The sequence below is a fragment of the Pyrus communis genome, chromosome 15 (assembly GCF_041283825.1).
Source record: "Pyrus communis isolate YQ-2024b chromosome 15, ASM4128382v1, whole genome shotgun sequence".
NCBI lineage: Eukaryota > Viridiplantae > Streptophyta > Magnoliopsida > Rosales > Rosaceae > Pyrus > Pyrus communis.
The window spans coordinates 14,581,317-14,696,579 of record NC_142579.1 but is presented as its reverse complement, the minus strand read 5'-3'; the positions used below and the strand labels follow the sequence as shown (position 1 = coordinate 14,696,579).

The 115,263-nt window shown below is 36.8% G+C and overlaps 5 protein-coding genes and 1 pseudogene across 25 annotated transcripts; 5 read left to right on the top strand and 1 right to left on the bottom strand.

The window, feature by feature from the left end:
• Positions 1-5,683: 5,683 nt before the first annotated feature.
• LOC137747091 (protein LIKE COV 2) lies at positions 5,684-13,131 on the top strand. The gene is made up of 7 exons (XM_068487105.2): positions 5,684-5,962; positions 6,438-6,490; positions 6,577-6,686; positions 7,951-8,118; positions 10,578-10,675; positions 11,795-11,921; positions 12,758-13,131. The coding sequence occupies exons 1-7, from the start codon at positions 5,846-5,848 to the stop codon at positions 12,856-12,858; spliced, it is 774 nt and encodes a 257-aa protein (XP_068343206.1). The 5' UTR covers positions 5,684-5,845; the 3' UTR covers positions 12,859-13,131.
• Positions 13,132-17,545: 4,414 nt separating this feature from the next.
• Positions 17,546-25,362, top strand: LOC137738438 (uncharacterized). Of its 2 annotated transcripts, none has more exons than XM_068478075.2 (13): positions 17,546-18,334; positions 19,033-19,114; positions 19,483-19,539; positions 20,201-20,256; positions 21,103-21,331; positions 22,155-22,241; positions 22,323-22,397; positions 22,550-22,633; positions 23,175-23,239; positions 23,316-23,505; positions 23,583-23,671; positions 24,364-24,478; positions 25,107-25,362. In XM_068478075.2, exons 1-13 carry the CDS (start codon positions 17,688-17,690, stop codon positions 25,140-25,142), a joined length of 1,812 nt encoding a protein of 603 aa, XP_068334176.1. In that variant the 5' UTR covers positions 17,546-17,687; the 3' UTR covers positions 25,143-25,362. The 2 variants fall into 2 exon arrangements, with proteins under 2 accessions (XP_068334176.1, XP_068334182.1); XM_068478081.2 differs by having other exon boundaries at positions 17,547-18,334; positions 19,036-19,114.
• Positions 25,363-38,932: 13,570 nt separating this feature from the next.
• LOC137725598 (uncharacterized) lies at positions 38,933-43,345 on the top strand. Its single transcript, XM_068464341.2, has 9 exons — positions 38,933-39,036; positions 39,160-39,288; positions 39,386-39,466; positions 39,560-39,648; positions 39,750-39,824; positions 41,218-41,279; positions 41,370-41,429; positions 41,632-41,805; positions 42,991-43,345. Exons 2-9 carry the CDS (start codon positions 39,163-39,165, stop codon positions 43,074-43,076), a joined length of 753 nt encoding a protein of 250 aa, XP_068320442.1. The 5' UTR covers positions 38,933-39,036; positions 39,160-39,162; the 3' UTR covers positions 43,077-43,345.
• An 8,605-nt stretch (positions 43,346-51,950) lies between these two features.
• On the bottom strand, positions 51,951-59,342 carry LOC137741388 (cellulose synthase A catalytic subunit 2 [UDP-forming]). Of its 2 annotated transcripts, none has more exons than XM_068481111.2 (14): positions 58,822-59,342; positions 57,847-58,042; positions 57,528-57,760; positions 57,293-57,416; positions 57,003-57,192; positions 56,442-56,708; positions 55,958-56,303; positions 55,663-55,800; positions 55,174-55,299; positions 54,802-55,014; positions 54,449-54,722; positions 54,143-54,339; positions 53,698-54,048; positions 51,951-53,107 (listed from the first exon to the last, which is right to left on the bottom strand). In XM_068481111.2, exons 1-14 carry the CDS (start codon positions 58,900-58,902, stop codon positions 52,526-52,528), a joined length of 3,318 nt encoding a protein of 1,105 aa, XP_068337212.1. In that variant the 5' UTR covers positions 58,903-59,342; the 3' UTR covers positions 51,951-52,525. The 2 variants fall into 2 exon arrangements, with proteins under 2 accessions (XP_068337212.1, XP_088541716.1); XM_088685590.1 differs by having other exon boundaries at positions 54,143-54,330; positions 58,822-59,208.
• A 3,831-nt stretch (positions 59,343-63,173) lies between these two features.
• On the top strand, positions 63,174-64,094 carry LOC148690556 (uncharacterized; annotated as a pseudogene).
• Positions 64,095-91,354: 27,260 nt separating this feature from the next.
• LOC137712458 (pentatricopeptide (PPR) repeat-containing protein) lies at positions 91,355-98,863 on the top strand. Of its 19 annotated transcripts, none has more exons than XM_088686265.1 (7): positions 91,385-91,561; positions 91,674-91,713; positions 94,192-96,112; positions 96,507-96,591; positions 96,727-96,782; positions 98,185-98,280; positions 98,368-98,863. In XM_088686265.1, exon 3 carries the CDS (start codon positions 94,317-94,319, stop codon positions 95,766-95,768), a length of 1,452 nt encoding a protein of 483 aa, XP_088542391.1. In that variant the 5' UTR covers positions 91,385-91,561; positions 91,674-91,713; positions 94,192-94,316; the 3' UTR covers positions 95,769-96,112; positions 96,507-96,591; positions 96,727-96,782; positions 98,185-98,280; positions 98,368-98,863. The 19 variants fall into 19 exon arrangements, with proteins under 19 accessions (XP_068307665.2, XP_088542391.1, XP_088542390.1 ...); XM_088686264.1 differs by having other exon boundaries at positions 96,478-96,591; XM_068451550.2 differs by lacking the exon at positions 91,674-91,713 and adding an exon at positions 96,931-96,972 and having other exon boundaries at positions 91,386-91,561.
• Positions 98,864-115,263: the final 16,400 nt, after the last annotated feature.

Below are 115,263 nucleotides of genomic sequence, written 5' to 3'. Positions count from 1 at the left end.
TCTATCTCTCCACCCAGTTCTATACCACTTCATTTTTAGCTCAAGCGAGACCCTTCTAATTTTCCATAACTTATACGCCTTTAAATGACATGACTTGTTAATTAAATCCTAAACCAAAAGCCCACGACAATAAGATAAAAGGCATTTGCACATACATAATGGAGCCCTATTCTTTCATTGTTAACAAGAAAAAATCAGAGTTATAACCTAGCAAACACATTTAGGACTTGATATCCAATGATTATACCAAAACTAGAGTATTTGGTCGACTTAGAATCCCAGGAGCACAAAGCAGCCTCTGTCGGTATATGGAAGCCTAATTGAAAATGTTTATATAACAGCATTTATCTTAAACAGGCTGCACTCTGCCATCTCACTTTTGGTAATTATATGTTCAAACACTACTATAAACATCATGCTTGAAAATAAGTCTTGCATAACCGACATCAACCTTTTAATGCTTATAACCGACATCAACTTGAACAGCTAAATCCTGAAATCCACTAAGACCTAAAGGCATTAACAAAACCAGCTCACTCACTTCAAATCAATATCCATACAAATATGATAAAGTCAACAAAACCCAAATTGCTTACCTTTCCTATGAGATAGAAAGGAGAAAGATTTATCTTTCAAGCAAACACCCACAGGAACAATAACCCTGTTGCCCAGAAAGCAAGAAAAGCACCTCAAAGGAGAAAACCTAAATCAGATCAAAGTACCAAAACCCTGATGCCCAAAAATCCCTTTTTTTTTCCCACTTCACAAAATACAAATTACAGATTGATATGTATTTACTTAAGAAACAAAATCAGAACCATACAACTCAACAATCAAGAACACAAAGGCATCCAAGAAACACCAAATTGACCAAACCGACCGTCCAGAAAGACAGATTGAAAGCGGAAACAGAAACCAAAGAAAAAAATGTACCAGACCCAGATGAGAAATCGCAAAAAAAAACTAGTATTTTGCTGCACTCTAGTTGATACAAAATATCAAACACAAACAGAGAACAAATAAAAAACATTTGAACAATCGAAGAAAGAGAGACCGAGAGCTACACGAAAATAGATCGAACCTGGAACGGAGATGCAGAGCTGAAGATGCTACGGAAGAGGATGAGGAGGAAGGTTCGCAGAGCTGCTACACAGAAGATGCAGAGGTGAAGAGGCTACAGGGAAGAAGATGAGGAGGAAAGGGAAGATGCAGAGGGAGGAACACGACGGCTGAGAAGAAGAGGGATAGTTTTTAGGGTTTGTTATATGATTTTTGATGTAAATTTTGAAAAAGACAAGGGGCATTTTTGTCTTAAAATTTTGGAAATTTCTGTCCCACAGACATGGAACAACCCGTTCCAGGGTGGGGGTGTGGAACAAAAAATCATCCAAAAATTGTTCCGTGGAACAGCGCGTTCCACTCATTTTAGGCGCACCAAACGTGGGACGGAACGCCTCGTCCCACTCTGTTCCGTCCCGTCCCGCGTACCAAACGCGACCTAAAGGTACTAATGACTCAATGGTAGGAACTACTCCAAGTTCAGTGGCAAACTTCTTAATCCAAATAGCCCCATGACTAGCATCTAGAGCATCATAGTATTTTGCTTCTATGTTTGAAAGTGCAATGCATATCTACTTATGGCTCCCGCAGCTTGACAACTCCTCCATTCAAAGTGAAGACACATCCCAATGTGGACTTATGCTTTGAAGATCCTAAGTGGTCAAAATCAATGTAACATTTGTCTAGCAATTTCCTTCAACATTTCCTCCATACATTAGCATCATATCCTTAGTTTTTCCCACGTACTTAAGGATTGCCTTTACGACTTTCCTATGCTGACGCCCTGGGTTCGATTAGAACTTGCTTACAATTCCAACGACAAAGCATACGTCTGACCTTGTACATAGCATAACATACATGAGACTCTTTACGACTGACACATACGGAATATGCGCCATCTTATCTTTCTCACTTGGTGTCTTGGGATACATGTCCTTAGTGAGAATAATGTTGGAAATATGCTTTAAAGCTAATCATGAAATAATACTTTACAAACATTTCACATATTAACTATTTCAGTTCAATCTAAAGGCAAAGATTGTTGTTTAAAGTTGTCTCATTAAACCTTATACGTGTTAACAATAAGTCTAATGAATATATGTTACTAAGAGAATGTAATCTAAAGACGTTAGATTCACGATACCTTTCTCATTCATGGACATATCCTAAATGCCCATGATCATAGGATTGCTAATTGGGCTTTGACAATCTGGATAATCGATACATACTATGTCTTATCTCCCGAGAATGACTGATCTTGAGTCAGTGGTGTGAATGACAATAAGATAAGTATATAGGAGCCCAAAAGAGAATGAGTATACTGAACGCGATCAACTAGGACTTCTCATACTCATGTCATATGAGAACTCACTAGTTAATATAATACAAAGTAGTCCTTTGACCTGAGATATCATAGTTGACTTAAGGTTAGGTTCTTAATCAATGTGCGAGGGTGTCAACGACATCTTTGGGTTAAGCTACCTAGTCATGGATGCATTTGAATGTACAATAAGGGATCTCTAACCTTCAAAACATTGAGAGAGAATACTCTATGATATTGATAAAGAATATTTGGCCAGAGCACATAATTATGAAAGTATGCTCAAAATCACATTCAAGGTAACATATAAACATGAGAATCACATTGGATAGTAGATGTTGGACCATAACTTTCTAGGCCTAAACACATGGCACTAAGGGTGGCAAAAAAGACCAGAATACCAATAGCTCATGACTTTCGGACTATTGAACTAGTCAGGATTCTTAGTCAGACCAGACTTAGACATGGTTTTGGGAGGTTTCAGCTGAAGGTGAAGAGGGTTTGTTCGGTACACCTTTGCCAAAGCAAAGCATACCTTTTAGTGCACCTCTGCGGAGGCAAAGCATTAATGTCGGGTACATCCTTTGCCGAAGCAAGGTACCACCATTTGGTAGATTCCAGTTGAAACTGGGTTTACATCGTTTATTACCTCCCAGTCGAATCACTAAGATACTTTTCTCTCACAGGTGTGGTAGTAATCAGAACCGAGAATTTGGAAACTTTCCCTTTATACACTACTACTTTATGAGCAATTTAGAGACATGTAAGGACAAGAAAAAAAAAATTTCTCTAGTTGAAGTTCAATCAAATTCCATAAACTTCAAAATTGTACCTATGCATGGACGCAAAGGTCTCAATTATGTCTTGCTTCGGGCATGTGATCATCTTTTATGATTGGAATGGTCTGCATAAGTGAGTCAAAGAGCCATGGAATCCTTGTCAGTAAGGTACATCTATTTGTAATACTTCAGGCATAAGTCTTCGAATGAAGATCATGACGGATGCTTATTCAGCTCTTTTACACCAGAGTTGGCTACAATGATTTCACAGGTCTTCTAGTCAAGCGGAGTGTCACATTTTGTATTGACATAAAGTAGTTTTTGTTTGAAATGTCCAAATAAGGGAAATCGAACTTTTTACGGTTCGACATTTTGTTGAATAGAGGGGACAAGATTGTGATTGGTGCTTTGGTGTCTCCATAAGCATCCAAGTTAGAACATTCGAGTTCTTAAGACATGGTTTGGTTTAAACGAATTAATTCTGGATAACTTCAGGTCTCTACATGAGTAGTGCGTGTTAAGAAACTTTAGGTTCTATGACACTTTTCCGAAAAACTTCGAATTCGGAATTATGAACTGTAGGTTCATCATACCTGCAAACAACTGAAAAATATGCAACAAATAAATGCATGTAGGTCGCCCTACAACAATAATTCCATGAATTCATAATATTTCGTTATTAAGCTTCGGACCAACAAGAAGTGATGGGTTAAAAGTAATAAAACATACTTTTGCCTCAAAATCAGGCCTTGGAATTTTAGTTGTCCCAAAAATTGAACCAAAAGCCCATGTGGGCTGGAAAAACAAAAAACCGTGAAGCTGAGGCCCAAAGATTAGGCTGGGATTAGGTACAGGTCGAGCTGGGCTGCAGGAGCAGGCCCAACGAAGTGGGCAGGATACTGAAACCCACGTGGAGGGCGATCCTATGCTTCGAAGTGCACAAACCCAAAGCCTTTGCAGGCTGGTATCACAGGGCGAAATGAAAGACAACAACAAGCAGTTGCACGTGGGCCCAAAGAGAAAAAAACAATTTTTTTTTAAATTTGCTGCTGCCCGAGATGAAGTGAGGCCCAATAGGGTGTCAGGTTGGACCAATAGGGTGTCCTCGCTGCATGCGAGGGTTGGGGGTGACAACACCAAAACGGCGTCGTGGGTTTCTGGGTTCCAAGGGAGCTACTGTGCTCCGGCTTGATTCGCAGCTCGCGGCTCCAGTGGCTCAAGCTGCTGGTGGCTGGCGGCTTTAAGCCGCAGCTTGCTAGATTTAAAACCTTTGGAAGGTTTGACAAAACACTCACGGTACTGTTCAATTTTAACAAAAAACCACATTTATACCTTTCCTTGGTACTATTCATTATACCTTTTAAAAAAAAGCTTTTCATTAAAAGGAAAGTTTTTTTAGACTTTTCGTTAGTTTTCGTTAGTTTTTGTTTTTTTTTTTGTTTTCAATTCAATTCACAACATCAATTCACATAATTGCAAAATTATGAATAATACATAAGCAATTTATTTAAAATCTAAAATTCATAAAACGTAAAGTTGGGTTATGCATTATGGTGAAAGTTCATGCAATCAAGGCTGAAAAAAAATATCAAGATTTTGGAAGAACTTGGATTGCGTGATGATATTTATCAACTGATTTGTAAGGGTTCATTCTCAGGATTTCAGCTTTTCTTCTTTAAGGCTTGTATCATGTTCAACACAATAAAAGTAAATTGAATCAATAATAGTATATGAATTCAATAAAATCAAAATTTAATCAACTAAGAATAATTGAAACATAATACCTCCCTGATTAAAGATGGATGAATTATCTTTAGTAGCGTCAAGAGTGTACTGATAACTCGTTGTATCCTATATTTAACTAAGGGAAAGGAAGGGGGTGCACGACATAGAGAAGGGGATGGAGAAAAGGGCTTGAGGAATTTTATAGTAATAAGGAGGAGAGAAACTTGCTCTGCAAGTAATATAAAGTTTAATAGAAAAGCTCTTCTAGATCCCAAGGATTCCTAATTTGTCTCTGTTTAGGATTTATACAATTACACAATGTATATCATAACAAGTATATAATTTTTATTTTGGAAAAGTATAAAATATAAACAAAATAATCTGTTTTGGAGTTTCAATTATAGAGTAAGGTTGGACTGTGAAACTTTTAGAGTTTGAATAGTATGAAGTTATGTCATTTTAAAATCACATCTTAGAGTTTGAAGTTAGGATTGAAGATACTCTTAGTTATGCCGTCTTCAATCATGGAATTAGCCTTCTAAAAATTAATATTTTAAAGGCGATTTAGGGATGAATTTTTTCATCTCCAACCATGCAGGTTTATATTTGATTCATTTTCATATTTTATTGATTTTTGTGACAAAAATGAGCTTGCCAGCCAGTGGCCTACATGCTGCTCGCACAAGAACTCGATTTCCTTTCGCCCTTGGATGGGTATGTAAAATTTTGGCCCAAAAATTAATAGAAATGAAAAAGAAGAAAACGGGTCAAATGACACACGTCACATAGCGCAGATGGCAGTGCTCCATTTGCAATTGTAAATTATGCTTAACATCCAAGTCTGCACAATTACAACTTCCAACCGACGCAACACATCATCATCTCCCTCGGAATCATCAACGCTTCCCTCCCTCCCGAATTCTCAGCCAAGTTTCGAGCTCTCTCTCTCCTTCTCGGCGAAATGGCCGAAGATCAAGAATCGACGTCGATTCCTCTGAGTCAAGCGGAGAATGGTGGTCCGGATCCCGAAGATCCAGCCAAGTCTCCCCCTCCCTCCCCCAATTCCTCTACTCGTAAGGTCTGATTCGATCTCCGCCCTCCATTCTTTTCTCATCCAAATCTACGGATCAAATGCTTGACATTGTATTCCAAGTTACTCTAATTTCCAGATAGTTTTACGATGTTGGATTTGTAGTTAAATTCATTAACTACAAATGTTGCCATGTTGGTAGGCTGAAATGGGTGCTAAATAGCCCAATCCAGTCCTTGTCCAGAATCAAATGGCGGCTTAAAGTCCAATTAAGCTGTTTGCACCAGGGTTCAAATTTAATTCCCTCATTTCAAATCCTTCCCTCCATTTGGACCGTTAATGTCGTTATAATTAGGATGCTTAGTTCATAAACAAACCAAATGCACCCGCCTTGAGGAACCTGCTCTAGTTCCATTGTCCACCTAGACAATCGTTTTCGCAATTTGAGATTTTTGTAATTTAAATGTAAGAATCAAAGTGATATCTTGTTCAACATGTAATGTTTGTGTCCAATCATTTTCAGGCTTGCTGCTTTGTTCTCCAAAGTTGGGTCTCAAAGAAGTTTATGACTGGATGGTGAGAATTTTACCTGCTCTTAGGTGCAATTCTCAATCATTTTCTCATGATTTCTTAAGCCTAGCCGTGTCTTGAATTGCTTGCAGTGTGGTGCTTTTTCCTGTTGCTGTTACATTCTTTGTTACATGGTGGTTTATTCAGTTTGTTGATGGTTTCTTTAGTCCACTCTATGCTCAGCTTGGCATCGACATCTTCGGTATGTTCTTAATGAATTACTAGTTTCCTTTTGTTGAAAGCCTCCTCTAATAAAATGAGGAAAACGTGAGGATAATGGTTGGGACCTATGTGTATTGTGGACCCTGCCTCTATTAGGGAGATGGTTTACGAAATGTGGTCTCCCTAGCATCACCTTAATTAATATTGTAACATAGAGAGAGTCAAACACAAAGAATTTGCAGGCTAAATTTCATTCACTACATAAAAAGGTAGAAAGACTAATATATTGAATTTTAACTTGACTCCTCCATAAGAAAAAGAAAAAGAAAAAAAAAAAAAAAAAAAAAAAAAAACCCTCAAAGCAATGCAAAATTGGTGCATTTGCTTTAACTGAGAACTTGGATGTTCCTTTTTAAGGTGGCAAAGTTGGCAGAAGATAATACAGCAGGTTTTAGAAAGTGCAAAGGTGATTACTTAGACCCAATATTTGCTTGTCTACTGCCATAGGAACTTTTAATATTTGATCAAGCCCATTGTTCAAATCTCATGCATGGCAAACAGCATTCAGTTAATTGTGGAGCTTCAGTGTTGTAGGAACAATTGCGGTTGTATAAAACTGAAGGTTTTAATTTGTAAAGCCAAATTAGTTTTAATACAGATTTCATAGTTTATTCGTTTCCTTTTTATTATTTTTCCCTGTTCCTAGTAAGGATTGCTTTCCTGTTCTTAGAAAGATTAGGTATTAAAAATAAGAACATGTTCTTTGTAATTTAATATAGCCACACTTGATTGATGAATGAAATTATCTCTATATTCTAAACCCTGATCTCCCCTTCTGTACTAGATTTTTCTTCGGTCTATCTATTTGTTCTCTGACTTCTTATTCTGGGTTCCTATATTTTCTTATAATCAGACCTGGTACCTCTTGTTTTCTAAGATCTCTTTCTGATTTCTAAATTCGGATTACTTGTTCTAACTCACCTTGGTAGTTCGCCCTGACTTTTCATCTAGTGGGGAAGGATAGGGGTTTCTTGGGCTTGTCACTTGACATTGACTGGGATATATGACTTGTTATGGGGGTTCTTTTTATGTGTTGCATTATAATCTTACAACTGAACTTTTGAAAATGGTTGGTTTTTTCAATGCAGAAGCCTGCTGCATCTTTTATTGAAATAAGCTTGAATCTCAAAGTTTTTTTTTATTAAATATATTCACTAAATGTGTAGTCTCTAAATTTTGACTTCAGCTCATATTCTGCTTTAATGCGTCGCTCAAAGTGCTTTTTTTTTTTTTTTTTTTTGCAGGACTTGGATTTGTCACATCCTTATTGTTTGTATTCTTTGTTGGCGTCTTTGTTTCATCATGGATGGGTGCCACTGTTTTCTCAGTCGGAGAATGGATCATAAAGAGAATGCCTTTTGTTAAGCATATCTACTCCGCCTCCAAACAAATTAGTGCTGCAGTTTCTCCAGGTAACAGTTATTATCTGTAAAAGCTTGGGGACTGCATATATTATATACTGTTATGTGAAGGGATATATGAACAAGAACTTGTACAAACAACATCCTAGCTTATATATTGTTGTATGAAGTTATATTTAGCAGGGCTGTAATTACACTGAAATCATGTACCCAGTACCAGCTTACCAAGAAAATTGAAAAGAGGATTATATATTAAAATTTAAAAAGAATCAATCCCAGCTTGTTGTAATATGGGAATTTTTCCATCTTTCACGAAGGAGACAAACGAATACAACATTTTCATGTTCAATTTTAAATAAAAAACTCCTTTCAAAAAAAAATAATAATAAATAAATAAATAAAAAACATTAAATGCTCTAACTATGAATATGAATCCAGAAATAGACCGGTTTTATTGCACCCCTCAACTTCAATAGAAAATGCAATGTCTCCTTGCCATATGTTAGATGGTGATAACGTTTCCTGCAGAAGATTCTGAAGTGAATCGAGGAGTGTCTAAACTTTATAAAGCAAGGCCTTAGAAATCATGTACCAGTGTTTACGAGATATTGGAAATCTGGAATATTTGCATCCTCCGCTGAAATGTTTTCCTTTATTTAGATTTGTAACAAGCTGTTATTGACTTCCATTAATCAAATACACAAAAATTTGGGTTACATATTATTACTTATTTCTTCTCCAAGGCTTCAAGGACTCTTAACTGTTTGGGTTTTCTGTTTTTTTTTTTTTTTTTTTTTTTTTCTTTTCACATTAAGTATGAAATTTCCTGACTATATCAATGACATTGTCTTCCTTTGAATGATTTTTGGCCTGCCAAATTCTGGTAATTCTCTCACCGATGAGCATCTACTTTGGTAGCATTTATTTGGTATTCATATGAACCGAGCTTGGCGATTGGGGGTTATGCTAGGTTGATCTCTTGTTCTCGTATATGTTAACATATTCAACCTAGCTACTGAAAGAACTAGCAGAAAAGTTTAAACAAAAAAAAAAATGGAAAACTAATGAAAAAGACTTGAAATGTTTTAGTTTTAATAAAAAACCATATTATAAGTTTTGTTTAATAATTAGTAAAAGGCTCATATTAAAGTAGTCCAACTAAAAATGGCCCAACTATAATAAATTATGATTTGTTGATTTTACCCCTAACTTTTTTAGGTTGAGTTCCAGATTTTCGTCATTAATGGAGTTCATCGTTGTTTTGCATACCTTCTTCTTTTTCTTTGAAACAAAAATATAGATCCTCATGCTATTTAATTTATATTTTGTATTATTTCGTTGAAATGTGATCGTCGTTATTATTTATAGTGTATTCGAGGTATTGTTTTTTAATTTTTCTTCATCAATGGAGTTCATCGTTTGTTTATCCAGAAAATAAATTTGAGATCTGCATGCTATTCAATAATAACGACGGGTCACTGTTTCTGGACTGTAAAAATAAATTGTTTCTACAATCTAAGTCACTCTTTCTGGATCCAAATGAAATAGACACACTGTTTCTTAAATGTAAACTAGAAAATAAATAGTGAAATTCACTGTATTTGGATTCAAAGCAAAATAAGCACCCTGTTTCTAAAATATAATCAACTGATGCATGAAAGAAAAGAAACAGTCAAAGGTTAAAGCATAGACTGCTTCTGGAATTTAAGTAACTGTTTCTGGATTTTGATTCTTTTCTTTCTAGATACAGTGTTTGTTTGTGCACAGACAAAACAAACATTATATCTGATTTTTTTTTTTCCAGAAACAGTGTTAGTTTTGAGTACTCCAGAAACAGTTTTATGTTTTGGTTTTTTTTTTTTTTTTTTCCTAGACACTTTTTCACCGGTTTCTGCCATTAAATTTCTTTGAACTTGTTTCGGCGACTTTGTTCCGATGAATGCTTCCTTTTTCAACTTTGATTTAGTTGTTTTTGAAATGGGGGAATCGTGTTGGGTTGAGGTTGGTGAAGAGTCAGGACAATATTGAATCATTTAGGGATATTTATGGAAGTGTAGATTTGTAGCGGGTTGGGCTTGTAAGTTTGACCTGTGGACAATAGTTTTCGATGGTTTTGTATTAAACTTTGAGCCCTTTTGGTTAAATAACATTTTAGGATGGTTTTTGGTTAAATATTTGTTGGCCGAAGCCCTTTTCGTTAAAGCTCCCAAAAAAACAAGGATATATTAAATATCAATGTAAACATAATAACATTTTCGGATTGTCCATATTTAGCCAACTTTTTTTTTGCCATCTTATGGATATTAGATACTCTTTTAGTCGTCCTGAAAAGATAAAATAAAGTAAAATACACATGTATTCGTTTAAATACATTGTAAATTTCTTTAAAATCAGTGCTAGCTCTTGACGGCTGTCAAGGGATGAAAAAAATTTCTACTATTCAAACAATGTAATTGTGTAAATATACTTTAAATTGGTATTTCAGGGTTAGAGCTCCTTTTTTCTTGCAGACCAAAATACTACAGCTTTTAAAGAGGTGGCAATTATCCGTCACCCACGTGTTGGTGAATATGCTTTTGGATTTATTACATCAACAGTCACCCTTCAGGTTCTCTTTCTTGCAAATTTCTTTATTACTCATTCTTGAGTCCATCTAAGCGAAGTGTTGTGTTTTCCCTTTCCCCCCTGAACTTTTGTAGAAAAGGCCACATCCATTACTTTAATGTGTTGTTGGATTAGGTTTTTGGCATATAAGAATAAGACACAAAGCTTGAACATTTATAATTGTTTAATTCAATTGTGATGAAGACCAGGATAAATTGTATCTCTCTTTGATACCAACCAATTAATTGAGCAGTGAGAGAGCATGGGTTGGACATGGCATTTGTGATTCAGCGGCAGTTGAAATTTATTGTTTACAACCTCTAGTATCCATTGTCCTGTATGCCTTGATTCCTGTTTCTTTGATTTTCCTTGGATCCTTGAAAGATTGCTGGATTTCGTCCTTAGATAATGGCAATGCAGAAAGAAAATTCATATTTTGTGTAGACGCATGGATAGAAGTTCGATTTGTTTGATTTAGTTTTCAGATATTAGGAATTTGTGGTTGGAAATTGCGGGTCATTTGTTTGTTTTATTTATATGAACATGGGGTTTTAATTCTTAGGGTTTGACTCTTTTAGTTCAGTACTTATGACTATTATTATTTGATTATTTAAGTATTATGGGATTGCCTCTATAGCCTATGGTTAGAATTTCAGACAATTTACATACAGATTGAGGATAAAGATATATGGATCTAGTTGTACTTTTTCACATCTCTTCTGTTTTCTTTCTCAGAGAAAATTGGAGCATTAGTCCATGAATTATGACCGAATTGCAGCTTTGATCCTTAAAATACAATTGGCATCTGAATTTGAAATATTGTGGAGCACTGAGCCTCGATGCCAATTGTAATGGATTATTAATTCAGGGACAAAAGCTACAATTCAATCACAGTTCAGGGACCATTGCTCCAATTTAGTCTTCTCCTTTTTTTTTTATATCAAATTGACATCAAAGAAAATGGTGCCCAGCATCATCCTAGAAGAATCCTCTTGCCTTGTTCCCAACATAAAAAGTCAGCTTTAGGTGGCCTTTGTGACACCAGCCACTTAGTGCAGTATCTTTGAGTTTGATTCGTCAAACTAACACTAATCTTTTGTTCACCTGTTGGTTTTTACTGCAGAGAGATAATGAAGATGAAGAGTTGTGTAGTGTGTTTGTCCCAACAAATCATCTATACATAGGCGATATATTTCTTGTTAACTCCACAGAGATCATAAGACCGAATTTGTCTATCCGAGAAGGCATAGGTATGTTTTTTTTTCTTTTGTTCCCTACGTCAGTCCAAAGAAGGGCCTTCCATAGAGTCAGGGATGGCAATTCTTGTTCTTGGGTCCCTTGTTGTGTCATTTAGAGCTCACACCATACATTAGTTACCCCAACCTGACCTATTTGATTAATCATGTTAGTCTGACGTATTTGATTAATCATATTAGTTAGAATGCGAGCGTCTAACCCAAAACCAATTGGCGGTGGGTGGAGAGGTCCAAGATCTTCTAACACACCCTCTAGAAAATGAAACTTTAATCATGTTTCATTATAATTTACCGGAAATTTTGATGATGTTCAAAAAAAGTTGCATTATGTTCCCAATTTATCCCCTTATAGAAAATCTAATCTGCATGCCAATGGATATCAAACATGCATTATCCCCATTTTAATTTTTGGATAGACCGTCTACCAATTCATACGTAGTTTGTGTTCAGCAGTACTTAAGTAGGTAGTCGGCCTATAATTAACAGATGCATGTGGGAAGTTGTATGTCTGCTGTTGACTGAAGGTTTCCCTTCCTAGTGTCAGTAGTGTGTACTGGTGTAACTGAATGGATCAGCGTTAAAACTACCAAACATTGAACTTTTGGATCCTCTTCAGATTGTTGTTGCAGTAGTACTTAAGTAGGTGGTCAACCTATAATTAACAGATGTAAGCGTGCGCAGTTGCATGTTCGCTTTTGACTTAAAATTTGCCTTCCTAATGTGTAGTGGATTAAAAGAATGAATCGATGCAAAAACTTTTGGTACCAAACATTTAAGTTTTGAACTATCATTAGATTGCTCTTACATTTTTCCTTCTGCCAATCATCCAGAGATCATTGTGTCTGGGGGTATGACAATGCCCCAAATCATTTCTCCTCAACAAAGGATTGCCCAGCAGAACGAGAAGATCCCTTTGAACAGAATAAAGTGATTGCATCAAACACAGGCGTTCTGGTAATTGTACGACTTCTATTATACGTCTTAGTCTTCTCTGTCTGCAGGAATGTTTGAGATTAGGTTGTTCATAGCGGCAGGCTTTATGAAGAAATATTATGCTCTTGCCAGTTCTATAGTTATACTCACATTTGGAGGTGCATTTGTATCAATGATGTATGTTTGATGTTTACGAAAAATGCTGGAGACTGAACAACATGATTCCTGTTGTATATAATTTTCTCATCACGAAGCATCCTTGATCTTCGAAGATTTCCTCCATTTCCAGTTGGCAGCGATTGCTGCGTTTTGTTCATGATGATGGTAGCTATTGGTTTTTATTTGTAGTTTGGTAAAATTGGAACTTTCATGTGACCTTCTATGTTTGCACTTGTGGAATATGAGTTCATTTGTGATCACCACTCTTAACGCATGCGACCTTTTTCATAGGCGGATGAAAAATCCGGCCGTTGGTGGGAGGGGTGGGAAGGAGGACGAAGTCAAATGATTATAGGTTGAAAAGTTTATGGGTTAAAGTGTGTTTATTAAGAGGGGTGTGATGCCACTAACTACTACGGTTTGGTGGTATTTCTCTTCGCTTAGAAGTGAGAGGTCTTAGGTTCGAATCTCGTAGATGATGAATTTGATATCAAATTAGGTTGTCCATTGTGTAGTTTAGCCTAACTAGGACTAGGTAAAAATATCGATGTACTAAAAAAAAAAAAAAGAAGGGGTGGGATAGCTACACATTTTTTGTGTGAAAAGTAATAAAGGGTGTATGGATAGCACACCTCTATTAAGAAACTGTAAAATAATTATATAAAAAAAGGTGAAGTGTCGATTTAGTTCTTGAATTATCACATGAGGAAATTAGGTTCCTGAATTTATTTTTCAGTAAAATAAGTTTCTAAATTCATTAAAAATTGCTAATTTCATTTGTATTATCATATCAAAGTTATTTTATCCAGTTTTTCATCAACTTAAGTTACTTGACACGCTTTAAAGTGTAATACCGTCATATTCTTGCCTATAAGCCCTTAACATTTCATATAAGTTGTGAATCTAATGACTAATTTACCTTCCAAAGTTAACTTCATATACTATTTTTTTTATGAAAATTATCAATCTACTCTCCAATGTGTATCACATGCAAGTAATGTGACTTAAATTGACGAAAATTTGAATATAATAGTTTTGAATATAATATTAGGGATGTAATTGATAGATTTTTATAATTCAATGAATGATTTTTCTGAAAATATAGTTAGGGACCTAAATTCACTTAAATAATAATTTAAAAACTAAATTGGTAGTTCACCCTAAAAAAACCTAAAAAAAGAAAAAAGAGTTGGTTTTTTTTTTTCAATTTTTTTTATTACAATCAATATTCTATATTAAAATAAGGGTGTTTTTGTATAAAATCAATAAAAAGTTACAATATATCAATAATATTTATGTTAATTATAAATAGGTCAATCATTATTACATCCCACATCGTCCAGGAGAGTGGATCCTGTAAGCTTTATATGTATATTCTCATCTCTACCTAGCACGAGGTCTTTTGAGAGCTCACTGACTTCTAGTTCCGCAGGAACTCCGAAGTTAAGCGAGTTCGAGTGAGGGCAATCCCAGGATGGGTGATCCACTAGGAAGTTCTCGTGTGAGTTCTCAGAAACAAAACCGTGAGAGTGTGGTAAGGGCCCAAAGCGAACAATATCGTGCTACGGTGGAGTCGAGCCCGGAATATGGGGGGCCCGGGCCGGGATGTAACAATTTGGTATCTAGAGCCAATCTTTGGCGGGAAGTATGTCGACGAGGACGTTGGGCTCCTAAGGGGGGTGGATTGTTACATCTCACATCGCCCATAGGAGTGGATCCTATAAGCCTTATATGTATATTCTCATCTCTACCTAACACGAGGCCTTTTGGAAGCTCGCTTGCTTCTGGTTCTATAGGAACTCCGAAGTTAAGTGTGTTCGCGTGAGAGCAATCCTAGGATGGGTGATCCACTGGGAAGTTCTCGTGTGAGTTTCCAGAAACAAAACCGTGAGGGTGTGGTAGGGGCCCAAAGCAGACAATATCGTGCTACGGTGAAGTCGAACCCGAGTTATGGGGGGTCCAGCCCGGGATGTGACAATCATGCATTATGATACTTAAATGCATTTAAAATAAAACAAAAATTACAAAATATCTCATTACAGTTGTCACTCATTTCAACTGACAAGTCTGACAAACTCTTAGCTGTCACCCACTTCAATTGACAAGTCTGACATACGCTTTCTCATATTTCCATATTTTGGAATAAGTCAATACGAATTTAGACACTGCGTTACCATGTCTGTTTCCTGGTTCTGTTTTTATATTTTGATTTAGACGTTGCATTGTAGTGTTCGTTTCCTTATTCCCTTTTTTTCATGACTCATCGTGCGACTCTTGATTTTTACATTTGGATTCAGACACTACGATGTAGTGTCCGTTTCTTGGTTTTATTTTTACATTTGGATTCAAACACTGCAATATAGTGTCCATTTCTTGCTTTTCTCTCTCCTAACATTTTGATTTAGACACTGTAGTGTCTGTTTTCTGGTTTTGTTTTTACGTTATTTTTATATTTGGATTCAGACACTGTAATGCAATGTTCATTTCTTCTTTTCCTTTATTTTTTTTTATTTTTATTTTTTTGTAACATTTTGATTCAGACACTACAATGCAATGTTCATTTTGTGGTTATGTTTTTTTTTACATTTTGACCCTTTAAAATGCGAATTAAAACTCAACTCTCATAACTCCGAATTCAATTTCGTCTTCGCCTACACCTTCGTGTATATGAAACTAATTAAAGAACTAAGAAGGTATAAGAACTTAAAATTTGACAAGGCTCGATAATTTAATCAAAACACCTAACTAGTGGCATTTTGGTCATCAAATTACTCGAGAATAAAATACAATATTTTTAGGTACGAGTTGTAACATGTTTTGAGCAAGTTTCAAAGCCCACATGTGCTTAATCAAGTCATGATAACATTATTTGTTGATGTAATTCGAATGTATGGTGTGGTAACACTAAATGATCATGTTGTGGTAATGTTGATCTCGTTCTATAAGATCGTGCTAGGCATGTTCTTCAGTGCTATCATGGGCTTGATAAATTCTAGCTTTTGAATTATTCACCGTATCTTTGTCCAAATCTTCTTCATTGTAATTATACTTATCTTCCACAATCATGTTATGGAGGACGATGCACATCATCATGGTGCTTCGAAGTGCCCCATCATTCCACAGTAGAGTAGACCCTCTAATGATTGGCGAACGAGCTTAAAGTATACCAAAACACCTCTCCACATCTTTCTTGTACCCCTCTTGCTTTGTTGCAAAGGTTTTTTCCTTTGCTATATATGGATTTGCTGATGTCTTGATAAAAGTGGACCACCAGGGATAAATTCCGTCAGCTAGATAGTACGCCCCCGAGTACACAGTACCGTAGATTTCATACGTAATTTGAGGCGACTCTCCCCTCAACACGTCGTTGAAAATAGGTAATTGATCAAGAACATTTCATTCATTTTGAGTTCCTGGAACACCTAAGAATGCATACCAAAACCATGTATCAAATGATGCAATCGCTCTAAAATCGTTGACCCTACAATGCATGTATTTAGTCAATACTTCCATGAACTTCGGCAATTTTTCCATTGCCAATACATGCAGTCAATACTTCCAATCATGCCAGGAAAACCTTGACCCTCAGTTTTTGAGGTCTGTTGGTGTGGATCGATGAAGGTACTATGTGGTATATGAATATTCGATTGTGATGCGGAACCTATTACGGGACATAAGAATAGTGGATTCTCCAATCCTCAGTATCTCATCAATCGCATCTACAGATGCCCCATACGTAAGCATTTGCAAGGCAGCCGTGATCTTTTGCACAAGAAGAAGACCTAAATTATTCGCAGCATTCTTCTTTTGTACAAATTAATTATCAAGGTTGGAAATAGCAACCATGATTTTGTTAAACAACTATGGCCGTATCCTAAATCCTCTACGAAAATAACTTGCCGGGTAAAAACAATTTGGAATAAAGTAACCTTGCATCAGATTCTCACCTTAGGTTTCCCTGCCTCAGTTGAAGTTGGGTGCACGACCAATGCTTAAGCCACTTGCTTCTTGGTTGTGGTGACTGACTGCTGCAGTCACTTGCACCACTTGAAGCGTTGATGCTTCTCTACGCCTTTGGTGTTGGGCACGTCTCCTTATTCGTTGTTTATCTTCTCCCTTGTCTTCTTGTTCTTCTTTCTCATGCAACCTTCTCAGGTTATCCATTGTTGAAAGTACTTTGTTTTGTAAAAATCTACGAATTATGATGAGTAGGGAGATGAAGGAGGCTTGGTGTGAGTATATCTAGTGGTTTGAAGGTTTTTTATGGAGAAAAATGAGAAAATTATAAGATTGGATAATGACATGTGACACTACATAAATGTTCAAGAATCTTACAAAAAAACTGATCGAATTTTACTAATGAATAATGACACATGACACTATTTGAATAGTCGAAAATTGTAGCAACTACGACATGAATGCCCAAATTGGCTACTCTGGGCTTTGACCCATTGCCAAAGAAAAATGGTACGGACTCCCTTGGGCCTTTTAGAATCCAGATTAGATTTATAGAACAGCAGCAGCGACCAACCAAATCCTTTCCAAAACCTTGGAATTACAAAACTTTACGAAACAGTTACACCGTTTGATTTCTTCCCCTTGTGCTAAACCTAGGGTTTCGACAAACCCTAGCTCGGAGAAGATTGGCGAGCAATTCTGGAGCTAAGGATGGACTTCGACGAGTACGAATACCTGGAGAAGACTGTGCAGGAGAACGACGAGCGGGATCCGAAGAAGAAAACGAAGAAGGAAGGCACCGAGAAGAGCTACAGGAAGAGAGAGGTTGACGACGTCGTTTCGGTGGGCGGCGAGGAGGACGATATGAAGAGCAGTAAGAGGTCAAAGGCTGAGCACGAGAACGGGCGCGAGAAGGATCGGCACCATCGGACTGGGAGGGAGAGGGACCGAGAGAGCGAAAGGGATAAGGAACGGGATCGTGATCGCGGCGAGCGAGAGAGAGACAGAGAGAGGAGTAGCAGAGACAAGGACAAGGACAAGGAGAAGGATACAGATAAGGACAAGGAGAGAGAAAGAGAGCGGAGGGAGAGGGATAAGGAGAGAGAAAGAGAGAAGGAAAAGGAAAGAGAGAGGAGAGATAGGAGAGAGAGGGAGGACAGACACAGAAGAGAGAAAGAGGAGAAAGAGAGGTCTAGGAGGAGCGTAAGCCGCTCCGACCGCGAAGAGAAAGAGAGGCCTCGCCGAAGTAGTGACCGAGAAGATAAAGAGCGGTCTCGCAGAAGTAGGAGCCGCTCCGAGCGTGATAGGGAGAGGGAAATTAGAGAAAGGGAACGAGAGCTTGAGCTGAGGGAGAGCAGGTAATCTCAGATGAACGATGCGCTTATGCTTCAGTTTATTAATTTATGTTTGTTTGGTTTCGTAGTTTCATACCTTTATTGGTTTCTGGTAATTCTACTTGTTGCTCATCGGTGTCGTTGCTAATGTTTGGATCTGTATATTACATGGTAATGTAAATTGTTTTGTGGGAACAACATATCATGCATTGTTCCTACAATGTTTGGTTATAGTCTCAGGGAATTTAGTTTTTGGCTGATTATTCATTGTTATTTTTTTTTCCATGTCTTTCTGTGCTCGGTATTGGTACTGTTTCCTATAGATCGACATTGTACCCTTTTCTTTTTTCACTGTTGATTATTACTTGCTGCGGACTTAACTGTTTTGTTTTGGAGAAAATGTTGGATTTTTGTAATGAAGAATGTATTCAATTTCATTTAGTACACCGGATATTGTGTATCTCAGTAGTTTCACTTAATTATCAAGATTCTTGCTAATAGAGATTACAATTGGAAATACAATGATGAATAGGATAATTTCTTCTTTCATTGTTATTTTATGTCCAACAATGTCACTGAACGTTGATACCAAATGTCTCAAAATACTTTTGTTAATGGATTTGTCTGGCTTATGTAAAGTAATACTTAAACATTTCATTTGAAAGTGGTTAATTATAATAAAGTTTAAAATTATTGAACCATGACAAATGGCATTTAAATAGCAGGAGGTTTAAAGACAAAAAGGAAGCGGTGGAGCCAGAAGCTGATCCGGAAAGGGATCAGAGAACTGTTTTTGCTTACCAGGTATCTGGTTTGTTCTTCAGAAAGTTTATTATATCTGCAATAAATTCTTAGGCCAAATTCCTTCTGTAAGGTTTCTTAGAACTTATGGCGTTGGTAATATGATTACAGATTGGAAAATTATATTTAGTACATGTTGTTAATGGTTCACATCCACAGGAAAATAGTCAGAAATGAGCTGGTTAAAAAAACACGACAATATGTGACACATGAGAGTTCGTTTCAACTGTTAGAATTTTAAAATCAAGTTAGTTTTTGTTCAATTTTAAAATTTTAATTGAACCTAATTTCCGAAGTTGTGGAACCTTAAGATTTTCATTTTGCAATATATTTGACTATTTTTTGTTTGGTTAATAATCTGGTGATGACAGATGCCACTGAAGGCAGCTGAACGAGATGTTTATGAATTCTTCTCAAAAGCGGGCAAGGTTGGCTTAACTCCATTCATTCTTTCTTTTTTTTACATTATTGGATGTTTTTTCTTCTTACTTCTCCTAAGGAATATGTTATATAATAGTAGCAGCATACACATGCTATGCATGTGTAAGTTTTAACTATTACAGAACTTTTTTTTGGTTAGAAAAAAAGAGAAAAGTTAGTATTCATAAGTCAGTTTAAAATAAAATTACTACAATGCTCTTCATTTTAAAAGTAATTATTAAGACTCCTTATTAAAATAAGGAAAACTTGATGTAACCAGGATTTTGTACCTTTTTTCCTCATTTTATGACACCTGCATGAATTATGATTCTGGTTACTTCTACATATCTAAGAATAACTTCAATCTTGTTGCAATAGACGCTCTTCAAATTGCATGTTATTGAGATTCATTTGCTTCCTGTTGCAGTACATGCTCCTCTGCCTTCAGTTACGACTAATATAATGAGTTTCTATTCTCTCAACATTCTGTGTATGTGGGGTGAGTGAAAATGTACGAATGAGCTGTGTGGGCATCTTATGGACACCCCAAACTAGGTGTCCTATCATGCAGTGTCAATATCTGAAGCCTATGTATAAGCCAATTTTCTTTCAAGTACATAAATTTCTAAGTAAGCTGACACTGTCTAATTCTTTTTCTTTCACTTTCAGGTGAGGGATGTACGCCTGATCATGGACAGGAATTCTAGACGGTCAAAAGGAGTTGGGTATGTGCATTTAAATGAAACTGTATCATAGACATGTGTGTGTTCTTTGTAAGATAGATGTTAGTATATCATCCTTTTAGAATCAAGTTTAACTGTATTCTTTAATAAACTAGCAATGCGATAATGATGAGGGATGGTGGGAATACTTTGCACTCATGTTTAATCAATTCATGCTGCGTACTCAAGGTAGATGACAGAAACCTATTTTATATCCTTTCCTGCTTTCTTCGTCTTCGTGTTTTGTGCTATAAGGGCTCCATTCTGAATCCCAGTGCACCTTTTCAAAGTTCTCATCTAATGGTCCTTCCATTTGGTGATATTTATTTTTGATAGTTTTTTTTTTAATTGGTAAAATTTATCATGGTAGGGTCAGTGGAGAGTTTTATCTCCATTTCCCTTGGTTCCAGTGTTTCATAAACTCCCAGTCTGGTTGACATCTCTGTGATCTTCCAGTCCTAGTTAAGGCTACATTATATATGTATAATGTATGTTTGTACATGTAAGTTTACTGTTTGTGATTCGGATCTTCATTATCAAACTTGTAGCTTCTAGTGAACTAGAAGAGACTTGCTTCAAATTTCCCCCCATTCTGCCCTATTCTTTTGTATTCATTAATAGATCAATTTTTAATGAAATATTTGTTGTTTTCTTTATTTTATTGTGATGAGCTAACATTTTCTTTTATGAGTCATCAGATTCATCAAAAGAAATTCAGCTTGAGCTCTATGCCCTAGAGTTTTTGTTTCCCTACATATCTTGGATATATGCTTTGTAAGTTTTGATTAGAATACTTATGGTATTGTATATTCCATCAAACTTACTGTAAAGGCCCGTTGATATTTGCAGGTATATTGAGTTCTATGATGCAATGTCTGTGCCAATGGCTATAGCTCTCTCTGGTCAACTACTTCTGGGGCAACCTGTAATGGTGAAACCTTCGGAAGCTGAAAAGAATCTTGTTCAGTCCAACGCCACGAGTGGGGCTGCAGGCGTTGTTGGGCCATATGGTGCGGTTGATAGGAAACTGTATGTGGGGAACTTGCATTTTAACATGACTGAGACTCACCTTAGAGAGGTATTTATGCTCAGTTCTTCTAGGTTTAATGTTCTAATATATATTTATATGTGTGTGTGTGAATGAGGTTTTTATAGAGTAAATATTTATATGTAAAGGATAAGGAGATGAAGTAGACCAAATAAAAAACAAATGAAAAGGAGGGAGGTGTAACTCCCCAGTATATATTTATTTACTTAAATACCTTTTACTTTTTTAATCTAAAAATATTTTTTACGAATTTACCCTCTTAAAATATGTGGTCTATTAGCAATTTAGTAACCAAGGGTCTTTACATGGGTTTATGAAAGTTTCACCTTTTCACTTCTCCCTTATGTGCATATATACATATATAGATTAAATATGCGCCCACACACATACACACACTGATGTTTTAAAAACTTAGTAGGCTAGCCTGGGTGGTTTTCTCGGCAGGCCCATGGAAAAAATGCCATGCCTTAGTTGTGCTAAACCCTATATATAATTATGTATTTAAATGTAAGCTGACGTATATATTTGTAAACTACTGGATGGCTACATATGTGTACATGAGAAATGTATACTTTCACAACAGTAAACACAAAAGAAAGTAAGCAAGGAAGTGCTAGGCTATGATGAACTGTCATTCTGTAGGATTTATTATAGACACCATGAGTAGAATCATAGATAAGATTATTGAAGTATCACATTTTATGCTGTACTCAGGGTCAGGGAGACCGTGCTATAAACTAGGAGTAGACAGCAGTTGGAAATAGTATTCCCGATTTTGATTTCTGTTATATATTTTGTTATATATTTTGAGTTCTTTTTCTCACAACCATATATTTCTATGTTGAATGCTCAGATTTTTGAACCATTTGGACCAGTGGAACTTGTGCAACTTCCCCTTGATCTGGAGACAGGGCAGTGCAAGGGTTTTGGCTTTGTTCAAGTCAGTGTTTACTTCTCATTGTATGTTTAGACGATTTTTATGTTTGGTTGGTGCTTATATATTTGTTCGTTATGTTGATAGTTTGCTCATCTAGAACATGCAAAGGCAGCTCAAAGTTTGAATGGAAAGTTGGAGATTGCTGGTCGAACTATCAAGGTAGGCTTGTATTTTTTGTAAAAGTTACGATGGGAAGTTGAATATTTAAAGTTCCTGGTTTACTATGGTGGCTGCTTGTCAGCAGCTAGAACTTTGGTAGCTATTTTTTGTGAGGAATCATGGCGAACACTTATTTGACACTTTGTGTGTAGGTTTCATCTGTTACAGATCATGTTGGATCTCAAGAGGCTGGAGCAAAATCTGCAGACTTTGATGATGATGATGGTGGTGGTTTGGTGAGTTTCAAAATTTTCATTATGTTCCGTTCACGTATATTCAAAGGAAAAAAAAATTTGAATGTCAAATGAATGTGAATATTAATAAAATATTAGTGCGTTGACTAAATTTTGAGTGAAATATATTGATAAAGAGTATTTACAAAAGGGAATTAGTATTGCCACTCCAAAAATTTAATTTTGACTCCTCGTAAGAGTATTCTTTCTAAATATAGAAAGTTTGGAGTGTACAATTAGATTTTTGGAGTGCAAATAACAATTCCCTTATAAAATATTGTATCCAATCTTAAAGACACACCTAGAAAAAATAGGTTATTATTGATATCTAATACTCTACACACACACACACACACACACACACACACACACACACACACACACACACACTAGGGTTTAGGTCAGCCCTTGGAGTCTTTATTAACTGCATAGATATCTAATACTGTGCATGTAGTATTATATACTTGCATGTATGCATATTACTGAATAATCCAATTTTTACAAAAGAAACGTCCTCTCTAATGTTAAGTGCTTTTCTTTGCAGTCTTTAAATGCCCAATCTAGAGCACTGCTAATGCAGAAGCTGGATCGCACTGGTATTGCCACAAGGTTCGCATCCATATTTCCTCACTGGTTTCTGCTAATTATTTTGTTTTCCTATTTCTGATTGTCTCCCTTTTGGCAGTATTGCGGGGTCTATTGGAGTTCCTGGGCTGAATGGGGCAGCTCCTAATCAACGAGCTGTTACGTTGCCTATCAATGGTCAAGCTGCAGTCTCTGCTCCTATTCTTCCAGCAGCAGTTGCAGTCAACGAACCCGTTGGAAACCCCAGCGAATGTCTACTACTGAAGAATATGTTTGATCCAGCCGCTGAGGTCGGTGTTCTTTGCAATAATTGTTCACTCTCCTCCCTAAATAAGTTTGTAGTCTAAAATTCAGTATCATGTTGCAGAGGGAGCCAGATTTTGATGTAGACATTAAAGAGGATGTCGAAGAAGAATGTTCAAAATATGGCCGGGTGAAGCATATTTATGTGGACAAGTAAGTGCTTAAATGTGAATACTAAGCATGCAATTATTATATGAATGTCTTGTTTGTGTAATATTATTGCAAGATGCTGTTAAAAGTTATGAAATACTTTGCAAACTTGGGGATGGGCACCGTTTGTGTTGGGGGTTGTTAGGTTGAGGCCCAAGTTCCAACCAGTCTCACCTTACAGGGTGGAGAAAATTGGAAAGTAGAACTGACAAGGGAGGTTCAACTCTCACCCCAACCCAATTCAACAAGGGTCGGGTGTTCCGTTTGAGAATAGAGGCATTGAAACGGAAAGGAGCCCACTGCAAAACCATCTGAAATACATGGAAATATAAATAATTTTTAGTAGGTGCCTCTATTTCAAGAGAATAAATAATTTTTAGTAGAGGCCTCTATTCTCAAAACCCTTGTAACAATGAGAACTAATATAATTTTTGTTACGTTGAATATTTTTCAAGAAAATAAATAATTTGTCACATTGAATGATGAAATATTTTTATAAAATCCTGGCTAAGAAACAAAGAATCTTCTGTATTAACAATATTTATTTTGTTTGATAATATGAAAAGCTACTTAAGAGTACAAAGGCAGTTCTTTCCTACTAGATTCTACATACATGTGTTGTGTTTGATATGTCAGGAGGTAAATTCAAAACTGAATTAGTCTTTCTTCTCCTAATTTGCTCTGTTTGGATACAGAAACAGTGCTGGTTTCGTGTACTTGCGGTTTGAAGCTGTGGAAGCAGCTGCTGCAGCTCAACGTGCAATGCATTTGAGATGGTTTGCGGGAAGGCTGATTTCAGCCCTGTTTATGGTAACATGCCTCTCCCTTTCTGACGTCAAGTATGTTTTTGGTAACTTTCCATTTCTGATGTCAAGTATGCTTCTTGTAATTCCTGTGTGGATCTGAAAAAATAAATGTAAGGGCTCGTTTGGTGCAAAGGATTGGATTGAAATGGATCTCTCTAATGTCAAGGCATGTTACGGGAGAAATGAAGCAATTATGACCCACTAGAGGGTAGAAGATGTATTACTTAGGAAGATAACTCGTCCATTCCAATCTTCTAATCCACTTTAAATGAATAATCTACCTTAATTTTCCTTGAAATCGGAGAATTATCTATTCCGAGCCAATATATGCACCAAACGAGGCCTTAATACTCCAATCCAATCTTACGAGTGTGTGCGCACCTATAATTTAAGATATCAAGTATTCTTCTTGGACTTCTTTGTTATAGCACTCGGAAACTTTTCTGACAATAAGTTTGAGTTGACTTTGTTCTTAATTAAAAATTTCGTCAAAACTGAGGATGTAGTGTAGATCTTAGTTAGCTGGCGCTCCCTGTTAACTGTGAAGTTGATTTCTCGTTGCCGCACCCTTTTCTTTTGGTTTCGTTTCATGAACAATCTTGTTTCTCATCGGCTTTTGGTGTCTGCTGCAGCAACCACAAGTTTACCAGGCAAAGTTTGGAGCTTAAACCACTGCTCAGATGCAGGAACGGAAGAATCTTTGCGGACATGCATCGGGTGTTTTTAGTTCAAGGATGGTCTGTTTGTGTTCTAGGATACCAAAATTTCTAGTTTTATCCTACACATGTAATATTATTGCATCGAATGCATGACAACCGTGGAAAAATGTGTAATTTGTTCCCCAACCCTTCTTTTTATATTAATTAATGTCTAGTGGTCAATTAGTTATCCCGCTTAAGTGTTTTTCATTCCTGGACTCTAGATGCGATCATACAAACTCAGATGCATTGGGCTTTCCTTTTAACCCTTTGTTTTCTGGTGATTTTGTTCTTTGAGTCGAGTGTCACCCTCTTTTTAACTCAAATTTCTCGTCTCTGATTTGGGATTTAAGCTTTCTTCCTCTCTAATTGTTGTTTCTAGCCGCAAGTCACCGTTGAGCGGCCATTGCTATTCTGCTCATCTAGTGTTTCCTCTACGGATCTTATTTGAGGACATGCTTTAGCACTATTGGGTAGGATTATGGGAGCGCTCCGCTCGTGGTGTTGGTGGCTTGCTCACCCTTGCTTCATGTGTTGGATAATTTCCTTCATGTGGCTTTAGTTGACGGGAAGCATAAACAACTCCTCTGCCAGAATGCATTAAAACACATCCTAGTCCATGTAATGATGCATCAGTGTAAGCTATATAACCGGCATCTCTTTCAGAAATGATTTAACACTAGCGCAGTCGTTAATTGAATTTTTAATTCTTGGAATGATTCTTCACATTCACCAATCCAAATAAATTTAACTCCCTTGTGTGTTAACCTGGTCATGGGAATCCTTAACAAATCTTCTATAATAGCCGGCCAAACATAGGAAGCTTTGTATGCCATGTACATTTTTCTGCTCAATCCAATTCAACACTGCTTCTACTTTTGAAGGATCCACTACAACGCCTTTGTTTGAGATGACATGTCTTGAGAATTTCACTTCAGTCAACCAAAATTCGCATTTGCTTAACTTAGCATGTAACTTATTCTCCTTCAAAGTCTGTAAGATAGATAAACGTTCCTCATGTTCTTTCTCGGTCCTTAGCATAGATGAGAATGTTATCGATAAATTCAATAACAAACTAATCAAGGTAAGGTTGAAAAATTTGATTCATTAAATCCATGAATGTTGCTGGTGCGTTCGTTAAACCAAAAGGCATAACCAAAATTCGTAATGCCTATCGAGTTTGGAAAGCTGTCTTTGGTATATCTTCTGGTTTAATTCGAAGTTGATCATAACCAAAACGAAAACGAAGATCAATCTTTGAGAAATATCGAGCAACTTTCAGTTGATCAAATAAATCATCATTCTAGTCAATGGATACTTGTTCTTTATGGTGATTCTATTCAGCAAACGGCAATCAATACACAGCCTAAGGTTTTGATCACTTTTCTTTACAAACGGTGTAGGAGCACCCCAAGGTGATGTACTAGGCCGAATAAAACCCTTCTCTTCAAGTTCTTGAAGTTGCTTTTTCAGTTCTTTCAATTCCACTGGTGCCATAATATGAAGGTTATACCCTCCAACATCATTTGAGCGATTGGTCTCACATAATCAACTTTTGTCTTATCCAAAACTGAATCAGGTTTTGGAACACTCTTTCTCCAGCAGAGATAGTCATGGTCACAAATTTCTTAACACAATCAGTAATACCTTCAAATCGTTTGAGCAAATCCATTCCAAATATTACATTCAAGCTTATGATGCTGCAATATATCTCTTGTGCATGACTTGCACACAATCCACCAATAATGGAAATTTCATAAATTCAGACTCTAATCCCAAAGTGGATGCAGAATAAATGATCTTCTAGCACCAGGGTCTCTACTTTTTCCTTAATCTCAACTCTTAGTCCTTCTTCTCGCTACTCATCACTTAGGCTTGCAGCTATTTACACCAAGCCAGCCGTATTACCTACATGACATACAATCACTTGTTAAAACATCAGTCGAGTTTGAAGTCGGCTGGTGTTGGTAATGCATCCACTCTCCATCTCTCTTGTTTCTGGGATGTTTGGATGAGGTTTTTGAGCTATGTGTTGAAGTTCTAACCCCTGCATGCACCCTCAAACTCCAGCGAGTTTGAGCCACGATTCACCCCTAATTCTTAACATGTTAACAGGGATTGTGTGCTGCAAGAGATTCAAAATTCCAATTCAGAGCATTACAAAAAGATGCATGATATAACAAGACAAAGAAGACAATTTTGCATTACTTTATGAGTTCATAAGATATGACAAACTTTAACTAAAGTAATTAAAATATGAAGATCGAAATAAAAAATTATAATTATACATGGAGAAATTGTGGAGACATGAACTTTATTAAAGTACCTTTACATTCGAAATTACTTTCGGGACTACTCAAAAGATCACACAAGTAGTCCCTTATTCCAACAAACAAAAAAACGATGAAGGAAATCTGAAAATGAAGAAAGAAAACAAAATAACAAAAAGAAGAAAACATCCAAGCTTTTTCACTTATGTATGTACATACACTGCTTCACACTTCACACAAAATACACTACTAGTTCCCCGGTCCATGACCTACACAAATTTAATTAGGGTGAGCTAAAAGCTCAATAGGAACCTATACCTTCAATATAGAAAATGATGGAGTTTAATCAATAATGCAGAAACAAAATATAATACAAAACTCATCACTTAATCCCCTATTCGAATAATTATTCATTGAAAAGTTTTACGTCCCATACCGTACTATTCCAAGTAAAAAAAAAACAATTCCAAATCACCAAACAAAATAATTCCTAAATTACCCATTTTTGCTAGTCGTCTTGCAAATTTCTTTGTCGCCAGTCCTGCCTAACAGAACCTTGTGCACTTAGGCTTACCTGGAAACTGGTACCTACCAAGAATCGGCTACCTCTAGCCGAAATTCCAACCTTTTCTTTGCAATAAAACTATTCAATCTCACAACGTAACAATGATATTTTTATTTCATCTTTCTGTTCGACAACAGAAAGCGAACAAATTCCACTTTGCATTCAAGCAGATGACAAATTAATTTAACAAGCTCAGCGATAATAGCAAAGTATTATTCACAATGTGATCGATAGTATGTACATATTTAAGAAACAACTGAAACAAGACCATATTCCAAATCACATTTTATAAAACATATATATATATATGTATATGTATGTATATTTATGTACATCAGAACACAAGCACTTTAATCTCCGAAACATTTACATATTCATATACACATATATACATCAGTAGTAGATTATATTATATATACATATATCAGAACATAATCATTTCATCACAAGAATTTCATATATATATATATGTATATGTATATGTATATGTATATGTATATGTATATGTATATATATGTGTGTGTATATATATTTATAATTATACTAATGCAGAAAATGTCATAAAAGGCTTCCCTGAACTGCCTACCTTATTTACAGAACTTGAGGTGCTCCATAAGCTCTTCAAACCCTACAACGTTCGCTCTAATGAACACATGGATGCATAGAACAAAATTTAAAATAAAAAATTAGGATACAAATTAAATTCTGAAAAACTAAGTCACAAGTTATATAAACTTCTTTTCCAAAAGAAATTTATAAAACTGAATCAAATTTCTTTCTCTAAAATAAAAATACAAAATTGAAAAATAAAAACTAACAAAATTAAAGATTACAACTTGCAGAAACGGACTTGAAATTTCCCCTTTGTTCTACAGATACAAAACCCTCAAATCGAACGAATTCGCATTATGAAACCACAGTACAACAACTAGTTTACCTTTACAACTCTCCTGCAAAATACAACATATGTTTCACAAAATAAAACCGAGTTGTTCAACGTGGATTTCTAAACTCCAAACCTTATTTAGGCTTGCAGTTATTTACTCCAAAAATACCAGCCGTACTACCTACATAACATATAGTCACTTCACAAAACATCACTCGTCTTTATCACACTTAACGTGTCCAGATGGTCCTGATCTCTGTGAAGGTCCAAGTGAACTCTCCTCTTTCTCAGGATCCGCTTCCTCTAAATCTTCTTCCTCCTCAGACTCTTCGTCCACTTCTGAGTCGGAACTAATATAGATCACAAGAGGTGGACTAACTGATTGTGTTCGAATTTCTACCACATCGGAACTTGAAGGTGAGGAAGGATGATTTGGTGTTGTTATTGGTAATTGCGGAGTTGGTAGTTCTGGTATTGGTGGCTGCGGTATAAGGATGGGATTTATTTTTGGTATCGACATTGGGCTCAAATGGGTTCCAAGAGGTGGCCACACATTTCCTCCGAGAGCGCTCTCCTCTAGTTTCATTCTATAATGACACTTACTAATGCCCTTTGCATCTCCGAACAATGAACGTTCTTCAAAGTATTTGTATGCATCATGTCATTAACTCTTTCACTGTATGCTTCATTGACAAAGGCAAGCATGGTAATAATCAACATTATAGAGTTCTAAACTATCAGAACCCAATTTAAAACCCCACATGAATCCGAACCGAACCGAGGATTCATCCTAAACAATTAAATTCAAGGTTAGAAATCCATAAATAACGTATAAAGGTTAATTCTTGACATGTTAACAGAAAAAAGGAATTCATATTATTGGACAAGAATGAAAAGCAAGAAGGGGTTGTGATTTTCACACACTCTTAACTACTTTTCCCACACTTCTCCATATTTTTTAATACTTAATTGGTATCCTACTATTTAATCTTCCATATACACCCCTCTCTATTTAATCTTTCATTAATTACCATCAACAAGTAGGAACGGTATATATGGAAGATTAAATAGTAGGGTACCAATTAAGTATTAAAAAATAGGAAGAGGTGTGAAAAAAGTAGTTAAGGATGTGTGAAAATCATAACCCTTACAGAAAATTTGATAATTCACAAGTATTCCATATGATAGAAATCTTCAAAGTCACAAATCCTGGCATAATTTATCATGGCAAAGAAGACAATTTTGCACCATTTTATAAGTTCACTAAGGTGACAGACAACTCTAACATAAAGAAATCGAAGAAATAACTGAAACACATTTTATAATATATATATATATATATATATATATATATATATATATATATATATATATTTTGAACACAAGCACTTTAAGAAACAACTGAAACAAGACCATATTCCAAATCACATTTTATAATATATATATAAAATATGCGTGTGTGTGTATATATATATATCTGAACACAAGCACTTTAATCTCCAGTACATTTACATATCCATATACACATAATCATGTAGACATAAATACATCGGTAGTAGATCACATTATATTTACATATATTGGAACACAGTCATTTCATCACAAGAATTTCATATATGTACATAATTATACTAATGCAGAAAATGTCATAAAAGGCTTCCCAAAACCCCCTACCTTATTTGCAGAGATTGAGCTTCTCCGTAAGCTTTTCAAACCCTACAGTGTCCGCTCTAATCCCGTACCAATAGATGCATAGAACAAAATTTAAAATCAAATATTAGAATACAAATTAAATGCTAAAAAACTGAGTCACAAGTTATAAACACTAATAAACTTCTTTTGCAAAAGAAAATTTTAAAACTGAATTAAAATTTCTCTCTAAAATAAAAATACAAAATAGAAGAATAAAAAGTAATAAAATTAGAGATTAGAACTTAGAGAAAACAGGCAGAAATTTCCCCTTTTTTATGCAGATACAAAACCCCCAAAACACTCAGATTAGGAACAACTAAACTAGGGTTCCAACACCCACCATTTATCGAACGAATTATAATGATTATTACCTAGAATTAGACCTCCAGCTCTAGCTAGTAGGCTAGATGAATTCGCACACCTAAAGCCCTAATTTATGGACACCTAACTTCCTATCTCTGTGCCAGCAAAAGTAACCAATTCCAAACCCAAAATTGATTTCCTAGATACCTGACTCACTATTGATAAGGAGAAGAATGAATGATGCTATTTTAAACACGAATTTCTTGTGACAAATTAAACGAGTACTGTGGAGTAAAAAATAATCAAGAAGCGACACGTGAATTTTTAGGTTAAGAGGATAAAATTACCCTCGAGACACATCGGGTTTCCTATACGTGAGCAGTGGAGAATCATCCATCAACTGAGTCAAGAGTGCCCAAAATAGGTAAGAAGTTCAAATTTATCTTTTCCATCCTCATCTTAGGTAATTACTTCATAACCTACAAATTATTCCATATAAATGGAGATTAATTGGCTAATTAATGGATTAATTCCTAATTAATCCATTAATCACCAATTAAATCACCCATTTTCACACAAAAAACCTCTAAGGGCCGGCCACCTCCATTCCCTATATATATGACCCTATTTTCTCTAAAAAGCTAAGTCCACACTCTTGTAAAACTCCAAAAACTCGCCAAACACTTTTTCTCTATAAATTCTAACTTTGGCATCGGAGGTTCTTCGGCCAAAGCACCCCCCCATTCATCGTGGGCGCGTGAGGCTGTTGGCCTTAACCTAAGGTATTAATTGTTTTGTAGGTGCAATTTTATCCAAGATCAAGAAGGCGGAAATTTGCATCCACAAGTACGTGTACAAAATAATATTTGTATTAATGAGTAGGGTTATAATCTCTTTACAACTTTGAATTCTCTTATTTGATATCTGATAATGTAGAGTGTATGTGTTGTTGATCTGAGGGTTGTGATGACTTGATCTCGAATGAACGAATGCCTCAAGGTTTTGGCTTGTGGTGATGGAAGGATTGGCACGTGCAGTGATGCCTGGTGATTATTCTTGAGTGTGGCGAAGAATGCTGAGAGTTTTTTTAATCTTCTAAATGTTTCAAAAATTGGGGGTTTGGGTGCATTAGAGCTTCAGTGTCTAGGTGTGAGAATGATTTTCTGGCTCCTTTTCTTTGTCTTGGAGCCTTGTATTTATAGACTCTCCAAGCTTTGCCATGAAAGAACCATGACTTGATTTGTGATTTTACTCCATCAATTAGTATTTGATTTAATTAAATAAAAAATAAAATAAATCAATCTTCCCAATTTGGCATCTTCATTTGATTTCAATTTAAATTAATTAATTTGTTTAATTTAAAATAAAATAAAATAATTTCCTTTCCACCAATTGTTGGCACATGTCCTCTTGATAACTCGTCCAGTTTTGATGAGTCACATGCCATGTGTACGATTTGTGAGACACATGGTACATGCCACATAAGCCCTCACATGTCAAAATTTAATGCATTGGTGAACCTTTATTTTTGCCGAAATTTGCATGCCTACAAATGCCCCCACTCCAATGCATGACGTATGCATGTGCTTGTCACGTGTAGAATGTGCATTTTGAAGTCCTTTAGCGTAGATGTCGATTCAAGGGCCGTAGAGGTTTGGTCTTAAATTAGGTTGGAAATTTCTTCAAGGGTCGTCGAGACTTGATCTTGAAGGGAACTGGACCACGAGGAGTTTCATGTGGCAGTTGGTCTTCAGCTTTGTTGGGGTTGAATCAACACGTGTAGTTGTGCTTGTTGATTCTCCATGAGCTTGATGAACAACACAAGTGTTTGGATATTTTCTTAGTGTCTCTTGACCTTATAGGTCTTGAAAAATGCTTCACGGCTTTGTTTGTTGCCGATTCATAGAACTTTGTGTTTATGATCAGAACCGTTCATATTATAAATCAGCCTATTAAGACCGCCTCTACAAAAAATCAATTAAAATTAAGGTCGTTAGATCATCGAATTGTATAAAAATAGATGAACGGAGTTGGTAACAGCACTACGAGTTGTCTATGTATTTGCTACACTAGATCGATTAAACAACCTTGGTTTTAATTCAATTTTTTACAGGGATGATCTTTATATAATGATTCATGATCTGAATGATTCTGATCATAAATATGAAAACATTTTACAAAGTAATCAAGTCAAATTGCATTTCAATTAATGTACAATAAAAACGTGATAGGAGCATATTTATGCTACTTAGTTATGTTGTTTCCTTGCATTTAGTTAGCTAATTACTACTTATTATAGTGTTTTAAGCTATTTTTGTGTGTTTGTAGGTCCTAATGGCAAAAGGAGCAAGAAAGTGCATTTTGGAGCAATTTGGAGCAATTTTAGGCATAGAATGGATAGCTTGCATATGGAGCAAGATGGATGGACGGAATTAAGTCAAAAGAGGCTAGGAATATGCTACAAATCTGAAAATCAAGTTCAAGACAAAGAAGATAAGGAAAGAGTAAGAAATATGGAACATTATCCAAACAACCTTATCTTATCCTATCCTAATCTTTTGCTACCTTAATTCCAGCTACAAAGAGGACTTAATTTAACATTAGAACACCTTGATATATGGTTCTAGAACACCTTATCTGCTCCTAGATGTATGCCGCACCCTTCCCCTTCTAGAAGTCCCAATTTCTGCCACAAAACACATTGTTTCTAAAATCCCTAGAAAGGTGGCGCCTCTCCCTCTTCTAGAAGCTCTAGAACCTACAATCCTTTTCCCATTCCTCCTTGGTCTTTGCCGTGTAACCCTAGTCCTTTTCACCTAGGATTGTGCAATCATTTTCCCTTCAGAAATTGTGCAAACCCTAGCCTATAAATACATGTCTTTGCCGCATATATTGATCCATCCATTCATTCATTCAATCATTCATACATTCAGCCATAAAACACCCTAATTCACCTTAGTGCCGCAGCAAAGAAGGAAGGAGAAGAAGACTTGTGCAATATGCCATCCAAGGGAGTGCCGTGCATGCCATTGGAGTGTGGAGCGTTTCTGGGTTCTTTCTATCCTTAGTTTTAGTTCAATGTTTGTTTTAATTTGGTTTTCAATTATGATGAACATGAGGAATTAATTTCTTTATAGTTGGAGGTGAATTCGAAGCCATGATTATATGTTTTATATGAATTGATTACATCCAGTTATTGTTTCTTGAGTCTTGAATGTGATTTGCTTATCTGAGTTATCAATACTTGTTTATGTATGTTGGTTGAGGGTCAACACTTAATTTGCATGCATGAATTTGATGCTAGAGTATAAGGGAGTTTCACGTAATAGTTATGAACTTATATTCACAAGTAGTGGAAGTCACTAGTCATGATTGTGTTAAGAGAATCCTTGGCAGGAGTCTCATGCGTTTCATAGTGATGAATGCCTTGTCAATGCTTATGATTTTCATAAAACTTAATGTTTGATATGTATCTCTATTATGCATTTCATATAGAGAACTTGAGAAAGATAATTTGATTGTAATGCGTATTCATTCAATTCAATGAAATAAGGGAAATATGATGGTTGGTTGTGCGATGCAATTAACTTGGAGCGTTGTCGTTCATAGTCTAAAGGAATAATAACTGGAAATTGGTTTATATGCATATGTCGTGTGTGGAGAAGGACCCTCTAACTAGCCTTTCACCCTTATCAATTCACCAAATTCGTTTTTATAAAGTGTTTTATGCAAAGTTTCTGTTTTAAGTTTTAAATTCATCAAAAACATTCCCCCTTTCATTAAGTCTTGTTATTTGAGTTAAATTCTGTTTTCTTTTAGTCTTTTGAGTCAAGTTAAGTTTTATTTTCGTCAAAATCACTTGTTAGGTCTAGAATTGAGTCTTTTTGATTGTTTTGTTGTTGTTTTGAGTGTTTTAAGATAGTTTTGAGTCTATAGAGTCTAGTTTAGTGTTTTTGAGTCTTATTTGTGTTGATTAGCATCCCTAGTTAATCCCCGGTCTAGAATGATCCCTACTTGCATATATACTACAATTGTCAACAATAGGGTTTAATTTGTGTGTCAAGTTAATTTTCACATCGCTTTAAAAAGTGAACAAAAATAGTTAATAAATTCATAAACCCTTTGTTGTGCTCATACACTTTCGCAATTTAGTTTTTAATCTGGATCCTAATAACTGACCCATAAGGACAACAACTTCTAGCACTAGTGTATAGGGCATTTCTAAGGTGCGGACGTTAGAAATACAACTTGCGTGCATACTGCAATCAAACGATGTTGATTTGCTGAGCTTATGGGTAAAACCAAGTTGTTGTGACCCAATGTAATTAAAACATTTATTTATTTTTTATTCAATGCATATGCATTTGTTAGAGAGAAAGTTTGCACGTTGAAGAGGGGAAGAAAGAGAGGCGGAGACATGGAGCGGGGGTGAGGATCGATTTTAGTTGGGCTGAAGCTGCACTGCGACTGCGACCCAGTAATCTGATACCTTCAAATTTTTTTTCGTTCACTAGGGGTGTTTTTGTCAGCGAGAAAGGGGGAAAGTAATCTTATGCTTTTAACTGCTTTCGTTCATTAGGTTGTTTTGTTGGTGAGAGAGGGGGAGATTAGGGTTGTCTTTGGTGGGAAAGAGAGGCAATGAGAGGGAGTTGGAGAAGGTTGAGATCGTTCGATTCCAGGTCGATTGATTGGGACTTGGTAAATCCTATACCTTTAATTAATTAATTAATTAATTTTTTATTTGTTCATTGGGTGTGTTTTTATTGGAAAGAGGGATATGTGAGGGTTGTAGTTGGGGCAAAAGAGAGCTAGAGAGAAGGAGCTTGTAAGCTGGTGAAGGGCTTGATTTCATTGGGTTTATAAATCAGGGATTTGAATCGATAATGACGGGTGGTTTAGACTGGACTTGGTTGAAATCGTGAATTTGGAATTTAGAAATATAGGTGTTAAACTTGTGCTGGGTTGTGATACATTGTGTTGTAGTTGTGAAGTTCTGTAGCAGGCAGACATTGAAGTGTAATTGGGTGGGCGATGAACTATTATTTTTCTATGGCCATGGTTGTTTTTGAAAGTTTCAGTGTCACACCACTATTAGAAATTGTGCTACACAAACTGTGATATATGATGAATGTATATAAATATTTGTGACAGATTATGAACATTTATGACAATAACACTTGAGTCACTTACAGAAGCTTGACATTACGATATACTTAAAAAAGTGCGCAAAATGTACACAAGAACGAGTCATAAATATATAAAAAGATAAATTTCACCCTAAGTATCATTGCGTGGCTTGTAAGCCGCTTGTTGGTAGTCGTGCTCCTCATAATCACCACCATCTCTTATGATGTCCTCCACGTGCGAGGGCAAAATGCAGTCCTAAACATATCCCTTGCGGTTACGATGGAGATACGAACAAAATTTCTCAAACCCATTAAAGAAAGTGGAGTCAAACTCTTGTTGGAGCTGCTTTGTCGCCCATAAAGTTATTGACCTATGATGTACATCTTCTTACTCTTTTAGAACTAGTTCATTATACTTACGTTTTCAGTTATGTATTTGGCATTTGTACTTGGCCGATTTGTACGACGCCTCGTTCAACTTTTGTTGTAATGCAACCAATGTGAACTCTTGTTCGTCGCACTTATGATGCCACGTAATGACACCGTGAGTAATTTCCGAATTTGATATTCGTTTGTGCAATTAGATCGGTCGGATCATTGGGATCATCATCACTCCTTGAATCACACATGACATCTGTGATTGCCATGGTTATGGACGAAGTAAGTGTTGGGACTTGTATTGTCTTTGGCTTGTATTTATAGAAGATCAATTTAGATGTCATTAAGTTATCTAGACCAACAAAAATCTGGATGGACATGCCAAATCTGTTGTAGGTATATTCAGTTCGTATACAGTTTACAACCAGTTGGTTTAAAATTTCGTCCAAATCCTTAACCTTTTTCTATAACTACATTAAGGATGTGTTGTGGTTGCTAGGAATTATTCAGTTCATATATAGTCACATTTAATGGGGTATGACATTTGACGGTTTTGGTTGTGTGTGGGTTTATGAGTAGTTATGAATATTTGTGTTCACTCTGTTATAGCCTTGTCAGTTAGGTCTTTCTAGTAGTACAAAATAAATTTTCAACATTTGAGAACCAAAAAAAAAATGTTGTCATCTAACCCCTACATCAAATGTTAAAGACATTCTATGTACATTTGTGTTCCAGAAACATGTACTTATCCCACTCCACATGTAATCTTATAGACATTCTACAAAGAATTGAGCACCAAAAAACATGTACTAATCCCACACACAGAAACTTAACTTGGTGAATCATTACCAAATTCAAGGACCTTGTGTATGATTACATTATGAATGGCTTAATCATTGGGCAACACAAATTGGGTATAAAACTTAAAAGAATTAACCCCTTCATGCACAACAAGTTTCTTCCTCAATTTCACATCCTCCTTAGCATAGGTGCAACCCTAAAATTTCTTTATTGATTGAATTTGTTCACGTATTTCATGTGGTGGAGGGAGGCAAGAATCTCTGTTGCCTCCGTTTTTAATTCTTGGTTTGCTTTTTCAACAATTCTCAACTCATGACAATTACGTTCAATTTCCCAACCAACTAAACATGTTTTCTCTTGCAAAAGAAAAATAGTGGTTTGAGCAATGTATACCTGAAAACATACGGTTGTAATGAGCCTACCACCACTGTGCCCTGAGTGTGGCCGCTTGTTGCTAGACTTTGGTTCTTAGCTAGGGGTAATTGGTTGCTGAGATTTGGAATTGGATGTAAGACAAACATATGTGAGAGTGAGAGTATCAAATATGACTACATTGGTTTTGGGTGATGGGGTATTAACGATGATTAAAGGAGGAGTTATGGTTGTTGTACTACTAAAGAGGATTTCGCAAGGAGTTTTGGGTGTTGGTGTATTTAATAGGGTTGGAGGAGGAGATTTGGGTGGTGTTGCCATAATTGAGTGGAGTTACTAATTCATCACATATGTAAGGAGAGTTGGGAAATAAAGATATAAAGAGAGTTGTGAATTAAAGATCTAAGGAGAGTTGGGAATTAAAGATAGATGGGAGATAAGAGTTAATGAAATGTGTTGACAGCAATTAGGGGGTCTTAGGTGAAAACTTGGGATTAAAATCCTCATTTTACTGTCTTCTGCAGAGACCGAAGGATTTGGAAGGAAAAGGTTCCCCCAAAATTTTCATTTCCCGCCTCAATTATCCATGTGGCATGCTCAAATAATACCACATGGAGTATGTTAAGAATATTGAATTTTTGTGAATAAAAAAATAAAATTGTTAAAAATTTGAAAAAAAATATTGAGACGCTTGGGATCACATTCTCTACGTCATGATCATGGTCATATGACAATATGGATTTTTGGAACGATCGAAACGGTCATAAATAGTGTTTTCACTAGGATTAAGAATAAATTTGTAAAAAATGAAATAATTATTTCATAAATGGGATAAATGTGAAAAAAAAAAACGCTCGCATGGACAAGGGCTACAACTTTCGTAAAGGACAGAAGTCCAAACCTTATACCCATAATGCAGAATCTGTAGTGGCTAATACTAACCATCGAATTATCATTTACGCTTTGATTGGGCATCGCCGTAAGGGTTTTTCGGTAATTCTATTTTCAAAGTATCATCTTTTAGTGGAATCCAAAAGGAGAAAGGTTTGAATCGTTGACATTGCATTCGGAATGTTGTAGTTTGTTGAAATATTGCTTGATGTTTACTAAGTTTTAGAAACGTTGATTCTAGCCCCAACATAGTTGAATGGGTTTAAAGCTTTAACGACCCATGGGTTGCACATGTCCTAAAGTAGGAAAAAAGACCCAAAATAAAATGCGAGACAATAGGGGTCAGCGGTCTAGGAGGCGATAAGACTGTCACCAAAAAGCCCTAATCTCTCTCTCTCTCTCACTCTCCGTTTTTCTTAATTATAATTTCTTATTTATTAAATTAAATATTATTATGGGAAGTGCAAAAACAGACGGGGTACTACTACTAAGGGTGGCTTTTGGGGCGTAATTTCAAATTAGAAAGAAGAAGCTCTAAATTTGTGTCAGATTCCCTCCTTCTAACTCGCTTTCCTAAAAGGTACAATGAAACCGTAATTAAAGTCTCCTCTCTTCTTCTGTCTATATATGTGTATACATGCATGTCTTTGTTGGGTTTGTTCATGGTTTGGTGGTTTGTTTGTGTTGCTATTTGGGTGCACAGTAGATGGATAGGTTTCAGAGGGTGGAGAAGCCCAAGGCGGAGGCTGCGCCGATAAACGAGAATGAGATTCGTATAACAGCTCAAGGTAGAATGAGGAATTATATTACTTATGCCACCACTCTCTTCCAGGTCCTTCCTCCTTCTCCTTTTTTTTTCCATTTCATTTTTTCTAATTGTGCATTAATTTCTCTGAGGCTTTGCCTTGAAATGATTGTATCCTATGTAGGAGAAAGGATTTAATGAAATTGTTCTTAAGGCAATGGGCAGAGCTATCAATAAAACTGTTATGATTGCTGAGCTAATAAAGGTGAACGACTTGTGACCTCTACTGCATGTGCTTTGTGTGTCTATGAGTGTTTGCGTATAAACTTATTTTCTGATAAAGCTTTTCTGCTTCCAGAGAAGGATTGTTGGTCTTCATCAGAATACTTCTATTGGATCAACTAATATTACAGACGTGTACGAGCCCCTGGAAGAAGGCCTGCTTCCGTATGAAACCATATTCTTCTATGCTACACTATGAATATGCACATGTGATTTTTTTCTTGTTTCACTTCATAGTGGCATAATTTGCTTTGTTTCTGTTGCAGTGTAGAGAGTACTCGGCATGTTTCAATGATCACTATTAGCTTGTCGAAGAAGGAGCTTGATACATCCTCTATAGGGTAAATCATTTAGAACTTGGTTTTTGTTTGGATGCTGTAGTGACATTCTATCTTTGGTGTATCATGATCGTTTTATTTTTTATTACTATGGTTTTCTGAACTGGTATACAAAATGAATATATGAACTATGCTGCCTCGGTCAGGATTCTATAAGTTGTGAAAAGCAGTATAAATTTGGTACTTTTATGGCATTTAAACCGTACATAGTTGCTGGTTCCTAGAATGCCCATTATATTAGGGAAATTAGCTATTCTAGAAATATTACAAATATGTTATGCTTAATTAGAAAGATTGATAATGATATAGACATGAGTGATAGGAGCTGAAAGAGTGAATTGTCTAAAGCACCATTGTGAAGATATGGTATTTAAATAGTGTAGATACTGATGATATAACATTGAGATAGTGTAGGTATTATTGGTACAATCAGTATGTAATGGGATACATAAATTAGATAGTGTGGATAAGATATCCGTATTGTTTTGTGTGACCTATGAATATATAAATTACTGGTATGCACTAGATATATTATCTATATGTTCATGATATTGTGGATATTGATGATGATAGCAGTAGGTAATTGTCATTATGGGATTACTATGGTCGTCTATATACATTGGACATACTGTCAATATGTTCACAATATTGTTCATATTAAGCTCTCCTTTTTCTACATCAAGGCTCTTCGACACCTTAATTGGATATTTGTTAGTTTCAGCAACTACATAAACAAAGGCTCATGATTCCAGAAAACACAAATAATGAAAATAATTGCCGAGATGCTTCAGTTTTGGCTCCATGCTCCAACAAACCAAAATAAAAACTATACTCATATTGACTCAAGGCTTGATACTTCAGTTTGGTTCCCAAATAATAAACATACATGCCTAGCTTCCATTTTCGGGGACAACTTGATAAGGCTTCAGAGCAAGGGGACATCATTAGATATGAAATGGTATGCAAAAGATTTGGTCCACATCTTCTTCACTACCTTTAAAACAAATATTAGATCTGAGTTTTTGGATAGGTACTTGATATTTGGTCTGATGTTCATTGCTGTGAGTGAGAGAGAGAAAGATGTTGATTGTGGAGGTTAGTGTGATATGTTGAGGGGTATCCAGTCATTTCATATCCAAAAACTTTCTATAATAGCAACGATCTTCTATCCTTTTATTTTAGCACCGACTGTTTGAATTTGTTTTAAAACAGCCAGTTTCCCATTATGTTATCATGCTTATTAGAGCCTAAAAGTGCACAAATGTGTGATAAAACTCATGGTGATTATATAAGTATGTGGTTTGATAATTTGGAATTCTATCCTTATCTTTCATTTTTCTGAATGCATATATATAAAACCCTAAACCCTAATTTTCTTTTATTCGAATTGATACAGATATCAATCCCCTCTTCCGATTGACCAAGTGAAACAATTGAATAATTTTGAGGATGATGGAGGTGATATGATATGTCTTTGTTCATGTGTATGAAGTTACTTCTGTACTATAACCACGTCAATTTATATTGATTTAATTATGTGCAAACCAGACGGTTTGCCTAGATTCCGAGCCAGGGGTCGTGGTGGCCGAAGAAGAGGTAGGGGTAGAGGTATTGCTTTCTGCTCTAAAATTATGTCTGCATTTTGTTTACGGTGTCATTATAAGTTCTTGAAATGGAGTTAAAATTTTTCTTTTCATAAAATATCAAACACCATTATACCAGTACCCATGATAATTGACTGAGATTTTCGTTACAAGTGATTTAAATTGCTTATCAGGTTTTTCTCTGGTTCATGTTACTATGTGTGCAGGAAACTACAATGGATTTGGGGATTATAATGGAGATAGTTGGGATGCTGGGCGTGGTTATGGTGGCAGAGGTAGAGGCCGTGCAAGAGGTGGTTCTTTTAGGGGTCGTGGACGAGGTTTTGGTCAGTTAGGTGGATACTATGATTATGTTGAAGGTGCACCTGCCCAAGGCCATGGTATGTTTTTCTATTATCTATACCATTATATTCAATTTATTTCCTTTAAGGCTTTTTAGCCAAAATAGTCCCTGAAATTGCATAACTTCTCATTTTGTTTCCTGAGATTTGATATCAATAAAAGTGGTTCCTGATATGTCTACCAGCAGTCATTTTGGTCATTCCGTTAAATAAGGACCAAAATGACAAAAATACCTTCTATTTAATAAACAATTGATGGCATTTTTGTCATTTTATCCTTATTTATTGTAAATTTTTCATGTAAGGACCAAAATCATTGATGGTGGACAAACTCAGAGATCACTTTTATCGATTTCAGATCTCAGCTACCAAAGTGAGGGTAATGCCAATCTCAGGGACCATTTTGGCTAAAAAGCCATTAATCGTACTCCAATTATACTTAGTTCTTTGAACGTATATATGTTAGCCGCTTTATGTTTGTCTAGTTCTTTGAACGTATATATATTAGCAGCTTTACGTTTTGTCTGCATGTCACTAATAATGTAGTTTATCAGCACAAGATTCATATGGTTTTAAAACTAGATTTTTCTTTGAACCTGGTTGTAAGGACATTATGTACGATCTGTTAAATTCATTTCTTAGTTTTTTTATTTTGTTTTAATTTTTATGTTTTGGGTCTAATATCCTTGACCAGTGTGCTTTTATTATAAGCTAATATTGATGGTTTTGGCATAATGCATTTAGTATAGCACGGTCAACCATTTAGATTTTAGTTTTCAATTTTCGCTTTTTGGTCAGAAATAAGTAGGAAATAAGAGGAAGAAAGGAGGGGATGAATAAGGCTAGAGGAAGGTGGTGGGAAGGAAATGGGGAAATGCACATGGAATGGTACAAAACATGAAACCAAAAACTGAAAACCAATTTCTTATTAATTGATTTTTATTTTGTATGTCGCTTCATGTGCATTTCTTCCCCCTTCCTCCTACCATACTCCCTGCATTCTTCATCATCTACTCTTCCATCTACTTTCTCTCTATATCTAATGAAAAAAAACTGAACTAAAAACCAAATGGTTATCAAACAGGCTTTTAGAAAGTGAAAACTTTTGCGTTGCCAAACAATCAATTATTTCCTAAGTATTGTGTGCTTCACATCATTGGAATGTTGGAATGTTGGAATGTTTGTTAAGTTCGATAAGTAATCTGATAAAGATGCCATTTGAAGGTCTGGCAGGGCGTGGTCGAGGTAGAGGAAGGGCCCGTGGGCGTGGTCATAATACCAGATTGGATGGACAAGCACCTGCTGCTTGAGCAGATGTTTGGTTAAGTGCAAATGTGTGTGGACTTGAAAAAGTTGACATATGGGATGCCTACTCTGCTTGCTTATGTCTTGGTGAAGCTTGCTTATATCTATGGGCACCGGCTTTCTTTCGAGTTTTCTCAATTGTCGTGATGCTTGAAATTTTGTTTTGTAGGTCGTGAGGTAGGAGTACTTCAGTAGTTATTGCTACTAATCAAGTGTATTTATACACCACCTTACAAAAGTTGTAAAATGATTTTTTTTTTCTTTCATAGAAATAATAGAGCACTACATTCTTTTATTCTTTACATGAATTTTCCATGCTAACTGTAACAGAACATCATTCAGTCTCCCCTCCTTTCATTCAAATACTTGCAAAGTTTTAACAAGTTATTAATTTTGTCCTGGGTAAATTGCAAAAACATACCTCAACTATTGGTCGAACTATAATGTCATAATTTGGCCATGTCATTTTAAAAATATTATAAAATTTAAATTTGAAATTTTGTTTAAAAGGTTTCAAATTTTGAATCTTAAAGTTTTCCTGCCTAAATTAGTCCACGTCATATAAAAATATTTTAAAATTTTAAAAAAAAATTGTGACATTTTCCATTTGTGAATCCTACATATTCTAGCCAAAAAGTTGAAACCTTCAATATTGAAAGGTAATACAACTCAAACATGTAAAGTTCCACATAAACACATGATGATCACAAAATTTTAACACAATTTTCACATCGAAAATAACAACTAAAAACATTTGCAAAGTCCAAAATGATTATAGTCACCCAAATCTGCATTAAGCATTGTTAGGTATCCAAAAATTCGTAGTGCACTAGTTCAAAGATAACCCAAAAACCCCACATAATCCATCTACCATCCATAACCCAAAATAAAATTAGTGCAAATCAGTACATTTCCAACCACCCGCAGTACATTTCCAACCACCCAAATTAGTTCAAAAAACCTAACTAAATCCAACATCTTTGTCCTCTTCCTTGTGCAGATGTGGATGCCTAGAAGAAAGTACAAAATCAATAAAGGATTAAAAGATTAAAAGATTAAAGGATTTAGAAAGGATCAAAATTTTACTTGTTTGTCCATTAGAGGAAGATGTCTATGATGGGTCCTTGCATTATGACCTTCTTTCTTGCATATAGTGCACTACAAACAACGTTGCCCTTTCCTTCCTAGCTTAAGTGGCTGAGGAGAACCTTCAGGATTAGTTAGTGGGTTTGTAGGAGTCTGTTGACCATCTTTGTCCAATTTAGCAGCTTCTTTGTTTCTCTTCTTCCTCGGTTTTCTAGATTGCCTTGTATACAATGGAGGCAATATTGGTGTGTTATCAGTTTTCTCCCACAAACATTCCATTCATTAGCATTATCAAATGGGAATAAAGCTCCAAATACCTTGCCCTTGAATCCACATAATCCTCAGGTTTTCCCCTCTTGAAATTGATGGCAACTATTGCATGGCTGCAAGGAATTCCCGTCAAGCCATATTTCCTACAAGAGCAACTCCTCTAAACCAAGTCAACCAAATATTGATCCCCCCTCATCCAACATCCACTTGGAATTTAGCCCCTCTGACCATTTGCAATGTTCCTGCCACTTAAGAGTTTGGCTTCCTCCAACTACAGCTTCATCGATTATATCTTGCCTCACTTGAATTCTCTTCGTCAAATGGGCTTTTGCCTTGGCACTAGTATGATTACATTGAAGAATTCACAAAGATTATTGAGCAGCATGTCACACTTTGGATGAGTTTGAAAATGTGACTTGCTCCACTGAGTTCTAGGCTTCTTCACTAGCCAATTGTAGGCATTTTCATCAAGCTTCTTCACATCTTCCATTACCTTCTTGAATCGTGGAACCATTGTTGTTTAGACAACTGACCATAAAGCATCCTTCAATGTTTTTTCCTTGAACAAATTCCTATAATTTGTATATAAATGCCTCATAGAATCTGTGGTGGCAATTGGGGAGAACCTTTTGAAATGCTGAAATTAGGCCATTTTGCTTGTCACTAATGAAGGTCCACCCATGTTGGTTTACAATACCAACATCATAAGCCAACAACTCTAAGAGCCAACAAGAAGAAGCCTTATTCTCCATCTCCACCATTGCATAAGCAATGACCCATGTTTCATCATTTGGATCGATCATAACTGCACATAGCAATTGTAATCCATGTAGAACCTTCAAGTGGCACCCATCTAAACCTATCAATGGTCTACACCCATTCTTAAAGCCTTCATTGCATGCCCCTAAGCAAACATATATTCTTGGAACCTTTGCCCATCCAACTTCAACTTGATAGTGCTTCCAAAGCTAGTCCTCCTTACTTCCTCAGCAAAATCCCAAAACCTTAAATAAATAAATAAATCCATTAATATAAAAAGAAATTTACTAAACATTTTCCAGAAATAATTATAAGAATCCTTACCAAGGCATTGGGCAAGCCACAAATTGGCTTTCTCTAGGAACCTGAGAAAGCCTCTTGTTGGACCCCCAGAAAGACACATTTTTCTTCAAAAACAGTCATGCTTGAAAAACACCTATGTGGAAAAGCGATTTTGCAAAGAGGATGACTGCTAAAACGGAGTTGATGACTGCCACTATCTAAACGAAATCTTTCATAGGATGAACGTCCTGATGGATTCCAAACCAAAAAGGTGACCCAGGTGAGGGATAAATCATCCCATATGTAGAGGGGGTACTTCAACCTTGCAGATAGAAACACCAAGCCATAGAAAATAAAAACCAAGGAGAAACTGACAACTCAAACCATCTTTTTGTGGGCATCGTTACTCATAATAGTACTTGGAGAACAAGTATCAATGGCAAACAAAAGCCTTTAAAGAGCAAGAAGGGTGGTAAAGGAGGCTGCTAAAGCTTTTGGGGTTAGATTCTTGGTTTTCAAGGGGGACAGATAGTTGAGTGGCTGAGTTGATGGATGGTGTTATGATAAGTAGTGTTGTCGTTGCTGGTAGCTGGTGAGGAGATAGGTGGGTGTGTTTGTGGGTGCCTTAAAATATTAATGATGTAGTGGTTTCACTAACGAAGTGCTCGGTTAGCCTTAATAAAATCAATCAAGTATCCAAGTTGCATTGTCTAAGTTATCAGTTTAGTCATCATCCCAATTGAGTTAAATAGAGTTGCTAGTCTGATTAGAATTGTTGTTAATTAGTTTTGGTTAGCTGGACATTATTCTGGTCCAACATTTTCTCTTTCTGTCACATCCCGGCCTAGGCCCCCACGACATCCCGGGCTCGACTCCATTGTAGCACGATATTGTTCGCTTTGGGCCCCGACCACACCCTTACGGTTTTGTTTCTGAGAACTCACACAAGAACTTCCCAATGGGTCACCCATCCTAGGAAAGCTCTCGTCCGAACTCGCTTAACTTCAGAGTTCTGATGGAACCCGAAGCCAGTGAGTCCCCAAAAGGCCTTATACTAGGTAGAGATGAGAATATACATATAAAGATTACATGATCCACTCCCCTAGGCAATGTGGGATGTTACAATCCACCCCCCTTAAGGGCCCGACGTCCTTGTCAGCACACTTCTGGTCAGAGAATGGCTCTGATACCAAATTGTCACATCCCGACACGGGCCCCTACCAGATCCTGGGGTCGACTCCACCGTAGCACGATATTGTCCACTTTAGGCCCCGACCATGCCCTCACTGTTTTGTTTCTGGGAACTCACATGAGAACTTCCCAGTGGGTCACCCATCCTAGGAATGCTCTCATTTGAACTCGCTTAACTTCAGAGTTCTGATGGAACCCGAAGTTAATCTCCAAAAGGCCTCGTGCTAGGTAGAGATGAGAATATACATATAAGGCTTACATGATCCACTCCCTTGGGCGAAGGGGGATGTTACACTTTCTCAGTTGGCTTTTACACGAAAACCATATTTTATTATACAAATCACATTAATTGCATGTATCAAATCAAATGTGAGTAATGATACAAAAATTTTAAATCAAATTTGCAAACTATATGATGTGTCATTAATCAGAAATAAGTACGTTAATCAATACTTAAGTCATTAGCAACCATGTCATATGGTTTACAAAATTTAATTTAAAATTTTAATCTTCCTAAGCCTTCATCCTTGTACACCCATGATTCCACTCTGATTCAACAGTAGCTAAAAAGAATTCCACATGCCATATAGGATTAAGATTTGTAGAGCCAAAAATAATTACAAGGTGACACATGGATTTTTGGATAGAAGAGGACAAAAAATACCCTTGAGGCATACCGGGATTCCTACGCGTGAGCAACGGACAATCATCATTCAACCAAGTCAAAAGTGCCCAAAATAGGTAACAATTCAAAATCCATCTCATCAAATCCCTTCTACAAGGTAACTCCCAAAACCTATTTCATTCCATATATTTTTACCATTTTTTCCCTCTTTTAGCTAATCAATTAGCTATCATTCCATAACTTACAAAATATTCCACATAAATTACATAACCTCCAAAATATTCATTCCAAAAATGCGTTAATTGGCTAATTAATCCATTAATTGCCAAATAACTTACACATTAAACCACAAAATGCACACAAAAAGCATCCCAAAGGCCGGCCACCTTTTCTCCAAAGGGTACTGGCCATGCCCTATAAATACTACCCATTTTCTCTAAAAACCTAGTTCCACACTCTTGCAAAACTCCCAAAAACTCTCCAAACATTTTTCTCTCTAAATTCTAACTTTGGCATCGGAGGTTCTTCGGCCAAAGCGCCCCCCATTCATCGTGGGCACGTGAGGCTCTTAGACATGACCTAAGGTGTTAATTGTTTTGTATGTGCAATTTTGTCCAAGAAGAAGAAGGCGGAAATTTTCATCGACAAGATTTATTCGATCAAAGTACAAATCTGTGAGTAAAGGAAACCTCAAGTTTCAACAAAATGCTCCCACATGTGTGGTGATCAAGTATTATCTTGAGTTGTATGTTGTTTGATCCCTATATTTTTCCAGCAGCATACATTCAAGGGCAATCTATTGTACACTTGGCAATAATCTTCAACATTTCATTCCTAGAAAAATGAATCTCCTCATATCCTTTTAGCAAAGAGTACATGATCATTGCCCTCTTGAATTGCAGACTATCCTTGAAAATAAGGCCTAGTGGAAGCTGTGGATTCTTCATGTTTTTTTTCATTAAACTCTAAATAGTGCTTTTTTTTTTTGGCCTCCTTCCTCATTCTCTGAGTATACACTTTCTAGATCATCTAAATTATAATATGGACAATGAATCAAACTCACTTTCCCATATCCAGCTTATTCAACCTCTTTTTGCCTTTTCTTTTCTTGTATTTGATATTCTCCATCATTTATCTTCTTCTCTTAAAGTGCTCTCCTTAGTTTGCCTTCTTTTTCTTTTCTTAGATTGCCTTATCTTTTTTTGCTCATCTTGCACCTCATTTACTTGCTCATGCCCATTAAACTTGACAAACCTTGAATTATCTCCATCAATCTCATACTCATTCTCTACTAAATAACTCTTATCCAACATCTTCATTGTCTTCTTCAAAATTGATAGGCACATCAAAGAATGCATCATCATCATCCTCAACACCTTGATTGCCTTTTTCAACATGTTCATGCACATTTTCATCATGTACATCTTCTTGAGTCACACATGCTTCCATTGGTTAAGAATTCAAACCATCATCTTCAGCAATTGTACATCTTCTTGAGCACATTCTTCAACACTTCCTACCTCAACATTTGGAGCACTTCCTTCCTGACATCCTCATTTGGTCCTTCAATTGCTAGCAAGCTCTTCCTTTCTCCCAGTTTCATAGTCATTGCCCTAACAAAATCTTCTTCATCACTTAATCCCTCTATCACCACTGAACTTAAACCAATGCGCTCCATAGACTAAACAAATTGTTGCTGTTGAGTGATAGCTTATTCTGGGGACAATTCTTCAATGTACATTTCGATAACTCGAACATTAGGAACAAAGGTGCACATCGTTTGTACATCAGCATCACTCTTAATCTTCCTCAAACCATTAAAAATCTCCATGTTGGGAATCACATAGTAGTAGCTTATAAACATTTCTTTATATCCTAATGCTTCCACCGTATCATCAACCACTGGCAGTGACATTAGGTCTTTGTCACAACCATCTATGTATGATATTTTCCCCCCAACGTAGAATTATTTGCCATCTCCCCACCATGACGCAATCGAATAGAAAATTACTCTGAAAAAACTGAAATTCACAAAAAACAACCCAATTAAAACCATAGAATAAACAAGGCACCACATAAACAGTTTAATAACAACTACAATGAACAAATCACCAAAATCCAAAACATTACAACATACAATTAACAAAGAGCCAAAATGACCACATTATCCAAACAAACCCTAGAATAAACAAAGCACCCCATAAACAATCAACAAGCCCTAGAACAAACAAAGCACCAAAATTCAAAACATTACAATATTCAACTAATAAAGAGCCAAAATGACCACATTATCCAAACAAACCCTAGAATAAACAAAGCATGCCCAACAAAATCCTAGAATGAAAAACTAACAAAGCACCACTATCCACAATTTCACATTAAAAAAAAAAAAGAGCCAATTTTTTTTATTAAACTTCGCACCAAAGCACAATATAAAAGCACTAAAATCCACTGGACCACATTATCCAACATAGGACCATATTATCCTAGAATAAACAACCACTCAAAGGACCACATTATCTAACATATCAGTAAGTATTTGGAATAAACAAAGAACAAATCTCACCCATCGCCAACAAATATTTTGGAATCAACAAAATCCAGAACAACAGGAATCAAAGATAGGAAGCAACAAACCACAAAACGAAGTGAAAAATGTACTTACAGTAGGTTGGTGTCGTTTCCTCAGGATCCTCACGCACACTCCACCCCATTTTGAAGCCTTCGAATTATTTTTCAGTCCTTCAAAACCAATGGAACCCATGATGAAATTGTGTCTTCCAACACGAATGAACAGAGGGAAGCTAGTCAGATGAAATTAGGGTTTTCGATACTTTCCTTATCTAATTGATTGTTGTTTGGAGTCGGGTGATGTAATTTGGGAAGTTAAGGTTAGGGTTCTTGTTCAATTTGGGAACTGGAATAGACCAACATGAATTGCACGGTTGGGGATTCCGGTTTCAAATCGAGTGTACAATTTTCGGAAACTTTTTTCTTTTTCTTTTTTTTTAAAACTTTTTTTAATTATTATACACATGTCATCCTCTGAGATGATCCACATGTTTCAAAAAATAACGTAGAGTTGCATCTAAGATGAAGTGGGACCCAATATATGCCACGTCAGCTTTTTGACGGACCAATTGACGAACAAACAAACGGAGGTCTGACATTACAATAAATCTGTACAATAGGGCATGACATTGAAATGTTTTAAAGATGAGGTATGCCATTGTTTCGACCAATAGTTGAGGTATGTTTTTGTAATTTAATAGATTTGTTTATCTTCTACGTGTAACTATTAGCCCGTTGGCGCTTATCCGTTTTAAGGCTTCTAATGTCAAAATATGTCACAATTTGGAGTAAAGACATTATGCTCATGTATGCCTAACTTGAGAGATACTACTAGAAAAAGGGTTTAGTCAAAAACATCTGTCAACTGATCATTAGATGTCAAAAAAAGAAAATCAATAATCTCAACATCCAACTTCTATTTGATTAAATGTCGACCAATCTTAACGCACTTTGTATGATTATGCTGCACTAAATTTTAAAGGCAGGTCTATGCCCATTTTGTTTATTTTCAAACGCCTAAGGATTAATCGGAGTAGTGCTAAGCGGAGATTTTTAGAACAATGGTATAAATACACCATTCTAGGGTTCATCTCTGCTAACGCAATTATCGCTCACTTATTATCTTGCCTATTGCTTGAGTCTCATATACTTGCTTACTAACTTAATTGTTGGAGATCGTTTGATCTGCGCATCCCACCCTTGGGGGCCTTTGGCTGCTCATGGTTATTTGTCTTTTGGCATATAAACGGATTTGTAACACCTTTTACTTACAATTAAAGAGAACTATCATTACGTATAATACTAGTACGGTTTTATGTTACATAATGAACATCATATATACAATATACTTCCTATCTAATTTTTTTTTAAGTCACACACTACGGTTGCCACTTATAGGACTTGGTATTCTTCTTCACTTGTAAGCGAAAGATTTTAAGTTTGAATATCATGAATGACGAGTTCATTACCAATTATTTATGTCACCTTTTAGTTCAAATATATTGTTACCTACCACAGTTCAAGTGGTGTTGATCATAGTTTGAAAAAAAAATTGATTTATTGACCTCAATTGGAGAAGAAAAGTTATCTTAAATTAACCTTTAAAAGTGTTATGTTTAATATGCATTAATCATCTCATTATCATACACACCATCAACATCCATTCAACTCACCAAACCTTCTTTTGTCATGACCACAAGGAGCAAGCAGACCGCCTCTATTAATTTTCGTTAAGAATTTTTGCCGCTTTAAAACCTCTAATTGACTTTAGAGTAGAGCAAATTTAAAAGAGATAAAAACTTTAAATATAAAATTGAAAGTTGACAATATATGTGTTTTGACATTTTTAAACTTTTGTTTGCCATTTGATATGTTAAATTAAACTATTATTTTCTTACGTTAAACTCTTATGATAAATGTTTTAAATAAAAAACAATTTAAAAATCAATTAAGAAAAGATTTGATGAAGAGTTCAAATTTTAGCAACAAGGGCAAAGACTACCAATCCATATCATGCCATATCAGATTTAGTTTTCTATTGGAAAACATTGTTGCTATCTTTTTTATTGTTAGTGCTGATATGGACATTTTGACATTTCCTTCGAAGATGCTCTAAGAATTCAATTCAAGTAATGAAAACTCATGGGGCGTATATGCCAATTCGAATACAAATTGTGGTCAACGAAATTCTTAACCTGTCGTTTATGGGTCTTGCAATGGAGAAAGTATCCATGAAGTGAACATGCGCGCGCGCGCACACCAAACTTTTGAAGACGCCATGGCATCACATTTATAAGTCCGATTTTTGTCTTGGAAAAAAGAAAAAGAACAGGGAAGATGCACGTCCAACGTTAAAAAAAAAACAGTAATAATGCAATGCTCTCTTTAAAAAACAAGACCTAGTGCTGGGAAGGACACCCAGAAACAAAGAAACCCTAAAACCCACAGGATGTAATAAAAGAATTAATAGAACAAATAACAGTGTCATCCCCCAGCCCTCTTTATCTACGCAGACACCGCACTAAACTAGACTTCATCCCCACAAAAAAATTTCGCTTGTTCATGTGGAAATCGGTATGAAATGTTTCTAACCTGAGGAACGAATACTTCTGCAACTCCAGAACGACCATAAGCTGGAACTGAGAACAACCTACGACTGTATTCATGTGTCTAATCGCAATTTAACCCGCAAACCTCCAATACGGGGCCATCTTTTGACACAAACGGATTGATTCGAACCCACATAAGAGTTAATATTGACGCCAGTAGAATGGACCAAACCACAACGATGGTGGGCATCCTATCTTGTTTCCCCAGCAATCCCTTGAGGAAGGGGTAGAGATGCACAATGACCCAGAAGGCAAAAAATAGCCGACCAAACAACGGACCCCACGAATCATACCCGTTATTGATGGCGTCTGAAATGCCCACGACAACCCCGACTATGTTTATTATTAATAAAGTTGTAGGAGGGATCAATAATGATGTCCACTTGAAGATGTAAAGTTCAGAAAATGCTCCATCATCTGCTGCCTTCGATGTAACTGTGAAGCTTGTGTTAACACCAGCCAAAACCTTGAGTAGACCCTGGAACAGAGCAAAAAGATGTGACGAAGCGCCTCCAATTACCCAGAACTGCTCATTTCTCCACCAGTCATCAATCCCGACGCCACCCCATTGCATCTCAAGGATACCAGTTGCAGCTATGGATATGAAGAGAGCCATGAAAATAATGCTGGCATAGTTGCTTATCTATACATTCAAGTTCAGAAACCAATAGTTAGAACAGGCATGATCAAATGTACCAGCTATATAAGCCAAATCAAGGATTTAGCTTTTGGATTAAAAACTAAAGTATGAAAGAGATGTGCAGTTTTACAATGTTAGGCTTTGCCCAAAGTGTACGAGCTACGCACTTGGTTCACAAGATTTTACTGTTAATCCTAATATAGAAAATTGCGCTCACTTCATATTCGAGAGGAAGTTTGAAAATAGGTTTAATACCTAATAGACTAACCTTCATTATCATACAACAAGTAACATTTGCACACAAATCACACTAAAAAGATGGAAGACCAGAAAAAAAATCTCATGTTTAACCTAGTTTGTACTGTATTACCCAGTCATTTACTGTGTGGAAGACATTCTAGCATAAGGCCACCAAATTTTAAAGGACAAGTATTGATGATTCTAATAATATGAAAGTATAGCACATTCAACCGGCTAAATATGTTGCTTGAGAACCCAAAATATGCAACTCAAATCAGCATACGACCTATTATGTTCCAATTAAGCATCTTTCCCACACAACAAATAAAACAGAAAAAAGAGATTAGAGTTACCTCAGGGACAATGAATTTCCCAGTCAGAAGACAGATGGCTGGTAGACTACAATAAACGATCAAGGGAATGGAGGTCCACGGATATACAACTGAGTTTATATACGAAAATCGTTCCAACCATTTCAATCCACTCCCATATGCATACCAGATTGGGCAATGTCTACTAAGGAAGATCTCAACAGATCCAAGGGCCCACCGAAGAACTTGATTTAAACGATCAGAAAGGTTAATAGGAGCTGATCCTTTGAATGCTGGACGTTTGGGTATGCAGTAGACAGATCGCCATCCATGGCAGTGCATCTTAAATCCTGTTAGAATATCCTCAGTAACAGAACCATATATCCAGCCAACCTATTTGAGATCAAAATTAGATTCATTGAGCGAATAAAATATGGATTCCAAGATTGTAAGTTTCAAAAACTTTTAACATCTCCCAGTTACGTACTTCCTTTCCCCATTCTGTTTTGTCTTCATAACCACAGCTTATCACTTGGATGGCTTCTTTCAAGAGCGATGCAGGACTGACATCCTGAGGTATTCCACCATTTTCCAAAACTGCAGAGGCTACAAAAACTGGAGACTGTCCAAATTTCTTCTCCAATTTCAGTTGGGACATGGTGGATGTTTTATTGGCTTTTAGTTCTGCAATACCAACACAACTTAGTTATTCACAGTAAATTTAAAATAAAAAATAAAAAAAGAAAGAAAAAACACCAATAAAAAATAGTCACTTTCTTGGTGCAACCAGTACCTTCAATTCCCTCTTCAATATTTTCAAGTGCATGTATCTGCTTTGATGCTTCCCTCTGTTTCAATTTTTTCTTTTTCTCTTTCTTTGACTTTGCATTCTTGTTCTTTCTAGATCCACAACACAGGCAGCACCATTTTGGCCAGCAATTGCAGGTTTTTCTAGGGGGTTTCTTTTTGGCAGGAGCATCGTATCCATAAAGCGCTTGCCTTCTGAAAACACACCCAGTTCCAACATATATTGGTCCTTGTATACCATCTAACCCTTTCATGTTGATCTGTTTTCAATAAGAAATTAGCATTTTTGGTAGCAACAGAAAGTAAAAATATCAAATTAAAAAAGAATCATATACGTACATCAAAGAATACAACATTCCGATTTGAGTATCTATCATGAAGATCAATCCCATCAAATCTTTGAGGGAACTGCACGTAGCAAACTTTCTTCCCTGATGTAGGGTCCATCATGAAACACATAGCTTCTCTGATTGCCTTGCTATTGTTGATGTAGTGATCACAGTCAACATTCAGAATATAAGGAGCATTTGAGATAATTGCTGAGACCCGAATCTTTAGATAAATTTAACAAAAAAAAAAAATTTGTCAATACTGATCCATAAACATATTACTGACAAAGGATTACAAAAACAACGAGGAGGCTGGAAAGATAAGGAAAAGTAGTCTACTGTAAGCAACATAAACATGAAACGGAAGAACTTTAAGGCTTACTAGAGCATTCATTGCACCGGCCTTTTTATGGTGATCAAACCCTGGTCTCTTTTCACGAGAAACATAAATTAGACCAGGTAACTCATATCCTTCAACATCACGAACACCATTGTTACCCAGAAAGACCTGTAAATGAATAGAAATACTAAGAAAAAACTCCAGGTAGGTAATTGGTCACCAAAAATGCCAAATAGCTAAAAACTAATCTAATGTACATGACACTGAAAATGCGCCAGTAGCTCAAATTTGTGTATGCACTTGATATCTTGTGTGTATGTATACAAGTTATACATAAGCATCTTCGGCAATCCAGAGGCACCAATGACTCAACGATTGTGATGAAATAGCATTCACAAGAATAATTATTATAGAACTGACAATTCTACCAAAAAGAAAATGTGTAAAAGAAAAAGTCGTCATCTTGTTGAGTGTACTTTTGTAATCATATCATTAAAATATTGCTCCCAAAAATTTAAAGTATAATCCCACCTGAATCATGCCAGGATGGTCTCGTACATTATTCCCGGGCCAGGGAGTCCCATCCTGCATTGTCCAGCCATCCTCAGGAACCTTTTGTGCCAAGGCTACCAAACCATTGATCCTAACTTTAAATTCTTCATATTCTCTCTGCAAAAAAAAATATAAATTAGAAAGGAAAAAAAAATCATGTTTAATCTTAAGTATTTTACCAAAACTCCTAGAAGCAAAAACCGAAAATCTATTTGAAAATCCATGCATTCAATTCTGTACAAGAAACTGCATGAATAAGAAGATAGTCACAAACCTTCATTGCACGTCTTTCCCTTACAAATGCTGGATGAACTTTATTTTTCAAATAGTCAATCTTTTGACAGAAATACCATTCTGGGGCTCGGGGCTCAATACTAAACTTCTTACAGAAAGGAACCCATTTCCTGGCAAACTCAGATGTCTCAGAGAGAGCTTCAAAAGTAAGCATGGCAGCACCATCATCCGAGACATAGCACACAACTTTCTCAACTGGATAGTCAACCGCAAGGATGGACAGAACTGTGTTTGCAGTGATTAGTGGAGGTTCTTTCAGAGGGTCAACTGTACTAACAAATATGTCTACACTGGCTAATTCAGATGGCTTCCCTTCTTTTTCATACCTGGGAATATGGGAAGCAAATCATGAGACAACTTATTCCAACTTATGTGGGAATCCCAAAAGCAAGTGGAAATGGTTAAAATAAAATAAAATCTGACAAAACATGAGGACAACACAGCGCTAAATAAGTTGGCCCTACCTAAGCGATAGTCGATCTAGGTATGTTTCTCGCTTTATTGGATGCCATTTGGGGAATTGATCCAGAATCCATGATATAGCAAACCATATTTCACATATGACTGATGTCAACCACAAGCCATATGCATTATTAACTGGATGGAGGATTCTATAATGAAAGAATAAGCCAAGTATTACAAGGCGGAGTATTATTATCAATCTGTATGGATTTATCTTGCTTGAAGGGATGGGTAACTTTCTTGAAAGTGGCTGCCTGCCTTCATCCATCCTGATAAAGTAAATCAAGTAAAGCTTGTAAATAACTAAATATACAAAAAAGTAATGAGCAGATGACAGCTACATAATAGAATCATGAAAAAGAATAAACAATCCACCAACATCATTGGTGAACTACCAATTACGAACAACGAGGGCTTTGATCCACAGAACACAATGTTCTGTTTGCGTGTGCGTGTTTGTGGTTGTATAATCTTCATATTTCTTAATAGTCGTGTAGTTCTCTCAAAATTAACTATGATTAATTTCATTTGCTTCTAATTTTTAATATCCATTAGTAACTTACATGGGTAAGTCAGAATCATCCAGTTCATCATTCCCACCACAGTTTCCTCCATCGCTAACTCCTTCATGCTTTACAACCTGAAGTTTTTCATTCTGCTTTTTCTTCCACTCCTCCATTTGGTCTTTCCACGCCACACTCCCATACCCATACGCTGCAATATCTTTCTTAGGGACCATTGGTCTAGGTTCCACTGAGACATTCAAAGTATTAAGATTACCACTGGAGGGATAAAAACATTACAAGAATGCATGGAAACACAAAGAAGCAATTTAAAAACAAAAATAACTTACAAGAAGAGGGATCAGAAAAAGGCACTGGATGGACTCTGTTTCCATGAATTGGATGGACTCCGTTTCCATGACCCATATACGGAGGTACAATAAGAGCATGTCGATTGGAAGAAATTTCAGTGTCCTAAAACAAGAAATGCATCACAGTAAGGCACTAATCAAATGACAGGGGCATACAGAAACAAGCATGCACCCATAATTGACGGGACAACATTGCAATTTCTGGAATATTTACCTCTTCACCATAGGTCAAGAGTGGGATTTCAGAACCCAAAGGAGAGGATTCATGTTCTGAATGTGTGGGAATTCTGGCATTGTAGTTGGAACCGCGGCCAACGTTAAGGCGTGCAGACAGCGCAGACTCTGCAACTTGATGAGGGCCCAAGGCATCAAGATTCCCACAATTGAACTCATTGTCCAAATCATCAATGTCATCTTCTTCTTCGTCACCTTCAACCCTAGGACTACCTGCAAGTTGTTTCGATACTTAAGACAAAGTTTGAAACTTTAGTGGGAATTTGAACTGAATTTAGAAAAATGCAGAACAGACTCACCTTTGATGCGTTTGTATCTGGTTTTACAATGAGGACAAGCCTGATTTCCTTCTCTTCTCTCATACTCATAACAAGGTCTGCACACAGGGAAAGCACATTCGTTGCAGGCAACAAAGGGCTCTCCATCAACTGTAAGTTCAATCTCATCTCCACAAATTTGACATATTTGCCCACTTAATTCTTGCACAGGCTGTATCTGTAAGAACCCAAAAGGACGTTAAAAAGGGCGGCATCAAACATATAATACAGATGATGAGCCGAATACACAGCTGAGAAAAATCTTATCATCATCACTATAATTTTTTAGTGACAGCTTTCAGAACCTTTCAAACCCCCTTCATACGCCCGTAAAGTGTATATCTATCGTTGTAATGGATGATCAACTTCCCACTTGTCAAACCAAAGTAAATTAATAACAAATCACAAGGTAGTGTGCCACTGGTACAAATGTTATGAGTTATTCCAAAATGATTCAACAAAGTTCAACTACACTATCATTCCTACATTTCATTTCAAATTTGCACCGGCTCATCCAACCAACACACTAATTCGATCAGCTACCGTTTCTCGCAAACTTGTTCTGAAATAAAGAATAAGATTATTTTTTCTAGCTCACTTTTTCTTTCCTATATCCATGCTCCTGGACTGTGTTACAATCTCATAATTTCAAACAAGCTAAGATCTTGAAGCAAAAAAGTATTGAAATTCCTTAGAGCAACAAGTGTCATACATAACCTGATCAAATTACTTTCTCAATGGTAAACAAGTTCTAACAAATAATTAATAAAAAAAATGGAGATTTCAGAATGCTGACAGACTGACTAGTGAAGATAAAACTGCCCACCAAAAAACCCCAATCCAAAATCAGTATTTCAATTGAAGGACAACCAACAAAAACCGTAATTGATCAGAACCCACTTTTGTTAACACAAAAAAAAAAAAAAGGAAAAAACAAGAAATAGAAATTGGGGGTACCCGTGAATTTTCATCTGCATTGATGAGCACAAACTCGTTCCTGTTATGAGAACCAGCAACAAGTCTTCCTCTTGTGTCCATCACTCAAAGCTCCGATCTTTCACTCACTCTGCCGCCCCCCACAGCACCCCCACTTTTGCCATTCACACCCCAACCCAAAACCCAACCCCGCATTTAAAAAAAGAATTGCCAGCCGGTCCACTGTCTGTCAATTCATTCCAGCTGTCGCCTGCCTACCTTCTCTCTTTATCTCTTCTTATTCGCACACGCACACAGAGAGAGTACGTAGGTGGGAAATCAGGAAGCGTAGGAAGGAAGGTGAGGGAGAAGAAACCGTAGGGACAAAGATTGTCTCCCCAACCATTTCCCTCCCCTCCTATCTTTCTCAGCCGTTCATTCCTTGCCAAGTTGATTTAAAGCGCCAGATTTCGCCACGTCACTAACAGTCCTCCTCACGCTTCGTTTACGCTGCCTTTCCCGCCTCTTCGAATGTTCCAACCAATTGATCTTGCCTTTGTCGCGAAATGTTTTTCACATTTGCCCCGTTGCATAAAAAAACTGAAATTTTGACAACAAAAAAACACTTTTTTTTTTCTTTTTCTAGAAGGGAAACATTTTTTAGGCTCGGGAAGGTTATGAAAAATTTCACATTGTTTATAACCATAGTCAAGTTGATTCATCAATTTTGTATATTAATCGCGAGACCTCTGACAATTTTTTGTTTATTGAGAAACCATAGTTCATGTCTTTACTACTGAATCACTTGCTGGTTAAAAAAAAAAAAAAAAAAAAAAACTCTGTTTTCTAATTAAAAAGTAAACAAAATTTGCGTCCTTTTTATTTGTTTGTTTCTTCTAATTCCAGAGTTTTGATTAAATTCTTTGTTTCTGATTGTGAATTTAAAGCTCTATTTTCCTTTTTATTTTTATTTTTTATTATATTGGATTGCTTTTTATGACTTTACAAGTCCACGCCCTCGATAACCCAAAGTTTTGGACCTTTTGGTCTATTTGGAATTTGAAAAAAGGTAGAAAACAAAAAAAATTAGAATTGAAGTTTTTTATTGGTTAACAATTAGAATTTTATTTATTTATTTATTTTTGGGAGAACCAATTAGAATTTAAGTTTGATGGAAAGTTTTAGGAATATGGAGGACAGGGAGGAGGAGTGAGAGTGACGTAAAGATTCCAGAGAGAGAAATTTAAAGACAGGCGCATGCAGCTGTCTTATTAGTACTAGGATCTGCTCACGCGGCGTTGGATTGGATTATGTCCTGACTCGATGTTTTAAGTGTGTAAATTATTTTGTCGTTTTTCTACTAAGCTAAACAATAAAACATTTATTTTAAAGAGTTAAATTAAAAATAAAAAATACACCTTTAATAGATTATATAAAAATCTATAATATAATAAATGAGCAGTCACTCTTTTAATTTACACACTAACTTTTTTATTAGCTAAATAGAAAGAAAAAAAACACTCAAAACCATCATGAGATGACCTAGTGGTTGAGAATGAGTTACAAGCCTGTATTCCACATGAAACGTCCTGAATTCGATTTTTGGCATAGATGAACCGCACAATGGTGGTCAGGGGAAGACTAAAACATAAAATTTTTAGCCCAAAAATATTAGTGAAAATTTAGGTTTTAACTCAGAAACAACTTTTTTGCTCCAACCTTTATGGGTTAAAATTTTAGCCGCAGATTATTGAAGAATAAATTTAGGCTAATTTTTTTTAATTAACTTTAAAAAAATTATTTAAACTATCATAATTTAATTTTATGAACATTTTAACCTAAAAACATTTAGATTTTGACAAATATTGAATAATCACTAAACTACACATGAAACACATACAAAAGCAATTAAAGCAACAAAAACATTAACTAAATTAAATGTGGACCGTTTGATTTAAATTTGACCATTAGGTTTTTTTTTTTAATTTTCTTTTTTACCATTAGATTTGATCATATTCAATTTCAGTAATTGAATTCAATAAATTTATAAATATAAAACAAAAACATTTAATCAACGACCCTTTTGAATTTCAGCCTTTGATTAGCTAAAAGAGTCGTTGGGCTCTATTTTCTTGGCTGACATGTGGGCGACACTGTGACAGCCCGTCCTGAATTATTTGTATCGATGGTGTGAAATGTCTATTTTACCCTTGAACGTTTGTGGTGCTGTGTGGTTTAAGTTTTGGATGTGGACAATATGTTAAGTCCCTAATATTTTGGAACAAATTAGGAACTTAGCTTTTTGTGGTTTTTGGTTGGTGACCAAGCTAGGCCACACACATACACACTCACACGTACCATACACACAAACGCTCAGACTGCTCTCTCTCTCTCCTATTTCTCGCGGATTTTCTGGCATTTCCATACAACCTGTACGGACAAACCTTCAACCAACCAGTTCAGGCACAGATCGAGGTTTTAAAGTTAACATTCAAACTCTAGTTTGCAAGCCTAGGAGTTGATCTATACCTTTGTTTGGACTTAAAACCTTCAAAAAACCTAGTTTCTCGCGAGCTCCGATTTGGATACTGTTCATGCAATCATGATCGTGAAGTTTTTAGAAGTTTTTAAGCTTCTAGGGAGCTTTAGAACGTCTTCACGAAGGTCGGAGAAGAAAAACGAAATGTTTTGGATGTTAGGAAGTTGAGTTTGGCGAGTTCGAAATTTTGGCCAGATTATCGAGGGTTCTTCGGTGAGATCCCGGGGATTTCAAGGCTTGAAAGTGGTAAGTTTTGTTCTACTCATTGAGAGCTTCATTTTGGTGAAAATTTCATGAATTTTGGTTGAAAATCGAGTGAGATATGAAGCTTTGAATATTTTTCCAGTTTTCGGCGACGCAGATGGTGGACGGCAACGGCTCCGGCGAGGATCATTGGAGAAGATGAAGAATATTCCGTCAACTCTGACAGAATATACTAACGGCGTCAGGTATATTTAACGGTATATTTCATTTTGGACGGAATATTCCCTAACGCCGTTAGGGTTTCCGTACGTGTGCCAGGCACGTACCTGTGCGTGGCGGCATGTGGGTGGTCGGAAAATTTTTCTAAAAATATGGGGATGTTTGTGGTGTTGAGTATATCACGTTGGTATATTCAAACACCCCATTTGAGCAATGTATGAGAAGTTATTAGCTAGTTTTATGTATGTGCTTGAAATTAACGTTTATATAGTTGTTTGGCATATAGGTGAGACCTATCCTGAGGTTGAGCGCAGTCAATCGAGGCTTGGGGGCTATGACCCTTCCATATACCAGTGAGTGGACTTTTGACTTTCCATATATACCTATGTACTTGAGATTTTTCCCAAAAAATCGATTTGAATGAAATTATGTTGAAATGCCATGCCTATTGATTTATGTTTAGACTATAAATTTGTATGATATGTGCATATTGTGATTTGACTCGGTGGACGCTCAGGTAAGTACTTGGTGAGTTGTAGACTGTTTATGTGAATTGATGATTATGTGAGATGTATTGAGAGCTCATAAACCTGCACCCTGGTGTTAGTGCTCCCGCCTAGAGTTAGGGCATAGTCCTTCACGTGATGCTCACTTTCCGCATCATACGCTCACCTTGGATCCAAGTTAGGTGCACATTCCTGTCGCACAGACCACTATAGGTGGTTCTAACTCATAGGTGACCCGCGATTATTCGCACAGTCTTCATGTGATCGTAGCACTTGAGCGTATTTATTTACATCCAGTCCTGTCATACAGACCACTTTAGGTGATTCTGACTCGTGTGCAAGTATATTTGTTGAGATGTAGATTTGAGCCGTATAGGTCATGTTAGGTGACTCCGGCTGTCATATCATTTTACATTGATTTATATCACCTGGCTTACATGTTTAATGCTGAGATATTTAACATGGCATATATGTGGATTTTGCTAATTCGAGAATGGTTTCGATATATGTATGTATTCTATTTTCTGGGAAATTATACAGGTTTTACGCCCAGGGGTTAGAACTTTTGAGAAATGAAGTGATTTTGAAAAGCTTTGTTTTTGCCCACTCACACTTTTTGTTTTGCGCCCCTCCAGGTTCTAGTTAGGAGTGCTTTTTGGTGGCTTGCGAGGAATCCACGGTAGCTCTGACAGATTATCACCATTGTATGGTTACCCTTGTGTGTTGTATAATTAGTTTTCGTCCCTTAGGCTACTTATTTTCTGATTGTGAATTCATACTTATTTCGTCTTGCCCCTTATCTTTTAGTGCTCTAGTTAGTTTAGTTTTTATTTATTCACATTTCTTATGTTATTATTGCTTCCACATTGTGCACATGGCTACGTTACCCTTACGTGATGGCCAGCACGCCTTAATTTTGGTCGGGGTGTGCTAGTTTGGTATCAGAGCCTAAGTTTGGCAGTCTTGCATATTTGGTGAATATTCTAATTATTCTGGTGTCTTCTGTCAAAACTATGCTGCCTCGTAGAGAGCCACACCGTTCAGCTGAGCCTAGTTTCCCCGATATAGCTCAGTTGGGGGAAGCTATAGCTCATGCCATTCAGTCTTCGCTTCGCCCTCCTCAGAGGACTCCCTTGGAGACTATGTATAACTTAAAGTTGGATAAGTTTAAGGGTCATGAAGGACATGAAGGGGCAGAGCGGTGGCTCGAGCATCTTGAAAAAACTTTCCGAGTGGTACAAAGTCAAGGGAATCTTCCTCATGAAAAGTGGGTCGAGACGACTACATGGTTCTTAGGTCAAGAACCAGCATCCTAGTGGGAACATGAGGTTTATCATTTGACCCCAGAGGAAATTGCTGATTGGGAAGTGTTTAAACGGTTGTTTCAGAAAAAGGTTTATTCCTCCTGAGTATATTGATCACAAGAAGCAAGAATTTACTTAATTGAAACAGGGGAAGATGACGGCGAATGAGTATTACAGGAGATTCACTGACTTGTCTCGTTATCATCTGGATGTTGTTGATAATTCAGTTGAGATGCTTCGTCGTTTCAGATTGGGTACTAAGAAGAACAGGCGTTCTATAGCGATCACTACCCCTTGTGCTTCTTACCAGGAGTTCTATGAGATTTTGTTGAGGATTGAGGATTCAGAGAATATGCCTAGTGATAGTGAGGAAGAAGAAAAGATGACAATCAGAAGAAAGATGATAAGGGTAAAGGTCAAACATCTCAAAGACCTCGCAAGACTCAGAGCTTTAAGCGAAGTGGAGCTAGTTCCAGTTCTTCCGGTGGGGGTTTTAGTGCCATTGGTCAAGGAAGAGGTGGTAGATTTTTTTGGGGGTCCTAGATTCCAGAAACAGGGGGATGCTAGTAGAGGAAGGGATCCGTTGTGCCGCAGATGTAACAATAGGCATTTTATAGAGTGTAGGCGGGGTAGCAGTGGATGTTTTACATGTGGACAGATGGGACATAGAGCTGTAAGTTGTCCTCAGAATCAGCAGAGGCCCTAGCAGCCTTCCTTGCCACCACCAGCGCTGATCCAGCAAGTTCCAGGGTATAATAGTTATGGTCAGATGGGTCGTGGTGGTGCTTACCTTTATCAGGGTGACGTCGTTCCTTATGCTTCATGGCAGTATCATTATTCCCAGGATCCTTATTATCAGAGTGTGTATCCTCAATATTTTGGAGGTTATACGCCGTATCCTCCCATTCCATCTAGTGGATCTCAGTGGTACCAGGGAGGATAACCTCAGCAAGGAGAGATTGCTTCCAGTAGTGCAGGATCTTCAAGGCAGTCTGGTTAGCCAAGTCAGGGGCGAGGTGTTCAGGGGTAAAGTAATCAAGGTAGTCATGGTCGTGGGGGACGACAGCAAACCCGGGGGCGTATCCACAACATCAAGATACAGGACGCTCAGAATAATCCTGACTTGATCATGGGTACGTTAAATATTCTTGGTCACTTTGCTAGAGTTTTAATTGATTATGGAGCTACACATTCTGTCATTTTTCATACATTTGCTCAAGTGACGCAACCTCATCCTACACCTCTATGATTTAGAGTTTGCTATGCCTTTAGGAGAGAGATGTTATGTTGATTGTGTTTATCCAGGATGTCCAGTGATGGTGGAGGATGTAGTTATGCCAGCTAACCTTATCTCGTTAGATATTGTTGATTTTGATGTGATTTTGGGCACAGATTGGTTGCATTATAATCGTGCCAATATAGATTGCTATGGGGAAACAGTTACTTTCCATCATCCTGGATTACCTGTGGTTACTTTTGTGGGTGAGCAGAGTGGGGTGAGGCATGTCGTTAATTCCACTATGAGAGCAAAAAGGTTATTATCGAAAGGTTGCCAGGGATATTTAGCTCGTGTGATGTTGAATGATGTTGCTCCTAGTAGTATGGAGGATGTGAAAGTAGTTAGGCATTTTCCTGATATTTTCCCTGATGATTTACCTTGATTGCCGCCAGACCGAGATGTGGAGTTTACTATTGATTTGCTTCCAGGTACGGATCCTATATTTTTGACTCCCTATCGAATGACTCCTACTGAATTGAGGGAATTCAAAATTCAGTTGCAGGAATTAGTTGATAAAGGTTTTATTCGGCCTAGTACTTCACCTTGGGGAGCTCTAGTGTTATTTGTGAGGAAGAAAGACAAGACTTTGAGGCTATGCGTTGCCTATAGTCGATTATAGGCAATTGAATCGGGTAACAATTAAAAACCGTTATCCATTGCAGCGTATAGATGATTTATTTGATTAGCTTCAAGGCGCTTGCGTATTTGATAAGATTGATTTGAGGTCTGGTTACTATTAGTTGAAGATTAAAAGTGAGGACGTTCCTAAGACGACTTTTAGGACTCGTTATGGTCATTATGAGTTTTTGGTGATGTCATTCGGATTAACGAATGCACCAGCAGCTTTTATGGATTTGATGAATCGTGTATTCCAGCCATATTTAGACAGGTTTGTCATTGTCTTTATTGATGATATTCTGGTATACTCTAAGTCTAAATCAGAGCATGTTCGACATCTTACTTTGGTGTTAAAAAGATTGAGGGAACACCAATTGTATGCTAAGTTTAGCAAATGCCAATTTTGGTTGGATCAAGTGGCATTTTTGGGACATATTATATCCGCCCAAGGTATTCAGGTGGATCCTCAAAAGGTAATAGCCATGAACCGTCATGGAGGTACAGAGTTTCCTTGGTCTAACAGGTTATTATTGACGGTTTGTTAAAGATTTTTCAGTTATTGCTTTACCACTGACAAGATTGACAAGAAAAGATGTTAAATTTGAGTGGGATGATAATTGTGAGTGGAGCTTCTAGCAGTTAAAGTATTGTCTCACTCATGCACCTATTTTGGCACTTCTAGATGATAGCGGTAATTTCGAGGTCTATAGTGACGCTTCTTTGAATGGTTTGGGATGCGTGTTGATGCAACATCGTAGGATGATTGCTTATGCTTCACGAAAATTAAAGCCTCATGAGATGAATTACCCTACTCATGATTTGGAATTAGCAGCCATTATCTTTGCTTTGAAGATTTGGAGACATTATCTTTATGGTGAGAGCTGTGAGATTTATATGAATCAGAAAAGTCTTCAATACCTTTTTACTCAAAGGGATCTTAATCTTTGGCAGCGGAGGTGGATTGAGTTGCTAAGTGGTTATGATTGCACGATTGAGTATCATCCTGGTTGTGCAAATATGGTGGCTGATGCATTTAGTAGGAAGACTCCAGTTAGACTTAACGCTTTGTGTGCTTGTCATGTTCCTCTTCTGGCAAACTTGAGATCAACTGGAGTGAAGTTAGGGGTAGAAGATAGGGAGGAAGCCTTACTTGCTAATTTTCAAGTTAGGCCAATTTTAATTGATTGTGTACTTGAAGCCCAGATGGATGATGAAGAAATCCAGGAGTTAGTGATAAGAGCATATTTATGCGACTTTGTTAGCTTGCTTCTTTGCATTTAGTAAGTTAGTTTCTATTTATTATAGTGTTTTAAGCTTTTTCGTGTGTTTGTAGGTTTAAATGACAAAGTTGGCAAGAAAGTGCAATTTGGAGCAGTTTTGGGCTTGGAATGGATTGCATATGCAAAGAGCAAGGTGGATGGACAAATTTGAAGATCAAGAGAGGCTAGAAATGTGATTAACATTTGGAAGAATTAAATTGAAGACTTGGAAGATAAGGAATTAGCTACAAAGAAGGAATATTATCCAAATTTTCTTATCTTATCCAAACCTTATCCAACCTTATCTTATCTTATCCTATCCTAATATTTTCCTACCTTAACTCCAGCTTCAAAGAGGACTCATTTTCACATTAAATCACCTAAATATCAAGTTCTAGAAGCCCTATTTTCGTGCCCTAAGTTTATGCCACATGTAACCCTTCTAGAAGTTCTAGAATCTGCCACAAGGACCATTCCTTGTCCTCCTTGGAATCTGATTGAAAGTGTCCTTGTTCTTTGGTGATTTGGAGTCCTAATTCCTCTCATTTTTAGCCCAATTTTGTGCCTTGCCTTCACCCTATAAATACATGATGCCGCAACACTTATAAACCACCACATTCTACCACAATTTCACACCACACCATCTACCACACCTCAAGAGCTTAAATTCACACAAATCCCCATTGTGCGTAGCAAGGAAGGAAGGAGGAGCCACCTGGAGTGTTTCTAGGTGTATTCTATCTTTGTTTTTAATGTTTAAGTTTAATTATTTTTGTTTTGCAAACATGAGGAGCTAAACTTGTTTTAGCTAGAGGAGACTTTGAAACTATGATTATATTTGTAATATGAATTGATTACTTTCAGTTATGATTTCATAAATCGTGAATACAATTTACTTAACTGTTTGATTAAGAACTTATTCTTGTGTGTTGATTAAGAGGGCCCGCTTAGTTTGCATGCATGAGTTTGATGCTAAAATATAAGGGAGTTTCACCTAATCGTTATGAACTTATATTTATAAGTAGTGGAGGTTGCTAGTCATGATCATGTTAAGTAAATTCCTGGCAAGAGTATCATGCTTTTCATAGTTACGAATGCCTTGTCAATGCTTATGATTTTCACAAAGCTTAATGATCTTTGATTGTATCTCTATTATGATGTTCATGTAGGGAACTATTGAAGAATAATTTGGTTGCCGATGCGTATTCCATCCAATTCAATGACTTAAGGAAAATTTGAGGGTTAATTAGTGCTGTTCACGGTTAATCAAGGGTGTTGAGGTTCATGGTTTATGGGAAAAGCAACTGGAAATCAATTTTTATGCAAGTGTGTCATGTGTGGAGAATGACCCTCTAGCTAGCTTATCACCCATATTTTTCCCCAATTTCGTCCAAGTTGTTTAGAGTCTTTACAATCTGCTTGTTTTTACCTTATTTTCGTCCAAAATCCAATCCCCCTTTACTTGGTTGTGTCTTTTAGTTAGAATTTGTCCAAATTTATGTTTTTAAGTGTTTTGAGTCAAAGTTAAGTTACAATTCGTCCAAATCACCCTTTAGAGTCTAGTTTGAGTCTATTTGATTGTTTTGTGTTGTTTTGAGTCTTTTTAATTTGTTTTGAGTCATATAAGTCTAGTTAAGTGTTTTTAAGTTTAGTTTTGTGTTTTTAAGTCAGTTTAGAGTAGATTAGCATCCCTTCTAATCCCCGGCCTAAAACGATCCCTACTTTCATATACTATAATCATAGGGTTTTATTTTGAGTGTTAGAATATTTCACATCAGTTAGATGAAGCAAGAAGTCAGGGGAAAAAGAAGGATCTTAGAGTTCGAGAGACTGATGGCATGCTTATGCAAGGGAATAGAATGTACGTGCCGAATAATGTGGAATTAAAGAAAGAAATTTTGGATGAAGCGCACTGTTCGGCTTATACAATGCATCCTGGAGGTACTAAAATGTATCATACCATTCGACCATTTTCTTATTGGCTGGGTATGAAAAGAGAAATTACTGAGTATCTAAGTAGGTATGCCATTTGTCAGCAAGTTAAAGCTGAAAGGAAAAAGCCTTTTGGATTGATGCAGCCACTTCCCGTTCCACAGTGGAAATGGGAAAACATTACTATGGATTTTGTGTACAAGCTTCCTCGTACACATAATGGTTATGACAGCATTTGGGTGATAGTTGATTGATAGGAGCATATTTAGGCAACTTACTTAGCTTGTTTTCGTGCATTTATATTGTTAATTCATAGTTGTTTTAGTAGTTTAAGCCATTTTCGTGTGTTTTTAGGTTCATATGGCTAAGGAAGCAAAAAGATGCATTTTGGAGCATTTTGGAGCAAAATTGGACTTGGAATGGATAGCTTATGTTTGGAGCAAAAGGAATGGACGAAATTGAAGGATTCCTAATCCATTGCAGCCACATGTGCCCATAATCATTCACACCTTGCAGCCACATGCATTCACTCTTCATAAATCAGCCACATGCACATTCAATCATTCACACCAAAACCTTGCACATGCTTTCCCATTTCATTATTCATTCACTTTGCACCACCAATTCAGCCACATGCACTTATTCCTTCATTATTTCACCCACATGCTCTCCCATTTCAGATTGCATTCCATTCATTCCACCCTTTAATCACATGCATAAATCAGCCACATGCATCTCCCATCACCATTTCAGATTTCCACCCACCTCCTAGCTGTCATGTTCCCTCTTATTTACCTATAAATAAGCATGCATTTCAGCCACAATTCATTCACACTCATTCATACACATTTCAGTCACAAACTCTTCCATATATTCAGAAAACCATCTCATATACACATTCATTCACGCTAGGAATTCATTCCCTCTCTCTAACACTGCCATACTTCACCATTCTTCATATTTTCTGCCCAAAAACACTCATTGCCTTCCCCTACATCCATCCCTACCCTAAACACATCATCCTACATCATCCATAACCCCCAAAACTCACCAAAACCCCTTGTGCCGCAACAACAAAGAGGAGGAGAAGAGGCCTAAACGTTCATACAATTCAAGTTTGAGTTGTTGGAATTTTTAGGTGTACTTCCTTTCCTTGATTTCAATGTTTACTTTGTTATTACTCTCTAAGTTTGTTGTAATCATGAGTGGCTAAACCCCTAATTAGTTAGGGGAAAGTTTGAAGCCATGAACATGTTTGAAATATGAATTGATTTCTTCCAATTGTGATTTGTTAAGTTGTGATTGTAATTCAATTATCATGTTTATTAAAAACTTGTTTTTGTATGTTGATTAGGGATGCATACTTAGTCTTCATGCATAAACTCGATGCTAGTTTATAAACGAGTTTCACCTAATCGTCACAAGTTTATAAACATGAGTAGTGAAGGTTGCTAGTCACAACCGAGTTAATTGAATTCTTGGCAAGAGTATCATGCATTCATAGTTACAATTGCCTCGTCAACACTTATAATTTTCATAGAGCATCATGATCTCTCATTGTATCTCTTCTATGCATTCATGTTGAGAACCATTGGAGAATGATTTGAATTGTCGCATGCATCATCCAATTCAATAACATAAGGAAAATTTGAGAGTTAATTAGTGCATCACGGTTAACTTGGGGTGTTGAGCATCATAGTTAATGAAAAGCAATTGGAGAATCGATTCATATATAAATGTGTCATGTGTGGAGAATAGACCTCTAACTAATCCATCCATCATCTTGTTTCTCAAATCCGTTTATACAATCTGCCTAGTTTATTAACTTGTTTTGTTAATTCAATTTTCGTCAAATCAAAACCCCCCTTTACTTTCTTGTTCTTTGGTGCTTAGAATCTGTTTAATTTATGTTTTAAAGTGTTTTGAATCAAGCCATAATCTTAAATTCGTCAAAAATTGGGTTTAAGGTCAGAAACTGCCTAATTAGTGTTTTTAGGCAGTTTTGAGTCTTTTGAACTTGTTTTGAGTCCTTTGAGTGTTTGTGAACGTTTTTAACTTTGTTTTTATGTTTTTGAGTCAATTTAGAGGTTTTAGCAAGCCCTCCTAATCCCCGGTCTAGAACGATCCCTACTTATACTTATACTACAATTGACAAAAAGAGGGTTTAATTTGTGTGCGTATAATTTTCGCATCATTGATCGGCTTACCAAGTCAGCGCATTTTATTCTAGTGGGGGAGAAGTATTCTTTAAGCTGATTAGCTGAATTATTCATATCGAAGATTGTGAAGTACCATGGAGTTCCTGTTAGTATTGTCTTGGATCATGATCCCAGGTTTACTTTTAAGTTATGGGTGGCATTTCAGGAGGCTCTAGGATTGAGGTTACTTTATAGTATGATATGAGCATATTTATGCGACTTTGTTAGTTTAATTCCTTGCATTTACTTAGTTAGTTCTTAGTTATTTTAGTATTTTAAGCTATTTTCGTGTATTTGTAGGTCCAATTGACTAAAGTGGCAAGAAAGTGCATTTTGGAGCAGTTTTGGGCTTAGATTGGATAGCATGTGCTTGGAGCAAGATGGATGGACGAAATTGAAGTCCAAATGAGGCTAGGAATCTGCTAAGGAGATGGAAGAAATTAATTCAAGACTTGGAAGAAAAGGAATCAATCACAAAGAAGGAAAATTGAGTCAAACTTCCTTATTTTGACTTAGTCAATCCTAATATTTTCCTACTTAATTCCTAACTGCAAGGAGGGTTCCTAATTGATTTGGGACACTTAAATATATGTTCTAAAAGCCCTAATCCTAGTCCAAGATGGAGTCGCACCCTTCTTACCCTTTTCTTCCAAAATCTGTCACATATCTTCTTTTCCCTTTTCTCCTAGTCAATGCCGCACCTTTTCCTTCCCTTTTCTATTGGGATTCTGATTTGTTACCCTTTTTCCTTGAGGATTTGGAGCCCAATTCTTTCCTCAAAACATTTAATTAATACTTTACCCTTTCTTCCAATATAATACATATTCTGCCGCACATATTAGGGATCCTAGACATCCATATTCATTCTCTCCATTCATTCAGCCATTATCCACCCCCTACCACCATCCAACCTATCCATCCATCACCATAATTCATATTCAAACACCCTTGTGCCGCAACGAAGAAGAATAAAGAAGAGAGGAGAAGCCTTGGACGTTTTGGCCATTCAAGCTTGGATTATTGGAGCGTTTCTGGGTGTAATCTATCTTAGTTTTAATGTTTAATTTATATTTTCTTTATTTTGCTGTGAACATGAAAGGCTAAACTTGTTTTAGCTAGGGGAGGCTTTGAAACCATGATTATATTTGTGATATGAATTGATTAATTCCAGTTGTGATTTCATAAATTGTGAATGCAGTTTACTGAACCGTTTGATTGAGAACTTATTCTTGTTTGTTGATTAAGGGTGCACACTTAATTTGCATGCTTGAATTTGATGCTAGAATATAAGGGAGTTTCACATAATCGTTACAAACTTATATTCACAAGTAGTTAAGGTTGTTTATCACAATCATGTTAAGTTAAATTCCTGGCATGAGTATCATGATGTCATAGTTACGAATGCTTTGTCAATGCTTATGATTTTCATAGAACGTAATGATCTTTGATTGTATCTCTATTATGATGTCATGTAGGGAACTTTTGAAGAATGCTTTGGGTTGTCGAATTATGTCATCCAATGCAATAATTAAAGGAAAATCTGAGGGTTAATTAGTGATGTCATGGTTAATCTGGGGTGTTGAGGTTCATGGTTTATTGAGAAAGCAACTGGAAATCAATTTGTGTCCAAATGTATTATGTGTGGAAAAGAATCCTCTAGCTAGCTAATCACCCATCCATATACCCAAATTCGTCCAAACTTTGTTTAAGTCTTTAAGTTACTTGTTTTTACTTTAAATTTGTCAAAAACCCAATCCCCTTGTCTTTGTTGTGTCTAAATAGCTAGAATCTGTCCAATTGTGATTTTTAAGTGTTTTGAGTCAAAACCAATTCTATTTTCGTCCAAATTAAGCCCTAGAATCTAGTTGATTGTTTTGTGTTGTTTTGAGTCTTTTGAGTTTGTTTTGAGTCATATAAGTTTAGTTAAGAGTCTTTGAGTTTATTTAAGTGTTTTTAAGCTTAGCTTTGTATTCTTGAGTCAGTTTTTATTAGATTAGCAATCCTTCCTCATCCCCGGCCTAGAACGATCCCTACTTACATCTTTACTACAATTGTCAATAAGAGGGTTTAATTTGAGTGCTATTATTTATCATATCAAATTTTTGACGCCGTTGCCGGGGATTAGCAACTTTGCTAATCCCCCGTTGTTTCCCTTTGTTTCTGTTCATGTATTTTAGTTTTAGTTTCTGATTTGTGTTTTGTTTTGTTTTGTTGATTTTAGGTACTAGAGAAGCAAGACGTGGCACTTGCTAATATTCAAGCTCAAATAGCGAATCTTACTTCTCTTTTGTCACAAATGCAAAGAGTTGGTACATTTGATCATAATCAATCAAGGAACGACGTGTTTTCCAATACTTACAATTCAAATTGGAGTGATCATTCAAACTCTATGTGGTGGGAATCTCAACAAGTTGAACAAGAAGGATATTGGGAGCCATATGAGGAGTTCTATTCAAGCCCTATGCAGCCACCACAACCTGCCCAAACACATTCAAGTACGTCTTTATATAATGATACGCTTATTAAGTTACTCACCAATTTGTCTCAGGGGCAAGAAAATCAAAACAAAGCAATGTAAAATCAAGACAAAAGGGTAGACCATTTGGAAAAGAAAATTGGGCAGATAGCGGAGTTCATAGGACAATTTCGAGACCAAGACAAACTTCCTAGTTTAACCATTGGAAATCCGAAGGGAGGATTTGAAACTGCCAAGGCAATCATCTTAAGAAGTGGCAAGGAGGTTGGAACGGACCCTCAACCCAACAAAATCAAATCACAAGGAAGATGAAAGATTGCAATTTGAGGAAGAGGAGTTGGACAAAGCCACGGCAAGGGAAGAACCACCCTTGCCGCAGCCACCTCAAGACCCCAATTCATCCACCACAGGTAAGGGTGTTCCAAATTTAATTCTTTCTAACCCCATTCCACCCAATGTCCCTATTTCTTGCAGGTTCATGATTTATGAGGAAGAAGAAAGTGAAAAAGACATCTTGGAAGGCCTTCCAAAGTTGCAAAGTAGGGAATATCAAGAATTCATCAAGGAATATGTTCTTGAGACAAACAACCCCAAAGAAGTTGGATTCTATGACACAGGACAAGGAACAATCCTCACACCAAATCTGTCTAAGTGCAAAGTTCCTGAAACGTTCAAAGAAGTGGTGTTTATCCTTGAGTTCTTGTTGGAGCACATAGGTAAACCACCTCCTCCAATTTTAATTTCGTTTTCTACTAACAGGTTGTTGATGATTCAGGCACCCAATCTTGAATTTAAACCATTATCGGATCATTTCAATTATCACTTTCCATTCAAAGATCAATTCCATGCCGTGGGCTCCAATGAAGTTTAAAGAGAGGTATTGTCCGGCTGGAAGACGTTAAAGCAAGCGTTTCTTGGGAGGCAACCCTTGCATTTGAATAAAGAAGACCTAGGCATCTCCAACAATCCACAACCAGATTTGCGTTCCTAAACCCTACTCTTTATTGCTTTTACTTTGCCATGATAGTTGTGTTTGTTTGTTGTGTTGTTTGCTTGTTTGAGTGTGAGTCTTTCTTTAAAACATTGAGGACAATGTTTGATTTAAGTGTGGGGGGGAGGTAAACAAGCTATTTTTGCATGATTTTCGTGGGATTTTATCACCTATCACTTCTAATGTTGTTTCTCATTGTTTTTAAGTGTTTTTAGTGTGTTTTTAAGTGTTTTAATGTATTTTGATCAGAAAATACGAAAATATTGAAAAAAATATTGAAAACAGTTTTGAAAAACCCAAAAAGAGTTATTTTAGAGTTGTTTTTGTGTGTTTGTTTGTGTTTTAGGGTACCTTCCAACACAATGATCATGACTATTAAAGAAAGTTACAAACATGGATAGAAGTTTGATTTATTCTTTGGTTTATGCTTGGTTATAGTTATAGTTTACAAATTCACATGTAATCACAAAAAAAAAAAAAAAAAAAAAATCAGTTTTTGTAACATGCTTGAAGGAAGGAACTCAAACTAACGCTACAACCCTGAGAGACTTGAGCCTAAACATTGTTTGGAGAGTTATTAATCTGTGATTTCTTGTTTTCTAAAGTCGTTGCATGATCTCATTATTCTTTGCTTGGTTGCTACTTATAATGCGTTTTCATCATTATAGTTCCAAATACTAGAACTCATGTCCATTTCATTCAAAGCATGATATTGATTGCACAACATACAATAAGATGAAGTTGTTTAGTTAAACCAAAGCCAAAAAGCCTAACCCTTTGCATATGTATTGTAGGATTAACCCTTTTTGAGCCTATTTAGCCTATTTTCTTTATTAGCCACATTATCCTTACCTAGCCTAGATTAGGATTTTCCATACCCTTGTTATTGAAGCATAGTAAAGCATAAATTAGAGGGAATTCCTTTTGATTATGTAGAAAAACAAGTGTGGGGGAAGGGTTTTCAAAATTTGTATGTTTGTTGAAAAAAAAAAATGAAAAAAAAATAATTTGTGGAAAAAGAAAAAGAAAAGAGAAAAGTTTTGAAAAAAAAGAAAAAGAGTTGAGAAATAAGCGAGAATAAGCTCACAAGTGTTGGTTGTTGAAGAAAGGGTCCAAAAGTGTGAATTTGACCCTAAATGTTACATGAATTTTCCCCTTGTGTTTAAGTTGATTTCTGCCATCAAAAGTGAATTCTAAGTGTCAATTTCATTACTTTGCTTGCTATTGCTTTCAGAACCTTTGTTTATCCTTTACCTTTCTTTGTTAGCCAATACCCTAGCCCCGTTACAACCCTTGACTTCTATCTTGATGTTATGTATTCAATATGTGGAGTTTGAAATTGGTATGAGCATATGGAATCCTTGGTTCTCGTTCTAAGTAGTAGCATTCCATTCATGAGATCATATACATGTCATATTAATAATTCCAGAAAATGCTTTCATTGTTATAACATATGTGAGTGCTAGTTTACATGTTTACATCAATCTTCTCACATATACTTAGTGTAGGGAGTGTAGTAAAAAAATCTGTGTGAAAATAGAGAGTATATCTAGTGAGGAATTGAGGGAATTCTCTAAGGCATGTTACTACATTCAAAATGTTGTTTTAATCGATTAAATGTGAGCTAGTAAATGGTAACTATGGTTAAGTGTTTACTCAAGTGTAAAGAGAGCTAAAATCTGTGGGAGTAGTGCTCTTTAATGTGTAATGTTCATTGGAAATCCTTGAGGTAACTGTTGGAAGGTCTAGATTTTGTTTTGTTTGTTTTGTTTTGTTAGAGGACTAGCAAAAGCTAAGTGTGGGGGAATTTGATTGGAGCATATTTATGCGACTTTGTTAGTTTAATTCCTTGCATTTACTTAGTTAGTTCTTAGTTATTTTAGTATTTTAAGCTATTTTCGTGTGTTTGTAGGTCCAATTGACTAAAGTGGCAAGAAAGTGCATTTTAGTGCATTTTAGTGCATTTTGGAGCAGTTTTGGGCTTCGATTGGATAACATATGCTTGGAGCAAGATGGATGGACGAAATTGAAGTCCAAAGGAGGCTAGGAATCTGCTAAGGAGATGGAAGAAATTAATTCAAGACTTGGAAGAAAAGGAATCAATCACAAAGAAGGAAAATTGAGTCAAACTTCCTTATTTTGACTTAGTCAATCCTAATCTTTTCCTACTTAATTCCTAACTGCAAGGAGGGTTCCTAATTGATTTGGGACACTTAAATATATGTTCTAAAAGCCCTAATCCCAGTCCAAGATGGAGCCACACCCTTCTTACCCTTTTCTTCCAAAATCTGCCATTTATCTTCTTTTCCCTTTTCTCCTAGTCAATGTCGCACCTTTTCCTTCCCTTTTCTATTGGGATTCTGATTTGTTACCCTTTTTCCTTGAGGATTTGGAGCCCAATTCTTTCCCCAAAACATTTAATTAATACTTTGCCTTTCTTCCAATATAATACATAATCTGCCGCACAAATTAGGGATCCTAGACATCCATATTCATTCTCTCCATTCATTCAGCCATCATCCACCCCCTACCACCATCCAACCTATCCATCCATCACCATAATTCATACCCAAACACCCTTGTGCCGCAGCAGAGAAGAAGAAAGAAGAGAGGAGAAGCCTTGGACGTTTTGGCCATTCAAGCTTGGATTGTTGGAGCGTTTCTGGGTGTAATCTATCTTAGTTTTAATGTTTAATTTATATTTTCTTTATTTTGTTGTGAACATGAAAGGCTAAACTTGTTTTAGCTAGGGGAGGCTTTGAAACCATGATTATATTTGTGATATGAATTGATTAATTCCAGTTGTGATTTCATAAATTGTGAATGCAATTTACTTAACCGTTTGATTGAGAACTTATTCTTGTTTGTTGATTAAGGGTGCACACTTAATTTGCATGCTTGAATTTGATGCTAGAATATAAGGGAGTTTCACATAATCGTCACAAACTTATATTCACAAGTAGTTAAGGTTGTTTATCACAATCATGTTAAGTTAAATTCTTGGCATGAGTATCATGATGTCATAGTTACGAATGCTTTGTCAATGCTTATGATTTTCATAGAACGTAATGATCTTTGATTGTATCTCTATTATGACGTCATGTAGGGTGCTTTTGAAGAATGCTTTGGGTTGTCGAATTATGTCATCTAATCCAATAATCAAAGGAAAATCTGAGGGTTAATTAGTTATATCACAGTTAATCTGGGGTGTTGAGGTTCATGGTTTATTGAGAAAGCAACTGGAAATCAATTTGTGTCCAAATGTATCATGTGTGGAAAAGAATCCTCTAGCTAGCTAATCACCCATCCATATACCCAAATTCGTCCAAACTTTGTTTAAGTCTTTAAGTTACTTGTTTTTACTTTAAATTCGTCAAAAACCCAATCCCCTTGTCTTTGTTGTGTCTAAATAGCTAGAATCTGTCCAAATTGTGATTTCTAAGTGTTTTGAGTCAAAACCAATTCTATTTTCGTCCAAATTATGTCCTAGAGTCTAGTAGATTGTTTTGTGTTGTTTTGAGTCTTTTGAGTTTGTTTTGAGTCATATAAGTTTAGTTAAGAGTCTTTGAGTTTTTTAAGTGTTTTTAAGCTTAGCTTTGTATTCTTGAGTAAGTTTTTATTAGATTAGCAATCCTTCCTAATCCCCGGCCTAGAACGATCCCTACTTACATCTTTACTACAATTGTCAATAAGAGGGTTTAATTTGAGTGCTATTATTTATCACATCATAGTACAACATATCATCCTCAAACAGATAGACAATCAGAGAGGACTATTCAGACGTTAGAGGATATGCTGAGATCTTCCGTTTGACAATTTAGTGACGCTTGGCACAAGCAGTTAGATTTGATGGAATTTGCCTATAACAATAGTTTTCATTCAAGTATTGGTATGGCACCATTTGAGGCACTTTATGGCAGGTCTTGTCGTACACCTTTGTGTTGGTCTGAGGTTGGTGAAAGAGTTTTGGTGGGCCCTAAGATAGTGAAGGAGACTACTCAGAATATTCAGGTGATTAAGTGTAACCTGAAAGTGGCCCAGGATCGACAGAAGAGCTTAGCAGATAAAATGCCATTGATAGAGTGTATAAAATAGGTGATTGGGTATTTTTAAAGCTTTCACCGTGGAGAGCTGTGGTACGGTTCGGGAAGAAAGGTAAGCTAAGTCCTAGGTACATCGGACCGTATATGATCATCGAGAGAGTCGGTGAAGTTGCTTACAGGCTTGAGTTACCTCCAGAGTTGTCTAAAGTGCATGATGTATTCCATGTCGCGATGCTTCATCATTATGTTTCAGATTCGTCGCATGTGATACCTCCTCAACCTTTGGAAATTAATCCAAATTTGACTTATGATGAGGAGCCAGTGACTATCCTGGATTGGAAAGATAAAGTTTTAAGGAATAAGACAGTGCGTTTGGTGAAAGTTTTGTGGAGGAATCACTCGGTGGAAAAGGTTACTTGGGGGACAGAGGAGCGTATGAAAGAGATGTATCCACGCTTGTTTTATGATTACTAGTGGTTTGTATTTATTGTGTGAATTTCGAGGACAAAATTTTCTTAAGGGGGTAGGTTGTGACAACCAGTCCCAAATTATTTGTATCGATGGCATGAAATGTCTATTTTACCCTTGAAAGTTTGTGGTGCTGTGTGGTTTAAGTTTTAATTGTGGACAATACGTTAAGTCCCTAAAATTTTGGAACTAATTAGGAACTTAACTTTTTATGGTTTTTGGTTGGTGACCAAGCTAGGCCACATACATACACACTCACACGTACCATACACACAAACACTCAGACCTCTCTCTCATCTTTCTGGGATTTTCTGGCATTTCTATACAACCCGTACGGACGAACCTTCAACTAACCAGTTCAGGCACGGATCGAGGTTTTAAAGTTAACATTCAAACTCCTTGCAAGCTTAGGAGTTGATCTATACCTTTGTTTGGACTTAAAACCTTTGAAAACCGTAGTTTCTCGCGAGTTCCAATTTGGATACTGTTTATGTAATCGTGATCGTGAAGTTTTTAGAAGTTTTTAAGCTTCTAACGTCTTCACGAAGCTCGGAGAAGAAAACGAAGTGTTTTGGACGTCGGGAAGTTGAGTTTGGTGAGTTTGAAATTTTGGCCGGATTATCGAGGGTTCTTCAGCGAGATCCCATGGATTTCAAGGCTTGAAAGTGGTAAGGTTTTGTTCTACTTGTTGAGAGCTTCATTTTGGTGAAAATTTCATGAATTTTGGTTGAAAATCGAGTGAGATATGAAGCTTTGAATATTTTTCCAATTTTCGGCGACGTAGATGGCGATGGCTCTGGCGAGGATCACCGGAGAAGACGAAGAATATTTCGTCAACTCTGATGGAATATACTTACGGCGTCAGGTATATTTAACGGTATATTCCATTTTTGGACGGAATATTCCCTGACGCCGCTAGGGTTTCTGTACGTGTACCAGGCACGTGCTTGCGCATGGCCGGAGCGTGAGTGGTCGGAAATTTTTTCTAAAAATATGGGGATGTTTGTGGTGTTGAATAGATCACGTTGGTATATTCAAACACCCCATTTGAGCAATGTATGAGAAGTTATTAGCTAGTTTTGTGTATGTGCTTTAAATTACGTTTATATATTTGTTTCGCATATAGGTAAGAACTATCTTGAGGACGAGTGCAGTTAATCGAGGCTTAGGGGTTACGACCCTTCAACATACCAGTGAGTGGGCTTTTGGTTTTTCGTATATACCTATATACTTGAGATTTTTCCCAAAAAATCGATTTGAATGAAATTATGTTGAAATGCCATGCCTATTGATTTATGCTTAGACTATAAATTTGTATGATATGTGCATATTGTGATTTGACGCGGTGGACGCTCAGGGAAGTACCAAGTGAGTTGTAGAATGTTTATGTGAATTGATGATTATGTGAGATGTATTGAGAGCTCATAAACCTACACCCCGGTGTTAATGCTCCCACCCAGAGTTAGGGTACAGTCATTCACGTGATATTCACCTCCCGCACCATACACTCACCTTGGATCCAAGTTAGGTGCACAGTCCTGTCGTACAGACCACTATAGGTGGTTCCAACTCGTAGGTGATTCATGATTATTCGCATAGTTTTCACGTGATCGTAGCACTTGAGCGTATTTATATACACCCAGTCCTGTCGTACAGACCACTTTAGGTGGTTTCGACTCGTGTGCAGGTATATTTGTTGAGATGTGGATTTGAGCCGTACAGGTCACGTTAGGTGACTTCGACTAGATGAATGAGCTCTAGTTTCAGCCGTACATGTCACTTTAGGTGACTCCGGCTGGCATATGCAAAAGTATCACCTGGCTTACATGTTTTATGCTTAGATATTTGAGATGGCATATATGTGGATTTTGCTAATTCGAGAATGGTTTCGATAGATGTACGTATTCTATTTTCTGGGAAATTATACAGGTTTTACGGCGAAAGGTTAGAACTTTTGAGAAATGAAGTGATTTTGAAAAGCTTTGTTTTTACCCACTCACACTTTTTGTTTTGCACCCCTCCAGGTTCTAGTTAGGAGTGCTTTTTGGTGGCTTGCGAGGAATCCACGGAAGCTCTGACATATTATCACCATTTTATGGTTATCCTTGGGTGTTGTATAATTAGTTTTCGTCCTGCTGGACTGCACTTAGGCTACTTATGCTCTGATTGTGAATTCATACTTATTTCGTCTTGCCCCTTATCTTTTAGTGCTCTAGTTAGTTTGTTTTTTATTTATTCGCATTTCTTATATTATTATTGTTTCCGCACTGTGCACATGACTACGTCACTCTCACATGACGACCAGCACGCCTTGATTTTGGTCAGGGTGTGTCAGACACACCCACGTGGGTAAGGTTGCACTTTGCAGCATTGATGTTAGGTTGTAGCGCGTTCATGCGTGTAACACATCTCTTTGGGCACTTCTCGTCCAACGCCCCTTTCTGCACTCGCACAAGTGGGCTCCCCTCACTAACTCAAACTCAAAAGCTGGCCAAAATTTGGTCCATTTTTAAGTTTCAATCCAAAACCGAAAATTGGCCTAAGGGTTGGAATGAAATGGGCCAGGGGGCAGAATAAAAGCTACATTTTTAGACTTACTCCAAGGGTTGGAGTTGGTCTTATAGATGAAAAGTTAAACTAAATATATAACAATTATTAAAACTAAGATCCACTAGTTATCGAACTGTATAAAAATATATGAACGATTTAGTAAAAACATTACGAACCGTCTATCTATTACTATAATTGATTGACTCAACGACTTTAGTTTTAATTGATTTTTTGCAGAGATGATCTTTAAAATGTAATTTATAATATGAATGGTTCTAATTAGAAGCATGAAGTTCTGTATGACTCGAAGAATTTATGAGAAGTGTTAGGACATGTCCTCAATTTTGTTCTATTTTATTTCTTCAAAGTTATAAAATTACAAAAAATGCCCTTGGAAGGGCAAAGTGGAATTCCAATGGAATGCTATTATTCCTACCCCAAATACCTTATCTTCACACCCCATTTTTTAATGAAACCTTTAATTATAAGTTTGCATGTTTATAAAATAACCAACAAAGACTTTAAAAGATACATAATAATAATTTCACAGCCACACCTATACCACTAGCACCACATAAGTAGATCTTTGCTTCCCGCTCAATTCAAGATTTTGGTACGTATATTGATAATGTGAAATTTTGGTTTGTAGGAATGGTTTCAAGTTTATCATTTTTCGGTTGGCTTGGCTTCCAATAGTGCTTGAAGATCATCTGTTTATTGTTTTTCAATAAACAAGGCTACCTCAACCTAAAGTTTCAAGCATAATTTTAACAGTATTATGGTTCACCTGTCGAACTACACCCAGAAGGTGTTGCACTCGAGTTCACCCATTGTGGAGCCCAAAGTTCAATATATCAGTGCAATTGGCGTTTGTTGTACTTAACTCAAAGTACTAGATTATACATCTTAGTTGTTGATATCCTTTCGGCATACGATAGCACTGTGCCAACACGCCGCCACCAAATTGGTGTTACAAACGTTTTTTACTACGAATTTAGGTTTCTTATACCCTATACATCTTGGAATGAATCACAACCCCTTGGTTCTCCACATGTGTACATGGGAGCATATTCAAAACTCCTACGATTTTCATTCATCGTTGAGTTTCAACAATCATCTATGAAACCAATGTCGCATATATCGATCAAATCATAACAAGATACATCCAAGAAATCAACACCAAGTTTATTGGGTCTACATCAGCATGAGCATCAGAGGATTGAAGTCAAGAAAATCCAATCCTAAGACAACTTTGTTGACTTCTTCATGAAGTCACTACCAAAGTCTATTTTCCATAAGCTTGTTAGAAGAATTGGTATGCATAACTATCTCACTTGGAAGTTTTGTCAAACTCCAGGCTAGTACCCAGAAGTATACTCGCTTGATCTTAATGTAATTTTTTTCCTTACTATTAGGAGCATTTTTCTCACTGGGTTCTTGCTACCTAACTAGGTTTTAACGAGGCACCTATACTACCCTGGTCTTACCCTTGTGTGCATTCAACTTGAGTCCTGAAGATGTTTAATTTTGACTTAATGTGTAACTTCTCACTTTTCTCCTTAGACTGTGGGTTTTATCCTACCTTGGGTCTTTACCATGATGAGGTTTTGTGAGTTTTATACGTTATGCATTCTTTCGTTTGTTTTGAGAACTCGCATTCGTTGTTTGTGCTTACAAGACAACTTCAGTAGCTACTTCCATATTTGTCTAAATATCTTATGTGTCTATTGCTTAAGTATTATACACTCAAGGGGAGTAGTGTAATCAAAATTTAACATAGTGTTATTGTGTAAATCCTAAGTAGAGATAAATTAGGAATCCTTTGGGAACTGTAGAAGATCTTTCCTATAGAGTTAGGACAATTTTAAACCCTAACACTCAGTTTGGATGAAGAAATTAAAGAATACTAAGGAATTTCAAAATGCTGGAAATAATATTGATGGAATTTTATTTTTTAGAACTTGAATTTTCTTATTTGGTTAAAATAAATTGTAAGATCCCACATTGTCCAGGGGTGAGAATCCTGTAAGCCTTATATGTATATTCCCATCTTTACCTAGCACGAGGCTTTTTTGGAGCTCACTGGCTTCGGGGTCCATTGGAACTCCGAAGTTAAACGAGTGCGAGAGCAATCCCAGGATGGGTGACCCACTGGGAAGTTCTCGTGTGAGTTCCCAGAAACAAAACCATGAGGGCATGGTTGGGGCCCAAAGCGGACAATTTCGTGCTATGATGGAGTTGAGCCCGGGATGTGGTAGGGGCCTGGGCCAGGATGTGACAATTTGGTATCAGAGCCAATCCCTGGCCGGAAGTGTGCCGACGAGGATGTCAGGCCCCTAAGGGAGGTGGATTGTAAGATCCCACATCGCCCAGGGGTGAGCATCATGTAAGCCTTATATGTATATTCTCATATTCACCTAGCACAAGGCCTTTTGGGAGCTCACTGGCTTCGGGTTCCATTGGCACTCTGAAGTTAAGCGAGTTTGCGCGAGAGTAATCCCAGGATGGGTGACCCACTGGGAAGTTCTCGTGTAAGTTCCCAGAAACAAAACCATGAGGGCATGGTCGCGACCTAAAGCGGACAATATCGTGCTATGGTGGAGTTGAGCTTGGGATGTGGTGGGGGCTCGGGCCAGGATATGACAATTTGGTATTAGAGCCAATCCCTGGCCGGAAGTGTGCCGACGAGGACGTCAGGCCCCTAAGAGGGGTGGATTGTAAGATCCTACATCACCCAGGGGTGAGCATCCTATAAGCCTTATATGTATATTCCCATCTCTACCTAGCATGAGGCCTTTTGGGAGCTTACTGGCTTTGGGTTCCATTGGAACTCCGAAGTTAAGCTAGTTCGCGCGAGAGCAATCCCAGGATGGGTGACCCACTGGGAAGTTCTCGTGTGAGTTCCCAGAAACAAAACAGTGAGGGCGTGGTCAGGGCCCAAAGCGCCAACCTGCTTAGGGCCCCACATAGGTCCTACCCAACTCGCCTAGCTTGCCTAGGCGATTGTCTTGCGCCTAGGGCCTAATTGAGGAGGATGGTCACCGCCGCCTATGCCCATTTTTAGAAGGTTGTCTACACTAAATTTATTTAAATTACAGAGAGGGAAGTTTGAACTTAAGATGCCATAAGTTAAAAAGAAAGATCACAACCACCAGGTAAATTCATCCTTGTAACTTTTCAACTTGTGACTTAAATCCAACAAAAGAAACTTGTAAAGCGCATGCTTTGACCCTACCCTCATTTCCACCCCCCTCATTTTTACACCAGTAACGTGTATTCCAAGGAAGAAAACCATAATGATAATAGTAATTACTACAATTATTATTCTTATTCACTTAAAATTAATAAAATAAACAATTCCAACCCCATATTGTCCCAAACCAACAAAAACATGCCATTTGGTTTAACTTTGACACAGCAACATCACAATTCAGTACCCATTAATACTACAAGTCTATGATATAATAATATTTTTCATCACTTGTAAATTAGAGAGTTTAAACCCGACTCATTTAAATGATAAATTTAATACCTAATTATCGTTGCTGACTAATATGCAACTTAGCCCTAAATTGCATACTTGGTAGATTAGAATGTGGTATATAGAATAAATAGTTATTTGATCATCTATATATAAAGCCGGTGGCCAGTTTTGGTGTCACGGCTCGACAAAAATATTAAGACAAAATTGCCCCTCAACCAAAAGAATCCAAAAGTAGCCCAATATAATATATCAAATAATGCATGGGAAGAGAGAAAAGAACAAAAAAATGGAAGGATGAATGAAAGTTGATGGTGCCCTCGTGAAGGGGAAAGAGAAATATAATAAAAAATAAGTAAAATCATGAATATTGTATTTAAAACATCTTAAGAGACGTGTAGTGCTGGTGATAAATTAGTCAAGTTTTTTTAAAAAAAAAAAATAATTAGTACCTTACAATAGGCTAGCAATAATGTGATTCAATCAGATGTTGTGAATAGTGATTTTGGTGTCACCAAGCGTTTAAAATATCTTAAAAGACATGTAATGTTGGTTATAAAAAAAGTCTTTCGCAAGTTGATAATAATGTGATGAAAAATTAGTTGTCAAATGATTGTTAAAAAAGAAAAACGATATTATCTACATTAAGGGGGAAGTGAGCTTAACCTCATAATGGGCTAACAATAATGTAATTTAATTAGTTGTTCATTCAATATTATTTTCTCTATTTTTAAACACATTCAAAACATCTTAAGATGCGTGTAATGCCGGTTATAAAAAATGACCTTCCGCACGTGGATAATAATGTGATTAAATTAGTTGTCAAATGATCGTTGTGTTTTTATTTTTTAACAAATGATCTTATCTACACTAAGGGGGAGGGGTGGACTTAGCCTCACAATGGGATAACAATAATGTGATTCAATCAATTGTTCATTAAATATTTTCTCTATTCTTATTGTAAATTCTATAGAGACCTATTTTATTATGTGAATTCAACTACTTTAATTGGTTTATGAGGGATTTCTAGCAAGATCTAAGATTATTCATTTATTTCAAATATTTGACTTTCATTTTGTTAATTTATGTATATAAATACATTTAAGACGTGTAAGTACACTTTAATTTGGCTTAGTGCATAATTTTAGTTGTAGTGGGAGAAGTGAGAACCATATTTAAATTAAACTTTAATTAGTAATTGATCATCATAACAAGGTAGGGCTAATCGTTGCTTCGAAATGACTTGATGACAATGTCAAATAGCAGCATGCCATGTGAGCCATGCGGGGTGATAGTGTCTATAGACAATTAAGCAAGTTCTAAAAAGTTCTAATTTGTGTGGGGATGGCAGCAATGGGGGCCCCATTTTCTCCATATTCAATTTGTGCGGGTTCGGTTCGGTTCCCATTTTTCGTTGCATTTCAGCACAATTATTGCATTGATTTTAGAGAACTTTAACGAAAAGCTCCCGGTACTGTTCACTTTAACGAAAAACCACATTTTTACAGTAAAAAGTCAATCCTGGTAATATTCATTTTATCACTTATTTTGTCCTTATCATTAAAACTCAAAGTTTTCAAGCCATTTTCATTAGTTTTCCTTTGATTTTACCGTTCATCATCAAGTGGATTTAGATTCATCACCAGTTGACCAGGTTATAGAGTACAACTAGAAATTACTACGCGCGTGTTGTTCCGGGGTTAGAAATTGAAAGAAAAATTATGGTTAAAAGATATAAAAGATTGTGTCATAAAATATTAATATTATTTACATTGAAAATGTTAGAAGATTTTTACAAACAAAAGACTTAACTGTAGTCCACGTACAAAAATCGTAGAACTTTTGTCTCTACATAAAAAATAGGATTAAGCACCTAAAACCTCACAATCTTTCCGTGTCATTTCAAATTGGTATCAACATTTTTGAACATTTCAAACAAGTATCCAACTTATTAAAAATGACACATCCGTTAAGGCCCAATTAATTTTTCAAACATAGGTCATATTCAAAACCTAACAAGTGGATAAGTCATGATTCATGGTCCACATTATTATTAGTTGCCTCAAGATCATATTAAATGGGTATTAGATTGAATCGAAAATGGACAAAAATTGAAATAATCAGATGGACACAAATTGAAATAATCAGGAGAGCAATTTCCTTACAGAGAAGAGGGTTAAGAATTCAAATATGGTTTCAAGGAGATTGTTTTTCTTCATGTGATTTCTTCATTTCCCGATTCTTAGCTCATAAACTAGTTATTCTTTGTGGGTGGTGAAAATGGTGATGGTTGCATTATGGCAGTTCATACAACTTTAACAACCTCCGTGACCTCTTCTCGATGTAAGCAGCTCAACTTGTATGATGAAGTTGGTGGTTTTTCTTTGGGTTTGAAGGAGATGACTCAATAGGGGTGGTGGTGATAGTTAATTGGTGGATGCTATGCCTTCATGACCTTTTATTGATTTTGGAGACAAAGTAAGCCCTAATTAGTTTAATAGATTTTTAATTGGGGCTTAACAAATGTGACATTTTTAATAGGTTGGGTACTTGTTTGGAATGTTTAAAAAGGTTGAGACCAATTTGGAATGACAATAAAAAAATAGATCGAGAAAGCAGCCTAGTCAAGGGAAAAAAATGAAAGTAACATTGAAGCACCAAAAGTTTCCCTCCAGTAATCTTGATTGTCTAGAAAGCAGCCTAGGAAGGAAAGATATGAAATACTAAAATCCATGCAATTGATTTAATATATCAACAAGTTTATACTATAAAGAAAATAAGGATAAAGTATGGTTACCTAGTCTTTTTATGGTGAAAAGATTCTGGTTTTATACCAGCTGGAGAGGACTTTTTTTCAACGATTTAATAGTCTTTTATTTAGATCAATGCAATCTAATATTTAGTAGATGATGTTACATATTGTAGTTGTAAAGATTGAGATTTTATGTTATAGCTGAACAATCAATATAAAAACTAAGTTAACACCCATAGAGTTATCCCTTGTATTCTCAAGAGGACTTAATTCACTTCCTAATTCTACTTAACACGTATAACACTTAACACTTCATCTGTAGCTTAAAACAATAGAACAATATAGAAAATAGACAGGATATTAAAGTAATTGGTTGATTGAAGACTTGAAGTGGAGAGCTTGCTTTGTTCACTTCACAAAAAGTCATAGAAAGCATGACTCTAAACACTCGGGTTAGTCTATGAACAATGAGTAGGTAATAAAAACAGTGGCATATTTGCAATTGAATAGATATTTATGAAAGAAAAAAGAGAATCACAATGCCTATTCTAGTAACTCCAAAGAAATAATTTGGGAATTTTCCCACAACCTACACTAAAAGTAGGATAGCCAAGGAAAACAATAAGCAACAATTATCTTTGTTAACAAAGAAAAAGGGAAACTTGGATAACTTTTCTAGTTTTCAGTATGTTCCATTAATCCGGAAAAGAATGCAAGTGCTTCTGTTTGAAGGATCACATGGCAACACAAAAGAATTATTGAAAACATAAGAAGATTCATGAGATAGATAGATGCAATGGCAATGGCATAAATACAAATTTTGGGAAACGATTGTTTAGTTAAGGAACAATCTCATTAACAACTCAGTGTGAAATATTCACAAAGATCGGCAACAAAGGCCGGGGTCAATGAAAGAATCAACAACCTTCCCACATTGCAAACGAATAAGTAAAAAAAAAAGAATGCTTAGGAAATCATTTCTTAATAAATTAACAAAAAAAGAGAAGACTACTACCTTTCTTGAGTGTCATAGTCGGAAAACCCGTTTTTCTTCCATAAGACCTTCTCCAACAATGACCTAAAACCTAAACCCCCCCCCCCCAACCCCTAAAATCCACTCCAACCCACCAACCCATGACCTAAAATTAACCGAAAACCTTACACTTATTCTGAGGCCAAATACCAGCCCAATTTTAGGCCACAAAGCAAAATGGGTCCCACCGACTGAGACTGAAATAGGGGCTGTGAAGCCCACTGCCCAGCTGCCAATCGCCCACACAACAAAATCAACCCTGCACGTGCCAGAGAGGGAGATAAGCCGGGCCCACCCTCGTGGGGTTGTCCCTCGAGTGTTAACCAATTATGTAGCCCAACGGCTGGATTTAAATGGGCCGTTGGTTAATCCAACGGTCCAGGTTCAAATTATTATTTTTTTAGTTTTATAATTATATATTTATTGAATCCAACGGCTTAGATTGAAGATAATTAAATCTAACGGTAAAAAAAAAAGATCTAATGGTCCAAATTTAAATCCAACGGCTAAAATAATTTAAAACAATGATTTAACTTAAAATTCAACCAAAAACTCTATAAATACCTATGTATGTGTTCAAACATCCACACAAAACTCAAATTTCTCCTACAATTCTTCCAATTTTTCTTTCTACCATTTCTTCTCATTTCCAAATTTTTCAAGATGGCAAAATAGCATGTTAGAGGTTGTAATTGGACCTTTGACGAATATATTGCTTTATGTTTGGCATGGATTTCTGTTAGCGAAGATGGTGCCGTCGGCATGAACCAAAATAGAAAGGTTTGTGGAGTAAAATCGTTGATAAGTTCCATGAAAACTCCAACGCCGGTCGAAGGGAAGTTGGTGGTGTTTATGATCGGTGGAAGATTATCAACAAAGCATGCACTTTGTGGAAGGGAAGCTTGGAGAGAGCCATGGTTGACATGCCTAGTGGAAGGGGCGCCTTATAAATTATGAGTTTATTTGTTGATATTTTAGTTGTCATGTACATAATAGTATTTTGCAACCAATTGTTTTTATGTATTTGTTGCATAGGGTGACAAAACAATGGCAATTAACAAGACAAGAATTACACCGAAAATCAAGCTTTTAAGTCGCATCATGCTTGGAACATCCTCAAGGATTGTCCGAGGTAGGGAGCCGATGCGAACCAACAATGTGGAAGATTATTTCATAGTGAAGCCCCACCCCCAAATGATGTCAATGAAGGTGTGAATTTTGCCGACAATGAAGGTGTCGAACAAATGACCTCAACTTCCTCTTTTGCAAGGCCCACAGGTAGAGATAAGCAAAAAGAAGCAAAGAGAAAAGGGAAGTCCCAAGATCCGATACGTGCACAATTTGCTAGCAAAATGGTAAGAATGAATGAAAACTATATCTCTCGGCAAGAAGAATTGGTCCAAATGCGTTTGGCCATGAAGGAACAAGGGGATATGGAGCAAGAAAGGTTCGAAGTTAATTTGATGATGGAGGACCTCGACAAATACACTCCAGAGAGGAAGAAATACTTGGTAAGCAAAAGGACATTTTACGAAGGAATGCCACAAGGAGTATACTTCAAGATGATGATTCATCTCAAGACTATCACCCAAGTCCATCACCAAACCAAGACTATCATTATTAAGTTTATGAGTTTTCGATTGTAGTAAGTTTATGTGGTTTATTAACTGTCTTTTTTTTTTTTTTTTTTTTTTTTTTAATTTTAATTTTTTTTAAAGTTTATGTGGTTTATTAAATGTCATTTGTATTAAGTTTATGTGGTTTATTAAATGTTATTTGTATTAAGTTTATGTGGTTTATCATGATTTTCATGTATTGATTTAGTGATTTTTCAAAATTTATCAGAATTTAAATATTTTTAGATTAAAATGTTCATATAATTAATTTAGGATAGTCTACATAATTTTTTTTAAAGTTAATTTAAAAAAAAATTAGCCTTAATTCATTTTTTGATAATTTCGGGCTAAAATTTTAGGCCAGAAGGGTTGGAGCAGAAAAACTATTTCTGGACTAAATATTTTTAGGTTTTAGGTCACCATTAGAGATGGACCTGGTTTGGTACTGAGGTGATTCTGAGAAAAGCTGGTATCAAAAAAAGCTGGGAGCTGTTTTTGTGTTTCGTAAACATTCAGCTTCAGTTTTTTTTTCACAGTTTTAGGTGAGAAAAAGCCAAAAATAAGAAGCTGCAAAACCCAGCTTTGAAAAATCGGTTTTTTTTCACATATGTTTTACATAAAAGTTTACCAAACACTATAATACTGTTTTTTTTTTAAAAGCACTTTCACAAAAAAGTTTATCAAACACTCTGCTGCTTTATTTCACAGCCGCTTATTCTCACAGTACAGCAGAATCAGTTTTTTTTCAAAGCACAACAATACCAAACCAGCACATGGTCTAACTATGGCTTTGGAATAATCCAAAGTTGCAATCCAGAAATGAATATCAAACTTGATGCCAATGTAGGACAGATTGCAAGAGTATGAGTTACGTTTGTCGAGTTAAAACAATAAATTGATTATACAAAAAATCCATTAAAAAAAAAACCTAAAATCAACAAACTATGCACTAATTTTTCATACGAAATAGAACGACGTGGTACCAAGTCAAAATGGGCTGAAAGTTGAAACCCAAGATCCTCCGGCCTGAAAGCAGCCCGAGCTTGGAGATTCTTATTTTATTCAACTTTTATATTATTGCGTCATCCGTGCCAAGTGGCGTGATCTGGTCCTTTCGTTTGCAACAGTCACTTCAATCTGTGAAGTGAGTAGGAAGAAGAACCCATCCACCTTTTTCCCGGTTTATCTCCGCCGCGCCAAGCCCCACCCAAGTTCCCTTCCCCTCCCACAGACAGACACCCACACCCATCTCCTTTCCAGGCCACGCGCCACCAAATCTCCCTTTCCCGGCAACGGATGACCCTCAGCTAATTTGTAAGTTTTCCCCATTATTCAACTTCACTTTTTCGTTTCTTTTTCTTCTTGTTTTACTGCGATTATCTGTAAAATATATTGGGTTTCTTTCTTTGTATTTGGCAATGGTTAGGTGGATTCTGAGGGGTAAGGGGGAAGGCTTTTCGATGGCGGTGAGTTGGTTTTGTTAGTAATTGGTAACCCTCATTGTGTAGTCTTAGTCGGTTGCATATGTTTACCAAGACTTTCAGTCGTGGATTCATTCCACTTGGGATCATCTTTAGAGCTAGGGAAGCGTCGGATGCCGGGGGCTTCACGAGCCTTGGCCTCACGTCATTGGTTCTTTGTTTTCCAATGTTTTTTTTTTCTTTTTCCATTTGATATGATAGCATTTATAAGAAGAAGTAATCCTATTGTTTTTCGGGGAAAAAAAGATCAGCTTAATGTTTGCCTTTCGCAGTTTGATTGAGTCTGTATGTTATGTCTGCATACAAAAATAATGTACAACGGGCTCATGGTTCGGTAAACTCTGTTTCTGTTATAAGTTAACATGAACTGCGACTATCTATACTTGAAAGTTGAAACAAACACTATAAATATTCTTAGTTCTTATGTCTTACGAAGACCTAATCTCGCCTAGTCCTCCTCTATTTTCACCAAAAAAGGAAAACATTCTAACAAAACCAAAATGATAAACCTAATAATCTTTACAGTTTGAGGCACATATAGGTCTAATATTGCAGCCGCTATTTTAATCTATAAATTTCTACCATCCTAACAACATTTAAAGTGATAACCACCAATAGGAAATGTAATTGACAAAAACTAATATAGTTAACATAAGCGATTCAGTTTGATTTGTCCCTTCATCATATTTCTTTCTATTCACTTATTTTCATTCTTATCTCTTCTCCAAATGTGCTATGTAAGCAGTATAGAGTTCTGGTGAAGCAACGCTGCTAAAGCTTGAGGTGTAAATGTAAGGCTACTCTAACTCTAGAGTTTGAGCATATTAGGTTGGCGGCCAGACCATTCAGTATCCTATCCATCCTAGTTTTTACCTCCTCAGCGTCTAGTATAATTGTACACCAGTCCTTGTGATGCAATTTTCCTAGGTATAATGAAAGACAACAGAATACACTAGAGTTTGACAAAAAGAAATGGAAAGGAGAGAGAGTGAGAGGGGAAAGAAAAGGATAGAGTAGATCACATTGAAAAAAAAAATGTTGCTGGCATTAACGTAGGGGATTAATTACCTTTAGAATTATTTGAATCGATGTTTTACTCAGAAATTGTTGAATTAATGTATCTCTTTTATAACAATGGGCTTTCATGTTTGATTGATTTACTTCTTTAATTCTTGAATATCATGCTTTTATTAAAGCTTTAAATTAGATCCAATTATTTATCATTTGTTAATAGGGTAAAAGAGCTACATTTGGGTTATGAAATATAGAAAATAGCTTTTGCTTAATCGAGTCAACTCTAGCCTTTTTTTGGGATCGTGTACTCTTTACATGTAATTGTCGATTATTAGACTAGTTGGGCTTGGACATCAACGATTTACACAAGATGATTAGCAAAAATGTGGTATCCATTGTGAAATTGGAAATTTTATGGGCAATGGGTTACAGTTGTAAAGTGCATAGTATGGTATACGCATAACATATGCTTACTCTACCATATAAAGTGGTGGGTAGGTACAATAAAAATGAAACATGTCATACAAAATACTCCAGTCACTCCAGTGTAAGTCCTTTCGTCTTTCTTGTGATTTTCTTCAGTACTCCAGCCTTGTAAGTCCTCCTTATGCTTGTTTCTAAATTATGATTTAGTTATTTAGGAATTATGGGTTTCTAATATAAGTTTAATTGGGACTAGAGATTAGGGATTCAGGGTTTTAGTGATTCATTTAGTGTATAATTTCTGCTTTCACCTAAATACTATTGTAGGGATTCAGTTTAGGGGTTTAGGGATTCTATACTTTCTCCATTATACATGCAAAATATTTTCTTTTCTGCATCAAACTACTCCCATCATCATTTCCATAGAATACGTTAAAGTTTAGCATGAATAAAAGGAATGGTTGAGAGTCTGGAATGTTGAAGAAGTCTGTGGTAGCTACTGAAAATTGCTATGCTGTATTTAATTTGATATCTGAGAGAGGTGGTTAATTCAAGATTCAAGAGATCTTATTACTATGAATGATTACAAGTTTGCAACTTTACGAGATGCCAAGTGAAGGTTTTGTCTTTGCGGTTAAGCTTAAATGTTCCTAAGTGGAGTTTTATCTCGAAATTGTAGTTGAGTCTCCTTTGTACTTCACATTGCAGTTTATATAAATGATAGAAATGTTTAACAGGTGTATGATCTAGGAAATATTGCAAAAACAAAGGTGGATCTACAAAATTTTGTGAGAAACTTTCTACTTGTGAAAATTAGCTGAAATATTCAGCAGACAGAAGACCCCATTTTGAAATCTTGGATTTATCACTCTTCTTTCTTTTTCTTTTTGGTTAACTTTGTTAAGTCATTTTACTGGCATGTTAATATTTGTACTAATATTATTTCTCTGTATAATATTTGTACTAATTAGAAAATGGTCGTGCTTTCTTGTTCCAAGCTAATGCTATTGATTTACTTTGATGCAGAGCAAGCTGAGAGTATATCTGGCACTTGCATTGAATGGGCTACACATCCTACACTCGCCATTTCACAGAGCTATAGAGCACTTTTTTTGTGAACTTATTAGTTGGCTAGCACTATTCCGAGGACTATGAAAAAGCTGAGAGGACCAATTGCCATACCACTGCTGGAGCAGCGAAACCCTAAAAACACAAAGCCACCACTGTCTCCAATTCCAAACCCAACACTTCCTGGTGCACCCAAAACCCCATCAATTCCTCTCCCCACCCAAACTCTCTCCCACACCTCTAACCACACCCACCTCCTCAACTTCCTCAAAACCCATATTAAGAACCCACCATTCACACCCGAAACCCTCCTCCATTTCCTCCAGTCCAAGCTCCACCACCACCCCACATTCACCCACTTCGACTTCCACGTCTTCAACTGGGCCTCCTCCGTCGACTCCTTCCGCCACGACCACTCCACGTTCGAATGGATGGCTCGCACCCTCGCAATCTCAGACCGATTTCCCGAGTTGAGTTCCCTCCTTGGCTTCATGGTCGCTAACCCTTGTCCTTGCTCTGATGGTATTTTTTCTTGCCCAAGAACAGAACCCATTTTCCAATTTGCCATTAATGCTTACTGCAGGGTTGGGAGATTGGGTGATGCTTTGAATGCATTTGATTCTATGCGGAAATTGATTGATGGCAGGCCTAGTGTTGTGGTTTACAACATTTTGATTAATGGGTTTGTGAAACATAGCCAACATGATCAGGCTCTGGGGTTGTATGATAAGATGATTAAGGATAGAGTCAAGGCCAATGTTTATACCTTTAACATTCTGATTAGTAGTTTTTGTCGTAATTCAGAGTTCGGGTTAGCTTTGGAGCTGTTTAAGGATATGAGGGAGAAGGGGTGTAGTCCCAATGTGGTGAGTTTCAATACTTTGATAAAGGGGTTCTTTAGGGAGAGGAAATTTGAGGATGGGATAGGGATGGCTTATGAGATGATTGACTTTGGTTGCAAGTTTTCGAGTGTCACTTGTGAGATTTTGGTCGATGGACTTTGTAGAGAAGGTTGGGTTTCGGAGGCGTGTGAATTGTTGATAGATTTTTCGAGGAAAAGAGTGTTGCCTAAATCTTATGATTATCTGAGTCTTGTTGAGGTGCTTTGTAAGAAGGGAAGTTCGGGTAGAGCGTTGGAGGTAGTGGATGAGCTATGGAGGACAGGAAATGTTCCGAGCTTGATCACTTGCACAACTTTGATTGAGGGCTTGCGGAGATTAGGGAGAATGGATGAAGCTTCTGGATTGACGAAAAGGATGCTTGAAGAGGGTTCAGTTCCAGATATCGTGACTTTTAATTGTCTCCTTCAAGACCTTTGCAATTTGGGGAGAACAGTGGAGGCAGATAGTCTTAGGAGGTTGTCGTCGAGCAAAGGTTTGGAGTTAGACAGCACAGCTTATAGGATTTTGGTATCTGGATATTCAAGAGAAGGAAGAAGAAAGGAGGGGGAAGTGCTTGTGGATGACATGCTTGATAGGGGGTTTATCCCTGATATTGCTACATATAATAGATTGATTGACAGGCTTACTAGTTAAAAATAAACCATTTGGCACCCAGTTAGAAATTATTAATGGTGGAGTAGATGGAAATTTTCAGATACTTTGGGTAGATTCTTATACTTTGCTCAACTATGACTTCTCTTGCGGGTTTTGATTGCACTAGGGACATGTTATCGGTCTGTATCAGAGGTTGAAAAGCTGGAGAAATAAAAGTATACAGGCCCTCTTGATCCTCTAACGGGTTTGAACACCTTTCATCAATGACGTGTTAAAAAACAGGGCATATTGCTGGAGAATGCAGCATGATTCAAAACTGTTGTGGAGCTTCAACAATGGAGATTGCAATGTGGCAATTATCTGTTTTATTCACTTCCTTTTGGGTGAGTTCGGACTTCATCAGCTTTAGGTATATTTGTTTACACACATTATTATGTCAGGTCAACCTTGTTGGCGATAATTTAGGATCAAAGTTGAGCCGCTGCTTGAGAAAGAAAAGGTTGTAGTTTTTATTGAATTTGATAATCTTGTTTGTTTCTGTAAACTTATGTTTGGCAATTGGCACTAATATTATGCTTTAACGGGCTGGGGCTGATTGTATAGCAAGGTTTTCCTTTGGAACTGCCCTAATTGTTTCCGTTGTACTTGCTTATATTACAGTGTTGTTGCTTTGTCTTCTGGTATGAGATAATTTGTAGGGTAGTGGTATTGTCTTGTTAAAAGTTGAATAATTTTGAATTATGGGCAGGACGGTTGATACCAGTGTTTTGGTTACAGTGAAGATGACAATCAAGGAAAGACGTGGAGGAAGGTCGTATTATTCAGGGGTCATTTTTTACATGAATCCGGCTGACCTTTTATGGTAACACCTTTTATACTAACTTGTGACGTACGCTTTTCATAATATTGTGGAAGGGTTTCAGATTTAGTTCTTTTAGTTGTTGGAACTTGGAAGAGGCTTTTGTTTACACCTCGTTTTGCTATTTATTTCCTTAAGGTATCATGGGAGGTGGCAAGCACAAACAGAGGATAACAAGAAAGTTCGCCAAATCTGTACGTATTTGGGTTGGGTTGAATATGCCTTTTGGTTCTTTTCTAGTGTTGCATTAAACGAAAGTATTGACTTTGTGAATGTTGTCTTTTGAATTATAAACTCCATGAATCCGTGGAGAATTCTATCAGCATAACTGTGAATGTGCAGGTTGCTGATAGGCTCCATTGGTACGTGAAAGATGGAGATATGGTAAAGATTTGTATGCTTATATCTGTCTGCAAGATAATTTTAGTAGGTTGGCATGTGAGTGCACTATATTATAACGTGAAATGTATTTTGGATGTTTCATTGAGTGTTGCCCAGTGAATTGTCTGATTGGTTATACTACTCCACATTAAAGTAAAATGTTATGGAATATTATATGCATATTCTATTTCCTCTTCTTAGAAGCTTCGTAGTACCTGAAACTGTATTTGACTGTTCATCTAGAGGCCTCCTAAACTGTATTTGGCATTCTGTCACTGATCACAACATTTAAAACAGTAAGACAAACTATTGCAGGATGGCGGCTTTTATTTATTAACCATAAAGCTTTTCCATTTTTTGTTTAGAAACTACTTCTAGGACCTGATCATCTTTATGATAGCAGAAGCCTCGATGTTTATTGTTCAAGAAGAAAAAATTTAGGAGATCAATGATTTACACTTAACTGTTTTTTCATTGGGTAATCTATGACGATATTGCTTTGACTTGAAATTGATGACTAAACCTCTTAAGGGTTTATTTAAAGTGCAACCCTAATTACAGTAGGGAGCTAAATAACATCCAAATTACATATATGGGAAACTAAAGAACAGCCTAATCACCCCACAGTCATGCAGCACGTCTTTGTGAGAGACAAAAGTGTTTTTGGGTTGGAAAAGAAAGCTTTGGGTGATCTAGTCTATCTTTGAGGACTATTCCTGGGCTGGATTCGTAGATATTTAGCATTTTTCATTTCTGTTTGGATGTATTCTAGTTACTGGTCCACGGTTATTGGACTAGTTTTGGTATCAATGAAATTGTTTCCCTTATGAAAGGAACATTAAACTATATTGTATTTTCAATTCTGCAATGAAGACATCCATTATTGAAAAAGCTCATGATCTTTACGAATTTTTGTTTGAATTTACACAATTGATCTTGCAATAACCATATTCACCTTGTAAGCTAGTTTTTCCTGGGATGATAGTCTTTGCGCTCTTAAGAAGTACGTATTTACATGACTAGGAAAGACATTTGGTGTTATTGTGATTCCTTATTCAATGGATGTTAAAATGTTGGATCATGAGCTTATGTGGTTATTTATGATTTATGGATGTCTTGGTTTTTTGTACTGCATATATATATTTCCCACAATGCTGGTTATCTACCATCAAAATACTGTTAGAGTACCTAATTACTTATGGTCGGAATGAACAGAGATTTGACTTCTGCTGTGGTGCCAATGATTTCCAAGAAACTTAAAGGTAGCAGCTTCTTGTTGCTCTGCCTCTCCCTCGCTTTCACTCTCAGAAGGTAAAGCGGGATGTGTTTTTCCTTGTGGCTGAAACTTCATAACTGGGTTGTAGAGTGCAAATTTAATGGTTGCTCGTTTTCTTTCAGTTCTCTTGTATCCCTGGGTTTGCTGATGAGAATGGCAAACAAATGGCTCAATGGAGGAGGCCTCCGCCACTCTATCTACGGAGTGGTCCCGATTAGTTGCTCAGAACAAGGCTGTAGCTCAAGAACATGGGCACTTCTCTGCTGAGAACAACATTCCAAACCTCGACTTCATGATCATTAGCAGGCAATAATGATCACAGAGGTGATGGGCTGATCCGAAGGACGATGATTGGCAGATTGTCCCGAAGTGTCATATGGTTGAGTTTATTATCCTGTTGGCTCTGTGTGATCTCAATTAGTAGTGGTTTTGTTAGCATATCCCTGTAAAATACGAGCGTATGTACGTTGTAGCTTTGGGTGTACAGCTTTGTAGGTTTTGTATTTGGCATGAGCTTTCTAGGTTTTACCTTTTGTAGTAGGATGCTGGCAGATGTATGTATATAAATGACTTTTTCGGTGCTTTTATGTATGTATGTATGTAAGTAGACTTTTGGGAGCGCCTGATCTTTTCTTTGTGCCCTCTGTAGTTAATGTGGTGTTTTATGTTTTTGGAAAGTGAAACTTCAGGTTCCTTCCCAATCTATGGGTTTATTTGGCTAGGATCACAAATCCCTAATGTCAATTTAAAAGAGAAGTGAAGGTTCAGATCCAACACCATTTCTAAAGCCATATGTACGCGCTCTGTGGGCCACGATGATACTTTAATATTGTATAATTTTAGTTGGGATTTGTATAACAGATGGTTTTTGAAATTAGCCTATCTCATCAAGATGATTCTTGAAATTGAAAATTGATAAATGTAGTTCCTGAAAATGGATGTCGCAAATCAATGTGGTTCTTTCGTTTTAATTTTATCAAAAATTCCGTTATGTGCTGATCTGGCACATAACTGGGTTTCACAAGTCTAATTAAATATTGTCATGTGGATTAAAAAAAATATTTAAATAATTAAAAAATAATTTTTATTTTTATTTAATTAAAAACTTAAAAAATTAAAAAGGAAATTTTTACGATGCAGCAGTGGGATAGGATATGGGAGCAGTAGCTCCACCAGAACACGGGTCTGTCTGGGTTGCAGGTTACGCGTGTGCAGGCTGCTGGTTTGCTGGTTGGGCGGACAGAACAGGTTCGGCTGGATGAGGACTGGTCTTCGGTGCAGGTTTGGGTTGTGGCAGGTGACGAACGACGAACGATGAACGATGGCAGCGACTTCGGGATTCTGGGTTCAGCGCGGTGTGGCTCCCGGACAAACAGATTCAATTTTTTTTTCAAGCAACAAAACCCTAATTAAAGATTGTATAAAAGTTAAACTTGCAATTGTACAAAATCCGACACCACTAATCTCTTCTAATTGTACAAAAGTCAAAGTTGTAATTTATATTTGAATCAATGGGAATACCCAGGCCATCAAAGCATTCTACATCTCAGCCTTCAATTTCCTATGCTGCATTATTTGTTAATCTCTTGTGCAGGCGTGGTTGTTCTCGGGTGGGGAAGAGGAAGATGAACAAACCAAATTTTTTATTTATAAAGTTTTTAATTAAATAAAAATATTTTTTTTATTATTTAAACATTTTTAATACATACATCAAATATTTAATTAGACTTGTGAGATTCATGAGTGCCAAATTAGTACATAACAAATTTTTTTACAAAATTGTGACAGAATCATCACATTGATTTGCAACATTTATTTTTCAAAAACTATATTGTGTTGTACTCTTAATAGATTAGGAATGCGATTGTGTAAATCCTAGTGTATCTAGGGATATCTTTGAATATTCCCTTTAGTATTTAATATCCTATTAGAGTTGTAAGTAAGGAATTAACCTTTCATACAACTATAAATAAAGGCATAATGGGGTGAAATTGAACACACCTCACAATTACACATCTCTCTCTTCTCTCTCTATGCCGCACCCCTTTCTTTTTCTAGCCTCCATAATTGTTCAGTAAATTATGCCTACAACACGTTCTTGACGCTGCACTAAAGAGAGTTTGATCTTCAATCAGGGGAGTATTACATTTTAATCGTTATTTTTATGATTAATTTATTATTTTATTGAACGTGATACAACGCATTGGAAATGCAATTCCGGCTTTTCAAGGAGGATCTTCTACAAAACATTCCCCATGATGCATGAACCCCCTACATTTATATTTACCTTCCGATATATATATATATATGTTTCATGCAATATACAATTATGCTATCTGGAATTTGTGAGTCAAAGAATTGAAATAAATTAGAAGCAAATTAGGGTTTTTCAAACCCTAGAGAATTTGAAAAAACAAAAAAGAAAAAAAATTAAAAAAATTGGGATTTTTTTTGTGGCATCATCATCGCACCACCGTGGCACCATTGCCGGACCACTGTGCGTGGGGAATGGTGTCATATAGACACCCTGGACCGAGCCATAGCAGCCCTTTGGGCTTGCTGCTATTCGAACCTAACCAGGCTTCGGCCTAGGTTGACTAACACACGGGCCTGAAGCCCCGATCCAACCCAAGTCCACTTCAGCACAACCTGAAGCTTTGCTGGGCTTGCGTATGACTCGGCCCAATTTGCCAACATAGACCACAGCTTGTTGGGCTTGACCTCGCCTCGGTCCACATATACCAAAGCTAGCCCAGTAAGGCTGGGCTTGAACCATGACCCAAAAACCGAAGCTAGCCTGTGGCTGGGCTTCACACGCACATCCCTAGGCCAGCTCCCGAGTTGGGCCCATGTCCCTCACACCAATTTTTGGCCCAAACGCCAACAACCTTATTGCTGGGCTGCCCATTCTCTAGGCCCATGGCCTGCAACCATGCTTAGGCAGCTTTGCAGCCAACCCGAGGCCCATATGCCTCTAGGGCTTTGCCTTACTCACGACACCTAAGCCCAAATGCTATTAGGCTATGATTTTTCAAATCTAATGCTAATGTTTGGCATTTCAAATAATTTTAACCCAAATGTTATTATTATTTTGCTTCCACGATCGACCCTGTTTGGTCCCGATCTATTGAATTAATTAAAAGTGACCACCAGTCCACTAATCCAAAATTATTGACCTGAAGATCATTTTTGGACATTATTGATTCAATAATTTATTTGTATACTTTGAACTGTTGACATCCTTTCGTAGTCTCGAAGCTCTCACACTTAAGTTCTCGAAGAAACTTAAATCCACTACACTTAAATCAACATATTGCATTCTGTGTTTCTTGTAGGAACCTCTCTTTTATGAACTAAACATTCATAAACTAAATTGAACCTGTAGTTTCAAATTTAGTGCCTTTGAAACCCGAAGTTTTCATACAACAAATACACCCATGGAAACCCAACGTTTTTCATGAAAACCATGTCTTAGAACTCGAATGTTCTAACTTTGATGCTTATGGATGATTCATTCTCATAGCACCAATCACAATCTTGTTCCCTCCAATTCAATGGATTGTCGAACTGTCATAAGTTCGATTTCCCTTATTTGGACGTTTCTATTAGAAACCACTTTATATGGGGTACAAGACATGAATCTCCACTTGACTATCTAGCCATTCCATGTTTCTAATTCGTTCTTGAAGCAGCAATGTAGAAAGTGGAAGTTTACCAAAATCTCGGATCTGATTACTACCACAAATGTGAGAAGAAAGGTATAGACCCAGCTTCGGCTGGAGTTTACTGAACGGTATAGACTCAATTCGGCTGGAGTTTATCGAATGGCTTAACCCAATTCGGTAAAAGCCTACCAAATGATGTGCCTTGCTTCGGCAGAGATGCACCAAACAATATTGCTCTGCTTTGGTAAAGGCCTACTAAAAAGACCCCTCCAGCTTCGGCTAGAGTCTATTGAACCCAAATTTGGGTTTGTCTCTCTCATGATCCAATTTTGAGTTTGTTTTTACAACCTACGGTAGAATCAGGGCTTGCCAGGGTGTGGCATCATGCCTGAAGCATGAATCTGGGCACCTAAGACATAATACTTCAAGAATAAGGGATAATATTCCCGAGCCTTAACCCTGCAGAATCTACTTCCATCTCGATGAAATAGATCATTGGTTATGCACATGTTCGTGCCCTTACCAATGTTGTTGAGGAGTACCATTCTTGTAGTCAATATGTGAGATTGATTTTGCTCCACCAGACATCGTTGGAAGAGCAAAATTTCGACATGGATGGCTTTGTTGGCCGAATCCCTCAGTAAACAATTTACTTTTTGAACATTTTTTCATGTTCTTGGAATCCAGTTTGGTGTTTGTTTTTTTTTATGGATAATCTTATTGATATTGTCCTCGAATACGAGTTAATTGAATCATGTTTCTTGTATACATGTGACTAAATTCAATTAAACACGTGATTAGGTACGAATGTGGGAAAATTAGTTGTCTGGATGAATGCGATAGTACATACACTAACTTTATGCTTAAATCACATCTCTAGCAACGACTTCTGGTCTATCCAACATGATTAAGAGCATTGGCACGCTCCTTGTTGTATGAATGGTATTAAATTACCATTTAAGGGACCTTATATTCTTCCCATTCCGGAAGAACGTCGTTCAGTTTTAAAGGATATACAAGATGACAATGATCATGAATAAAACCACTGAAGAAAATAGAGTGACATGTCTTTGCACCACCTCCAAAAATGAGCCTGAAGCTTTGATTTGGGGCCAATGGGTTGTCTCCCAACTGGGAACACACCACATGTGGCCATCCTGGAGCTTGATGATTGAGCAGTTTACTTGATTTGGCACGACCATTTGGGACACTTAGGTCGAACAATGATACTACAACACATCTCCTTACCCGTAGTAAGTATCTTGTGCCTACAAGCACACTTTGCCAAACCTGCTCATTAGGGAAATTGATTTTCTAAATCATCCCTTGCAAAGATACGAAACAACCCTCTTTTCATAGTGAATATATGTGGACTAATCCAACCAAAATGTGGACCATATAAATACTTATGGTTTAGGTTGATGAATCGACAAACTGGTAACATGTTTGTCCACACACATTGCTGCTAAACCTCCTAGCCGATTTTAAATGTTCACTACCCTACTTATTGCTTAAAGTTTGGGAGACTAGATAATGCTGTGGTTTTCAATAAAGTATTGCATGTCTTTTAGGTTTATAATTGAACATCAAATTCCCATGTTCACCCCAAATAGCCTCGCCTAGCGATCATAAAGCGCAATTTAACTGATTAAGACATGATGCACCATTTAGTTGAGTATTTACACACTCAAGGGGGAGTGTTGTAGTCATATTAGATTAGGAATGTGATTGTGTAAATCCTAGGTATCTAGGGATATCTTTGAATATTCCCTTTAGTAGTTAATATCCTATTAGAGTTGTAATCCTATTAGGGTAAGGAATTAACCTTCCCTACTACTATAAATAAAGGCACAATGGGGTGAAATTGAACACACCTCACAATTACACATCTCTCTCTTCTCTCTCTATGCCGCACCCTTATTTCTTTCTGGCCTCTATATTTCAGTAAATTATGCTTACAACATATTGATCGATTTCAATTATAAGGACCATGAGTGGATTAATTTTAGAGACCAATTGTGAAAAAAACCCTTTTAGTTATAGCCAAGATTTCTCCTAATGGAAACGTGTTTTAAATTTGTTGGAGACTATCAACAACAACAACAACAACAACAAAGCCTTTTCCCACTAAGTGGGGTCGGCTATATGAATCCTAGAACGCCATTGCGCTCGGTTCTAAGTCATGTCCTCCGTTAAATCCAAGTACTCTAAGTCTTTTCTTAGAGTTTCTTTCAAAATTTTCCTAGGTCTTCCTATACCCTTTCGACCTTGGACCTCTGTCCCGTAGTCGCATCTTCTAACCAGAGCTTTAGTAGGCCTTCTTTGCATATGTCCAAACCACCGTAACCGATTTTCTCTCATCTTTCCTTCAATTTTGGCTACTCCTACTTTACCTCGGATATCCTCATTCCTAATCTTATCTTTTCTCATGTGCCCACATATCCAACGAAGCATCCTCATCTTCGCTACACCCATTTTATGTACATGTTGATGTTTCACCGCCCAACATTCCGTGCCATACAACATCATCGGCCTTATTGCCGTCCTACAAAATTTTCCCTTGAGCTTCAATGGCATATGGTGGTCACACAACACGCCGGATGCATTCTTCCACTTCATCCATCTAGCTTGTATTCTATGGTTAACGTCTCCATCTAATTCTCTGTTCTTTTGCAAGATAGATCCTAGGTAGCGAAAGCGGTTACTCTTTGGTACTTGATGTGTTAAAAACTAGCACATAAATTAAACCTTATAATTTAGACAATTGTAGTATGAGCAAGTAGGGATCGTTCTAGGCCGGGGATTAGGAGGGATGCTTTAACACAAATTAAACTTATAAACTGAAAACTAAACTAGACTAACACAAAATAAAAACTGAGGGGGATTTTTGGACGAATTTTAATAAAAATAAAGTAAATTGCAGCAAACGAATTAGGTCTTATACGAGATATAGGTGAGAGGCTAGCTAGAGGATTCTTCTCCACACATGAAACATACACATACAAATTCTCCATACATGAAACATACACATAAAAATCAATTTTCAATTATTATTTCTATAAACCATGAATGACAATGCCCCAAATTAACTGTGAACTGCACAAATTAACTATCAGATTTTCCTAGGTTCATTGAATTGGACTCAGCGACGCAACCAAAATTTTCTTCTCAAGTTCCCTAACTATGAAAAGCATGATAGAGATACATCTCAAAGATCATCAAGTTCTGTGAAAATCATAAGCATTGACAAAACATTCGTAACTATGAAAAGCGTGATACTCCTGTCAAGAATTTACTTAACTCAATCATGACTAGTGACTTTTACTACTTGCAAATTTAAGTTCATAACGATTAGGTGAAATTCCCTTATATTCTAGCATCAAATCCCTGCACGCAGACTAAGTATGCATCCTTAATAAACATACAAGAATAAGTTTTCTATAAAACAGATAAGTAAATCACATTCATGTTTTATGAAACAATAACTGGATGTAATCAATTTATGTAAAACATATGATCAAGGCTTCGAATTCACCTCTAGCTAAAAAGAAATTAGTTACACATGTTCAACATAACTGAAAAAACAATCTAAAATAAACATTAAAACTAAATAAGGATAGAAAGAACTCTGAAAACTCCAATGGTTGAATGGCAGGTTGCGGCACAATCTCCCCTCTTGATATTTGCGGCACAACTTGTTTATATAGGGCAAAGGGCACGACTGAATCCAACGAGAAAAATGATTAGGGTGTTTGAATTATCTTAGGACTCCTAGAATCAAATGGGAATTATTTAGAATATGATAAGGATTCCTTTTGCAGCTAGAAATAAGATGAGATAAAGTTGGATAAGATTAGATATGATAAGATAAGACTGGATAAGATGAGATAAGTTTGGATAAGGTTGGATAAGATTATGTATTTCCTTGTCTTCCAAGCTTCAACTTTGATTCCTCCAGATCTTAGCACATGTTAAACACCAAAAACGTCCAACCCATATGCTCTCCATGTGTGCTATTCAATCCAAGTCCAAAACTACTCCAAATTGCTCCATTTGGCCATTTATTGTCATCTTTACCAATTGGACCTACAATAATACGAAAATAACATAAATTACCAAAATAAATAGAAATTAACGAAGTAAATGCAACGAAATAAGATAAAAAAGTTGCATAAATATGTTCCTATTAGTACTTCTTGATCTCCGATCCTTACCCCTAACTCATTTTGGCCTCCATTTGCATTGAACTTGCACTCCATATATTCTGTCTTTGATCGGCTTAGGCGAAGACCTTTAGATTCCAACACTTCTCTCCAAAGGTTAAGCTTCGCATTTACCCCTTCATGAGTCTCATCTATCAACACTATATCGTCTGCGAAAAGCATACACCAAGGAATTTCATCTTGAATATTGCAAACTGGTCATAAATACAAGGACAATTTACGACCACCAAAATTAGTTCTCTTAAAAGAAAGGTTTGCGACAATAAACTAGGTGGCTATTTTCACATGCAATTTTTAGTTTCTCACACTTTTATATTTGTTTTTAACTATTCAATTGAATAAATTAAATAAAAACAGTGCATATGACTAAAAAAAGTATACAGAAGTTCCTCCTAACCTCAAATGATAATGCTTGTGTCTTTCATGGGTACTTATTTTCACTTACTTACGGTTAACGAATATTTATTATCTGAATATTATAATTAAAACTGTTCATTCTCTTTACTATCATTTAGAGATCATATATACAAAAAAATATTCAACTTGGAGTTCTTTTAGCTATTTATATGCATAAAACAAAAGGATGAGTTATCATGAGGATGCTACTCGTTACCAAAATCATTAATTAGTTTAACACATGTGGATGACTAAACGATTTCTAAATTGAATGATTTTTTTGTTTTCAAATATGACCTTTAAATAATGATAAAGAGGCCAACCACTTGATATCTTCCACATGGTTTAGATTCTCGAATGAACTTTGACCTTCTAGTGATTGGATCGAACCATGATCTTCCTCAACTTGCGCTGCTTTGCTAGGCTTAAAAGCATCACGGAGGCCTCAGCAATAGTGGTCGTGCTGGATCCCAAATGTTATTGTATGGCCTATCCTGACTTCTTCTTTTCAACCCTCCAATTATCATATTTCATTCATTTACAGTCATGCTCTTATTTGTCAACAATGCAGCAAATTCAAACCTATTCTTTCCTAATTCCAAATTCCAACTTCCAAGTCTGGTTACATCCCATGACACACCCCGACCGAGATTAGGGCATGCTGGCCGTCACGTGGAAGTGACGTAACCATGTGCACAGTGCGGAAGCTAAGAAATAATAATAAAAGTATGAATAAATAAAAACCAAGCTATACACTGTGTAAATAACATAAACGTGCAAGCGTAAGTGTGAAAAACAATGTTCAGAGCACGGAAGACCTAGTGCAGTCCGGGAGAAACAACACTAAATAAACACCCCCAAAGGTGGTCCTACACTGGTGATAATCTGTCAGATATGCCGTGAAACCCTTGAGAGCCACCAACAGAGCTATCGAAACTAGAACCTGGAGGGGCGCAAAACAAATAGCGTGAGTGGGCAAAAACAAAGCTTTTCAAAAATCATTTCATAAACAAAGTTCTAACCCTTCGCCGTAAAACCTGTATACTTCCCAGAAAAATTGAATATATACACATATATAGAAAACATGCTTAGAAATGTGCCATGTCGAATGCCTCTAAATAAAATGCAAGTACTCAGGTAATATCAATCAATGCCATGTAATCAGTCAGCCGGAGTCACCTAACGTGACATGTACGGCTGAATCTAGAACTCAAATCCACAACTCACTAACTATACCTGCACACGAGTCGGAACCACCTAAAGTGGTCTGTACGACAGGACTGGGTGTAAATAATTACGCTCAAGTGCTACGATCACATGAAGATTGGGCGAATAATCGCGGGTCACCTACAAGTCGGAACCACCTAAAGTGGTATGTACGACAGGACTGTGCACCTAACTTGGATCCAAGATGAGCGTGTGGTGCGGGAGGTGAACATCACGTGAAGGACTGTGCCCTACTCAGGGCGGGAGCACTAACACCGGGGGTGCAGGTTATGAGCTCTCTATGCATCTCAAATCACTACTAAACATAACCATAAACCATAACTTACCTGGCACTTACCTGTGCGTTCGCAACACCAAACATATATATATATATATATGCAACTATTAATGCATAATTAAACAGGCAAACGCAAAGCATGGCATTTAAAACATATAAACGTTTCATTTCATTTTCTGGGAAAATCATAAGTATATAGGTATATATGGAACACCAAAAGCCCACTCACTGGTATGTAGAAGGGTCGTAACCCCCTTGCCTCGAGTGATTGCGCTCGTCCTCAGGATAGGTCTCACCTATATGCGAAACAACTATAAAAACGTTAATTTTAAAGCACATAATTAACATTACGAAATAACTTCTCATACAATGCTCAAATGGGGTGTATGAATACACCAACGTGATCTACTCAACCTCATGAACATCCCCATATTTTTAAAATAATTTTCTGACACCGCACGCTCCCCCACACGTCGGCCAAGGCACGGCCACACGCGCCGCCCACGCGCAGGCACGTGCCTGGCACACTAAAGGCGTCAGTTAACGCCGTCAGGAATATTCTGTTAAGTCTATCAGATTTTGTTAACACCGTTAGGAATATTCCGTCCAAACTGACGGAATATTCCGTCGTCTTCTCCGGCCAAACTCCAGCGCCGTCGCCGTCGCCGGAAAACCGGGAAATTTTCCAAACTTCATATCTCACTTGTTTTTCACCCAAATTTCACGAAATTGGTACCAAAATGAAGCTTACAACTAGAGGAACAAATCCTTACCACTTTCAAGCACTAAAACCAATGGAATTTTGCCGGGAAAACTCCACCAAATCCGGTCAAACCTACAACTCACGATCCCGACATCCAAAACCTTCAAACGAACCACCCCGAGCCTCCTAAGGACCTCACCAAGCTTCCTACAAACTTGAAATTCCCAAAAACACATGAATTTACGTGTGCATGAACAGTACCCCCGAATTGAGCATCACGGGTTCGACGTGAAAATGAAGGTTCCCTTACCTGAAATGGGTATGGTTGAACTCCTAAGGACCTCACAAGCACAAATATGTAATTTGTTTCCTCGATCTGTGATGTTTTCGAGCACCTTGAATCTTGTCCGTACAAGGAAGAAAGGAAAGGGAGAGAGAGATAGATACGGGACATGGAAAGGGTGAGGATGAGTGTGGATGTATGTGTATGGTCGAAAGCAGCCAACCAAAACCCCCAAAATAACCACACAACGAAACAAAAATGCTAGGGGCAAAACCGTCATTTCACCCCTACGGTACGAATAATTCGGGACGGGCTGTCACATCCTACCACTATTATTATATTTATATGACAGTAAATTAATAACATTTGACATTTGATAAACAACCTTAACATTAAACCTTCATTTATAAATTATATATATATATATATATATCTATTTTGATCTTTCTCTTTCACGGTGCAACCCAAAAGTAGGACTCCAAGTCTACAAAGCTATTCTTCTTCTCATTTTTGAAATTCATACGTATAGTCAAATACCAAAATTCAAATTAATTCAACAACTAGAAGTTTGCAAAATCTATCTTGATGTATATAACTTTTTATTGTTTATCTTCTATCTTATCTCTTATTTGTGTGTTAGTGTTTAGAATTTGTTTGTTGATTCTCCCTATAAAATTTAATCGTGTAGATGACAAGTTTATCATGCAACGATTAATATTGTACATGTTTGGAAGTACATTTAAAACAATTGAAAGCGTTTTTTTGGGAAAATTTTTGTGTGTTCCAAAAGCACTGTAAGTGAATTTGGGAAGAATCACTAATATTATACTTCTTACGAGAAGTACTTAAGTTCCTTTGTAGGATTCATTTGCATTTTAACTAAGGATTAATTCTAAAAGCACTTTCATTAAAAACGTCTTCAATCATTTTCAAAGCACTTTCAAACACACTATTATCAAGGAATATGTTATTATGATGTTTTGGTTAGTAACTTTGTAATTGTTATCCGCCATATTTTTTTTTTTTTTTTTTTTACATTTGTGAATGGCTTTTTCTCACAAGAAATCTTGGCTCCGCCATTGCAGACATTACATCAGTAACTTTAAGATCAAGGTTTAAAGAATCTATGCCACATCCCGGCCCGGGGCGGATCAATTCCCGGGCTCGCTCCACCACCGCAGCACGATATTGTTCGCCTTGGGCTTACCATTCCCTCACGGTTTTGTTTTTGGGAACTCACGAGCAACTTCCCAATAGGTCACCCATCATGGGATTGCTCTCGCGCGCTACTCGCTTAACTTCGGAGTTCCGATGGAACCCGAAACCAGTGAGCTCCCAAAATGCCTCGTGCTAGGTAAGGATGAGATGTCACAATCTCTCAAATTGTTCTTGATGCGATTAACAAGAGGGAAAGGAAAAACCCAGTTATGAATCCAAAATAAATTGTCTTGACCATTTCCTACCAGCCATCTCATTCCCTTTTAGATAATGGGTGTACCTGAGAGGACCCCTTTCCAAGCAATGGAGTGGTTTTGTCAAGGCTGGCTCTGAAAAATTGGAGGCCCTTGGTGAGCATTCAGAGTGGGGCTCTAAAGTTCTTTGACCTCCGGTTCTTTGTACATCGATATGTATAAAAGATAATTCGCTAAATACATAAAAAATTTCTATTTCTACATCAAATATCATCAAAAATTAATATTTAAAGAAGATAGATATACAAATAGACTTGGCAATTTCTTACACAACCCGTTAATACGACACGTAAACGACACGAAAATAACGGGTTTCGGGTCAACACGATAACTAATTGGGTCGTTATCGGGTCACATGATAAGAACCTGTTATTTAATGGGTTCTTAATAGGTTTACACGAAAGTGACACGCGGGTAATGTCACATCCTGGCCCGGGGCAGATCACTTCCCAGGCTCGCTCCACCACCGTAGCACGATATTGTCCGCTTTGGGCTTACCATTCCCTTACGGTTTTGTTTTTGGGAACTCACGAGCAACTTCCCAGTGGGTTACCCATCATGGGATTGCTCTAGCCCCCTTCTCGCTTAACTTCGGAGTTCCTACGGAATCCGAAGCCAGTGAGCTCCCAAAAGGCCTCGTGCTAGGTAGGGATGAGAATATACATACAAGGATCACTCCCCTGGGCGATGTGGAATGTCACAATCCACCCCCCTTAGGGGCCGGACGTCCTCATCAGCACACACACGGCCAGGGTTAGGCTCTGATACCAAATTGTCACATCCCGGCCCGGGGCGGATCACTTCCCAGGCCCGCTCCACCACCGTAGCACGATATTGTCCGCTTTGGGCTTACCATTCCCTCACGGTTTTGTTTTTGGGAACTCACGAGCAACTTCCCAGTGGGTCACCCATCATGGGATTGCTCTAGCCCCCTTCTCGCTTAACTTCGGAGTTCCTACGGAACCCGAAGCCAGTGAGCTCTCAAAAGGCCTCGTGCTAGGTAGGGATGGGAATATACATACAAGGATCACTCCCCTGGACGATGTGGGATGTCACAGGTAACCTATCTCGACATGTTAAGAAAAAAGTTATTTTCATGATTTTAATTGTTTAAACTACTAAGAAACTTACTATAAATACAATAGCCATAGTGTATATGTATATATTGTATATTAAATATTAAATATGTATTATTGTATTATTATTCTATATAAATTTAAAAAATTTAACTTTTATTTATTTATTTATTTATTTTTATAGTATACTATAGGCAAAGAGTGAGATTAAAAAAATTATAAAAAAAAATAAAATAAAAGTATCAATTAATTTAAAAATACCAAACACATTAAAAGAATTATAATAATTAATTTAAGTGTGAAAAATGTGAAAAAATATGCAAAAACTCGTGATCGCATCCTCTACGCTATGAGTATGGGTACATCGTTTGAATATTAAAACCATACAAACCCTTACAAATAATATTTTGAAGGGAGTTCAGTCTAAAAAAATGAGAAAATATATATAAATGTGCAAGGTTCCTCAACCTTAAAATGCAACTTCCTTCATTTTGCATATCCTTGAAAATTTGGTATCTTATCGTAATGTACTAATGTTTTTTCATTAGGCTCTTATTTTGGAGTATGTAATACTTGAAAGGCAAATGTTTTTATTTTATTATTATTATTATTATTTTTTTAATGTTTTGAAGTTATTTTTATGTGATAATGTGGTATGCATGACACACCCCGACCGAGATCAGGGCACGCTAGCCGTCACGTGGAAGCGACGTAACCATGTGCACAGTACGGAAGCTAAGAAATAATAATAAAGTACGAATAAATAAAAACCAAGCTATACACTAAGTAGAACATACAAGTGCAAGCGTAAGTGTGAAAAACAATATTCAGAGCACGGAAGACCTAGTGCTGTCCGGGGGACAAACACTAAATAAACACACCCAAAGGTGGTCCTACTCTGGTGATAATCTGTCAGATATGTCGTGAATCCCTCGAGAGCCAACAACAGAGCTATCCAAACCAAAACCTGGAGGGGCGCAAAACAGAAAACGTGAGTGGGCAAAAACAAAGCTTGTCAAAATCATTTCAATAACAAAAGTTCTAACCCCTCACCGTAAAACCTGTATAGTTTCCCAGAAAATAGAATATACACATATATAAATCATGCTCAGAAATTTGCCATGTCGATGCCTCCAAATAACATGCAAGTACTCAGGTAATGTCAAATCAATGCCATATAATTTGTCAGCCGAAGTCACCTAACGTGACCTGTATGGCTAAATCTAGAGCTCTGATCCACAACTCACTAACTATACCTGTACACGAGTCGGAACCACCTAAAGTGGTCTGTATGATAGGACTGGGTGTAAAATAAGTACGCTCAAGTGCTACGATCACGTGAAGACTGGGCGAATAATCGCGGGTCACGTACGAGTCGGAACCACCTATAGTGGTCTGTACGACAGGATTGTGCACCTAACTTGGATCCAAGATGAGCGTGTGGTGCGGGAGGTGAACATCACGTGAAGGACTGTGCCCTACTCTGGGCGGGAGCACTAACATCGGGGGTGCAGGTTATGAGCTTTATATGCATCTGAATTCACTACTAAACATAAACATAAACCATAACTTACCTGACACTTACCTGTGCGTCCACAGCACCAAACACACACACACACACACACACACACATATATATATATATATATATATATGCAACTACTAATGCATAATTGAATAGGCAAACGCAAAGCATGGCATTTAAAACATATAAACATTTCATTTCATTTTCTGGGAAAATCACAAGTATATAGGTATATACGAAAAACCAAAAGCCCACTCACTAGTATGTAGAAGGGTCATAACCCCTTTGCTTTCAGTGACTGCGCTCGTCCTCGGGATAGGTCTCACCTATATGCGAAACAACTATAAAAACGTTAATTTTAAAGCACATAACCAACATTACGAAATAACTTCTCATACAATGCTCAAATGGGGTGTATGAATACACCAACGTGATCTATTCAACCTCACGAACATCCCCATATTTTTAAAATAATTTTCTGACACCGCACGCGCCCCCATGCGCCGCCCATGCGCAGGCACGTGCCTCGCACACTGACAGTGTCAGTTAACGTCGTCAGGAATATTCCGTTAACTTTGACAGATTCCGTTAAAGTTAACCTAATGTGGTTAGGAATATTCCGTCCAAACTGACGGAATATTCCGTCATCTTCTCCGGCCAACCTCCGGCGCCGTCGCTGTCGCCGGAAAACCGGGAAAATTTCTAAACTTAATATCTCACTCGTTTTTCACCCAAATTTCACGAAATTGGTATCAAAATGAAGCTTACAACTAGAGGAACAAATCCTTACCACTTTTAAGCACTAAAACCAACGGAATGTTGCCAGAAAAACTCCACCAACTCCAGCCAAACTTGCAACTCACGATCCCGACGTCCAAAACCTTCAAACAAACCACCCCGAGCTTCCTAAAGACCTCACCAAGCTTCCTACAAGCCTGAAATTCCCAAAACAACAAGATTTTACATGTGCATGAACAGTACTCCGAAATGAACCTCTCGGATTCGACGTGAAAACGAAGGTTCCCTTACCTGAAATGGGTATGGTTGAACTCCTAAGAACCTCACGAGTAGAAATGTAAAGTTTTCTTCCTCGATCTACCACGTTTTCAAGCACTTGGGTTCTTGTCCGTACAAGGAAGAAAGGAAAGGGAGAGAGAGAGACAGATACGGGACAGGGCAGAGAATAGGAATGAGTGTGGGTGTGTGTGTGTAGTCCAAAAACAGCCAACCAACTTCCAAAAATGACCACACAACGAAACAAAAATACTAGGGGCAAAAATACATCCGGGATGGGCTGTCACAATGCATATACTAAATTGTTGATTGACGAGTATAATAAATTCAATAATGCCAATTATTTCTATTGTGTTTTTTTTCTTCTAAAATCAACATCACATTAACGAATCGAGTATTAAAATAATCTATTGAATAATAAATTATTGAAAAGCAAAATATAAATTCAAAGTTTTCATTATGTTAAGTACAATTTTCAAGACCATGTGATGGTTGATTTAAATATTCGATAGAAATGGAGAGATTGAAAAGTTGAAAGAAAAAAGGATTGCAAAGGGACTTGAGTTTTATAACTTTATATGCATTTGGATAGATGGATTGAGAGTAAATTTAAAAACAAGAAAAAACTAGTGACTAAAAAGACAACAACATGTTTCGAACTTAACACTCCAAATAAAAAAGAAATCAAACATTTCCACTGCACTACAAATAAATTTTGATATTTCTTACTTTTTCTTTATTTATATGTTATTTACAGAATTTATCAAATTTTTAAAGATCTTTCCGAAGTGGGAGCCCTAAGCGGATGCGTACATGGGCAACTCTCAGAACCGGCCCTAGGCTTTGTTTGCATTTTGTTTACCAAAAGGATTCTTTAGGAAGATATTTTGCTTACATGATTTGCACCCACCATTTGTCGTTATCCTGAATTACTTTCTAAGCAAGCTTTGCCAAAAAGGCCATATTGAGGTGACTGGATTTCCTAATCCCCAATCCCTAATCTCCCATGAGATTTAGGAACACATACATCATTTGGCCAACCGGGGAGAAATTTGACTTCTTATTCCAAAGGAATTTTCTACGCTCTCTATCAATAGCATTGGTTATCTTGCGGGGCCAAAAAGTAAGCGATAGTTTGCTTAGACGTCCCAGCCAGA

Bases quoted from the DNA above. Each gene is read 5' to 3' on its own strand.
- LOC137738438 (XM_068478075.2), top strand. From the start codon at position 17,688: ATGGACTTCGACGAGTACGAATACCTGGAGAAGACTGTGCAGGAGAAC. The intron at 22,634-23,174 runs GTGAGTTTCAAA...TTTTCTTTGCAG, and splicing joins ATGATGATGGTGGTGGTTTG to TCTTTAAATGCCCAATCTAG. The intron at 23,672-24,363 runs GTAAGTGCTTAA...GTTTGGATACAG, and splicing joins AAGCATATTTATGTGGACAA to AAACAGTGCTGGTTTCGTGT.
- LOC137741388 (XM_068481111.2), bottom strand. From the start codon at position 58,902: ATGGACACAAGAGGAAGACTTGTTGCTGGTTCTCATAACAGGAACGAG. The intron at 57,193-57,292 runs GTAAGTTATTTT...TGAATGTCTCAG, and splicing joins TTTTTCTGATCCCTCTTCTT to TGGAACCTAGACCAATGGTC. The intron at 54,340-54,448 runs GTACTGGTTGCA...TTGGTATTGCAG, and splicing joins TATTGAAGAGGGAATTGAAG to AACTAAAAGCCAATAAAACA.
- LOC137712458 (XM_068451564.2), top strand. From the start codon at position 94,317: ATGAAAAAGCTGAGAGGACCAATTGCCATACCACTGCTGGAGCAGCGA.
- LOC137725598 (XM_068464341.2), top strand. From the start codon at position 39,163: ATGGATAGGTTTCAGAGGGTGGAGAAGCCCAAGGCGGAGGCTGCGCCG. The intron at 41,280-41,369 runs GTGATATGATAT...TGTGCAAACCAG, and splicing joins TAATTTTGAGGATGATGGAG to ACGGTTTGCCTAGATTCCGA. The intron at 41,430-41,631 runs GTATTGCTTTCT...CTATGTGTGCAG, and splicing joins AAGAAGAGGTAGGGGTAGAG to GAAACTACAATGGATTTGGG.
- LOC137747091 (XM_068487105.2), top strand. From the start codon at position 5,846: ATGGCCGAAGATCAAGAATCGACGTCGATTCCTCTGAGTCAAGCGGAG. The intron at 5,963-6,437 runs GTCTGATTCGAT...AATCATTTTCAG, and splicing joins CCAATTCCTCTACTCGTAAG to GCTTGCTGCTTTGTTCTCCA. The intron at 10,676-11,794 runs GTTCTCTTTCTT...TTTTTACTGCAG, and splicing joins CATCAACAGTCACCCTTCAG to AGAGATAATGAAGATGAAGA.